The sequence below is a fragment of the Podarcis melisellensis genome (genome assembly GCF_964234715.1).
Source record: "Podarcis melisellensis genome assembly, chromosome: 2".
Lineage (NCBI taxonomy): Eukaryota > Metazoa > Chordata > Lepidosauria > Squamata > Lacertidae > Podarcis > Podarcis melisellensis.
This window is the reverse complement of record NC_138529.1, coordinates 54,187,172-54,306,170: the sequence shown is the minus strand read 5'-3', so window position 1 is coordinate 54,306,170 and position 118,999 is coordinate 54,187,172. Positions and strand designations below refer to the sequence as shown.

The following is a 118,999-nucleotide window of genomic DNA, read 5'->3' as shown; positions in this document are numbered from 1 at the left end:
ATGCACTTAACCCGAGGTACCACTGTATCTGAGTTTTGTCAGGCTTGATCTGATGTATCTTGAGACAATGCTGTAAAAATAAAATGTTTCTTGTGCAGTCCTTCCACGACTATGAGTGATGTAAATGTTCAGATAATGCTGCAGCATCTTGAGTCATCCATGTTCACATATCATAGCTTATTTAGATGACAGCGTACCCACTAAGTTGCAAGTGAGAATAATCCTAGGTAACTATTGTAGGTAGGGCTGGGAGTGGGGAATGTTTTCAACACTGACCAAATGGTGAAATGCCCTCCTGTAGCTGTTCTGGCATCTTTGGGTGGGTGGGGAATGCTGCCAACTCACTTGCAGGTGAAATTAGCTGGGAAATTGGTTTCTGGATACAGTAAAGCTGTGCTTCCTCCTTCCACTGTTGGAGGCGGTATACCTCTGAATATCAGTTGCCCGAAACCACAGGAGGGGCGAATGGTACAGCACTCAGGTCCTGCTATGGGCTTCCCATTGATTTCTAGCTGGGCACTGTGCAAACAGAATGCTGGGCTAGAGGGACACAGATCCTGATCTGGTCCTGGTCTGATCCACTGTTCTCATATTATGTGCTGTTACAGAGATAATGCAAAAATGGGATTTATTTATTTTTAATTGCCAGGTTGATGTGAATGATTTGGGGCTAGGAAGGGGGTGTCAATGCTGTTATTGGGAGTATTGTTTTGTTTATTGTTTGTACACTGCTTTTTTATTACTGTTAAGCGGTTTGGTTTCCCCTCCCACATATGTTGTATGGAATATAAGATCCTCACCTCCCCCCCCCCCGGTTGAATATGTGTGTGTGTGTGTTCAGTGTAAGTTGCTTGGAGACTCTTTGTGTGACAAGCATCTACTGTAATAAGTTTAATAAATAAATATGTACTGAGCAGGGAATGTGTGCATTCAAATTATATCTGCTGTACATAAGATGGTACATCTGTAGAGATCCCAAGTCTCCATTTCTCTCTTGTCCAGTAAAACTTCTGTACTTCTCAGTGCTTGGGGAAGTGAGGCATGATTAACAATACAGTACTAATTATATGTGTGTAGTATTTGGGGAATTTTTGTTCCTGCTCATATAGTGCCATTTGGACAAAAAAAAGTTTGTTTCCAACAAGGTGTCCTCTGGCAGATTAAAGTTTAGGCATTAACAGCCTCACTATTGTACTGATGCTCTAGTTTTCCTTCTGTATGCACGTCAGTGATAAGCCTGATCAATAGAAACTCTTGAGTCTCTTATGAGCATTCCACTTTTAACCATTCATTTCAGCCTACGGAATTATGCTGTGCAAATTAGCTTGACTAAAGTGATAATTGTCTGTTCTATTACTGCTCATGACACAATGCCAGTCATGAGAAGTGCAAACTGAACAAGCCAGCACCAATACATTTTGTTGCCTGAGGCAAAGGACAAGCTGGTGTCTCCCCCCCATTCCCCACCACCAATCCATGTATGAAAACTGGGATCTTACATCAACTCTGGCAGTGGGATAAATGCCCTCTGCTACACCTGAGGGCAGCAGGCTAGCTTAGCCTTAGAGGATACAGGACAGGTGAGATGGCTCTGTCTTCAAACACCTCACCACTACTCCCTGACACACACCCTCCTCCATGTTTGCTACTTGAGTTGGCTGCCTTCCAGTAGGGCAGGCCTGAAAGCTCACTTTGGACTCTGGTGGGGACAACCAAGGGAGGAGACAGAAGAGGGAATGGAGAGGCAAAAGTAACAGGAGACGTATTGCATTAATATGGAGGAGTGAAGGTCAAAATGGAAACTATGAAAAATAGCATGGTGCAAAGTCACTGAGAGCTTTAAAGGTAAGGGATGAACGCATTTGTGCTGAATTCATAAATGGGCATGGATTTAACAATATATGTAATGAGCCACATAAATAGATTTTTTAAAGCAGCTACTCTGTATTTAAAAATACTGCCAGTCTTAATGTGCTACCACTAGGTATTTCATACAAAGACATAAAACTGTAGTATGACAACCAGTTAGGATGTGTGCTGCAACAGCCTAACATAAAAGCATTGATATAAGAAGCTGAGATGATTCCTTATGCTAATCTGAACAATCATTTCCATGAAATGAAATTCTATGAACGGCACATATGACAATAGCTTACAAACATTTTGGGGAAACTTGCTTTCCAACGCTATCAGAAACTGAAGTTGGGGCAGAATTTAATGACCCACTTAAAAGCTGGATAAGAACTGATGTCACAAATGTTACACCTGCATACATGGGTCTGCTCTGACTTCTTAGGCTTTCCAACATGGGCCAATTTCAGGACTCATTTTGTGCCATGAATCTAATGCATATTCTAATATGCTCAGAACTGAATATATATTGCTTTTTCCTAAGAAATACTAAGTACCGTAATTGTTACTGATGTTCAAACATTGACTCAGTAAAACTATCACTTACCTGTTTCACATCAGGAATTTCTGAAGGCTTGCCATATATAATAAATGCTTTATTAATTTTTTTTTAAGGAAAGAAAATACATCCCCTTGCCTCACCTGCCATTTAAACTAATCAAGATTTTGATTTGATATTCAGGCCTCTAAATTATCACTGTTAATTACTTCATGACTCATGACTGAATCCCAAAGCAACTCCCATTTCTGAACATTTTAATTGTAATGTTGAATAACTGCTTGTGTGCTTGCACTCTTAATGGTGCTGCTTGATAGTTCTGCTCCTTTTCATTTTTACTGCTTGATTGTTCTACTCGTTGTCTATATGATACCATGCACTTATATTGTGATTACTCATATCTGCCTCTTGTTTTCCACCACTGCAACTTCTACTGCCAAATATCCAGTACAGTACTTCGTTTAAGATGCTTCCTAGACTGAGCAACCTAAATCATGCTTACTGGTACTGCTACCTCTCAGCCTACTCCTATGGACCCCTGTGCCCATAGCTGTCAACTTTCCCCTTTTTAAAAGGGAAATTCCCTTATTCCGAATAGGATTCCTCACAAGAAAAGGGAAAAGTTGACAGCTATGCCTGTGCCAATAAGCAAAAATCAGATGTAAGAATTGTAGCATTAATGCTACTTTTAAACCAATGTGCTGCAATGACAGAGCAGTGTCCTACAGTATTGGTAACCTCAGCTATTAGTATTTGTGGCGTAACAGAAGTAAGCTTGTTGTTGAAGATGGCATATCCAGGGGGTGTGGCTGTCAGAAAAGTGGGACAGGATCAAGGACAACTCACACGTGACAGTAAAAGTCATTGAGACACAACAGAGGCAACACTTCAGAGGTCAACACCTAGAAATACCCCCCTTCCAATAATCTAGCTAGTTGTGGGTAAAAGCCTCAACTGGCCCTGTTTTGCAAATGTCTTCAAAGCAGCAAAATCTATCTGACTTTTCCTTTTAAAGCCCTGAAGGGCTACTGGTTTACTAGCTAGTTGGGATATATATGTAATCACCAATGGATGGACATTCTTTTGGCATTATTTCAGGACAAAGGATAACTTTAACAAGATACTGCAATATATTCTCATCCCCTCGCAGGAGTGTTGCTGTTCAGGGCTCCAGCCAGCCAGCCAGCCAGCCAAGCCCACTGACAGAAGCCATTCCATTTTACCTCCACCACCCAAGTCAGTAATTTTTATTCTCTAACCCAAACTCCACATTCTGTAGCTATTGAATATGGTCAGTCCCCAGCCCTCATTGGGTTGGTTTCTTTTTCTTTTCTTTTTGCAGGGTGCCCTCTTGGGGTTTGGCGTTTTGTTTTTGTTTTATATTTCTGAAACTACAGTGCTATTGTTATCCCCCCCTCTTGTTTCTCAAGAGGTTGTGCTTGGCTCATTTTCTCACCACCTGAATATGCTAACAAGAGGGAGTGATGGAGGATTTGCGGAGGGAACAAATAGGGTATTTGCTCCCTCCTCAGAGCTGTTTGATCTTGCCTTCAGCTCATGCCTTCCCTGTCCTTTATCCCTCTGCTTCAGCCTACTTCCCTGGATTCCAATCTTACCTCAAGCCTAGCTAACCGTGATGATTACCTTTCCTCTCAAAACTAATGCGCACATTAGCATTAGCAATTCGAGCCCATCCCAATCTGGTTTTCATAGTCTGGCTATGGCACTGACTGTTTATGGCTCAGACTGATTATCTCCACCTAGAGTCTGATAAGAGGCACTGCACCCTCTTAATCCTCTTCCATCTTTACTGTGACCTTTGATACAGTTTACCATGAGATGTTGATGATGCAATGCTGTGATTTGGCAAGGAGGACCTATAGTTTGGTGATGGGTCATTGCTCATCAGGTGGTTCCCTGTGACATTCTCCAGAATGTCATTGTCTCTGCCCACTGCATGAGACACGTGTCTCCTGGTACTTCATTATAGAGCAGGGAGGGAAAACTGGATCCTACCAGCAAGCCACATCTTTATCTCCTCCACCCCATGTCCCACAGGGCCAAGTTTGACAGGTGGGTGGGGCCCTCTACCTGTCAATCACCTGAAGTCACAATGACTTGTTTTTGCTCACATGGTTTGAAATTGAATTGTATGGCTCAGGGCACAACGCTTTGCAAGCTTCAGTGATTACTTTGTATACTGAGCATGCAAGTGCGGAGCTTTGCAGGCACTAAGGATCAGGTGATGTTGGGTGTTTGCAAAGCCTTGTGCACAGCACTTTTGCACGCCTCAACGATCAGCTGGTCATCAACACTTTCCAAACAAGGCGTGTGCAGCTTTGTGGGTGCCACTAATCAGCTGGTGGTTGGTGTCTGCAACCCCCCACCCTTTCGGCTCAGTTGTGGGGGGCAGGAGGGTGTAGCTTGGTCAAAACAGGCTTGCAGGCCAAATGAGGAGGAGTGGCAGGCCACTGTTGTTCTAGGGCCAGCCTTGATAGTGATGACTTTCCTAACTTTGGGTGATTTAGCACTGATCAGTAAGAAACCCATATCAATGTGCTTGCTTATTTATGGAAGATAAAACAGTTTAAGCATAAAAAGCGACTTTTGAGGTTTAGCATGCCCTTCCAAAAATATAGAGAGTTAAAAAGTTTAATAAGACCTTATGCAGGCCACCCACTCACATTGCCCAGATCAGCATGTAGTTATAGGAAGGGAGAAGGCTGAAGATGGGGGGTGACCTTATCTGGAGATGTGGGGCAGAGCTTGAAGGATCCAGCTTAGCTGGTGGGGAGGAGAGTGAGAGAAAGAATCAGAAAGGGGACGAGTTCACATTCAACCCACTGGCTTTCCTGCTTTCCTCATAACTGAAAGAGAGCAAGATTAGGGGACTAAGGAAGTTGGAAAGAAGTCATAGACCTATGGGGTGCTCTGTGGTCAGAATCAAGAATCAGAGCATTACAGCACAAGATAAGAAGGGGGCATTTTGTGACAAGTCTAGCTAAGAGAGGCCCACAAATATGTGCAGTTCCTCTGGTGATATGGTGGGTAAAGCAGGGTTGGGGGAGGGGCAGAGAGGGTGTAATGAAGACTAGGAATCCACTAATGCAGCTGTCGTTCCTAACAGTGGAAATCACTGCACCCCTGCCTTGCAAAAATATATAGTTGCAATGGCACCGGCCAAGGGCTCTGGTAAAAATGCTTATTATAAATGGTGTGTGTGAACATTGCTGATAAATGCCTTTAATTTTCTTTTTCTTCTAGACGCCGTACATGTGACACGAGAAAGCTGATAAAAAGCATAGGAGTGCTGACCCCTAAGGCAGCATAGATTTTGACTGTATGTAGGCTGCTTTGGGAGCCTTTTTAGTAGAAGAGTGGGGGGACAGGTACTCTAAATATTTGTTTTGTTTGTTTGGAAGCTATATCACACCTTTCTGCTATATTGTGTCACAAACACCCTGCACCTAATAGCCAGTTGGCACCTAACACAGAAAGTCTTTAGTGCGGCATGCCCAGGTATGCTGTGTTATGTATGTATGTTCATATGGACTTGGGCTGCTGTCGCTAGCATGAAGGCCTGGGAGCCAGAAGCCAAGATCACACTGGAGCATATATTCCAGCTGTGACCATCCCACAGGACCACCCTTGGGGGGGGGATAGGTGCTGTTGCCCTCTGCAATGTGTGCTCATTGTCTCTGCCATTCATTTAAAGCTGTGGGTGTTTGACCTGTGCATCTCTTTTCATGACGGTTAGCAGACAGGAAGCCTCTCCCACAATACTCACTACAGTTATTTCCAGGGAGGCCTGGGTTTTACGCTGCCCCATCTACCAAGGCTGAGAGACGTCATCCATCGGGGGGGCCACCAGCTGGCGCATTGGAAGATGGCCGACAATAACATCTCTCCGACCCACACAAGGTAATAAAGAGGCTGCTATGGGAAGTATGCAGTCTTCCTACCCCCCCAAGGAGATGGGAGGGCCAGCCTTGCCAGCGACGTCCATAATGCACCCCCGGATTCGAAAGAAGGGGGTGCAGGACATTTGGCATCAGCCCTTGATGGGTTTGGCGCTTCCTGACGCTGTCTCCAATCAGCGCCCTGGTTCGCTTCAGCGCCCTGGAAATATATAATTGGAATGAAGCTGAAGCACTTACATCAAGGAAAGTTCGAGAGATAAGGCTGCTGATTAATGCATCTCTGTGTTTGGAGCGACGGGAGGAGACAAATAAATCAAGCGATGTCCACCATTACAAGACTGGTATGTGCAGAGCGAAAAAAGAGGGGGGGTGGAGGAAAAAACTTTTATTTTCTTTGCCTCATGTGAGTATTTATAAACCTCCACCCCAGAGAGACGAATCGTCACCTTTTACTAATCGCAAGCAAGAATTTAAGAGCTGTGTGGAGTGAATTATTGATTGAAGAGAGGACTGGTAAATATGGAGTGCGGAGGAAAAATTATATGACGCAATTTTTAATGGCGTCTTGCTAAGACAGGCTTGTCGAAGAAAGACGAGGGGAGGAGGACCAGGGTCATTGGAATGTAAATGATGGATTGAATGTGATAACCTGGCAGAGCCCCTTTGTGATATACATGGCAAGCTTGGGAAAATTAATAGGACAGACCGAGGATAAATTTTTGAAGAAGGGGAGGAATCGCGTGCAAAACCCACGCAGATGTTGTTTGTTCCTAACCTGCTTGTGAAGACTATCAGAGATTGCAAAGAAAGGAATACATGACAACAAGAAGAAGATGAAGAAGTAATAAAGAGACTATCTGGACAGATCTGGATAGAACCGTTTGATAAAAGCAGTAACAGAAGTGATGTTTTGATTCTCGTTCGGAGCTTGATGTAAGGGTACCCCCAACAAAATTTAAAAATCTGGCTGTATAATTTGGAAGTAATATGATTTGGAAATAATGTGATTGGCTTGGCCTGTTAATAAAAATTATGTTAAAAAAAAGAGAGAGACGTCATCCATCTCATGGCCTTGCCACTGGAGGTCCTTGCAGCTTATAGCCCTGCTAGTTCTTCCTTCCTCTCATTATTGCCAGCAGGACAACAAACTCACACACTGGGGTGCCATAGGGTGAAGGGAGAGGGAGAGAAACTACTCTCTAGCCACTTTCTCCACACTACTCTACCCAGCAGTGGGTTGAGCCAGTTAAAGTCCAGAAGGTCAGTTTCATGGAAGCCGACAGAGAAAATAAAAACATCTATGGTTGGCAACCATTATGTGAACATGAAGGAGGAGCTTGTTTTGCAAGCTTCCCTGCCCTCTCAGTCTATGTCTTTATTGCCCCCTCGTGGTGAGAGCTGGTGCTCAGCAGAAGAGAATGAACTAATTCAAGCTTTTAGTGGTTCAAGTAAAATAGTTCCCTGCCCCCCCACTGAATTGTGTCAGAAGCAACCCTCACACACCACAACCAGTGTTTTGATGCCCCCTCAGCATAGCTGTGAATGGAGGTGCCTAACCCTGAAGTTAAATGAAGGAAATGTGAAAGTAGAGTGTGCGCTACACAGTCTTCTTCTTCTTCTTCTTCTTCTTCTTCTTCTTCTTCTTCTTCTTCTTCTTCTTCTTCTTCTTCCCTTCATCCGAAGATCACAGGACAGTTCACAACATAAAATACAAAATAAGAAAACAAAATACATAGTAAAATAAAAACAAGAACAAACCAATAACCCCCCTGGCAAAGGCACATTTAAAAGGCCATACATAGATTTGTTTAAGCAGCCAAAAAACCCATCAGGATGGTGGATTGAATCCTGATACTGTACTTTCAGAGAAGAAGCACAGGAAAGCCTTGCAGCTAGGGGGATGTGTAAATACTTTTATTGTTCTTTGGGGAAGAGGGTGGTTAAAAGGCATTGGGAACTGGAATGATTGACTGGGGTGGGTGACAGTTTCATGGTTCTGCATGCCAACCACTCCTCTTTCATGATGTTTTGATGGTGATGTGAGTGGTGTATTATGGGAAATCTGGGAAAATTTCAAAAGTCTGTGCAGCCCCATGCTCTTGGTTCTTTCTCTTTTTGCACTTGAACCTTTGTCGCAACAAATAATGACCAGGTCTACTGACCGCTGATTAGCTTCTGTAACTTGGCTGGAGACTCCTTTTTTGCTGACTGGAGGGACCCACGGGGAGTGGCACCCCAACGAGCTGGGTTGCGGAATAAGTCCTGTACCCCCATAATAAAGAAACGTTTTCACATTGCGCCTAAAGATATGTAATGAAAGCACCAGGCGGGCCTATTTGGGGAGTGCATTCCACAAATAAGGACCTACTACAGAAAAGGCCCATTCCCTTCTGGACTTCTTGTGGAGAAGGCAACCAAAAAAGGGCCTCAGATGATGATTGCAGGGTCTAGATTGGTTCATATGAGGAGAGGCAACCCTTGAGGTATTGTGGTCCTGGGCCGTTTAAGGGGTGATGAATATTTTTTTCAGACAAAGCACTATATTGCCTCATGGGGAACCTTCCATGGGTCCCTCTCATGACGTCGTGGTTACTAGATCCAAACATGGAACATAATATCTTTTGCTGGGTTGTACACCAAGCTGTATGAAAAATCCATAGAGAACTACCCTATATGATTCTATAACATAATATAAGAAAGCGAGGGAGTTGGTAGAATATACAAAGGATTATCCAAGTGTAGCAAACATATTGATTAGGACCAAGCTGTTTCAGTACTCAAGGGTCAACAAATCGTCTGCTGGTTTTTGTTCTAATTATCATTTCTCAGGCCTTCTGTTTCATGCCCTGTGAACCTGATACTACTGATTCATTTTAATGTAATGTTCCCATGGAAACATGCTGTTGCCTTTCTGTTTCCTTAGTAAATGCCTGCATGGTGAGTGTCCCAAGCATTGGACTATAAAGATCTGCGGTATTTTTAGATGCTGAACTCACATTTCAGTGAACATGGCGTATCTCTGTGTGGCAACAGTTCACAAACAACACTGCTAGAATGTGATGTTTGTGGGTGTAAGAAGGATATTACTGAGGTGAATAATAATAATAATAATAATAATAATAATAATAATAATAATAATAATTTTATTGTTTATGCCCCAGCCACTCTGGGTGGATTTGCAGAAACATACACCTTTCAACAAATTATTGGAATGTATTTCATGTTTTATTTACATCTACAAGTGTTTCTCTTGTGCAATAAATCTCAATCTCTAGTGACTCTGAAGCCTGCCTCAATGTGTGAAGTGGGTAAGTAAACATTGGCGAAGGAGTAGTGAATCATTCAACTGTCTATGCTGTACTATTCCCAATCCAGTTGGTGTTGTTATAATCTGCCAACATGACTCCCAAGGATATTCCTTTTATAGCTCAGAGGCACCTCTGTCATTCCCTTTAACAGAAAACTCAGTCAATGCCCACTGGGCCCAACATCAGGACCCAGTATACCCAAGAAGCTATTGGGATACACCCGCCACAGCACCTTGCTTCGATTCCCATAACTACCCCACCTCAGCATTGTGGTGTTTCACACCACTGCAACCACTGTGATCTAGGTGACTACGTGCATGGGTTCCTCCCTCCTCTTGAGTAAGGTAAAGGTAAAGGGACCCTTGACCATTAGGTCCAGTCGTGACCAACTCTGGGGTTGCGGCACTCATCTCATTTTATTGGCCAAGGGAGCCGGCGTACAGCTTCCGGATCATGTGGCCGGCATGACTAAGCCGCTTCTGGCAAACCAGAGCAGCACACAGAAACGCAGTCTACCTTCCCGTTGGAGCGGTACCTATTTATCTACTTGCACTTTGAGGTGCTTTCGAACTGCTAGGTGGGCAGGAGCAGGGACCGAGCAACAGGAGCTCACCCCGTCGCAGGGATTTGAACCACCAACCTTCTGATTGGCAAGTCCTAGGCTCTGTGGTTTAACCCACAGCGCCACCCACGTCCCTTCCTCTTGAGTAGTCTCATGTAAATGGAAGCGTCCAGCAGCTAGCTGTGCACCTTGTTGGTGGCCCTGAAGATCCTGGATAACTTGTCATGTGCTCTACTCCCATGGCCCTGCTATTAACAAGCCCAGGCAACATGTCGGTCCTCTGGTCAGAAGGCACTGCAGGAACAGTGGGCTCTTTAGGATTGCTGGTGATGCTGAGTTTCTCTGGGAGCCCTGCTCCTCCCAGAAGACCTCAGGCTCAGGATGGTAGATGCCAGCAGAAATGGAGTCCAATGGGACTTCTAAGAAATGAAAGGATAGCATGTTCACAGAAGTGTTTTGCTTTTTCTAGAAACCAATAACAACCAAGAGAGGCACCCCTCCCAAAAAAGCTGCCCAGTGAGGACTGATCATGTTCAGTGGTCACTGGGAGCTGCAGAATGTTGAGTGTCCGTTGGGGGCAGGGGAAACCGAAGGTGGGAGGGGGAGAGGGACTTGGCCTGTTTGCATGCCTTACAGATTATAGCTGCTGGGCAGCCTTGCAAGAATGTCACTGTCAAATGGCAGACCAGACTGATGGAATATGCAGAAGTGGCAAGACTGACGGGGAAGATCAGAAATCAGGAAGACCAAGTATTTTTAAAAGATTGGAATGACTTTTTAGTATATGTAAAAGACTACTACAGCCAGCTGAAATCATTGGCAGGAATACAGTGAAACTTGTAAAGTGATACGAACTTTGGTTACTATGATTGCATAATAAATATAAAACGGTAAAAAGATTCAGGGGGAAAGGAATAAATCTTTAGAAATGGAACCCATGGAGGAAGAGGTCTGAAGGATCAAAGGAACCTTTTTCATTTTTATGTTTTGGAATGGATATGGTCAGTGGGTTTTTTCTTAAAAAAATGTTTAGGGGTACTCTCATTTTGACTCAAGAAAATCACCATTTTATAGTTGAAATCAGAAAAAATAAATACAGTAAATGGGCAAAAGTACAAAGATTCACAAAATGTTTAGGGGTATGCGTACCCCTGCGTACCCCCCAGAAAAAATCAACCACTGGATATGATTATTGTGTATAACTTTATGTAAAAATAATTTTATTTTATTTTAAAAAAGAATTCTAGTCAGCCTTATGGTATTGTGAATCATACCAGTTGGGTTTAGTAATTCCGCTCATGTTTAGTAATTCCGCTCATGTTCAATAAAAAGTGGCGTACAAGGGGGGAAAGAAGAAGAAAAAGAATGTCACTGTCAAAACCACTCCCACCAAAACCTGAGGGATAAAAGTGCAAAAAAGAACACACAACTTCACAACCAGATTCTTTTCTGGTGCTGTTTCAGATCTTTCATAAAAGTTGAACTATCTGTATTAGGAGGAAATATGGGGTTGGCATGGGATACTTTCAAAAAGATAATGATGTTGTATGGAGCCCTGTGAAAACCCCCATTATGAACCACAAAGAAGGCACTAAGAAACCCTGCTTGGAAGCACCCTTGGATTATTGACAATAAATTAAGAAGCCACCGAACTTATAACCAGGCCTTTAAAACAGAGAAGTTTTATGGACCATATAAATAATTAAAATGCAAATTTCCTTCAAATATTTGGAAACTTGTTCTGGTGGAAAGTGGCTTATATACAACTTTCAATTCCACAGACAGTTGGGATGTTCTGAGAACTGTGTAACATTATCTGCCGACGATTTGAATGTGGCCTCTGAGAAACATGATATTCCTGAGTGCAGGAGACTACAAACGCCGCTTGTGCATGCACACCCGAGAATAGCACTATGAGCAATATGTTACATGACATGCTAGGGCTGCGTGCAATGACATCAGGATTGATTGACACAAATAGTAGCTATGGTTTATATTCAGGTCACATCTGTTTTAACGCTCAGGCATCTATCAGTTGTTTTCAGGCCATGTCACAACATACAAGGCCAGGACACCTGGACATAAGCCAGGATATAAAGGCAGGCAAGGTGTGAAGTGTATTCCTGCACTATTTTACTTTTTCACAAGGTAAGTAAAGGGAACAGGAGAAGGAATTATTAATACCCTTATGCTGTAATTCTAGAAATGGGAATGTGCCATTTAGCTCAATGTGACTGACCTCCAAGCCGATACGTCTAGGATCATACTGTTAATCAGATATAGTACTTTGTTTTGTATCCCATTCAGTCCTACTCAGAGTAGACGCACGGAAATGAATAGACCAACATTACTTATATCCATGATTTCCATTGGCTACAACAATAATTCTGGAAACTCTTTCTGATAATGAAATATACCGTAATTGAACAGAAAGGATGACATATGAATGAGAGCGGGATACACGCTGGGAAAGAAAGGGGCTCTTTCTCTGGTTTATAAATTTATATCCCAGTCATATAGAAGGCAGAGTTTTCACAATAGAGCCTGGGAACCTCTCTGATGCAACATAGATAAATATAGATAGTTGGGCATCTGATGAGGCCCATGGCTGACACCCAGAGCCACCTCCTCCTTGCTGTTTCTGCCTGTTCACTGTTGTCTCCAAGGCTTTAGTGGGGCTGAGCCAAGCAGTGATATCAACAAGTAGGACTAGCACCCTTATGTGCCCTGCCCTGGGCAGTGGTATGGATTGGGCCCAGAGGGAGACACTCATGCCAATGGCAAGAAGGGGGGACAGACTCAGGGATGAGGCCAGCTGAGGACGTTTTGCCCAAGGCGGCCATCTCAAAACTGTGGAGCTGCTACTGGCGGTGCAAAGGATGACACTCACGTTATGCTGGCATTAGCCCTGACATAACAGCCGCTGGGATGGTTGGATCATAACAGGATTAGCCTGCTATAGCCATGTTCTTCTGATAGAGAGTTTCCTTGCCATATATAACTATCAATATATACTTTTTTCTAGTAGGGAGAGCTTCACTGAGGTGTCAAGTGACATGCAAAACAGGTGTGAGGAGACAGTTGTAGGCTATTATATCAGCATGAAAGATCTTGTGATGCATGTGGGCCGCTGTATCCCATCCCGGTCATGTTCTGGCAAGGGGTCTCTTCAAAAGGAAAGTGAAAAAAGACAGAAATACACATGACGTCAATGTTAGCTTTCACAGTGACTTTGGTTTATTCTGTCCTGTAAACTACAGACTTTCCCATTATCATCATTACATTTATACTCCACCGTTCCTCCCAGGAGCTCAGGGTGGAGCACATAGTTCACTCCCTTCTCCGTTTTATCCTCGCAAGAACCTTGTGAGGTAGGTTAGGCTGAGAGAGTGTGACTGCCCCAAGGTCACCTAGTGCCACGAGAACAATTCTGTTCCTTTAATACTCAATCAACTGCTGAAGATATTTAGCATGTAAGTCATATGACCTCAATAATGATACTTATCCTTTTTATTTCACTTACCCTCAGTGCTCACATGCAATCTCTACAGCAGCTTTATAAGGTAGGTTTGGTTCATTTCGCCAATATAACAGGAGGCAAGAATGAGGGAGATAACACTTGTCTAAATGCCTAGAAAGCATGAGTCTGACCAGATTTCCATTTGTCTTGATGCTTTCCCTGGAAAACCCACTGGTTATCACTGAAATAGAGCTAATGTCAATCCACAAAAAAAACCTGATTTATGTTTGCTCTGATTCAGCGGTAAACGGCAGGTTTTCCCTGGGGGAAAGTGGCAGGACAAGCTACCTATGACATTAAATAGGTAGCTTAAATCAGGGGTTTTCAGCTCACCATTGTGCTTTTACCCAATTACCAAGCATTGCATTAGAATGCGGTCTCAGGGCCTTTATGGACTGCTTTATTGCAAGTGTCTTTAACACAATAGCACAGCATTAATGATATATTTATTTTGCTTTCTTTTCTGTTCTGTGATGCTTCTCCAATGCTTAGCACACCATTGCTATCTGGAGGGGTTATAACCAGTGCTTTTTTTTTTCTAGGAAAAACTGTGCCGGTGCTCAACAGGTTCATGGTGATCTGCCTTCCGCCATCCCTTTTCACAGGGGTGCATCATGGAGCGCCCCAAAATGTCTGCCATCAGATGAGCCAGACAATCAGACATATGTCCTGTCCCTTCCCCTCATAGCGGCTAAGCCACACTGTACCTGCACTGCCGCCCAGCCATGCATGTGCACGCTCACAAGATTGTTTTGGGGGGGAAGGTGCCAGTACTGTGTAACACTGAGTAACCACCAGAAAAAAGCAGTATAACACAACAAAAGCAGCAACCCCTTCTACACACAAAAACACCAGAAGATTTGTGGCCTGAAAAGTTATATGATTTCAGCAGGAAGTTACAAGCTATTCGCTGATGGGAAATGAAGCAGGATTACTGTTGCAAAGCCTCTGCAGACACAAACGGTATTGAAATCAGGATTGTGTATGACTACTCCAATAGCATAATGAGAACAAATTGTTGTGAATGAACAATAAAAAAGACATCGAGGGGCACTCTTCTGACTGCAACCCCTCCACCTGGCTGCTGATAAAGAGTTAGGTCTGTGCGTTCACTCGATTGGCACAACTCAGAGACGAGCTTCCACTCAACTGTTATCCTCCAAGAAATATTTCCATTCAACCTGGTCATTATAAGAACTATCTAACTTTAAGAATTAATACTGACTCAGTTTGCATAACTTTTCTCTTCGAACCTCATTCCTTTTCCCTTTTGTGTCACTCTTACTAGAATGTAAGTCTGAAGAGAGGGGTTGCCTTGGTTTTTTAATCACGGTACAGCACTTAGTAAATTTTAGTCACTTCATAAATGAGATACCATAATAATCATAATATTTACTTACTGCAGAAATCCTATCCTCCCCACCTCCCTACGCAGGGTCATGAGAATGTACCAAATCCACTTTATTTATGCAGCCTGAATTTGGTGGAATGCAAAATACTGACAGTCTGGCAGCTGCCTATGACACTCAGGGACAAAATATTTTGGTTTTAAGCCCTGAAAAAATGTGGCTTTCTCACAACAAAAGAATGACTAAAATATCTTTGAATCCCATGCTGCAGTTGAGGAATTATTCTCTCCCCCTCTTCCAGTTTCAGTGGAAAGCAGACCAAATTTTATTTGTCCAAAGCCTAATGGATAAAGCAAAGTGAATGTCAAAAGTTAAGCCCACAAAAGTTAAGTCCTGAAGTTTTGATCTACTAGATGTCAGGCAAAGATTCAGCTGGCGCACCGCTACCCACACCTGGCCGAGGGGAAGAACTACAGGGAAGTAAATTAGCCCACCCAGACCCAGTGATTTGTTTTTTATTTGTTGTTTTTTTATTTATCAAGAAGGCCTAGCACTTTATTTCTTGCCATTACTATTTGCCTCTGCTCCTTTGCTCTTGTTCTCAAGAAAGCAAGTTCAGGCATAGGGCTGTGACCTACATCTTCTGACCCACAGATACAAATCATTCATCTTCTCTGTAATCTCATTTTCACCCTTGACCATATCTTTGACTTCCTTCTTATCTCCAGTTTCGGCTTGCATTTATTTTGCTGAAGTGTGTTCTTTTTTCCCATTTGGACTTGGGAGTCCTATATCACCACCCACAGCAATTCTGTGGAGCAGTGTGGCCCTATTGGGATTTCTGGTTTCTTGGACTCTTATGCCCTTTTTGCATCACCACCTTCAGAATGCCCTTCCTATGTCCCACTGCTTCTTTCCATTTTACTATGTTTTGTTCCATTTTACTACACTTCCTACTGTATATTTATGCTCTCCTCTAACACCCAACACTCCAGCTTGCTCACCTGGGCTTTGAGACTGCTGGCATTAACATATAAACATAGGTTATCTCTCCAAATGTCTTCCACACATGTTTTACCTTACGGTGCTTTGGGTATCATACGAAGATGAAAACTCCTCCATGTGACACCTGCCATGCTTCTCCAGGTTAAGATTATCTTGGTCCTAGTGTATATGGGCTAGATCATAACAGCTAGATCATAATACATCCTTCTCCTGCTGCTCCGTGTAGTGTGGGTTCTGTTCCCTTTGACACAGTAATGTTGCTAGGCAGACATCTAAATGATGACTGCCTTTTATTCAGACCCAGGGACCTGCTCACACCATGAAATCATAATCTGTAGACCTTCCTGCTTGTTAGTGGTAAAGTGGGTGACAACCAGAGAAGGATGTTTTCAGCTGTGTTTCCTTCCATGGGATGCCTTTTCCAGAGACTTGTCTGGCACCTTCTTTGCTTTCTTTTAGGTACAGCACAAAACCTAGTTTATCCTCCCAGGCTTTCAAGATATTTTAGGCATTTTAAAATATTGCTGATCGTGTGGCTTTATCTGCTGGCTGTTTTTATTGGGTGGTTGTTTCTTAAATGAATTTCCATGGTAGGGTTCAGATCTGAATCATTTGCCATAAAAGTGCTCTCCTTAGTGTGTTACTAGCATGTTTAAGCTGCAGTTTCCAGCTTGCAACAGTTGCTTCATTTAAGTTCCCTGACAAAAGACTCCATCTTTTTGAATGAATATTGTTCCTCCAACAACAACTGCCAACATTTGATACAAGTTATATAGGTTGGGGGGGGGAACCTCCCTAAACCATAGAAATTAATACAACCATACCTTGGAAGTCGAATAGAATCCATTTGACTTCCAAAACCAAAGCACGGCTTATGATTGGCTGCAGGAAGCTCCTGCAGCCTATCGGAAGCCACGGAAGCCATGCCAAACATTTGGCTACCAAATATTGTTCAAAAATCAGAATACTCACTTCCGGGTTTCAATCATTTGGAAACCAGTTGGTTTGGGAGCCAAGGCGTTTGAGATCCAAGGTACGACTGTACATGGTAGGATTGTGACTAATTGGGACATGAAGAGAGAAATACAAGTTGGAGAGGAATTCCTGCTCTAGCCTATGCCAAACAACCTGGCAAAGCAAAGGCCATTAAGAAACAATAGAGGGTCATTGAGGGCCATTGGTACTGCAAGAAAACTGTCCTTCCCTGCTGTCCTGAGGTGTGAACAGAGGCAGGAGATTTGGAAGGTTGCCAGCATAACTGGACATGATGTCAGTGGAAGAGTTTGGGGCCTTTATGTAAATATGGCTTGCAACCATATAGCAAAAAGGGGCCATGAGAATTCAGTGGTGAGGAAAATAAAGTATTTGTACACTCAGATGCGGGGACGCAGGTGGCGCTGTGGGTTAAAGCCTCAGTGCCTAGGACTTGCCGATCGAAAGGTCGGCGGTTCGAATCCCTGCGGCGGGGTGCGCTCCCGCTGCTCGGTCCCAGCGCCTGCCAACCTAGCAGTTCGAAAGCACCTCCGGGTGCAAGTAGATAAATAGGGACCGCTTACCAGCGGGAAGGTAAACGGCGTTTCCGTGTGCAGCTCTGGCTCACCAGAGCAGTGATGTCACGCTGGCCACGTGACCAGGAAGTGTCTTCGGACAGCGCTGGCCCCTGGCCTCTTGAGTGAGATGGGCGCACAACCCCAGAGTCTGTCAAGACTGGCTCTTACGGGCAGGGGTACCTTTACCTTTACCTTACACTCAGGTGGATTCTTCTTCCAGCGCCAGGGCTGGCACTGAAAACCCACTCTGGTGTGCATTTTATAAGTTTTGAGGGCCAGATTCTACCCCCCCATCAGTTTTGAAATGAGCATTTTGGAAAGTGTAGGTACTGGGGAGATCCTTGTGGAGAACTGCACTGCTGCAACAGAAGCCCAGAAACAGATATGAAGGAATTCCAGCACACTTGTGAGGCAAAGGCTAGCAGTGGGAAACATTTTTCAGCTTTGGGACCACATTCCCTTCTGTTCAATCTTCTGAGCTCGGAATGGCAGTGGTGGGCGTGGCCAGGGCCAAAAGTGGGTGGAGCAAGAAATGTTATAGAATAGGCTAGTTTCCATACATCCCCCTTTCTAGCCTCCATCCAGCAAACAAGAAACTTTCCAGCCAGGCCCAAAACACCTGGGAGTGCAAAGCAGGGTCAGTGAAGGGTGTGGCCTGGGTCAGATAATTCCTCCTGCCCTTCCCGCCCCCTCCAGTAAACAAACTGTGAGTGTTTTAGGCTGAAGGGATGGCGCCGCCTGGGAGCACATTCGTAGTCTGGGTGCTGGAGAGTTCGGAGGAAGGTGTGAACTATGCTCCAATCAGCGACCAGTCAATTGACTGGTTGGGTTGTTAGTTGCTTTGGGTTGCCCTGGGCAAGATAACACGACTAACAAATTACATAAATAAAATAAAATACCGACTGAGAAGCTGCCATATATTGAGTTAGTTCGATAGACCACTGGGTCCATCTAGTTCAGTCCTGTCTACACTGAACTCCCCTGGTTTCAGGCACAGACGACATCAGGGATCGAACTCGGCACACAAGAACCTTTTTCATACAAACCACAAACCCCCACCGCTGAGCTACGGGGTCCGGGCGCGCCCCACCCCGCGCAGCAAGTGACGAACGGAGCGTGCGCAAGAGCTGCTTGGGGGAGGGGGCTTTCGGAGTGTCCCACCCCCTCCCGCCTGCCTTACCCTGGCTCCCTCCCACAGCAGCCGCTAGGGGGGCGGAGCCACAGAGCTTATAGACTACGTACGTGCGTGCGTTGCGTGTGAGAGCAGGACTGCGCGCGCACCGCGGGTACCCGCAGAAATGGGAATCTCGCGAGACGCTTTCCCGCCTCCCCTTCCTCTGGACGGGACAGGATCTTTCGAGATCTCTCTCTCTCTTTCTCTCCCCGGCTGCCTCTTGTAGCGCCCGCCCTCCTGCCCTCCCTTCCCCCTCCTCACGAGGAGGCAGCCACAGCCGCGCGCGCCGCTGCCGCCGCCACTCATTTAAAACTGCCCGAGCGGCCGCTCTGTGAAGCGAACCGAGAGGCTGAGGAGGAGGAAGACGGGACCTGTCCCTGTCCCTGGCCTGCCTAGCCGGCCCTCGCGGCGAGCTTCCTCCCTTCCCTCGGGGGCCCCTCAGGCCGCCTCGCTCCGTCTCCGCCGCCTTCGCCCCCTTTCGCCGCCGCCCTCTCCCCCCTCAGGCTCAGCATGTCGGTGGTGGGCATCGACGTGGGCTTCCAGAGCTGCTATGTGGCCGTGGCCCGAGCGGGAGGCATCGAGACCATCGCCAACGAGTACAGCGACCGCTGCACCCCGTGAGTAACGGCGGGGAGGGAGGGCGGGCGAGTGTCGGGGGGACGGACGACGACGACGAATGGGGAGAAGGGCTTCCTGGGGGCGGCGGCGTGGGAGAGGCTCCGGGGAGGGAAGCAGCGCAGTTGCGGCTAACTTGTCATGCCGGATCATCCGAAGGAGCCAAGTATGCGGGGCCTAGAGGAAAGGGCCGGCTCTCATCCAGATCCCTTCCCCTCCCCGCCCTCCTTTGTTGAGGTGGGGAGAGTCTTTGCGACACCTTTTTTTTTCCCCGCAAAGAAAAAAGGGAAGAAAGCGGAGGCTAAAGGTTTAATCTATGAGTAAGAGTAAGACGAGCCCCTGCGCCGAGGAGGAGGAGGAAGTACCTTTCTCTTCCCCACCCCTTTCCTTCCCCACGTGCGTGCGCTCGGGGAGAAAGATGGTGCATTAATGGTTGGAGGCGTCCAGCCGGGGGAATCTGCGCTACCGCTTTGCGCAGAGGGGGCCAACCGGGAGGAGGCGGGATCTCGTGCTCTGCGTTCATGGGGTTGCAAAATGCAGCCTATGTCGAAGAGGCATTCGTTGTTTGTTTCGGGAATATAGTTCTGTGTTGCTCCCATATTTTCCTTTGCTATTCTTGTGTGTCTGCTTTAAATACCTGAAACCATCTGTGAGTTGATAATTGACCTGCTTTAGGACTTGTAAATTCTCCCCATAAGGATGGCTTTCTCAAATGGTATGTACACTATATCTCTGCATGGTGCTGACTTGTGGTTCCTTCTGTTGTCAGCTGTGACAGCAGAAGCCAAAATTTCTGCCTATGTATTTGGGTGAAGAGCTGAGAGGCTTGTGTTAAAAACCACAGCTAAAGCTCTCCCCAAAAAGGTGAGGCAGCAAAACACATGCATTATTGGGAAATAAAATTGCTTGCTGAAGCCAGCAGTTCTCAGCTGATATGAATTCTGAGTTTGCTTGTTTGGTCGCATTCTCTTGTTGTATTTTTGGGATAGTTTTCTTATGCACCACACACAAACTTCTAAATCAAATAGTATGACAGTACAGTGCTTTTTTATTGAAAACTCACCAAAGTGTCACAAGCTTGATTTTCAGAGTGGTCCCAATAAAGGCGTGTCCCATTATGGTATTTTAATCAACCAACATGGCTGCTTTTCTTTTTATTGTCTGGTGAATATCTCAACACCAACCAAGGTCAAGAATGCCTGTGTTCCTTTGGGAGGAAGGGTAAGATATAAATTGATGCAGAATTCGGCAACCAGGTTGTTTACCGGGGCAAGACAGTTTGAGCATATTACACCAATCATGCCCCGACTTTACTGGCTGTCAGTGAGTTTCTGGGCCCAATTCAAAACGCTGGTTTTGACCTATAGAACCATAAATGGCTCAGGACAACAATACCTCAAAGACTGCCTCTCCCCATATGAATGGGTATGGATCCAGGGGTCATCATCTGAGGCATTCTTCGTTTGCCTCCCCCATGAAAAGTCCATTGGGTGATAACATGAGTACAGTGGCTCCCCTTTTGAGGAATGCTCTGCCAGGGGACGTTCTCCTGGTGCCTTCATTATACAGCTTTAGGTTCCAGGCAAGAACATTCTTCTTCAACCAGGCCTTTTGCTGACATCCTATATCCTTGGAAGGTGTTGCTGGCAGCATTGGCAACGCCCATTGTTCTAGGTGCATTTTGTGACGGAATTTCATTAATGTGAGAAGTTTCTGAGCTCTGGGTGCAGTACTGAGCCTAAGATTTCAGATTAAAACTGACACTGCTGGAACAAAAGAAGGACCTTTTTCTGCCTCCCCACATCCAGCTACTCTCTGAGGACTGGAGAAGGGACCCTCATAAGAATATTAGGGGGGCAGGCAGGGGAAGTATGGTTTTGGTTTTTGCAGTCTTCAGATGAGGACTAGACCATGTGAAAAATGAAGATAAGATTTTAGCTGCAGTTCATTCATTATCAGCTTTGTAGTCTTGTTATATAAAAAGTGCCCCTAGACATTCTGTTGTGGCACCCATAACCTAGGTTAAGGTGCCAATTAGCTTTCATATCTCAGTTTTTAACACTGGTTGCTGGTTTGTTTTGTTTTTATGTATTTTATGTTTTTAAATAGGTCAGTATTAACCCTATATTGCAGATATTAGTTGTGAGTGAGTTAGTGAGAATTGACTTGCCTACATAGTAAGCCTGCAACTGAGGTGAATTTTGAAATTGTGACTGTGGCTCACATCAGCTCTTGGTACCAACGTTTTAGAACTTGCTAAAAATTGGTTTTTTATCCCATGGGAGGCCAGTTGTACATGGAAGCTAAACTTTCAGATTGTCAAATAGATTGTCTTAACTACAGTACTTAGTGAACCAGGAACAGGTATACAGGCAACTCCCTGTTGGCGCGGGGATTATGTTCTGAGTCACTACGTGTGTCAGCCAGTGTTTGAAATTAGCCAGGTAGCTATCGGCCACTTGCTGCCAAGTGAAGATGCCTGGGTGCTATGGTGGCACATGACCTGACATCTCCACCATCTGGAGGTGCATTCCTAGGGATCATTGGAACTTGATAGTTTTCACACACTAATACCACATCCTGTAGAATTCTATCAGTTATAGTAATCTGCACAATCATAATAAATTTCAGGAACCAAAATGCTTTTTTCTGTGCAGCCTGAGAGGGAGTAGTGAACAACATTATAGTTACAGTAATTTTTGTAGCTTGTCTTCACTTACCCCAGCCCACTACCCTGCTCACAGTTGTGAAGAACATTCATACATTATAAATGGTCAGTGTCATCATTAAGAAAAAGAGGTAGGAATAAGCCAATATTTATGTGGACTGTCCCTGGATAAAGTGACTTTTCTTCAAGTTTTCAAAGTTCTTAACCTAGCTCAAGGTTGTCATCTCAGCTAGCCAGATGTTTAACTGATAATCAATCAGTCAGTCAGTCCATCATTTGAAAATGCCCCCAGATGGCAACTAGACATTCCATTTTGGCAACTGTAACTTGGTTTAAGGAGCCATTTGGCCATATATATATATATATATATGAGTTTTTAACGCTGCACCTGAGCCTCAAGTGACAGCAAAGGATCCAGGAGTACCCCAAGCTACGTACCCACTCCTTCAGAGGGGGCGTAACCCCATCAAGAGCAGGTGACCTCAAATCCATCCGGTCTAGGAAACCACCTGCTAACAGTGCCTCAGTCTTATTGGGATTGAGCTTCAGTTTGTTGGTCTCATTGTAATGGAAATGATGTATCAAGGAACCTAAGAACTTTAAAAGTCTTGTATTCATTTACTTATTTCTGAGACTTGTATCCTGTCATTCAGTGTCTGATATATATTCTGAGGGTGGCATACAAAATAAATGCAAGTAAGTTGCTATTAAGCCTTTCTAAAACTGGTTTTTGCAATTAAATTTGCACTTTCTGGTAATCTTTTGAATTCCTAACACTTAAATTGTGGTGAGGAATGGCCTAAATTTCAAGCAAAACAAGGAGAAAGACAATCCACATGCAATTTGCTTGAAACAAACTATTCTTAAAGTAGGGAAGAAAAGTTAACATCTGATAAGTTGTGATTTATGAACAGTTGAGAGCAATATAGTGTTACCTTAGTTTCTGGGTGATGTCAATGCTTTTTTATGGTTTCTGTTTTTATTGCCTTTTATAGTGCACTTGAGGCACTGCTAATGTTGCATAGTCTATTTGAGTTTGCTACCAAGATGGAGATTGCTGTCTGCCTGGAATTGCTGTTACCAAAATGATGGTGCTATGGCGCTATTTTCAAGAGCTAATTTGTGTTTAGGCACAATTTTATTCTAGGATCTCCTTTTGTGAGATACTGTATCCGTCTCAGTACACTATTTAAAGGGGTTTGGATGTGTCTCATTGTGTCTACATCATACCCTCTGACCACAGTTTGCATGGTGGTCTCTGTGATTAGGGCTGTCGTTGTGTGTTACTACACCCTTAGTAAGCTAGTAAAAAAATGCTGTTTTTAATGGGCTTATTTACAAGGCTAATGTACTACAGGCTCCCCCCCCCTTTAGCATAATTGATTTGTGCACGACCGCCTATATGCGCAGTGCCAGGAAATAATTAAATGATTTGATTCAAACCTTAAAATGGTGGAAGAGAGCTGGAGAGTTCTTATGGTGCATGAGGAGAACCTTTCCCGGAGCCCAAAGAGGACATCAGTGAGGACAGAGGAAGCCCCCAAAAGGAGGCACAGTGGGGCTTTGTTTACACTGCCCAGCCTCCCTTCCTAACAGCTGGTGTGTGGGGTAGTGCAGCAGCATGGCCTCCCGCTGGCCCCAAAGCTTCAATTCCTGTTGTCGGTATTTGTGGATACAGTATTTTTGGTATGGATTGAAGAGAGACAGATAGGGTTTTTAAAGGGTGTTTAGAGGGTGCTGCCCATACAATTTCACTTATGTGTTTGGGGTCCTGGAATATAACCTCCACTAAGTGGGGTGTCGTCTGTATTTGTCTAGAAGGAACCTTTACTCACCCTGTCCAGATGCAAGACTGGTGCATGTTTAATGTCATCATGGCCTTTGCTGTTAGTCTGACATTGTAGGTTTACCCTGAGAAACTGGTTGGTAGAGGAACTCATTTCTTTTGTAAATACTAGCATTAGTTTGTAAAACTTGACATGTACAGGAAAAGTATTTTGAATATGTTAGTAAATATGTAGTGATGAAGTAAAAATGGTTAGAAACATATTAACTAAAGTAATGTCATGAATACCAGAAAAAAAATTGCATGGGCTCAAAATGCATGTATACAGAACAGACCTTCTGTTTTACATCTAAAGGTTTTTTCCAACAATTATTGAGTCATGCAAGTTATAAATAAAAAGTGCTTTGTTTGCTTGGAACACAGGGGCAGTTCTGGCAAGTGAGGTGTATTCATAGCAGTAAGTTGCATGGTTGTCATTAAAATTGATGACAAAACACCCTGCCATTTTGGAAGAAGTTGTGCATAGGTTAGTTCAAAGGTGTCATAAAATCAAATCTCATCAGATAGTGATTTATCCATGACAACTGAGTTATTGTCAGCTCTTCCACCCACAGCCCACCTCCTACTGATCTAGTACAGAACACTGGATTCGTGTGTCCTTCTTATGCATTAGGCCAGATATAATTTGGGACAGGCCCATGAAATCCCAAACCACTCCAGACATAGTCGCCTTGCCATGTATGTTGAAGTCCCCCAAGGCCAAAAGCCCCCAAGGCTTGGCCAGGGAGACTGTTATGCAGCAACATAGGTGTGGTATCCTTAACAGAATCTCAGTCCGGTTAACATATCCTTGCCTGACACATCCACTGCCATAGCCATATTCTGCATCGTATTACCTGTATAATTACTGTACATGTCCTTGTAATGGCTTGATATTCATTTCCCTTTGAAATGAATCCCCAATTCAGTGGACCTAACTAACTTGATTTTGACTTTAAGAGCCAATCACTAAAATAGCATAAAAAGCAATATAAATAAGTATGGTATCATTGTTCAAGAATATGCAGATAGTGGCCTAAATGTTTACCCATGAAAAGTGTTGCACCCTGGGAATCGCTCAATTGAACGATATAAATAAATTTCCTTTATTTTGAATATTTGTATCATAATAAAGCTATATCTAGTTTAAGGGGGGTTGAGTGGATTTACTATTCTGTAGCATCAAACATAGTATTATATTAAAATGCAGTGTGTCAGTAGCAAGCAGTGTGTTTAAAATCAGGGATTATTGCCTTAGTCTGATTGATAAATTTTAGAGGGCCATTAATCTGTGTACTTGATAGTTTATAAACAACAGGCAGCACAGTCTTGCTATTTTGCAAAATTATTTTTCAGTATTCTTGTGATTTCAATGTTTGAAATAGTCTAATGAAGCAACATCTTTCTACACAGGAACCAATAGTGTTGATATTAACTTGGCTTCACCAGATGGGGCTTTTCTGTCCCTGTTACTTCAGCACTCCCCCAATCTTCAGGAATAGATTTTTGGGTAACCCATGGGAATGGTGTGGGGGAATCCACCCTTGGTCAAACAGAAGGGGAATTTAGGTTCCAAACTGATAATGCAATGAATAATCGTTATAATATGCTTGCTTTAGCAGTAAAAGTTCATCCCTGAAAAAAAGGAGACAATAACAGCTTAGAAGAAAGTTGTGGGTGGATTGTGTTAATATTTTAATTCAGAATAAATGCATTCATAAGAAGTAGATGTCAAGGAAATAAACAACTATCTGATTTTTAGAAGACATCTGAAGGCAGCCCTGCATCGGGAAGTTTTTATTGTTTGATGTTGTATGTTTTGAAATATGCTGTGAGCTGCCCAGAGTGGCTGAGGAAACCCAGCCAGATGGGTAGGGTATAAATAATAAAAATATAATTATTATTAGTGGTTATATTCCATAGAAGTGATCTATTGGTGTCAATTTTAACTTTACCTAGCTGATAGAAAACATCTTACAAAAGATCTGGTATTAAAGCAGATATTTGTAAATGGATCCCTTTGATTATAATGTTTTCACATCAGGATAAATTGATTTATTTTCAACCTGTGTCTTATAACTGAACTTGTTCTTCTCATTGTAGGTCATGTATCTCCTTTGGACCCAAGAATCGTTCAATTGGAGCTGCAGCTAAAAGCCAAGTAAGGATTTTTTTTGTATTTGGAAATAATTAATAGAATCACCAATATAATAACTAGGACAGTAGTAACCCACCCCCCCAGCAAAAATACTGAAAGCAGAATTTCATAATGCAATATTATTAAATATTTTCTGCTGACTGTTTTGATTTGACTTTTTAATGTGTGTGTATGCTGTATGCACTCTGTACTGTACTGTATAGCTGTGTTGCATGTCATGATTAACTGGCTGGGGCTGATGGAAGTTGGAGCCTAAAATACCTGGAGGACACCAGGTTGGTGAAGACTGATATACAAGATAAATTAAAGAATGTGCCTGCTCTTGTTAGGGCAGTGCTAGGGGCCAGAGTTGCTCTGGGAGCTTAAGGAGTTATTGAACCCTTTCCCCACTGAGAAACACTAGTTGTGGCTACTAACTTTTGGCAGATGATTTGGCCTGCTTTCTGAGCTAAAGCAGGAGAATTGAGATCTCTGTGCTCACCAGTGCTGGAGCATAGTGCCCAGTTCTGTGATCAAATTACTAGAGAATTCAAATAGAATAAATCTCATTATTTTACTGATAGAAAGTAAATGTAAATTTCCTGAGAAGCATGTTAATAGAATTATCAGGAATATGCACAGCTGTCAACTTTTCTTGCGAGGAATCCTATTCAGAATAAGGGAATTTCCCTTTAAAAAAGGGAAACATTGACAGCTATGAATGTGTAAGGGTAGTATCTTTTATATGCCACTTCCAGTAGATTTTCAAATGGTTATTGCTGGCTTCTGATTGCTTTTGTGATATCCCCCCCCCCCAGGAAATTCACTTGTTGCTTTATATATAACATGAAAGAACAAATTAGCTATAAAGTATGATTCATCAGGAAGTATTAGAAATCTTCTATGTTACAAGATGAAACTAAACTTTTTTGGGTTGTTTTTTTAAAGGTAATTTCAAATGCAAAGAATACGGTACAAGGTTTTAAAAGATTTCATGGCCGTGCATTTTCGGATCCCTTTGTTCAAGATGAAAAAGCAAAGCTTGCTTATGAACTTGTCCAGCTTCCCTCACACTCAGCTGGCATCAAGGTGAGTTGGAATGTATGTGTGCATTCAAACACACATATAAATATGCACATTATAGTGCCCCCTCCACGCGGTGATGTTTGATAGAAGTAAAAACAGTAGAATCCTTTTGGAAAATATCGAAAAACAGATATGGATGTGGTTTACTTCCTTTAGATGTTATTCTGATCAACACTAGAAATGCTTAGGGCTTTCTTGAATGTTGCAACATTAAAATGTCTTTGCTTTGTTTTATATTTCCACTAAGGTTATGTATATGGAAGAAGAACGAAATTTCACCATAGAGCAGATGACAGGAATGCTGCTCACTAAACTAAAAGAAACTGCAGAGAACGCGCTTAAGAAACCTGTAGTTGACTGTGTTGTATCTGTAAGTAGACAATATTTGCCTTAGTTTCTGTATGGATCTTTGGTAAATGGAAAGAGTATAATGGAATTTCAATCAAATTGAATGGGCACTTTGTCTCTCTGAATTTGGTTAACATGAAAATCTCCTAACTAGATTTTAATTCCTGTTATTTTAGGAATCTTTAGTTTTCTCTAAGTTGCAACCAGATTTCTTCATTCTACTTAAGAGTACAATTAGGCAAATATTTGATCTAGCAAACCATTGTTTAAGTTATCACATCTCGTCTAACATTATTGATAAGAGTTCATCTGAGACTCATCAGTGTTGGACAAGATGACTCACCTTCATTACGTAACAGTAATAGTAGGGGAAGACGAGGTGTCATTTACAAGTTTACAATTGGTCTGCAGATATGGTAGGGGCAGTTGAATTGCAGCTGGAGCTTCTGGGAAAGGCAAAGGAGTGAAAATGCATTTTGTCCTTTCAAAGCTATGTGGAGGTCTGCAGGCTCTCTGCTTTTCTGGTGTTAGGACCTCTCAGCAAGGGCAAAGCCAAAGCTAGCCTTTAATTTTCCAGCTTAGAGCTGGAAGGGGGATGTTATGCTATGGAATTCACATACCCCAAGTTTAAGTTTGGAATTTCAGAAGTGCAGCATGTAGTCAAGTACAAAACTTACATGGAAGGAGGGTCCTTGTCCAAATGTTTGGCTTCCAAGAGCTGCCAAACTCTGTGAACCTCTGCTTAATATTGCAGCTTCAGTCAATATTATTCTGGAAAGCAACCTGTGTGATCTCACCCTGTAGTAAAGAAGTGGGTTTGTTTGGGGTTTTTAAAAGTTAAGTATTGGTATGTTTTACTAATGAAAAAGTATTATTATTTATTAAATTTGTATACTGTCCTTCATCTGAAGATCACAAGACAGTTCATAATATAAAAATAAAAACAGAGAACATAAAATACATAATAAAACAAACAAACAAACCAATAACCCCCTCCCACAAACACATTATAATGTGTTACTGTTACTGTAAACTGCAGTTTAGTTTAAAAATATGTACCCCAGAATTTGAAAAACTTTTTGTTAGACTTTGTTTTGGAAAATTAGTTGCTGTGAAAATACGCTTTTGTCTCTCTTTTAGGTTCCTTGTTTCTATACAGATGCAGAGCGGAGATCTGTGATGGATGCTACACAAATTGCTGGACTCAACTGCTTGCGATTAATTAATGAAACTACAGCAGGTGACTACTTAATTGTAATAAATACAGTGTGATGGTTGTTCCCATAAAGCTTAAGTAATTCAGGTTCTTTTGTATTAGGTTTGAAGGATTCACCTGCTTTATTGTTGGTGTTGAAGGGTGAAATCATTTCCAGACACTGGCTGAAAACTTTAATTTTTGACTTGGGGCTGGCTCACACATGAATGAACATCACTTGCTTACTCAACTTTTTATGGCTATTTCTGTAGAAAGGTTTTGAGTTGGCACTGGGTAAAATGAAAGTTCTGTCTGGTAATAAAGCTTTGATAGCTTATTCATACATGGTCATCACTTGATGACAGTCAATGCAAGGTGAGCATTTGTATGTGAACTTGTTCTCTGGATGCCCCAGAAACATGTAAGATATGCTTAGATTAAAAGGTTTGAGGAAAACAAATGCTTCTGTTTTGTAGTTTTGTTTTGAACTTTGCAAAGCAATTAATATTAAGACTTGTTTGATAAAAATAAAGAAGCATCCAGAATCCCAAGGAAATCTTTATGGAAGCATCTAATGAGTTTATAGGGTAAGGATGGGGAACCTGTTTCCCTCCAGATGTTTCTGGACTACAACTCCCCATCATCCATGACCATTGACCATACTTGCTGGGGTTTATGGGAGTTATAGTACAACAGTATTTGGAGGGCCACAGGTTCTCCACCTCTGTTATACAGTATAGCATTTGTGCTTTGATAGCTTAGCTTTCTAATTTCTAATTTGCAGCCATATAAAGTTTTATTTAATTGTTGCAGCTACATAACTGGGAAAAATCATTGTCAGGGTTTCTGGGAGAGAGGAGGAGATGACAGAGGAGACGGAGAGCGAGTGGGAGGAGGGGCAGAAGGATGAGGAAGAAGATGACGGAATTCTGAGGGAATCCACGAGTCTGAGCAGCGAGTCAGAGGATTCTCAAAAGGGGGTTACCTTAATCAAGCAAAAGGGAGGAGAAGGGAGAAGCGGAGAGGAGCCCAGTGGAAGACAGACGCAGCAAGAGGCGTCTCAGCCGGAACGGAGTAAAGGGGGTGGAGTCGTCAGCCTCTCGGAGGGAGCAGGATTAGGAGAGAACAGAGAAAGGGGGTTGGAGCAAGGTGTTCAGCCGGAAAGGGTGGAGAGCAGAACAAGGGGTGGTGTAGCGGTCGAAAGAAAGGTCAGCAGCAACGTACGCGCGCCAAGTTCAAACGTAGAGGCGCGCGGAAGTGGAGAGAGCTCAGGGGAGGAGCCCGGCCCTAAAGCCAGAAGGAGGGGGGAAGAGGCGGCAGAGGATTCAGCCTCAGGCGAGTCACGGAGAGAGGGAACCCAGGGGGGCAGGAAGACCCTGCGGAAAAGAAAGGAGAGGAAGAGGTGGTCTAGAGCCAGGCTATTAAGTTGGTGTGGAAGAGGGGAGGAGTCAGAGGGGACTTCAGCGGTCTAACGCGACAGACGTACGGCCACGATGCTGAACTGTACGAGAAGCAGAAATCTTCAATAAACTTTTCCTGTAAATAAACTGCAACGGAGTGAGGTCTCTTGTGAGCTGGGACCCGTCCTGGGTGGCCGTGACAGTAAGTCCCCTCTCAGAAAGCAAAAAATTTTTTTTGCGAAGCTCACGAACGGGAGCAGCCATGAGCGCTGAGGAGCAGCTGGTTGCACTGCGGGATCAGGTTACCGCTCTCACATCGGCAGTCATTGCTTCGCAGAAGAAGAATGACGACTTGGAGAAGACGTGCCAGGATTTGCAGGCAAGGTGGGAACACGCGGACAGGGCGGGGGCCCCAGGTTCCAGAGCGGAGGGCATTGCGCTTGGACGGAGGGGGGGTGCCCTGGTTCCGCATTTTAATGGCAACTTGCAAGACTATCCCAATTTCAGAGCGGACGTCGTATATGCACTGCATTTACTCCGTCACGATTTTAAAGATGAGGAGGAGAAAGTGGGGTTCATTGTTTCGCACCTGCATGGGGAGGCCAGGGCTTGGCTACGCAATCTGTGGCGCGAAGATGGACCGGCCCGTCGCAATTCAACTGCGTTCATCAAAGCGATGGATTCTTGTTTTCAATCCTCTGTGGATGTGGACATTGCGCGCCGTCAAATGCACGGGCTGAGGCAGGGGAAAGCGACTGTGCGCCAATACCACTCTAAATTTTTTGCATTGCTCACCGCCTTAGATTGGCCAAAGGACAGTAAGCCGGTCAGAGATCTTTTTTGGGAGGGATTGAGCCCCCCCATCAAGGATGAGATCGCTAGGGGGGACAGACCCCAGACCCTAGAAGACGTGGTGCAACGGGCTTTAGCTATTGGAATTCGACATGAGGGACGTCCGTGGCACGAGGAGGACGGGCCCCAAGCGCGTGCGCAAGCGAGGACTCTCCCTTTTGTGCACAGGGATTTCAGCCGTGCGCACCCCTCGCCAATGGGGAAGGACAGCGAGGAGCCAATGGAGATTGGTGGTGCTAGGGCTCAGAAGCCATCCCAGAGCCCTGTCCCTGGTGCAGCCAAAGCGAAGCCTCCTAGAGGAACCAGGAAGTGTTACATCTGTGACAGTGCGCACCATATGGCGAAAGAGTGCCCCCAGAGGCTCCAGAAGCACACTGCAGCACTGGCAACTGTAACAGCAGAGGTGCAACCAGGGGAGCAGCTTCAGGGAAACGACAGTGCCTGGCTGGAAGCAGAGCTACTGGGGCTCAGCCAGGCGGATCTGTAGACAAGCCCCCAGCATCACTGCAGAGCGTGGACCCTTTGCCTCCCAGACCGGCAGTTCTGCTCACAGCAACACTCCAGTTGCCTGATGGGAGACTCCTCGAGGTTCCAATAACGATCGATTCGGGAAGCAACGCCGACTTCGTGGGACTGCAGTTCGTTAAGCAGCACAACATGGCGCTCCTGCCTGCAACGACGCCTCTAAACGTGGTCACGGTAGACGGCAGGAAGTTGCTGGGGGGGCAAGTGGTGCAGCAAACCCCTCCCATGATGATGCAGATTGGCAACCATCGAGAACTTATTAGTTTCAATGTCACCCACTTATCGGACACACCCATCGTGTTAGGCATGAGTTGGCTGGAGAGGCACAGTCCCGCGGTTGCGTGGTACCAGCGGCAGATCACCTTTTGTTCATCGTATTGTGCTCAGCATTGCTTTCAGACCGATCAGGGAGGAGAAGCCGAGCAGCAGTTGCATCTGGGTATGGTGCAAACAGTGCCTCACAAGTACCAGGACTTCTTGGAGGTTTTCTGTGAGAAGGAAGCTGACAAGTTGCCGCCTCACAGACCTTACGACTGCGCGATTGATTTAGTGCCAGGGGCGCAACTGCCTGCTGCCAAGCTGTACTCCATGTCGGAAGACGAGATGCAAGAGCTTCGGGAGTTCATAGACCATAACCTCAAGCGAGGTTTCATCCAGGAATCTAAAGCAGCGGGTGGCAGCCCTGTGTTCTTTGTGAAGAAGAAAAACACGCCCCAAAAAAGGCTTATAGTGGATTACAGGTTCATAAACAGCTTGACTAAGCCCAAAGCTTTCCCCATGCCCAAGATTGACGACCTTTTAGCGACCGTCAGGAGGGGCAAGATTTTCACCAAGCTGGACCTACGTGGAGCTTACAATCTCATCCGCATCCGGAAAGGAGATGAGTGGAAGACCGCCATGTTCACCCCTCTGGGCACATACGAATACAGAGTCATGCCTTTCGGTCTCCAAAATGGCAGCCACGTTTTTCAAGCATTTATGCACCACGTGCTAGCAGGTCTCCTCTACAAGAAGTGTGTCTGCTTTCTCGACGATATCCTGATTTTCTCGGAATCGCCGGAGGATCACGATAAGGACGTGAGGGAGGTCCTGCAGAGGCTGAAGGACCACAGGCTGTACGCCAAGTTGGAAAAATGCCAGTTTGATGTCAGAGAGGTTGATTTCCTTGGCTACAAGTTGTCCGACGAGGGACTGGCCATGGACAGGGCTAAGGTTCAAGCGCTGTTGGACTGGAAAAGCCCTCGAAATCGGAAAGAGGTCCAGAGGTTCATCGGCTTTGCCAATTTTTACCGCAAGTTTATTAAAGGTTTTGCGAACGCGACGGCGGCTATCACTGACACCCTCAGTTCCAAGAAGAAGAAGTTCGTCTGGACCGAACAAGCGGAGCGGTCCTTCCGGACGCTTAAAGGTCTTTTCGCCTCCGAAGAGCAGCTGCTCCACGTGAATCCCGGCAGACCCATGCGGGTAGAGACCGATGCGTCAGACAGAGCGGTTGGGGCCGTTCTTTTGCAAGAGGATTCACAAGGCAACTGGAGACCGGGTGCGTTCTACTCCCGGAAGCTCAGCAAGACGGAGCGCAATTATACCATATGGGACAGGGAGTTGTTGGCCATTCATGCAGCTTTCAAAGCGTGGCGACACTTCTTAATAGGAGCCAAGCACACGGTGCAAGTCCGCACGGATCACAAGAACTTAGAGTATTGGCGGACGGCTAAGTTACAGACCCAGCGACACATGCGCTGGGCGGAGTTCTTTGCGGATTTCGACTTCAAAATAGAATACATCCCAGGAGACTCCAATGTTATTGCAGACGCGCTGTCCCGAAAGCCGCAATACTTGGAGGAAGCAGCTCCAATCGCAGCAAAGCACATTTTCGCACCGCAGGCGTGGACGTGCGCTACCATCGCAGTCGACCTGGACGCGGTGCGACGCGCGTTGCAAAGGGATCAGTTTGCACAGTCCAAGATGGAGGAGCTACGCGGAGGGTCGCGAGACAACGATGAGTTCCAATTGCAAGATGGACTTTTGACTCGTAAGGGTGCCCTTTACGTGCCCACCGACGATCTTCGAGCCAAGGTTCTGCAACAATTGCATGACGCCCCTAGTGCAGGCCATTTCGGCAAAGAGAAGACGATGGAGTTGGTGGCTAGAGACTTTTGGTGGCCCCAGATGAGAGGAGAGGTGGCGGACTACGTCGCCAGGTGTGATATCTGCCAGAGGTCCAAACCAGTGCACCAGAAGCAGGCGGGATTGCTAGAACCGCTGGAGACACCGCAGCAACCGTGGGAGAGGGTAGCGTTGGACTTTGTTACGGACCTGCCCAGCTCCAGAGGTAAGACGGCGGTGTTAGTGGTGGTGGACTTGTTCACCAAGATGGCGCATTTCATCCCTTGTGCCAAGGTGGCGACGGCAGAACAGACCGCAAAGCTCTTCATCGATCACGTCTTCAGAGTGCATGGACTTCCGCAGTCCGTCTTGTCCGACAGGGGGCGCCAGTTTGTTTCCACTTTCTGGCGAAAGCTTCTGGGCATCTTGCACGTCAAAATCAACCTGACATCGGCGAGACATCCACAAACCAACGGTCAAGCGGAGAGGGTCAACGCGATCATGCAGCAGTACCTGCGGTGCTACGCCAACCAGCGACCTGCGGCGTGGGTGGACTATCTGCCGATGGCTGAATTCGCCTACAACAACACGAAACACGCATCCACCGGGGTGACGCCTTTCTTCGCGAACAATGGCCGTCATCCCAGAACCTTCCCGAGATTTGCGGCACCAGGAGGGGGGGGGCCTCAAGATGCCGACCAGTTTGCAGCGGAGTTGCAAGAGGTGCACGAGGAGCTGCGGAGACATTTGGAGCTGGCAAAACAGGCGTATAAGGTGCAGGCCGATAAGCACAGGAGGGCGGGAGAGGACATCCAGATTGGGGACTGGGTGTGGTTAGCAGCCCGCGCGATGCCGGCCAGGTCATTGGCCAAGAAGAAGTTAGGACACAGGCAGCTAGGGCCATATCAAGTTGAGGCTAAGATCAATCCGGTGGCTTTTCGTCTAGCCCTTCCGGAGGGTTCCAGGGTGCACCCGGTCTTTCATAGGTCGGTGCTCACTCCCTACAAAACCCCACACAGGTTTCAAGAGTCAGGAGCACTCCCAGAGCCACGTAGGAGGGCGCCTGAGGGGGGGGAATCGCCAAGACCAGAACCTCTTAACGAGGTCACAGAGATACTGGACTCGAGATGGGGGGAGGAGGGAGTTGAATATTTTCTAGCCAGGGAAGGCACTCCGGCCTCTGCCAATAGCTGGGTGCCGGGTTACGCGTTGGACGAACCCCTGTTGAAGGAGGAGTTCCATGCACTTTTTCCGCACAAGCCCATGCCCGAGGAGTATTTTGATGATTGGCTTTTCACGCCCACTTTGTCAGACAGCACGTTCGAGGGTTTCTCCTCACCCGAGGGCCATACGCCCGAAACAAGCCCGACCAGGGATCCGAGACTGGGGGGGGAGGAGACAGGCCCTTGTTGGTGGGTGGATCAGCCAAGGGAGGCATGGAGTCAGAGATGGATGGTAGGTCCTTGGCAGGCAGCGCCAGGAGAAGCAGTGATGGAGGAAGAGACTGTGATGTCTGTGGGTGGGGAACCCGAGTTCGAACACACATATACGGAGATGACAGAGGAGAACGTTGAAGTGGACAACTTGTATCCTGAACCGACCCCGGAAGAACCACGTTTTCCTCAACCTGCACCCGGCGAGCGGGAGGGGGGAAGGGGGGGCTTCGAGGGGGGGATGGATGTCAGGGTTTCTGGGAGAGAGGAGGAGATGACAGAGGAGACGGAGAGCGAGTGGGAGGAGGGGCAGAAGGATGAGGAAGAAGATGACGGAATTCTGAGGGAATCCACGAGTCTGAGCAGCGAGTCAGAGGATTCTCAAAAGGGGGTTACCTTAATCAAGCAAAAGGGAGGAGAAGGGAGAAGCGGAGAGGAGCCCAGTGGAAGACAGACGCAGCAAGAGGCGTCTCAGCCGGAACGGAGTAAAGGGGGTGGAGTCGTCAGCCTCTCGGAGGGAGCAGGATTAGGAGAGAACAGAGAAAGGGGGTTGGAGCAAGGTGTTCAGCCGGAAAGGGTGGAGAGCAGAACAAGGGGTGGTGTAGCGGTCGAAAGAAAGGTCAGCAGCAACGTACGCGCGCCAAGTTCAAACGTAGAGGCGCGCGGAAGTGGAGAGAGCTCAGGGGAGGAGCCCGGCCCTAAAGCCAGAAGGAGGGGGGAAGAGGCGGCAGAGGATTCAGCCTCAGGCGAGTCACGGAGAGAGGGAACCCAGGGGGGCAGGAAGACCCTGCGGAAAAGAAAGGAGAGGAAGAGGTGGTCTAGAGCCAGGCTATTAAGTTGGTGTGGAAGAGGGGAGGAGTCAGAGGGGACTTCAGCGGTCTAACGCGACAGACGTACGGCCACGATGCTGAACTGTACGAGAAGCAGAAATCTTCAATAAACTTTTCCTGTAAATAAACTGCAACGGAGTGAGGTCTCTTGTGAGCTGGGACCCGTCCTGGGTGGCCGTGACAATCATTTTGTTTAAAAATAATGTATCTAGCTAGGAATTGAAATGTATTTCACTCATAGTGAACTGAATTCTCCCTAGTTGCTCTGGCATATGGGATCTATAAACAAGATCTGCCTTCATTAGAAGAGAAGCCAAGAAACGTCGTGTTTGTTGACATAGGCCATTCAGCATATCAAGTTTCAGTATGTGCATTCAACAAGGGAAAATTAAAGGTAAGTAAAGCTATGCACTTATTTTAATAATGGAATATATTGATTTTCTGGTATACAAAATGTTAGAGTCAAGAAGCATTGCTATGTCAAGATAACAAACTGGGTCATTAAATACATGTAATGTTCTAGTAGTTGCTGCTCTGTCTTCACTTCTGCAAAAGAACACAAAAGTGTGATGGATCAGGCCAGTATTCCATCTAGTCCAGTATCTTTTTCTCATAGTGGACACACATAGTGAAGCACAACAGCACTTTCCCCTCCTGCAGTTCCCAACAACTGGTATTCAGAAACATATGGTCTCCAGCAGTGGCATGTATTCTGCTTAAAAGAAAACTCATGAAAGGTGTTAGTTTTTTTGTGGGGTTTTTTGGTAGATAATGCATTCCCCACAGATGAAGTCAGTCCAGTTTTTTCACAGTGCCTCTTATGGTATCTCATCTTTCTTGTAAAGATGTCTGGATTGACTCCAGTGTCAGAAATGCACTGTTCCCACAGGCAGTCATAAAGTACTCCTGCTTCATTGCCTTGTCAGAACAACTCAGTAGCGGTTCATATATAGAAGGCTATATATTCCTTCAGGGGTTCACCCATAAAAAATAACAGCTGATTGGATGCCTAACTTCTGTGCCTTCAGTGACTCACACATTTAGTTTAGCTATCATTTCAAAGAATGTTGGTTTTGAAAGGTCTCTGAGTCTGGGTGAAACTTGGATGCCTTCCCTGAAGAGGTTCTATGAAATAATGGTTGCCACATTAAATGTATGAATGGCAACTTTGAGTTGTATGCAGTGAAGCCATCACTCTTGAACAAGGGCTTCCACTTGCACAGTGAAACTTCTCCATCGCTTCTCTTCCCTGTGCCCTCAAAATCTGTTCTGGGGGTTCCCCCAACTAACTGAAGCAGATTTGGTGGGGGAAGGAGAGGGAGGGGAAATTCCATTGTGCAATTGGAAGTCCTTGTGTGAGTGGGTTGACTTGGCTGAATATGACTTTGTGGTTGGCCAGGTTGCATGCTGACACAGACGACATGGAAGTGGATAGGCTGGTGTAAAGCTTTCCACATGCTGGTAATTTTCTCTCACACCTGAGCGTCGTGTTAGTGGTCTGTAGATAGTAGGGATGTTGTATAACTCTGTACAACGTTCTGTGTTACAATAAATAATAACAATGTGATAGTTTGTAAACCAGGCACTGATTTGAGTGAAATGCCAGTTTGAGCTAATCGAATCATTAGTGATTTAGAATATTGAAAAGGTTTTCTATTGGGAATAGTACCAGGAAGCCTAAAGGAAGAAGACAAGACCTTATATTCATATGCAACAGTAGCCGCAAGGCTATTGATTGCAAAAAACTGGAAAAGTGGTATTGTACTGACAAAAATAGAGTGGCTTGCCAAATTATTGGAGTACTACAATATATCCAAAACAATGGGAGAAATTGGAAGGATCTCAAAAGAGAAGATAGATAGGGACTGGAAGGTGTTTTTAAAAGATACTTGCAAAACCATATCGAAAAATCGGAACTCCTATTAGAATAAACAAGTTCCGTTTCAAACACTGAAATACTGAAGAAGATGGATAACAATGTGTAATAGAAAAAGAAATATGAAATTAGGCTGAAGGTGTGTGAAAGAAAGTAATAGAAGTGGAAAGAAATTGCAATTGAGTAGATTGGAAGTCTAACACAAAGGTGGGGTGAGGGGTGGTGGATGGTGATGGGAAGAGGAATTATTTGTGGGATTGAGTGTAAGTATGTTTGAACACTTTTAAGGATTGTATGAAATGTATGTTTGTATGCTTGTATATCTGTAATATATGTGGATTAATGATGAACTATTTTAACAATAAAATTTAAAAAAAATATTGAAAAGTAATCTTATTTAACTGAGATACTTTATGCCTTCTCTTGTAAAGGTTCTTGCAACAGCATTTGACACCGTACTTGGTGGCAGGAAATTTGATGAAGTATTAGTAAATTATTTTTGTGAAGAATTTGGGAAGAAATATAAACTAGACATAAAGTCCAAAATTCGTCCACTGTTGAGATTATCTCAGGAATGTGAGAAACTGAAGAAGTTGATGAGTGCAAATGCTTCTGATCTGCCACTGAACATAGAATGCTTCATGAATGATATTGATGTCTCGGGAACTATGAACAGGTAACTTATTTTAATTCAGTGTATTCATTTTTTAATCATATGAATTCTGAATGTCTTTCATAGCTAAACCAATAAAATTGCTACTAGCCAGATGGGTATAAATAAATTATTAGTATTTATTTATTTATTTATTTACATATAGCAAGATGTGACCCCCCCCCCCGTCCCAACAGTGTACTTGGGGATATCACTAATTCAGTGCTTAGATTACCTAAAACAATAGAAACTCATTCCATATTATAGATTTAAGATAATAGAAAGAGGAATGTTTGCCACAACCTGTTTTCATCATGGTCAAATATGTTGGATGCAACTCTCTAACCCTTTACTAGAACTCAAAATAATAATAATATTAATAGTAATAATCTCAAAAGAGGAGGCGGTTGCTGAATGCAGACTTAGATAGCATTTCCCCCCAAGAATAACAAAATTTAAAATTCACTAACAAGTGCAAATATGAAAGAAAATCTGCGTAAAACGAGCTTAACACCACAAAAATTTCTGTAAAGCATATGCTGGGTGTGAGGATAAATGTTAAAGGTGTCGATCACCAAAGGGAGATATGAACCACATTTTGTGGTTATGGCCAGTGATAGACACTTTTGGGGGAAGGAACTGATGAATCTCACACATGACCCTTGATATACACTTGGATCTTTTGACAATTTTCTTCCATTATTTAGGTGATAAACTTAAGCAGAAGAGTTAGTTTGGAGCTAAATGATTAATTAGTATAAATTGATTTATGGTGTGTGTGTGTGTGTGTGTGTGTGTATATATATGTGTGTGTGTGTGTGTGTGAGAGAGAGAGAGAGAGAGAGAATGAGAATATTACCGGTATATATTTGTAGTGTTACAATTTAGTAGAATCCTGTACAATAAAAATAAATATAGGATAATATCCAATGCTGGTAATAGTAAGAAAAGAGTGTTATTGGAATCAGTAGATTTAAATATAAGATAATTGATTTCAGTAAGTGGGTGTACTTGAATATGACATCCCATACTGTCCCAAATATAAGCCACACTTTCCCCCCAAATTCTGACCATGAGAAGTTAAAGTGCAGCTTATATTTGCAACCTTGCGGTATGCAACCAGGAGCGTGACTCTCCCCCCCCCCCCATGCAGCCAGGAGCAGTGAGGAAGGGATATTTGGTTTTTATATTTGGTTTTTTTCTTTTCTCCCCTCCAATTTTAAAGGTGCAGCTCATATTTGGGCCAGTACGGTAATCAATCACCAATAATTGTAAAATTCTTAACATTGCTGCTACTTCTAAATACACGTGGTGTCTGTACCCCTTGTAAGTGCAACTTCGTAAATTTTGGAGAGGCAGGATTTAAGAGGCTGCAGGAAACAACTCTGTTTTATTTTCTGCTTTGTTTTAAAGTATATTTTCATATTTTAACTCATCCATAGGAGCAAATTCTTAGAGATGTGTGATGACCTCTTGGCTAGAGTTGAACCACCACTTCGCAGTGTTTTGGAGCAAGCTAGTAAGTGCCACTTTAGCTCAAAGATTAAAATAAACAGGAGAAGATTACACAGAGTAGTATAATATATGGATGATTGGTACATTGAGTATTCTATAATAAAAGCAGTAATCTTTGTTTTAGGTGTCTTGTTAGCTTTTTACTAGGCTGCCTTTGTATCCTCAAGGTAACGTTGTGGTTAACTCATTTTAGAAAACTAATAATACATCTATTAAGTAATTTTTTTGTTTATAAGATTATTTTAGGTTAGAACAAGAGTTAAACTTAATATAGACGAATTGTTCTTCCTCTGAACTGTTGGAACAATAACTATCTTAGCCATGAAGATGCTTTAATTAGCCATGAAGTCCACTTTCATTGGCAACTGCTACCCAGTTTACAGTATATGAACAGAGACCTTCTTGGTGCTAATGAGTGGGTCCAGCTGGGATGTTTCAGAGGTGTTCATCTTCCACTAGGGAACCTATTTTCTTTGGAGAGACAGTAAAGTTAACTTGATTTGTGTGTATCAAGTATAGCTGCAATTCCAAAATGCACTTGTAATTCACATTTCATCTGGTCAGATTCTTCCAGCTCAAATGAGTTCAGACTTTGAATGTCTCAAGTGTCTTTTCTCCTTACAGAGTTAAAGAAGGAGGATATCTATGCAGTAGAAATAGTAGGAGGGTCTACAAGGATACCTGCTATAAAAGAGCGTGTCAGTAAATTTTTTGGTAAAGAGGTCAGTACAACTCTGAATGCTGATGAAGCTGTCACCCGAGGCGCTGCCCTGCAGGTAAGAGCCACTGTTGGAATATTGTAGACCTTTATCCTAGTTTCTTGAATGTTGAGACCTCTGGGTATAGGGCAGCATATAAATAATAGTAGTAATAATAATAATGTTGGAAAAAATATTACACATTTAATTGAAAGGCAATACATTATTTTCTACCTCATCAAGTGTGTTGTGTGTGTGGTTTGTTTTTAAAGGATGTGCTGCTCAGGACACTCTACATGCTTTTTTTTTGCAGCTGAAATCAGGCAACTTTTTTGGTTTTTCTAAAAATCCAATGTATCTTAATAGTTAGACTAAGTTTTTGGGAATGCAATACAAATAGAATCTACTTGAAAGTTATTTTGAAATCCTAGCTTAAAGAGGTCTACTGAACCACAATAGCAGATAGACATTGTCAAATCAAATTATATGGGGGGGGGGGCGGTTAAGAAACCATCAGTGCTTTTATATTACAGCTGACCTGTACTTTAATATTGCACAACTTATTTTAATGTTTTTTCCCCTTTTCAGTGTGCTATTCTATCCCCAGCTTTTAAAGTGAGAGAGTTTTCTATCACAGATTTAGTGCCATATCCTATTTCTTTGAAATGGAATTCCCCAGCAGAAGAAGGATTAAGGTAAATATTTAACACTTTAAAGTGCTTCTGAAGGACTAGCTACTGCTGAGTCATACCTAATTCTATACTATTTTATGTAGATGTGCATATGGAATATTTGAATACAAAAACTTCAATCTCAGTTGTTTGGCTTGCAATAAATTTATTATAAATTGCTATAATTGTTGTAGGATATAACACATACATTTTCTGGGTCCACTAAACATAGCTGCTCCTGTCTGAAATGGCAGGGTAGCATGTTCTTAAATAGATTATATAAAGATGTACACTCAAAATAACCTCCCTTCCTACAGTGATTGTGAAGTCTTCCCAAAGAATCATGCTGCACCATTTTCCAAGGTCTTGACATTCTACAGAAAAGAACCTTTCACGCTGGAAGCTTACTATAGTTGTCCTAAGGAATTGCCTTACCCAAATCCTGCCATAGGTATGTATGCATAAGAAAGTAATTTTGACTTTGTAATATAACTGGAGTGAGAACCTAATTGCCAGTTTCCTTCTAATTCTGTTGGTGAGATTCTTTTAATATTGCTGCAGCTTCCAATGTGCTTAGGATTTGAATGTGTAAAAACGGGGAACTAATGTAAATATTAATTTGGTGTATAGATTCCTACTAAATGAAAAGGCAAAAGCTATGTAAAGATGAGTTTTGGAACCAGTTTTGTACTCTGTTGGGGATGGGTAGGTGTTGAGTGCATGCCAAAATCAAGCTTCTCACTCAAATCACAAAATGTTTTGCTACTATTAAAATAGAACCAAATGCTTGCTGTTAAGAACCACCTTAAAATGACTGAATTTACTTTTAATAAAGCTACTGTCTTATTTTCCTGTTTAGCTCAATTTTTAGTTCAGAAGGTAATTCCCCAAAAAGATGGAACCAGTTCAAAAGTTAAAGTTAAAGTCCGAGTAAACATCCATGGCATTTTCAGTGTTTCAAGTGCATCACTTGTAGAAGTTCATAAATCTGAAGAAAGTGAAGAGCCTATGGAAACAGATCAGCATGCAAAAGAGGAAGAGGTAACTTCTATTAATTGTCATATGCCCTTGTTAGCCTAGCTTTTAGCAGTACAGTCATACCTTCGCTTACGTATCCCTCCGCTTACATAAACTTTGGGATATGTAAGCGGCAAACCCGGGTTTTTGCCGCATGCGCAGAAGCAGTCCCTCCGGTTGCAGAAACCTCGGGATCCAACCAGAGCTCCAGAATGGATCCTGTCTGCAACCGGCGGTACCACTGTATCTTACCACTGATACAGGTTGTCCAGAATAATGAACTTCGCAAACACAGGATTTGAAACATTCCTTTAACAAGGAATGCTGAAGTTGCTGACAATGAACTTTGACTGCATCTTCACATGTTCACTGAAATAGACTATGCAGCTGTCCCAACAACATAAATACATTTAGGTAAATATATAGGAAACTAGAATGTACCCACAGGGATGAGGAACCTGTGGCCCTCCAGATGCTGCTGGACTGCAGCTCTAATCATCTCTGACCATTGGCGCTGATGGGAATTGGAGTCCAGTAAAGGCCCATGTTATCCCCATCCCTGATGTACATTTTTTTTTAAAAAAAACACCTCAAGTTACTTGTAAATAGAAAACAAGCTTTTGAACCTTTTAAGCTAAGCAACAATCTGGATTTCTATAGCCATAGCCTCCTCTTTGGCGTGTCTCGCTTCCTCCAGCTCCAATAGTCTTTAAAAGCCAGAAGAACATATGTTATTGTCAAACGTATTGTGCTCTTGCTGATCATTACTGTTAGGGGTATGTGCTGCCTCTGAGCTTTAAAGTGCTTAGAGAATTTGCTGAGAGAGGACTTTGACAAGTGAGAGGGCCTTTGCAGTATGAGACATGAGTTCCTTCTTTTGCTCTGAAAATGAGAGCTGCCTACTTTTCCGCCTTCCTTTAGTAGTGGAAGTTTAGAAAGAAACACACTACAAGGACATGAAAGAAATTCAAGTGACTTTCTATCAGTCACATTTAGTAAGATCTGTTTCCTTGATCTATATTCAAAGCTTTATTCACTAATTTCAGAAGATGCAAGTAGACCAGGAAGAACAACAGAAGGAGCAACAGAAGACTGAGGAACACCAGCAACAAGCACAAGCTGAAAACAAGACTGAGGCTGAAGAAATGGAGGTAAAAATTGTGTGTTAAACTAAAATGTGTTGACTAATAGGACACAAGTAGCCAGTGGGACTTGAATAACAGTGATTTGTTTTAGTGTTGAGTTCTTAGTGAGAATGCTGGTTCCCAACATAGAAAAGCTTCAATAAAAAGAACTTGAAACAAATGTCCAGAAGCCACAATTGATTAGTCACAGTTTCTTTTTCTGTTTTGAATTCTGTTTTAATGCAGACAACTCAAACTGGATCAAAAGAGAAGAAAACAGATCAACCTCCTCAGGCTAAAAAAGCTAAAGTAAAGACTACGACTGTTGACCTTCCTATTGAGAATCAGTTGGTGTGGCAGATAGGAAAGGATATGTTGAACTTATTTATTGAGAATGAGGTAAGCAATAATGTCAGTGGAGAAAAGTTTTTTACAAATTACTAGTGGTTGATGCTGAGGTGAGGGGATCATGTAATAAATCACACAGGCACAAAGTAATCTTATTTTAATTGAAACGAAAATAATAAATATGTTTCTGATAGGGCAAAATGATCATGCAAGATAAACTGGAGAAGGAACGGAATGACGCCAAGAATGCTGTAGAGGAATACGTTTATGAAATGAGAGACAAACTCTGTGGCGTGTATGAGAAATTTGTTAGTGAAGAGGTAAGTGCTTCTAAAAACAAGTGCTATGAATGTTAGGATCTGACCTGTTCATCCAGTATCAGCATTGGAGGCTTACATAGTCTACTTTCTCTTATAAATCATTGATGGGCAACCTCTGCCATATTGGCTTAGTTTTCCCCAGCATAGGACCTAATTTGGCCTATGAGGTGGTTCCACCAAGTTATGCCTACCTGCTGCATACAGGATGTCATGTGAGCTGAAGGTTCATGTCACTTTAGTTAATCTGAAATGCATTGTTCGTTTAAAAAAAGAACCCACAATTTGCATTATTTATATTTTTTTCCTAGGATCGTAATAGTTTCACTCTCAAGTTGGAAGACACAGAAAACTGGCTATATGAAGAGGGCGAAGACCAGTCAAAACAGGTTTACATTGATAAATTGACAGAATTGAAAGTAAGTGGGACTTCAAAAACTGTCAAACTTGACTTAGCTGAAACCTGACACACAAGGATCTATCTGCAATACATGAATGTTGCTTGTGCATTGTAATTACCGTGGGAAAACATTCTGGCGGCTGGGGTGGAGAGTGAACTAGCTGTGCTAGGATTATACAGGCTCATCCAGGTTGGTCAGATTGTATACAGCATCCCTCCCAACATTTTAGGAGGGCAGTTCAGGGTACCCCTTCCTCGCCTGCTCCCACCCCACCTACCTTTCTCCAGTCGTCCTCTGCAGCACCCATCCTGTGCCATGTTGGCAGAAGCAGTGCAGGCCTGGCCGACCTTCCGGCAGGCCACACCCAGCCTGCACTGCATCTCTTGATACAATGCAGATCCAAGCACCCATCTTGGGATTGGGAACAGAAGCCAGGGTGGCTTCTGCCAATCCGTCATGTGCCAAATAAATCGGGACACTTGAGGGGTCTGATACAGTAAACCTGCAACTTACACACATTTAACTTGTGTGCATTCAGCTTTGTGTGCATGGTGAAAGACACAAGGTTGGATTCAGTGAGTGGAGTTCTGGGGAAAATGACATTAGCAATCCCACCCACAATTGAACCCAGTGTGTTTTGTCTAAATGTTAACTTTAACATGTAAATTATACACTTGTAAAGCAATCACAACATCTTGAATCACCAGCTTTCCTTACAAGATATTATATTTAGAGGGTTTTTTCTATGTTGCTACTACAGTTCTCTGCAGGCAAGACATAAGCTGCTTTTAAAATTAATATGCTGTGTCTGTCTTCAGTCCAAGTGTAACTCATCTTACAAGTGTGGTTCAGATCAATAACTGTCTTGGTAAACTTCTCTTCAATTCAGGCTGTGGGACAGCCTATTCAGGTACGATTTCAAGAATCTGAAGAAAGACCAAAAGCCTTTGAAGAACTTGGAAAACAAATCCAACTCTACATGAAAGCTGTTCTTGCTTTTAAAGCAAAGGTATCTTTATCTTTTATATGACAAGTTAGTATATCAAAATTGTCTTAAATAATTTCAGTAGTAAACTTTAAGGCAGAAATCCTTTTTCCTTTTCTGGGCCTTATAGGATACATTTTCAGGTGATGGCAGCTATGCTTGGAAATTGTAGTCTCTTTCCATAGCAAACAAGCAGATTTTACTGCTTATTCTCCCTCTTAACTTGATATGTTTTAATCAGTACAGCATGACAATAGTGCTCTTCTGTTAAGTTTGTTTGTTTAGTAGACCACCGGGCTTCATTAATTCAGATTATTTTGTCAGACTGAGGCTAAAGTTTTATTATGATTTACCAAAAGGAAGAAGTGTAGAATAGCATTACTCTACAAAGTCACATTTCACTACTTAAAATTTTAGGATGAACAGTACGACCACTTAGATCCTGCAGAAGTGGCCAAAGTGGAGAAGAGTGCAAATGATGCAATGGAATGGATGAACAACAAACTCAATCTTCAGAACAAGCGAAGCCTGTCTTTGGACCCTGTTATCACAGCTAAGGAAATTGAAGCAAAAACAAAAGTAAGTAATAATTTTGAAACTGCAGGGGAATGATGAAGTTAAGAACCTAGGAGCTGCTGCCTTATATGAAATCAGATCATTGTTCCCGTTTAGCTCAGAACTGTCTGTACACAGATTCTCTCAAGCATTTTGGACAGCAGTATTTCCCAACTTTACCTGGAGAAGCTGGGGCATTTGATATGCAAAGCAGGTTTTTTACCACTGAGCTACAGTCACTCCCCATAAATTGAGTTAAACTAGTGTTTTAAAGTGCCTTTAATTAGTATATTGATATTATAGAATTTTCTACAACTGAGAGAATTGCAGAAGTTATTGTACATTCTGATTCAGTTGGTCCATTCACATATATTTTCCAACTGTTTTCTTAACCTTACGTTATGGTTTATTTATTGACCACTTTTTGTCTCAAAGGCCTCCAAAGCGGTGAACAATGTATTAATTCATATTCTGCCCACTGCAAACATACAGCTGCTCCAGCTTCTCACCTAGTAGCAAGCCAACACACAACTATGTTATTATTTAATGAATTAATAAACTGCTTCAGAGCATGAAGTCATTAAAGTAGGGTAGAAGATAAAAATGGAATAAAGCACAAAACCACAAGCTCCTAAAAGCAATAAAAAGTATAACGATCTAAAAACAATAAAATTATCTCTGCAGACATACAATTAATAATCTGTAAAAGAAACCACTCACTCACATGGCTCCCTCACACTTCTCCCACCCCAAAGGAGGCACCCAAAGCTGGTGGTGACCCGCTGCCAATTGTGACCTCCAAAAACTAGGTTTCCCTGCCTTCCGGCTCCCCACCCCAAAATGTATTGCTATGGAAATTTGTTAGGTGTCACCGGCAGTTTGCTGGCAAAACCTTCCAGCCACTTCTGGCTGTTTTTCTCCAGGTACTGTAGAAACAGGCTAGGGAAGCTAATGTTGGTATCTAGCTGCCAGCCATGGTCCTGCTACTGCTACATTTTGGAGAGCAACCTTAACATAACTTTACTTAATTTCCTGGTGTGTGCTGTGTTCTGGTTCTTTCATTTTAGGAACTGATCAGTATGTGTAATCCTATAATCAACAAACCTAAACCCAAGGTGGAACTTCCAAAAGAGGATCAAAAGCCAGCAGAACAGAATGGTCCAGTAGAAGGCCAGGGGGATGGCTTCGGAGCGTCTCAGACTACAGAACAGAGTACTGATTCAACAGCCCAAACAACTACAGAAAAGAAACTTCCTGAAATGGACATTGATTGAATCCCAGTTCCTTGTTTATATTAGAAACTACAATAAAGCTTTAAGTTTGTCAACTTTATTATGTTCTGAGTATAAACGGGGAGCCAAGTGAGAGCTGCAGCTTCTCACACTAACTCTTTTTAGATCAGATTGGTCAGTATAAAGCATCTTGACTCTTGGGTAGCTTAATTATTCAGATAGGTTCTTTCTTTTGCCATGTCTTTAAAAGCCCACCAGTAACCACTTAGATTTGCAAAAACAGTCACAGGTGATCATTTTAAAAGCGTGAGGATAACAGGAAGATAATTTTGTTCTAATCTGCCACTAGGTTTCTATTGTGAATTGCAGCAGCTGCATTTATAAGTATTGATAGACAAGTTCCAGGAGTGTTTGCAGTTCTGGTTTTATTGCACAAGAGTAATATAGCAAAATACAAGTTTTTGATCTGTCTACAATTACAGAGGCAATAATGGCATGTTTCCTAGCTGGAAGTATAATTCATTTCACCTTGTGCCATTGATAAGTTATGTGAGATATATGGCGCCATGGATCAGATTACATGTTTGTGCTAAATTCAAAGAATTGAAAAGGCTGGAGTGTTTTTTCCAGTTCATGTCCGCACTCCATTATTGTTGTCCTGGGCATTGTATCAGATTGTTTATCTGATACGCAGAGTAGCAAATATATACCTAAACCTGCTATTAGATATGCAAAAATGTATACTCATGGTAAAGTCGCCCCAGCTATATGAAATGCTGTATAAATTTCTGTCTCTAGTTGAAGTAGTTGCTTATGCGGGGGGGAAGAGGATACTGCTTGCTGTCCACACTTCTGGATAATTCTGATTGTTAACCCTGAAGAGGATATTTGCTTCCTTCATTTTGGAAGTGCTTAGCTTTATCTTCTGGGCAAAACAAGAAGTCTGACAGTTTCTCTCATGTGCTCCTCTACACTTTGGCTGTTTTGCTTCTAGTGTTGATAATTGTCATATAAACTTGTATGTGTTGAAATAGGAATGGATACATCCATACACATTGCAAGAAATAAATGCACTGGATGGTACTGGATTTTTTAAACCCATTTATTGGTGAAAGACACAGGTTGGATTCAGCAATCTGTCAACAAAAGGGGGTGAGCAGAAGCCCACTTTTCTGTTCCCCTGAAGTTCGGAGAATCCTGATAAGTGGTGTAGGGGGTATTGCAGAAAAGTGAACAGGTGCAGGGTCCTTTGGTCCTCTAGGAGGGGGAGATAATTTTGGTAAGCTGTAGGGACTGGCAACAGGAGGCAGGGGAAGAAATGTCAGCTTCTGCTTGCCTCCCTCTATTGCCAAATCTCTTTTTTTTAATCTCAAGAAATCTATGAGTTGAGTCCAGTCTTTTTGCAAATAGCTTCTTGTAAAGCAAGAAAACACTACCACACAACTGAGGTGGATTGTTTTAAGAAAGTAACGTTCTTTCATCAGTTAAGTCATACCTTAAAATCACACATGGATCAAACAATCGGTTCCGTTAGTTTAGACTAAACTGATACTCTGCTACAGCAAAGTATGGTGTGCTAGTATCAGAGTGGTTCTTTAACATGCAGAAGTCCATTTTTTACCTCTGGAAATATCCAACGTTTAGTTAAAACAAAAATCATTGATTATGGGCTTAGAGAAGACTCCAGAGATCACCTTGAGTCTAAATGACAACTCAGAATATTATTGCTGTTTTTTTCTACCTGTTCATCAACTGCTGCCTGTAAAATTGACTGGGCAACCCTTCTACTGAAATAAAAGATTTAGGTCTATGATGCCCCATTGTTTTGTCAGCTTTTATTTCATTAGGGGGCGGGGAATAGTGCAAGTTTCCTTAAATCTGAAAAAAAACCCATTTGCTTTTCACTGTGCATGAAACGATGAAATCAGTACTGCTGTACAACTATACAAATATTTAATCTTGCCATATTTATGTATGGGCTTGTATGTAATGTTACGAGCTAAATAGGGTGTGTTCTTCCCAAGTGTTCCAGAAATTTGGAAAGGGTGAGAGAGGTAGAACCAAACTGGAATGAAGGGGAATATTTAATGTTGGAAAAGACAACATACGCAAGGGAAGAAAAAAGTGGGAGTATAAACATACAAGGTGCTGGTAAAAGGAATGGGAAGTCATGGGGAAATAGCTGCTATACAAGGTTGCAGCAATAGAATAAAGAATCTTAAGGTGTAAAGGTTTGCTTAGGAACAGTATGCTGCTTTCAGCATGTTGTTTAAGAAGGCAAAAGGAGCAAAAAAGGGGGGTTCCTCTTTATTTAAGAAATGTTTTTAGGTGCAGGGTTAACATTTTTTCTCCGTGATCCAGTAAAATTCTGGTGGTGAGAATCCTGAGGTCACAAGGTTTACAGTAATCCAATGGCAAAAGTTTCCTGCAGTCAGCTGCTTCTCCTATGGAGAAATAGTACAAACTGAAATTACATCTATTTTCACAGATCCTTTTGCAATGAAGTCCAATTCATTATTTCCACCTTTTCAGTAGTATTCATTACAACTACTGTATGCATCTGGTGTTTTGATACCCTTATAATCATCTGTGGAGAAAAATGTTAATCTTGAACAACAATGAAAACTACGATGCAGTTGTATCCTGCACTAGGTAACCTGACCAATATTATATGTCCCATTTTGCAGAGAGAAGCAGGACAGCTGTGTGAATGTTGCACCATGTTTTATACTAACTAGCCTTCTAAAGATGTGTGTGCGTTGAGGTTGATACATGCCTAATGCTCTGAGTACACCTATTACATTATAAGCAGACTATTCCCACTGAAATTAATAGACCTGTTAGTCATGTCCATTAATATCATTGAATATTCTCTGAGTAAGGCTAATAGACAGAAGCCACTGAAATCAGTGGACCATTTCAATAGATCTATAATATCAGCATATCTTTCCAGGGACTGTCTCAGAATTATAGAAGCTGTCTCTGTTTCTGATGTGATCCCAGAATGTCGGTGTTTTCCTTTTTCCTCCTTCATATATTGGGAGAACAATTAAAAGTGTGTAGGTGCAAAACTAGGTCCTGTTTATCCTGAAAATAAAATCCCTGTGCCAAATTAAATAAATTGTGAAGCTGGCATACAAAGCCTTCCTATAATTTTGAGGGAAAGGTTACCAATCCACTTTAAATTCTTTAATTGCAATGCTTCAGCAGCCAGCCATTTCTCTGGAAACACACGGAGTGTTTATTCCTTTACTGTAATTGGAGTCTTACACTGTCTTTACTCAGAAATAAGTGCCACTGTTTTCAATGGAGCTTATTCACAGGTAACTGGGTCAAGACCAGGTAGCCTTACACTGCACTCTGAAGCATTTTTACTTAGAACTAAGTCACACTAAATTCAACTGGATTTACTTTCTGGCCAGTCTCACAACACCCCTGTGAGGTAGGTGAGGCAGAGCCACCAATGTCAATGTGCATATGACGTCTTATGTGTGCAGGCGATCAAACGCACGAGAAGCTTCCTGATGGAGAATAGGATGTCCCTATTTTCATCAGAGAAATGTTGGGAGGGTATGTGGTATCGCCCTGAGATTAATAACAGTGTAGACTGCAATGCTAACCCCACTTGCTAGCAGGGTGTAAGCCGTACCGAATTCAAAGGGAACGACTTAAGCACCACTTAAAGGTGCTTACGATGCCACGATCGCACCTTTCAGGAAACTCTCGCCTATTCAACTGTTTTGTTGGCGAAACGCAACGTCACAGACCCGGATCTCCATGTCGCGCTGTAATCACACACTGCTGCCAAGATGCAGCAGAGTCAAACTACACACCCAAAAAGATACACAGGTTATTTACAAGTTAAACAGATTTCGGCAAAAAAAGGGCGTCTTGCCCAACACATTTGCAATCCACCCACGTTCCAAAGCGGCCAAAAAGTTCTCACTGGGGTCGGGAGGGCGATCCCTCCCTCTCCCCCCGCCCCTCCCCGCTCAGCCGAACACGAACGCGGCTGCCGCTCCATTAACTTCCAACCCCTCCAAGAACGTTAAGATGGAGACCTCCAGTCAAACCGGAAGCCGAGGGGCGCGCATGACCCGTAGGCCGCCAACCACGCGGCTTCTCTACCCTTCTCCTCTCTCTCTCTCCTTGCCGCTCTAGGAGTCGCACCCGGAAGCCGAGGGCCGGAGACTTAGGTGAGGGAGGGGCCGCATCGGCTGGTGAGTGACGGGTCGGGGCCGGGGTCCCCGCGCGCGCCTGCGAGGCGAGCGACGCCCCTGCTCCGCTCCTGGCGGCGCCTTCTGGGGGCTTCGGGCGAGGCTGGAGCGGCCACGGGAGCTGGCAGGGGGATTTGCCGATAGGAGAGGCACGCTGGCGCGGCTCCGGCGTTTCCTTGTGCACCGGCGGGGTCTGCCACGCCCAGGTTTCGTGACTCTTCGGGGTCTGGCCGGAAGCTAAGGGCAGTCTGTATTAGGAAACTAATCTGGAGTAGATGGTAGTCCCCGTCCCCCGCCGCCCAACAACAGGGAACTATTGGTGTATTTTCACTTTAAGGACGGGGAGGGAAGTTTAGAGCCTTTGCCCCCCCCCCAAATTTTTTTTTTTAAATTAAGGAGCCACAAATTTGCAGCCTCTTGGGGGGGATTCTCTAGGTAGGTTTCCTGAACACGGTGCTTCTGTTGTAGGGAAATGCAGCCCCCCCAACAGTGAAGTCTAACCTGCTTCTTTTGTCCCCAGCTACTATAGCTGAAATTCCTACAGGCTGGCATTTTGAGTGTCACTGACACCAAAAGGATGCAGTTTCCTCCCCCCTTTCTCTGCATTTGTGCTATTTTTGTTTACTTCCCCCTTAATGCTTTAAGGACACGGGGCATCTAGCTCTTGAGAGCCACTGCAGTCAAGGGAACACTTTGCCAGGATTATGCAAGAATACGGTTTGGCGATATATTGTCCCAAACCAGTTAGTAGTCAACATTGTGATAAGCGTTTCATAATGTATCTCGAATCACGATGTTTTGTCTGTGCTATGTAAAAAATCACGACCTGTGAAAAACTGAAGCTGGTCATCACTTCTCTCCTGATTCCTGCTACCCCTGTTGCTGTTTCATAAAATAACAGTTTTAACAATATGGTAAAGGTAGTTTAAAATGTATCGGTTTTAGACTGCTAAGTAGTAGCAGTTGCCAGGACATGACTCCACTGGCCTCTACATATTTTCATCATTTCAGACATTGTGATAGATCAGTATATCGCAAGGTTGATATAGCACAATGTTGAAAACCAGGTAACTCCCAGCCCTACGTAGTAACTAAGGGAAGCTAAGGGTTTTTAGACACTGAGTAGGCATTTGTCAGGAATGCCTTGTTCTCCATTTTCTTCTGTCATGGAGCAGGGGTTTGTAGTAGATTTTTGTTGTTGCCTTCTGTTACACCACTATGACTTTGATTTTTGTCTACACATTAAGGGTTATATCCAATGATGTCATCCCCTTTGGGCAAGGACTTCTGCTTGCACAACAGAGCAAAACCCCTCATGTGCTCCTCAAATCTGCTCTGGGGTTCGCCTCAATCCTCCAGATTGTATTTTTTGGGTAGGGGGCAAGGAAAGGGACAGCAAGGTTTGTTGCCCAAGCCAAAGTCATTGTGCAAATGGAACAACTTCATTGGATACAATCCCATCTTTTAACATCAGTATATGCTCTGGGACGTGCTGCAGAGTTACAAACTAGACAGATTTACAGTGCAGTTTTATATGAGCCTGCTCAGAAATAAGTCCCTTTAACTGCAATGGGAATTACTCCTACTAAATGAGTTTGCTGGTTTAGTAGGGTGGAGCCTTTCTAAATTAAGTTAATTTGTTGTGGGACTGAAAGCACCCACCAGGAATTTTATATTTTAGCAGAGTAGAAGTAATGTTAGAATCATAGAATTGTATAGTTGGAAGGGACCATGTGTATCAAATAGTCCAACCCCCTGAAATTCAGGAATCTTACCTTTTATTTCTTTTTCTGCAGAAAATAAGCACTAAGCATCATTGACCCTCTGTAGACCACTTACGACACCAATGCCATTGTCTTCAGCAAGAAGTTATATTCCTGTTGCCCTAGATATTCAGTGGATAAACAAGTTTGATGATCAGGTCTTACTGATGTGACTAACTAGAAAGGTACCAATTTCTTACGACATTCCTCTGCTAAAATGAAAATTGGCAACGTTACACATTGGGGTTGTTTTGTATTATTGTGTGTAGCTTAATAAATAACAATTATTTTAATGGAATAAAATGCATTTTCCATGTACCTTTAAGAAAAGATTGCTGTGCTGTCACCAGTGCATATTTCACTTTATCAAGTATGAGGGGATATGTAAGCCCCAAGGAACTTAGAAATTTAAAATCTGACACAAGAGTCACAACAGAGGAAGAAAGAAGTAGAGTCAGGTATAAACAGGGAAGTAATAGGTGGCTATATAAGTTACATGTGCTTAGACTTAGAAAACCATTGCTTTCTAGTCTTGCTTTCTTCATCCCTACTATTGTTGTAAGGGACACGGGTGGTGCTGTGGCCTCTTCGGCTTGCTGGTCGGAAGGTCGCGGTTCGAATCCCTGCGACAGAGTGAGCTCCCGTTGTTCGGTCCCAGCTCCTGCCAACCTAGCTGTTAGAAAGCACATCAAAGTGCAAATGGATAAATAGGTACCGCTCCAGCGGGAAGGTAAACGGTGTTTCCATGCGCTCTGGCACTCGTCATGGTACTCCGTGCACCAGAAGTGGCTTAGTTATGCTGGCCACATGACCCGGGAAATTGTCTGTGAACAAACTCTGGCTCCCTCAGCCTGAAAGCGAGATGAGTGCCGCAACCCCATAGTCACCTTTGACTGGACTTAACCGTCCAGGGGTCCTTTACCTTTACCTTTTTACCTTATTGTTGTTCTACCACTTATTTCATGCCATTAGGTTCAGTATACAGAACCTAATGAGAAGAAAAGACAGTAGGAAGGCAATTGAATTTCAGAAGAGGTAACTGGCCACAGTGGTCCAGGAGGGAGGATTCCACTAATGAGACCTGTCAGTGGAAGCCCACAGAAGGACTTCTACTTGTGCACCCCTTCTTGCACCCCCCCCCGATTTTGATTCTTGGGTGGGGTGAGAACCCTCCCCCCCCCACAAAAAAGTGTGCTGGTGGAGGGGAGGGAGGTTGTTCATTTGGCAAGCTGAATGCTTGCACTGATGGAACATTTGACATGAAGTTCAATTCCTCACATGGAAAGTGAATTTTGAGAAAGAGGTTGCTTGACCAATTAGCTGAAGGGAGAACATCTAAGCTGGCTATATAGTAATCCAACAGGCTAAAGCTCACAGTAAAACAACTGTGTAACAGGAGGAAAACATCTTTGTCAGCATACAGCATCCATAAATTTTAAAGAGCCATCCCTAATTTTGTGGAAGCAGTGAACGCAGCATGCCTTAGCACGGGGTTGGGGAGCCTTCAGCCCTCAGGCCAGTCTTGACGCAGCATGGGTTCCAGTTTTGTCCCTAAGACAATTTTCGTGAACCATGCCCACCTATCAATCAGATGACATCACCTTAATGGGTGGGTGACATCTGCTGCTGGGCAGGTTTGATGGGTACAGCGCAGAAATCCGTATTTAACCCCCTTGCCCATTCAGTCCTGCTTTGTTGGTTACTTGTACTTGTTTCCTATGGCCAATCCCTCCAGAAGCCAGGATTATCAGTGACGGCTCATTCTTTCTCGGTTCCAATCACCCTCAGATTGCCCTAAGCGTGATCTGAATTAATGCTGTAATAGACCATTCTTGTTACAGGAGTCTGCTTAATTTATACTGGGGATATGTTCATCATTCACAGGAACTGTAAATGTCTTCAGAGGACAAAGAAGCTCAGGAAGATGAGCTACTTGCTTTGGCAAGTATCTATGATGAAGATGAATTCAAGAGAGCGCAGTCTGTACAAGGAGGAGAAACTAGAATCTCTGTGGAATTGCCACCAGGCTTCACCATATGTATGAGTGGTGAGTCCATTTCCGTGGATGCTTACCTCCTTTGAGTTTATTGCAATACTTGCATATGTTCCAAGTGCTTTATTCAAGAAGTAGGGACTGATTTGCACAGTGGCCTGATATGTTCATTCTTCACATGGTATTGCACAGGACCAAACCTTGGAATCACCTGCTCACCCTACCTCCACCCCCATACTGGCGAATATATGGTGTGAGCAGATGGCTATGCCACATCCATGGATATATGATAGATGGGGGCAAGTATGTGTAATACAGGTTAGATCATGCAACACATTTTGTTGGTATAGGTCATGGGTAGGCAAACTAAGGCCCAATCGCCTTCTAAATTTGGCCTGCGGATGGTCCAGGAGTCAGTGTGTTTTTACATGAGTAGAATGTGTCCTTTTATTTAAAATGCATCTCTGGGTTATTTGTGGGGCATAGGAATTCCTTCATTCCCCTCCCCCCCCCAAATATAGTCCAGTCCCCCACAAGGTCTGAGGGACAGTGGACCGGCCCCCTGCTGAAAAAGTTTGCTGACCCCTGGTATAGGTTGTGTGAGTGTTACATGTTGGGCCTGAAGGTGAACCAGCCCTAAAACATTTAGCTAACTGTAAATTCTATAGGGGTAGGTGCATTGAATGTTTGCCAAGAAAGCTGTTCAGGTTATGTGAGATCCCAGTCTGCTTGTATCACACATAATCACAGAGCTCGGTCTTCAAAATAAAATGACCTCCGTAGAGTGGGATTATTTGGGGACGAAATCAACATTGGGCTAAGGCAGTTGCTCCATCAGGGCAAGCATTTTGACTTGCCAGACAGATCAATCCTCCTCCTTCACACTGTTCTAGGGATTCTCCTGAAATCCCCTCCCTCATTTCAGTTTTTTTGGGAGGGGGAATGGAGGAGAAGCCCCATTGCACAAGCAGAAGTCCTTGCTGAAGGCTTCCTTTGATAGAGCTCATTAGTTGAATCCCACCCTAGTTTTTGACTGAATATGGTTGTGCTGGTGTGATGCCAGCACAGAATGACATGTTGCATTGATGCAATATTGTGTTTCACCCTGCCTGTATCTTAGCTGGCATGGCAACCTAGAGGATTGAAGCTTACTTACACCTAAAGAACTGAACCTCACACTTCTTTTAAAAAAATTATGTGCTTTTCTATTAATTTTTCATTTGTGTAGTATCTTTCATCAGAGCTTCTTAGAAGAGTTCTTGAAATATTAATTGGTAGAAAGAGAGCTGTTGAAGCAACCCTCCTGTCTAATATTGCGTATAAGCATTGGAAATGATGTTTATGTTTATAAAACAGCTGCCGCTGACAGAACCATGCTATTTTTAAGACTGTGAGCTCAACAACTTTTTCCTATTGTTCTCTTCATTTGCAATGTTCTTTTTACAGAGCAAAAGAGGGAGGAACAATTTCCTAATAAGATATAGAAGATAGACACTGAACTTAAGCTCCTAGTTTTAAGTTTTCCATTACCTTATTTTTAAAGATTTGTGGATTACTAGATATGGTTGGTATCATGTTGTTCCCTTCTGAAATATTTTATGTATATATTTATTTAGTTTGAAATCATGTGCACAACTAAATTGTCCCACCAGTTTGAATGCACCTAACTGTATAGGATGACAGTGTTACTTAGGCTGAATTTGCTTGTCTGGCTTTTCTGTTTTGTTCATGGGCATCTAAACCAGGCCTTCCTCAAAAACTGCCCTCCAGATGTTTTTGGCCTACAACTCCCATGATCCCTAGCTAGCAGGACCAGTGGTCAGGGATGATGGGAATTGTAGTCTCTTCTTCTAAGTAGTAGCCGAGTTTGCGAAAGCCTGATCTAAACCATTCTCCCTTTGGGGAATTCAGAGAAAGGAATGGGCTTTTCCCTAAGCCTAGGGTAGCCAACATGGAGCCCTCCATCCCCCTCAGCCAGCGCTGCCAGTTGTCAGGGATGATAACATCCACAACATCCACAGGGTACCACATTAGCTACCCCTGCTCTAATCACAGTGGTAGAAGAATTAAGAGGCTTCAACTATTGCTTAGAGCAGGGATGGGGAACAGAAAGCCAGATCTGGGAGTGGCCAGCCCAACACCTGACACCATACAATGTTAGGTATGGTTTGGCCAAAACCACCTGCTGGGCTTAATTTGGCCCACAAGACAAGAGTTTCCCTGTCACTGGTTTAGAGACATATTATTTAGCTAAGGCCTGGTTCAGACATTGCAACAATTGCAGGCTCACATCCTCAGACATAGTTTCTTGTGATGTCTGCATTGGGCCAATGACTGTTACTACTAACTACAGTTTGCCTCAGAACTACTATTGGAAGCTAGAACTTACCGAGTGGGCGTCTCATTCTTTGGAGACAAAACATGGTTAGTGATAACCATGATTTTTGCTTAACATCACAGCAAGCAATGGTTACTGTGAACCAGGAGGTGGAAGAGAGAATTAAAAAACATGTTGGAAGGAGGGACCATGCAATCCAAACACATCTCAGTAGAGTCTGTGTAAACTAGTTTCATAACAGAAATATTTCAGATGAAGGGAAACTTTATGAAACCATATCAAACAATTCTGTTAGGTAGTAGCACAGCTTGTTGCCTCTTCCTGACACCATCAGATTTTTATTTTTTTAGGCAACCTGACAGAGAATCTCCAGAACAGCAAGTTTGAATGCAGAGTTTGTTTTTTGCCTCCGATTGTGCTGCATTTTGAATTCCCACCAGACTACCCGTCAACTTCCCCACCTGTCTTCACCCTCAGTAGCAAGTGGCTTTCTCAGGCACAGGTTTGATGCAGATATTTAACAATTCATGTAGTTCACCAGAATGGTAATATTTCTTGTTAATGATTAATATTGTGGTTGGTTATTAATCTGGATGCAGCAACAAAAAACTACTTAGAAGAAGCTTAAGAGCTAGCTAGGAAGAATAATGTATTAATACTTCTTAGGTGCATCACTGTCATACCTAAAGTCAGATGGTGTGAGTTTAAAATGTTTTTAGTTGTTCTTAAAGCTGCTTTAAATCCTTCATGTCCAATGAACTTTGGAATGATTAGCATTGCTTCTTCTTTTGAAAAATCCTACCATAAATTGTGGTTTTCCTTTTCCCTTCTACGTCATCTATATATGTGCACCCATAATATTGTGCACACCAAGGGTTGTTGTGTGATGTGGGATATGCAGTATGAACGCTGCACATGATGGGCAACTGTGCTCTCCTAAACATGGTGTGAGTACAGCAAAGTCCCCAGCCTTCTAGTTATCCAAACTCACTTTGTGCCCCATGCTTAGTTCTAAGTAAATAGTAATCCAGTTTATCAGAACACTGGATTTTCCATAGGTTTTCTTACTCTGTATTTAGTACCTATGTCAGGAAATAAAGGGGTTTCAACATTTGACATCAATAACACTAAAAATGCTTCACGAAAGTGAGAGTTAGATGCTGTTGCCTTACATTAAAGAAATAGCTTTTATTTTAGATCTATGGTTGTTTATGAAAGAGTGAGAGAGGTATGTACATTTTGGTTTAGTTTATTCTATCATGAGAAAAGTGTGTGGGTGATATCCAATGTGGGTCAGGATCAGAGTAGACATTGAAATCAGTGGAACTTAGCTTCATTAATTATTGCAGAAACAATAGTGGATTGCCAAATGAGACTCCTTCCTTCTTTACTAGAAGTCTTGCCAAATTCTCTGTAGGTTTCCAGCTTACATTTTACCAATGTAACATGCTATTGGAATGAAGTTTTATGTTTTAACATTGTACACTACCCTGGTATTTATTGCATCTGGCATTTTATAAATAAAATATAAGTACAAAGGACACTTAATTGCTTCTGGAATTGCACGTATTTTACACCCTGTGCTGTGGCTGCTCTCAGGAAGACCTCTAAATTCTTACTATATTATTAAGGCTGTAGAGCTAAGCTAGGAGCTTCTATTCAACAGAATGCTCCCTTGCACTACATTGAGTTCCAACCCCAGGAAGGAATTCAGCATGGTGCTATGGTAATCATTCTGTCAGTGCAAGCATTTCAGCTTTCCAGATAGAACAATCTGCTGTCTCCTCCCCCTGTTTGCAATTCCGGGGGTTCTTCTGACTCCCACCCCCCAACTAATCGGGGGTGGGGGAGAGAGAAAAGCCCTGTTTCGCTAGTGGAATTCCTTGTGTGGGCTTCTGCTAGTGGGACCCGTTACTTGAATCCAACCCCTAATCTTGAAATGGTATGCTTTCATAAAAGATAAAGTACGATACAGATCTCGGGAAGTGTAGAAGATGCTCTCACGTCCCTGCTGTTTGTTTTTCTTCTAGCTCTCTGCGCTTTGTAAGCATTTGGACAACTTATGGGAAGAAAACAGAGGCTGTGTGATCCTGTTTGCCTGGATGCAGTTTCTCAAGGAAGAAACACTTACATATCTGAACATCAGCTCGCCCTATGAGCCAAAGATATGTGACCAAGGACAAGAGCAAAGCAGGAAAGGCAAAGAGGATGGGGCAGGCGCCGCAGCCGCAGCCGCGCATGAAGAAGCCCTCGATGCAAGAGCAGTGCAGGATGTTGAGTCTCTGTCCAGCCTGATTAGAGAGATTCTGGACTTTGATCAGGCTCAAAGGCAAAAGTGCTTCAACAGTAAAATGTACACGTGCAATGTCTGCTTTTCTGAAAAGCTGGGAAGTGAATGTATGTACTTTATGGAATGCAGGCATGTGTACTGCAGGGCTTGCTTGAAGGACTACTTTGAAATTAAAATCAAAGATGGTGAGGTCCACTACTTGAATTGTCCAGAACCGAAATGTACTTCCGTTGCTACTCCTGGGCAGGTAACAACAATTATTTCTATGGCAATCCATTAAAAAAAAAAAAAAGAGTCTGATTTTGTTTTTGTTTTTAAGTGCAGCACTGTTCTCAACCCCACAATAGATAGGCGTTAACCCAAAAAGGAAAGCCTGGACTTCAATGCAAAAGATTTGTGGCTGTAAAGGACTAGGACGGTAGTTTTGTGAAATAGATTTGCACTTAGACTAAGCACAAACTTAAATCCACGTTTCTAGTTTTCTGCAGTGAGTGATTAGGTAGATGGCCACGGTAATTTGGAATGGGTGTGCTACCTAGAGCTTTTTGAGAATATTTGATGCTGTCTGGAATTTGACTTGGTCTGGTACTGGAATAACTGGAACACATGTAGATATGCTGTCTTGGGCACTGACTGCTCTCTCCTATGATCTGCTAGCTGAAGTTCCTATGAAAAGGCAACAGGTCTAACTAGAAAGTAGCTGATGACTACCTCAGCAGTGTGTCTTTTGCTTCTCTTAGCAAAGCCATGACTGAATCTTGCTAGGCAAATAAAGCCATTGCAGGCTCCTTCTTTTTCCAATAGTTGAAACTCACCAACACTATGAGTTGTATCCAGTGGCAGTCAAACTCAGCATAGACCCATTGAAATGAATGGATCTACTCTTGACTAGAATGTAGTTGGATCCAACCCTAAATTTTATTGATCACCATCATTTTAGGTAAAAGAGTTGGTGGAAGAGGAACTCTTTGCACGTTACGACCGCCTGCTGCTCCAGTCGAGTTTGGATATGATGGCCGATGTGGTATATTGCCCACGACCATGTTGCCAAACACCTGTAATGCAGGAACCATCTGGCACGATGGGCATCTGTTCCAGGTGCAATTATGCCTTCTGTACGTTGTGTAAGATGACTTACCATGGCGTCTCCCGGTGTAAAGTCACTGCAGGTGAGTTGAACTCAACAAAAGTAGTCTTTTAACTGTGAAATGTTTGGATGTTAAATGTATGTACTGTTCGCCTTTTGAGGTAGACACATTTTTGATGATATTATTTCCATAGGATCATTTAAGTGGAGTTCTCTGAAGGATGTAGTTTATTCTGTTGTCTTCTGCATAACATGTTCATCCCACTGTTTCTGCTGTCTCTCCATTCCACTGGCCTCTTCACCCCATTAGAAGAAGAAGTACTGCCTCTAGTTTTGAGATTCTGTTGTGTACAGTCAGATGTGCACCAGAGTGGGGTGGGGAAACACTTTCTGGCCTGAAGGCTCCATTTCCAACCCTCCAAAGGCCACATGAGAGTGGTTGACAGGGCTAGAGGCAGAAGAAGGTGGAGCCAGAAATGTACATTTTACCTTCGTACAGTAGAGCAACTTTCTACACACACCACACACTCCTCTTTATCTTCTACCCAGGTAAGCCAGAAGCGTTTTCAGACACACTTGATCCAGGTAAAAACGGTCGGGATGCAAAACAGGGCCATTGAGGGGCATTGCCTGGAGAAAGAGGGCAAAGCTTGGGGAGAGCCCTGATAGCCAGGCAGAGAGGGCTGAAGGGCTGTAATCAACTCCCCAATTAGCTCAGTGCTCTTAATAAGCCCTGAACTAATTATGTACATCAATAGTTTTGGAAATCAGTTTCGGTGGTGGAATTGATTCAGAACCCGTTGATTGCCCATGATTCAGCTGCTTCACAACCCTTGTTGATTGTTCCATATGGATTAAGCATTTGTTTTGTTTGAGAAGTGGAGTTGGGCACGCTTGTGAAGTACGGTTTTGCCAGACTTGACCAGCGCCTTCTGTTCATTCTATTGTTTCCCTCAGAGAAGTTAGCAGACCTGCGCAAGGAGTACCTTGAAGCAGATGAGGCCACACAGAAGTTTTTAGAGCAGCGCTACGGAAAAAGGGTGATCCAAAAGACACTGGAGGAAATGGACAGCAAAGAGTGGCTGGAAAAGAATTCCAAATCTTGTCCTTGCTGTGGGACTCCTATAGAGGTGAGAACAGGACAGAGGGGGAAATGCTTCAGAGAATCAAGGGCATTTGTTTTAAGGATACTAACACAGATTCTTATGGGCAAGTAACTGAAAACCTTGAATGTTTCCTTCTTTAGCACCCATGTCTGTCTTGTGGGTAAAAGACTAAACCAAAGCCAGATTTCCCTTGAAGCTTTGGTATTGGAGTTCAAAAGCTGGAACACACACACACTTAGAAAAATTGGCTTTTGTAGTTTTTAAGGGACATGATGTACCCAGGAAGGCAGAAGGAGAGGAAGGATGTCCTCTTCTATTGGCACTAGGACAAGGGCGCTTGGAAGTGTAACTCTGAAGGGAAACTATAATTCCCATTATGCGGGAAGCCATGCACTTCAAATGTGTGTTGGATGTGTTTTAAATATGTGGTGTAGATCTGCCCTAAGGCCTAAATTCGGACTTAGTCATGTTTAGAGTAGCCCATTGGAATTAGGGTTAGGCTAGTTATGACTAATTTGAATCCCACTGATTTCCATGGGTCTACTCTAAGCATGCCCAAGTCTGGATTCAACCTAGACAAATTTAAACAGCATAAGCATTGAATAGACCCTGCTTTGTCAGATGCATGGTGTGTTCTTCTAAGTTTGTGTGTGTGTGTGTGTGTGTGTGTGTACATCTGGGGCGAGAAGAATTGCAAGCTGTTTGTACATGTGTTTTTCTCTCTGTGCAATATACTAACACAGCCACCCCCCGTGGAAAGATCTTAAACTGAAATCCTGTGTGATTGTATGTGAGAGAGAGCAGCGTTAACGCCTTTTCCCTAGAAAGGAATCAGCAAGTGTCATATTTTTGAATGTGCTGTGATTACAGCACAGATGACTGTGGCATAAGACATAATTGATACTTGAAGTTGTTTGCCTTTGTGTCTTTCCTTCTCTCCACTGTCAGAAGTTGGATGGCTGCAACAAGATGACATGCACTGCTTGTACACAGTACTTCTGTTGGCTTTGTATGGGTTCTCTGCCAAGAGGAAATCCATATATGCACTTTAATGATCCAGCATCTCCCTGTTTTAACCGGTATGTATACTTCTGCAATGCTGAAACTGTAAAGTTACATCAACTGCATTTGGGGCCAGTTTATTTGGATCAGCAGAAGCTGAAACCTAGAAGGATTTCAGTGCAGATTGTCATCTAGTCAGCCTTCTCCCTGACATGCTCTCTTTTGGTGACCAGGCTTTATATATGATTTTTTTGTGTGCTGAGAACATGCTGCCTGAAGTGTTGGAATCCAAAGATGTGCTTTTTAAGCACATCTGTATGAATGGGTCCTTCAGTAGAAGCTGAAGAAAGCTGAACCTCAGAGTGCATGTCTTGTTATGTATAGGTCCGTTTGGATCGTTTCCTGATTCAAGAGTTGCTTTCTTGTGTGTTTCAGGCTATTTCGAGGTGGGGAAGATGATGGCAACTTCTGGGAGGAGGAGGGCTAGTCTCTACCCAGATTCCAAAGTGAAAGAAATCAAAGAAAAATGAAGTTGTGCCACCCATGCTGTGTTCAAGATTGTACTTAAACATTGGCACTTGAGAAGAGTATCCATAAGCACTGAAAGAGTATGCTTATAGAACTTTTTTTTTTTGTCATCACTAAAAGTCTTCAAACTGGGGCTGGGGAACCATTTCCAGCAAGGGGGCTGGAACTTACCCCACAGGCCACTTTGATAGGTGGGCAGAGCTGCCCGCCTGTCACTCAGCTGGCATCAAGTGTGGTGCTGGTGGGTGTGGCTGGGGGGGAAATGGCCCGCAGGCCAGAGGTAATCTATTCCCACTTTAAATTCACAGGCTGATTTGAAATCCTATGTAATTTTCAGATTCTTGCACCTTGAAAAATTAGAGCAAACTCACTAGAATGCCAGTTTTTGCAAATGTCTCTGCTGCCACTGAAACAAGTGGAAAGTGATTATTATTGTTATTTACCCATACTAAGGAGAAAGTGGCATTATAAACGTGCATTGCTATAAAATCAGGGATTCCTTAATGGTTCTTATGCTAGAACAGCAACTCATTCATGCTAGAATCTATTCCAGCAGGAGTGGAGATCCTCTCTGGCTTATGAACATGAGAGCATGATTTCTTTGATTTTTACCTTTCATTCATCACCTCCTGAAGCAGTTTCCAACAATGAGGTTATTTGAACTTTTGGGACTCTTCCCATATTCATTTCTGAAGCTGGCCTTCCACACTGCGTATAAATATTTGCCATCCTACTAGCTCACCCTACTGAAGGTCAACAGGTGCTATAAAATAGCTTCATATAAATATTAAATACAAGTTCACCTTCACCATCACACCTGCCTCTAGATAATATAGTTTACGGCTAAATGATGCACTGGCACAATAAGTCCTCAAACTATTGCCAGCGTGCTAGTTTTAGGGTTGTGTGAGAGTGGCGGCAGCCTCTGCCGGACAACCAGGTTGCCTCAAGAACTTGCAAAATGGGGAACAAGTGTCCTTGTCTCTGGAGAAGAATTTGCAGTTAGTCAAGGAGGTGTTTATTTCTGCTGCAGAGAGAGATGTATACCCTGGAGATGCACTAAAAATCTGCATTATCCCAAAAGATGGAATTAAAGAAGAAACGGTTCCATTGTGAAGAAACTAAATCAGTGCACTATACATTTAAAGAATTTTGGTGTGCAACCTTAATTTTCACGCAGGCTATATGCTGCTAGTATGGTATTTGATGTAATAAAAAAGGAACCAAAACAGAAAACAAACAAAAACTATGTACTATCCTGCATCCCCAGAAGCTGTAGTTTGTCTTCCCCATGCAGGTGCCCTCCAGCTGTTTTGGATTATTACTCAGTTCTGGCTGGGGCTGATGGGTTTTAGTTCAAAACATTGGAGGCCAGGTTGGGGAAGACTACTCCAGGCAGTAATAGTAAGGAGAGTTCAAGAGCAGGCTGGTCACTGGCATGGGCAATGTTTTGGCACCATGGAGGACTTAGAAGTGGGGGAATTATATAGTCATTGTATATGATGCATTACAGAATTGTGGAAACTTTAAAAAATTGTGTTCTCTGGATGGCTTGCAATTCTTGCTTTCTCTGATTATGTTTCCTTAGTTCCCAGTCAGCCCCCAACAATGTTTCAATCCATCTTTCCAAATCCCACAGAATAAATACAACTTGATTGTTTTGGAAAAATGTACGGATTTTAATGTAAAAAAAAAAAAATTAGTAGCAAAAGCTCCACATTTTTACGTTCCATTCTTGGTTACAGATCATCTTTTTGTTATGCAAACAGATAACATGTTCAGATTTCCTTCTCGGTAACCCTTAAGTTATACAGTGCTCTGTTAAGGAGAATAGACAGCCTCTGTTTTCTCATTTGGTCTTTAAAAAGGAGGCAAAATGACAGTTAGCTTTGCAGCTGAACAATGCTTGGTGTAGCTGCATCCGTTGCTACTACCTCACCATTGAGAAAATGATATTTTCCAATAATGTGTTTTGCTGTCGACCGTTCCCAAGATACAAAGGCAGGGTGCTTTCAACCAACTCCATGTGAGTTTAAGGACTGCATAACCAGTTGCTCCAAATCGTAAGAGGCTAGTCACTATATGGCTTCTTGGACTGCCTTTTTTCTCCTCCCATTTCTTTCATACTGTATAGTGGATCCACAAGTTTGTTGTGAACAAGCATCAAACCTGAATTAATTGATACAAAACAGCAGACACTTAGTTCTAATGCAGATATTAGAGGAGTCCCTCAATAAAACTGGCAGTAGCTTCAAAGGAAATATTTCACATTCTGCCTAAACTACTAAAATAGCTTGGTGTGGTTACCAGTTGAAATGTTTTCAGTTCAGAGTAGTATACTGTACACCACTTAGAGCTTTAAAAACTATAAGCTGCACTCCTCAACATTTCTAAAAAAGAGTAGCAGCAAGTAAAGGGAAAATAATTAGTGACTCCCCAGTGAGGTAATAGCTTTGCAAATTGGAGAATGGACCCAAACCTGCATTGCATGTTACGGTCTCAGAAGATTCTCCTTGTATTTAAGGCTCCCAAAAGATAAAACAGGTGAGCAGTGAGCAGTACTTAGCAACCCAGGGGGAGTTCTTGTAAAGTCCTTTTGAGTTACCATATTTCACTTCCGTGTTTTAACGGCTGTTTACACACAAGGTGACCATTTCTCGTCCTCATTACCAAGCTTCTTACCTTGAAAGTACTTCACAGTTTTTACTTTAAGTTCCAGCGTGGCATCTTCATCGCATACAAAGACAGTGCGGGGATGTTGCTGAAAGGCAGACACTGTCCACATGTGATTTACTCCTTCCTCAATAGCCTTGTACAAAGCAAATGCCTTATGGGCTCCTGTGATTAGAATCATAACCTGAATTGTAAGACACAACAGGGAACACGGTTAGGCTTAGGGCTTTTGTCACCTTCCGAGATAAGAAAAATGTTCCTTGCTACTCTCTAATATGTACAGATTTTAGGGTGGAGAAGGAGATGAGAGAGGGACGTGATTTAGAAAACCAACATTTTACAAATAAAGTAAGGGACAAAAGTTAGAGGATACTACCAATATTTGAGAGTGTCTGCCAAAAAGGGGCAGAGAGAGCAAAGTAGCAACTAGAGCTATCAACATTGGAATATTTGTCATAGTCAGTGTGACGTTGATTTCCACTCTAAGATTCCAACTCCCATCAGCCCCCGTCAGTATTGCTAATAGGGATGATAGAAGCTGGTAGTTCAGCAGCTTCCGGAGGCCACAGGTTCCCTATCCCTGAAATTAAGGCACTGTTGTGCTAACCTCTCTGGCATCCATGACCGTACCCACTCCAACTGTAAGTGCCATTGTGGGTACTTTGGAGAGGTCTCCATCAAAGAATCTGGCATTAGCCAATATTGTGTCCATAGCTAAGGTCTTGACTCTGGTTCTGGACACCAGGCTTGAGCCTGGCTCATTGAAGGCAATATGACCATCTGGGCCAATACCTGTAATGGAGACAAGTTCACGTTTAGAATCTAGCGAAAAGAAAGGAAACATCAAGAATACAAGAAAGTGATTCAGGATTAGGTGCTTCTTGGGCTCAAGAAAACTTAACATGGAAGTTGCAAGTCGGCTTTAGCTCATAAACCATCCTGTGAAAATTTGCTTGCCCCTGGTAAACATTTAGGAAAAGCATCTTCTTCCATACCCCAGGACCTGACAAAGTCACTAAAAAAAAGGAAAGGATTTATCTACAGGGTAAGCAGAAATAATGAAACTAGACTGCTACAGCAATCTTCAGTTAACTGACACTATCTGCCTCTTCCGTACATGTGTGTACACCACTTGGTATCTTATCCCTTGATGGCTCATCACTCTGGTTTGCAGCATAAAATGAACTGCTTTCACTACAAAGCACATGCTCTGAGGTAGACACAAAAAGCCAGTGTGGCAATTTGCTGATCTACGAAGGTCATTTCACCACCTGCAAGTCACTGAGGGATGGCCACGCATGTTCAAACCTTGCCCCCTCTCAATATTCACCTCCAACAAAGAGTTCGATTCCTCCAGCCTCTTTGATTTTTTGTTCAAAAGCCTCACACTCTGCTTCTAGGTTAGCTGCATTTCCATCCAGAATGTGTGTGTTTTCAGAGGAGATGTCAATGTGCTTGAAGAAGTTGTTCCACATGAAGGAGTGGTAGCTTTCTGGGTGATCCCTTGGAAGACCTGACAAGAACACAAGGTTAGCTCAGGGCTATATATTCCTGCATTTCTGTGAAATGAATGCAGCAGCAACAGCCCAATGTTCTCCTGTAGTATCCAGCAGGGGGGAAAGTTGCATATTTTATTGTTGGTTTTGCAGATGATTTTCTCTCCAGGTGAGTTTCACACTCCACAGATACTACATCACTACTTGACGACCCACGCTCCTCCTCGCCTGTTACACAGCAGTCTAAAGTTCACTCTCTATGGACCCATGATAAGAAAATGTGGCCAAACAGAACAGAACAAATCTTTGGAGCTTGTTTTCTAATTCACAGCAAGCAGGGATCATGGGGAAGTGTCCGAACCTGCAGCATTCAGATTATAGCAGCTTCAAAATGTTTGTCTACATTACACACACTACATTCTTGCTTCCTCCCCCCAAAGGCTAAGTTTAAAAACACGGAGAAGCAATTTAATGAATATTCCTTTTATATATATTTTGGGTGGTTTGTCAGCTTGAATGAAAGCAACAGCAAAGCGAAACAAACAGACCCCTGCCCACAAAAATACAGACTGCTGAACTAACAGTGCTTGAAGATAAGTGGGTATGGAATTTTGGAATGAATGGACCGTGAGCCCCGATACTAAAAACAAATCCCTTTGCTCAGTACCTACTCAAAGACACCTGGATCTCTAATTGGATGTGTATCTATGGAAGTGTACAGTGGTACCTCTGGTTACGAACAATTCGTTCCGGAGGTCTGTTCTTAAGCTGAAACCGTTCTTATCCCAAGGGGCCTCCTGCTCTGCGCGCACCTCTGGTGCAGGATTTCCATTCGCTTCCTGGGGCAAAGTTCACAGCCAGGAGCAGCTACTTCCAGATTAGTAGAGTTTGTAACCTGAAGTGTTCATAACCAGAGGTACCACTACAGTAGCTCAGATTGGTGGATCTTGAGGTTTCAGGAAAACAACAACAACACAGATCCTGCAAGCCCAAAGTCTGCCCTCCCCTGTTTTGCTGTGCTTCATTCTTTGCTACTAGAGTATGCTATTTGATAGTCCACTATTCATTTCTGAAAGACAGTTCTTAGGTTTTCAGCATTCATACATTATCTCAGTAATCCTCACAACCATCCTTGCAAGGTGGGCCATTATTATTGTCCTCGTATTGCAGATAGGGGAAAAAGGGCTGAGAGAGAGTGACTTGCTGCTACGTGGCGAGATGCGAACCAGCCATTTCCTGGTTCATAAGCTCCGTTCCTGAATCACTGCAATACTGTATAGAAATAAACCCTTATTGAGTTGATCACAGTAAATAAATGCTGTGGGCAAAGAATAGCAATTATTTCTCCCCCCTGCAGTTCTCAACAAAAAGGTGACTCACCCACATACTCATCCATATTGAAAGTTTTCACATACTTGAAAGAAAGATCTCCATTCTTGCAATATTCTATCAGTTTTTTGTAGCATCCTAACGGAGTACTTCCTGGAGATTAAAAAAAAAAGCCTTGTACTGTACAGTCAGGAAGATCTAAATCTGGTCCACAGAAATGGTAAGCAGCATGCGTTTGACTAGAAATCACTGTGTGTGCTACTACAGAACAACAGCTCAGATGCCTGTGGGGCTGCTCAGTTCTAGCTCCACCTGTTTAGATTCATTCTAATAAGTACTTCCATCAAGGTCTCCAAGACCATATTGGCACCCTAGCTCCAAAACACATTTTCTTGAAAGTGTTTTCTGTCAATAGTACTGGAAGAGTCTCTTAAGTGCTGGCATGCAGAGAATATGATTCCAATCTGTGCATATACAGTGGGGTAGTACATGAATCAGGAATTTGGGGATGGTATATGACGCAACACAAATTAGCCAATTACATGACAGAATCCTTATCACATGATCTAACAGAGTCCATAGTCTGTACATTCCAAGGAAGATGCTATCCCCCACCATCATTGCACCCCGTCTTCCAGTTCTACATAGCCCATAGGATTCAGAGGCTGATTTGGGGTTATGTAAAACTGGGAATAATATGTGTTGCATGTGAGGGTAGTGGAGCAGTCGCACAACAGAAAAGTGTTTAAAAAAGAAGTTTACATGGATCTTGTTTTAAAAGTAGTTTCCCAAAATAGAGATGCCCTCAGAATAGTCACTTCTCATAAAGAATGGCAAATACCCTATATAAAGAAGAATGCCTATTATATAGGCTGAGTTCTCCAGCTGACTAAGAGCAAAGTAAATTAGGGGTTGAAAACTCAGTTAAGAGCCCTTCCATCACAAAGCCAGCCTTGTCACTTACCAGTGGGAAGTCCAAGGGTGAAATATTTGCTTGGACCAGGACTAAACTGGATGATCCGATTCCTAATGTACTTTGCTGCCCATTCACTGGCTTGAGCATAGTTCTCTAGAATGATGAGTTTCATGCTAACCTGCAAATTTGAAAGAAAGGTTTGATTAACAGATTGCTAATAGGTGGCAGGCTATCAGCAGCATCACCACCCACCATTCCCTCCTAAAGCCAACAGCACTTCTGCTTGGATGCATTTGGCCTGCAAGCCTAAAACTGCTCCCAGGTAAAAACAGTAATAAGGGTATTTTTAGGAAAGAAACTGCAGCTTATACAGAGTCTTTCAAAGGAGGGAGGACAAACGAGATCAGCTTGGAGCAGTGATCCTGAAGGATCAGACACAAAAGTGTTTTCTCTCCTACAGGTCAACAACAGTACACTGTGAGGGGCTGCAGCTCACTGGCTGAGTACATATATGCAAAAGGTCCCTGGTTCAACCCCTGCATCTCCAGTAACGGCACTCAGGGATGGAAAAACCTCTGCTCCATATCCTGCAGAGCTGCCATTGCCAGTACACATGACAGCATAGCATATACTGCAAGAGCAGCAGTGGATGAATCTACTCAGCTGATGCTCTTCTTTCATCAAAGCCTTGGGTTATTCCATTTCATGCCTCACTCCACTCACTTCCTCCCCTTTTCCTCTGAAGTCTAGAATCATAGAATCATAGAGTTGGAAGAGACCACAAGGGCCATCGAGTCCAACCCCCTGCCAAGCAGGAAACACCATCAGAGCACTCCTGACATATGGTTGTCAAGCCTCTGCTTAAAGACCTCCAAAGAAGGAGACTCCATCACACTCCTTGGCAGCAAATTCCACTGTTGAACAGCTCTTACTGTCAAGAAGTTCTTCCTAATGCTTAGGTGGAATCTTCTTTCTTGTAGTTTGGATCCATTGCTCCGTGTCCGCTTCTCTGGAGCAGCAGAAAACAAGCTTTCTCCCTCCTCTATGTGACATCCTTTAATATATTTGAACATGGCTATCATATCACCCCTTAACCTCCTCTTCTCCAGGCTAAACATGCCCAGCTCCCTTAGCTGTTCCTCATAAGGCATCGTTTTGGTTGCCCTCCTCTGGACACGTTCCAGTTTGTCAGTGTCCTTCTTGAACTGTGGTGCCCAGAACTGGACACAGTACTCCAGGTGAGGTCTGACCAGAGCAGAATACAGTGGCACTATTACGTCCCTTGATCTAGATGCTATACTCCTATTGATGCAGCCCAGAATTGCATTGGCTTTTTTAGCTGCCGCAACACACTGTTGGCTCATGTCACGTTTGTGGTCAACCAAGACTCCTAGATCCTTTTCACATGACTCTAGTCCTGTGATGCCTCAGACACCTGCACTTCTTCCTTGTTCCCAAGTGTTTAAACAACATCTGCACTCATCTTTTACCTCCAATTTCTGCCTCTTCTCCTTCTGTGTTTCTCCCCTGCTACTGTAACATACATGTTTGGCACAAGTTGGGTGGGTTGTAAGCCAGCGCACAGGGTTTGCTCTTTTCACATTCATTTGTGTACTATGTCGAGTAGATTAGATCAACAGAAGAGAAGTGGAGGCAGAAGAGGGCATGAAAGAAACAATGTACATGCAAAGTTCACTGGTAAAAAAAAAATCCCATAGGGCATAGACTGTGATGGTCCAAGAAAAGCTTTGCAGAAGTAGGTTTTGAAACAACAACAACAACAATAGCAATTATTATTTGTACCTCGCCCATTTGACTGGGTTGCCCCACTCACTCTGGGCAGCGTCCAGCATATATAAAAACATAATAAATAGCACCAGAGGGGTGATCTGAAAGGGGAAAGTGGTTTGCTAGATGATGAAAGGATCTCCAAATAACCCAATAAGAAGGGCAAGTGAAACAAAGGTGTTCCAAACTTTTATCAAGAGCATTGATATATCAGCCGAAAAAGAGCCTGCTGAATCAGGCCATCCTGTTTTCACAGTGGCTAACTGGATGCCAGTGGGAAGCCTAAAAGCCAAACCCAAGCACAAAAGCACCCTCCCTACTTGTGATTCTCAGCAACTGGTATTCAGAGGCATAGGCCTCCAACCGTGGAGATAGAACATACCCAGCGTGAACAGTAGGCACCATGAGCAAAGACCCGGACCTGGATATTTTCCCAGTACAATTCCCACCTGATGTTGTGTGTGTGTTTATACATTCATATACCCTCCAGTGCACTGAGCAGAAGGCAGTAAGCAACAGGTTGCACTGGCACTTTCAGATCCACTAAGCAACAAAAGCAGCTAACAGCACCTAGGGAAGAGTACATATCTGTGCCCCACATTACCGGTATATCGATTGATCAGAAACCCGGCCAAGTCTTAGTTGCTGATTCATAGCCATCAACCCAGGTTACGTGTAAGCGTGTAAAACTTAGAAAGCCCTCTTTCCCCTTTCTCTCTTCAACCCCCCCCCCCATCGCGAGGCGGATGAGCTGTTTAAAAGGAATGTTGCTAGGAGACATAGCGGAAGCCACTGCAGGAGGGAAGTAACATTTAACTCCTACCTGCATGCCAAGGGCTCAGAGATCAGAGACCAAACCGCGGGAAAGGGAACTTTATTTTAGAGCACTAGATGGAGAAGAGACGGCGAGGAGGGAGACAGACAGACAGACAAACACGCGCAAAAGGACCCCTCTGTATCAGCCACGAAAGGCAGCCGCGTCCGGCAAGAGACCCAGGTCCTGCAACAGGTCCCGATCCTCCGGTGCAGAACACGCCTCGACACGTCATTCAGTGCGTCCACACATGCAGGAACAGGCAACACCCCGGATCCGCATCCTGGATGGCTGCCCACACCGAACGCAGGGCATATTTCCTCCCACTTACCGTTCCGCTACAGCCCCGACTTCTCCAGTTTACTCCTGACCCGCCTCTTCGTTGAGCCTAGGCGGTCATGTGAACGGCGGGTGATCACGTGGAGAGAAGAGCCGAGCCAAGAGCAGAAGCTCCGCCCCCGGCCCCCTCCCCTTCGATCGCTCGGCTGCGGCCGCCGGGCAAATAGGAACTGCTGAGCTTCGCACTTCTTCCACCCTTCCGCTTAGCTCAGCTCTTCTTGGGGAGAAAAACCCGAAGGCACTTCTGCTTTGCAAGCGGGGCCAGGCTGGTGTGTCGAGCGCTCTGCTTCAAGGTGCCAGCCAGCCAACCAGCCACGACCTTTTCCAGGATACTCCATTCTGTTTGCCCTCCCATCCCACTTTTCTAAGTTTTCATTGTTTATTTCCTCAAAGGTGGTGGAAACTGCTCAGAGGTTTTCATCAGTTGAGGCTGGTTTGTAAATCTTGTCAGATAATACTAATGAAACAAATTGCCTCCCCAATTTCTTTCCTCGCAAGAACACAGCAAGGTAAGTAGGTTAGATTGAGAGGCAGTAACTTGCCCAAGGCCACCCAGTGCATTTCATGACTGGGTGGGGATTTGAACCCTGGTCTCCCAAGGCCCTAGTCTAGCCCTTTAAACACTGATTACTATTGCTGTATCTAGGAGTCTGATACAAGCTCAGACTGTTTGTTCATAATTAAATCTTTGGTCCAAAGCAGTTTTACAAAATTATATGAATTCTGAAAACCTGCTGAGTCTGTCCATCCTCCTCCTCATCAATATGAAACAGACACACTTAGTGCAGCAGTTTCTGTAATTTGGCACAGTCAAGATTGTTAAACAGTCTTAATGGGGTGCAAACAGGCAAAGCTCTTGACAGTATCTACAACCAGTCTGGACTTTGCCTTTGTAAGCGGTTGGTACAAAGTAGACAAACTTCAATGGCAAGCATGTTGTTGTTTAGCCGTGTCCGACTCTTCGTGACCCCATGGACCAGAGCATGCCAGGCACTTCTGTCTTCCACTGCCTCCCGCAGTTTGGTCAAACTCATGCTGGTAGCTTCGAGAACAGTATCCAACCGTCTCGTCCTCTGTCGTCCCCTTCTCCTTGTGCCCTCCATCTTTCCCAGCATCAGGGTCTTTTCCAGGGAGTTTTCTCTTCTCATGAGGTGGCCAAAGTATTGGAGCCTCAGCTTCAGGATCTGTCCTTCCACTGAGCACTCAGGGCTGATTTCCTTCAGAATGGATAGGTTTGTTCTTCTTGCAGTCCATGGGACTCTCAAGAGTCTCCTCCAGCACCACAATTCAAAAGCATCAATTCTTCGGTGATCAGCCTTCTTTATGGTCCAGCTCTCACTTCCATACATCACTAATAGCCAGCATAGGAATGGGTTACCAGGGAGACAGCAGTGGCTTCTTCCAGCAATAGCTCTTGGAGAAAGCAGATCAGTCACAGGAGCAGAGGAAGCTACTTTATCTGTGTCAAAGCATTGGGCCATCCAGCTCAGCTTTGTACTAAACTGATGGACAGTGTAGAGTTTTAGACAGGAAGCTTTCCCAGCCCTACCTGGAGATGCTAGGGACAGAATCTGAGTCTTAGACATCCCAAGCAGATGTTCTGACGCTGTACAATGGACTCACTCTCATATAAAAGCTACCACCTGCAAGGGAAACTCTTGATTTTTAACACTGCTCTTTTGTGCGAATGCATTTCTGTGCAAAAGAGTCGTTTTAATTGTAAAAATAGAAATACCATAAATGTGCCTTCAGCAGTTGGTTGTGGGGAAAGGCAGACTGCAGCCTTTCCTTTGGGCTGATGGAAACAAAATGGAAGTAGGGGGCATGGAGGGAGACAGCACCCAGAAAAACATCACCACAGGCAGGGATTTTTTTCATCCGGAACTCACAGAAACTCAGTTCCGGCACCTCTCAGGTGGGCACTTCCTACTGTAATTCTTGTGCCATTCATTGAATTTTAATAGGCTTACTGAGGAAAATAAAGTAAGATGCTGCCATTGTATTTCCTTATGAAAGAAAACTTCTTATACAGGTTTATATGGATAAATATGCAAATAAGTTCTATTTGGGTGATGTTTTATAAAAGAGTCACATGTCATTCTGGAATGACCAGCACCACCTGAAATGTAGGAATATATGCAAGGAGACTTTAAATGATGAGGAAGATGTCTGGGTGTTGGCAGGTTACTTTCGTCAATGCCCTGCTGTAAATACATTCAACCCTAGTATGATACTTTAATACAGCTTCAGTTTGTTCACCTCTGCAGGAAAATTAGGGAGGATGAAAAAGGCATCTAATAGGTTATACTGATTACCTCAATGAAGAAAAAGCTGCAAGTCACATACACATAGGGACTGTGATCTTATCAAGTCAACATTACAATAATAGGGTGCCCTTCTTGGGTTTGGGCCTATTAAGCAAGGAGCTTTTTTGTCCTTACCGTTAATATCCTGAAGGAGTGCTTCTTCCTATACTGTCCTGCTCATGCATTTAAGATCTTCAACTAAGGCCCTTCTGCAAGTGCTGTCTCTTTGTGTAATGTGTTATACTTGCATGAAGGAGACAGCCATTTCCTGGTGGCACACTAATTTTGGAAAACCTTCCTTAGATAGACTTGACTGGCACTGACATTACAATATTTTTGAAAGCAGGTCAAGTCTTTCTTGTTTGCCAAGTCATTTTAAAGGGGCTACATTTTATTTTTAGCTATTGTATTTTGATCCTTGTTTTATGATGGCTTATGTTTTGGTTTTGTGATGGTTTCTTTTTTGCTTTTATGGTATTTTATAATTGATGTTAAAACTGTACGCCAGCCTTCCTTTGCCCTGCAAGCTATCATATACTTGCTAAGCCAACAATAAAGATAAAAATCAGTTAAATAAAACATAGAAATAGGAAGGTGCAGACTAACGGTTCTTTGCAAGCTGTTTTACATGTGATGTTCCTAACTGCAGGAAATAACTGACACAATATAATTTTCTTGCATAGCAGTTTCAGATGACAACATCCAGGCATTTTGCTCTTATCAAGTCAGAAACCTTGCTGAAAATTAGCAGGTATAAAATCATGTTACTGGGTTCATAATACATCACTGCTGCCTTTATCATCAGGTTTGGTTATACAGCTCCTGGATAATTCATACCATATTTGGAAAGCAAATGACTAGAGACAGCCTTTATGCAAGAGATGTTTCCAACATCATAGTTTCTTTCATCCCTGATGTTCCAACCAAGGCAGCCTTTTACCAACTTTCTTTCAAATTACCAAAACATCAAGAAAAAGAGCTCCAATGGGGTCAGGTTTTTAAAAAGTAATTTTAAATCCTATGATCCAGACAAAGCTAAGTGCAGCTACATTCTATTTGTTACGCTGAGGGAACTGAAAAGTTGCATATGGTTGCAATCCTATACACATTTATTTGGGAGTAAGTATCATTGAATTCACTAGACTTTGCAGTTAACATGCATAGGAAGGGGCTGTAAATCTTCTATTAGTATCAACAGGACTAAAAAACACATGACTTTGGCTGTATTGAATCTGCCATATCTGATAATTTACTAAATAGCTGAAGAGCAACCTAGCCAAAGTTAACCATTTTTCAGTCCTGTTGATTTCTATTTATTGTCATTGATCTCTTTATACAATGAATTGTGAATAAAGAAAATGAAGAATTCCTTCAGAAGATGCAAGAACTGGAGCAGGTACTGAGTGTGCATCCTAGTACACTGGTCCCTCGGTTTAAGAACAGTCCTGTTTACGAATGATTCGGTTTATGAACTCTGCAAAACCGGAAGTAGTGTTCTGGTTTGCGAACTTTACCTTGGTCTACAAACGGAAACCGAATGGTGGAAGTGCACTGGCGGCGGGAGACCTCATTAGGGAAAGCGTGCCTCAGTTTAAGAATGGTTTCAGTTTAAGAACGGACTTCTAGAACGATTAAGTTCATAAACCGAGGTACCACTGTATAACCAATATTCCCCTGGAGCTGTGCATTGCAGAGGAAGAACAGAAGTGGACCCCTTGACTTTCTGCAACGCTTGTCATCCTTCCATTGAAGAACCCATGATAGGTTTAGGAGGAACCCCAGAGTGCCCTAGAACACAATTGAAAATGCATGGCTAAAAATAACCACAGAGGTGTTATGCTGTATGTCAGTGTCACTAATTTATTAGACATTGATATAGTGAACAACAGGTTCCAATGTCTTTGACTTCATTAGTGTTTTTCATTTGTTCTCTCTCTCTCTCTTGAGCTCCCCTTTTTCCAGTTTTCTTGGTATGAAAAGTGACAAATAAAAGATATAATTCTTCATCTATCAGCTAGTTTAGCTGGCCACTTGGCAAGGTAAAATCAACAGCTAGCAGGTGAACATTTAGAGTGCACTGGATTGGCAAAGGCTGTTTTGTTAGGTTCAACAAAAAGAACATTTTTTTCATAGTTCTTTTTAATAAAACAGCAACTCATAAGAAAGCCAACAACTAGCAGGTGAAGAGGAATGTGAAAATATCAGAAATATTTTATACTAGAATACTTGATTCTGATTTGTAAAGTAAATAACTTTTAATAACATTTTCAATTTGGTTTGTATTTCAGTACCTATGGCATTTTATGATGTTTCAATATGGGGGGGGGGAGTTTCACTTTCACAGAAAACAATGACTTAAATTTCTTCACAAATTTCCACTTGTACAAACCCCAGCACAAAAATGTTGATATGGGTGAAGAAAGCTGGAATGACCCACACTGAAGGCTTCGCTTTTATGTTACCTTCTGAGTATGCTCTTGCAGAAGGGATGGCAAATTGTGAGCTGGGAGCACACCAACCTGGATTGCAGCAGCTCCTGTGATCTAAAGGAGGAGCGGATGTGATATCAGAGGTTCAGAATGGTACCTCACTCCCACCTTACAACTTTTTAAATTGCGCCATGAGCTCCCACGGCCTGACTTTATATAAACAGGAAACTTGGAAGGATTCACAGGATCAAACGAAGTCAAGCCAGGCTCTGAACTGGCTATGGGCACTGTAATTACAATGTATTGTGTAATCAGTCTGAGCTGCCTAATGACTGTTGATGCTGATTGTCCTTAGGATAACCTTAGCTCCCGATCTCCATCCGTAAAATGGGCAACCGTTTTCTAGATGCTTAATGCCTTGGCCATACAATGTGGGACTTGAGCAAGCAGGCTGGTGTGGCTTGTCTTACTCTCTTATTTGCTCTTCGGGTGAGTTAACTGGTTTTCGGATTCTGGCACAGTCCGAATGATGTGGTTATAAATTATAATCACTGGGTGAGGTGGGAGTGTCTGTTCAGATGATGGCACCACTTGGTGGCAGGGCGCTGGCAAGCAAATGTGGCTGCCGTGCACCCCAGTTAAAGGGCCTGTTTCCTGCAAGCTCCATCACTGCGGCCATCACTTGAACCCAGGGCCTGATGAGGCCCTAAGCTACTGAAGGTAGCGGGGCCCTTTATATGTCCAGCTGTCCTTTGTCAGCAACAAATTGTTGCTTATTTGTGTTGAATATATGTTATATGGTAATTTATGAACCTAATAGGTACTGTTGCTGTATGTAGGTTTTATTTTATTATCTTATATTTTGGAAATGTACATCCAGTTTTTCCCCCCTTTAAATTTTTTTGGGCCCCCAAGAGAGTGGGGCCCTAAGCGATAGCTTGTTTAGATTATACGTAAATCTGGCACTGCTGGAACCCAAGGAAGGGTGTCGTCGTTATCGCATTTCAAGATCAGCGGCGAAACACTCTCCACACGCCTCATGGCGATGATAAAACGAACTCAAGGGAGGAACACTGGCATCAGACCAGCTCACGGGATGCGAAAAGCCGCGAGAGATTTTGCGCGGTCCTTGCGGACCAAATGAAACCAGGAGGAGAAACGAAGCCGCGAGGGATTCTTGTGTGGAAGGTTTGCGCCGCGGCCTGGGAAAAGAGCGGGCGCGAGGGCCGTCAGAGGCGCTACTGCGCCGGGGATGGCGAGGGGGCAGCAGCATGAGAGCGGCTGCCTGGAGGAGGAGGAGGAGTGTGACGGAGGAAGGGGAGGAGGACGGCGACCAGAAGGGGTTGGCGCTTCAGTAGGCAGCGGCAGCAGCGGCAAGTGACCTAGCTGGCTGGCTGCCGCCTTCCTCCTCCTCCTCCTCGGCCAAGACCAGCCCCGGCAGCGCCCATTCGGGGACGGACTTCGCGTGAACCGTCCCCAGCGGGGCCCCCGCCCGGTCTCTCTCTCCCTCTCTCTGCGCCCGGCACTCCAGGCTAATTCTCTCCCGCCTCACTCAGCACGCTAGCTTCTTGCCCAGCGCCATGGCGGCGGCGGCAGCAGCAGTAGCAGCAGCAGCAGGCGAGCCTAGCAGCGGCGGCGGCCGATACCAGCAGGTGAGGAATGCGCTGGGCAAGACAGCACGGCAGCGCCGAGGCTTCTTAGGCCGCGGGAAGCGAAACGAAGAAGGAGCTTGTGGGGAACTGGGGGGGGGGGGGAGAGAGGCTGCTTGTCTACGACCCACATTGAAGACGTGGAAGCCGAGCCCGGAAGGAGCGGGGGAATCGCTCTCTGCCCCCCCCCCGTCACGGGCCTAATCTTGCTTTTTCCCATATCTACTCCAAAACAGCGTTCCCCCCCTCCAGCTGCTGCTTTGGCCCTTTATTTGTGGGGCCGTTTCATCTGTTTTCCCGCCCCCTTGCTTCGGATCGCCCACCCCGGTCCCCCCTCCCCTTGCTTCTGAAGGCCAGAAGCGGAAGCCGCCCCGATGAGAAGACGGCGGGGATACGAGGCCCTAAGTTAAGCCTCCCTTCGCTTTGCTGGGGAGGGACGGTGCTTTTAAGATCAACGAGTTGCCCGGCTGCCTTCGCATTCCCACCCTCGGCAGTCGGGTCATTAAAGGCAGAGTAGCAGGGGGGTATAAATGCCCCCCCCGGCCTTTCAGTGCGTACTTGCTTATTATACGGGGATTTTAACCAGCCTCGATTGCCAGTGATGTGGAGCTGGCTTGGTAGTTATCCCGGATTAATTGACATCGAGTACCATGAAAAGATCCCGAAAGCAATTCGATCCTCGCCAACCCCGAGTTTTCCAATGTAAGCAGTAAAAATCCAGCAGCACCAGTTTGCGTGTGTTTGTTGTTTTTAACTTAAGGGGCGTTATACATTCCTATGATCCTTAAATGTTCACCATGTTGAGATGTAAACACAGCCTCCCAGCCCACCTTGTAACAGGGTTTTCCAAACTTGGGCCTCCAGCTGGTTTTGGACTACAGTTCCCGACATCTCTGACCACTGGTCTTACTAGCAAGGGATCATGGGAGTCGTAGTCCAAAAACAGCTCAAGGCCCAGGTTTGGGAAACCCCAAAACACTCTTGAATTCCACCATTTGGGATTGTATTTTGTAATTCCAAGGTCTCTTCTGTCCAAAACTCTGAAGACAATACTAAACTAGTTTGACCAGTGGAATCTCTGCACAGTAGCTTCCTATTTTGATTAAATTTGCAAAAGCAAAAGTTGACATTTGCAGAAAAGAATTGGTGGGGTGGTGGCATTCCGTGGATAGTTATCCTTTGCAACATATTTCCTCTTAATGGGAATTACAGATTTTCCAGTGCTTCAGTAAATTTAGTGCTCTGAAAAGGCCCAAACTGTCACTGGGATGCCTTTGTTTATGCTTTCCTGAGTGCAGTGGGTGGGAGCCAAGGAGAAATGATAGTTGTAAAGTCTTTGTTTGCAACCTAAATATATGGAAGCAGGGAGATTTCTATAAGTGGGTATCTTCCCACTAACAACATAACAAAAATAACAATGCAGCTTTTTGTTTTTACTTTACTCTTGTTTTAATCAGTTGGTTTTGTGTTTTGAGTTGGCCCTGTCTCTTGTTTTTTTCCTGGACTGAAAATTTCAAGGCAAGAAATAGTCGGCTATTAGTGCCTTTTTGAGGACATTTTTTTTGGGCTGAACAAATAATTACTCTCAAAATTTGCTTACTCAGCAGTTTCAGATCCCTATTGAAGGGAGTCTTGCAAGCAAAGCTAGATTTCTCAGGTTAGAGGGAGAAAATTTATTTTATTTGGAATTAATGCTTGTATATGTAGTTTAGCATACAGTATGATAGGCCTGAAAATGACTCTGTCTTCCTTGCAGCGACATAAAATTTAGATGTGTCTGATGAGTGATTGATGATTAGCTCTAGAAGACATGCATTTCTGTGATAGCACATTGCCTTTTAACTCTGTTAGTTGTGTGGTATTTTGTTAGAGCACATGATTGTTGGCACTAGATGACATTGTTGGATAGAGAGATAAGCGCTCTTCCCTCCTAATATGAGCTCTAGCTGTGTTAGCACCCTATGCTCAAAATTATGGAATTTTTCAGATTTAATTAATGTATGCTACTTTTTGTTTTATTTCTGCAAATTCTGTAAACAGGTCCCCACACCCCATATTTTCAGCCATGCTTCACCAGATAAGGATTTGAGTTTGAATTTATAAATTTTATTTGTTAGAACTCCTTGAGAACAGTCTCCAGACTACATATTGCCCACCACCAGCATAAATGATTGTCCTAACATTACACTTTGTGAGGGAAACATATTAAAATTTTCTAGACGGAATATTAGTTACTAACAATAATAAGTATCAGCGAACCTGAACATTCTGGACTACTTTGTTTCTTAGTTACTTGCATATTCTGTTCAAGGAGCTTGGCAATATACATGGAGTTTCCTCTTAATTTTTTCTTACAATAACTCTGTGATGTAGGTTATGCTGAGAGCAAGTTACTGATCTAAGATACTAAGGTCACCAAGGTCACCAAGTGAGTGTTATGGTTGTATGGGAATTTGAACCTAGGTCCAATTCCCAGCAGTGTCTACTACATTACACTAGATCTTCTACCAAATCATGCAGCACCACATAGTACATATTTCCGATTTTGATTTTATATAGCTATTTCTTCAACTTCTCTGTTGTACCTCAGATTTGGGCCTCTCAAGTGGAAATAAGATGTTTGACTTATCTGCAGCTTATACATTTCATACTGTATTGTTGTTAAAAAAGATCCAAGAGTATCCAATGTATAACATTATATAGTTTTATTGTTAACAATGATCCAACAGGTTATACATTTCATATTCTGTGGCTGTTAACAAAGCTCTACAATTTGTACAATCAATAACAGTAAAATTGATTGGGTGTTATCTTCTTTCAGTAGTGGTACTTAGCAAAGCTTGAAAAAATAGGACTGCTTATACAGTAGTTGTTTTCTGACCATGCTTACCTGCTGAATTTATTACAATTTTTAAAACAGTTGTAAAATGTACCCTACTAAAATTTCTGGAGAATTTAATGTGAGTGTAGTAAGGACTTGCTGCTGGTGCATGAAAAGCCCAAGTAAATGTGATATAGGGTGCAGTCCTATGGTCCCTCACAGGGTGTCCTGGGGGCGGGCAATGGGATTTTGGAAATCTCCTCTGTGGGAAGAGTAGAAGGCCTATTCATTGTAACAGTAGAAAACTGCAGCTGTCTCTCTCCAGTGGCAGAAAGGACAAAAAGGAGACATGTTGGGGATGGTTAGAGGAGGTTTTGGATCTTTATTTTCTCTCCTGTTGTATGCAGTGGGATGAAAAAACTTGAATAAAGAAAGCTGTTGACAGTAGGTGGGGGGGGGGGATAAAATGTCATGTGCCCTTCACAGCATCAGCCTGGCAAGGTTTGGGATTTGGCAGTTCACACAGCCTTGATTGCCCCTCCCCAGACCAGGTAGGATTATTCTGAAGTCTTAAACATATTATAGAGTTAGCCACACTGAATTCAGTTATTTTATAAAAAACTTGCAGTGTGATGATGGTAAGTTTCCATTTTAACCTTTGACTGTCACACAGTCAAATTTCCATGGTGTTTTAAAAGATCATACAATCAAAATTACCAACCACCAGAGCCTTGATAAAAGCTTGCATTGAAAAGAGAGAGAGAAATGAAGGAAAAGGAAAGAGAGGACAAAACACAAATGCGATTTTGTAAATGTGTGGCCCTCCAGAGGTTGTTGGACTCCAACTCCCATCAGCACCAGCTAGCATGACCAATAGTCAGGAATGATGGGAACTGTAGTCCAACAACTCCTGAAGAGCTGCAGGTTCCCCCATCCCTGGAATTAAACATCAATGTTCACAATTCAGATTTCAGTATCAACCAGTTCTATAGAATTTTGTGATTCCAGAATATAGTGTACTACAAGCAGAGTAGAGCAATTAGATCTCATTTGATTGCAAGATGACCAAGTCCTGCCAAAATGATGTATTCTCAAAGAAGACACATGCTGTTCTTACACCACAATCCTATGAATGCTTGTGGCCCATGTGACTTACTCTGAAGTAAGTACGCATAGGATTGTCGTTCAAAATGTAGTAGATATTTAATATGTTAATATACTAGCAGGAATGGCCTTTTAAACTGGGGTGGGGTGGGGAAATTGTTTTGTTTGTTACTATGTTACATATTTTGTGTTTTTATATTGTAATCTGCCCTGTGATCCTCAGGTGAAAGGTGGTATAGAAATTAAAATAACAACAATAACAATGGCAACAATAATAATAATATAATTGAAATATTCTATCCAATTTGATTCGTCAATGATAAGTTCAAGTTGGAGCAAGTGTAAAGAACTAGAATGAGTGCAGGACCGATGTGAGGCCCACATCCTCAGGCTGAGGCAGCATAGAAGGGTGTGCTGAGATATCCTCACAGAGTAGACTGACTCATGAGGTGTCTGAATCTGAGGTCTCCTCAGGCAGCACTGGGATCCTGAACATGGCAGTGGGCTGCCCACTGGAATCCATCACTCTTCTGCCACTCACTTGCTTAGATGTAATTCCTTATTGTCAGTGACTGGCATAGTACATATAAAAGCAACTGATCTTTACAGATCATTTGGAAGGTAATAATGTGGAATGATTTAAAATAGTGTAGAGGCAACATCTGGGGATGAGGTACCTAGATGTTTCAAAATGGCTGAATAAATGTATGTTGAAAAATGAAAGGCATCGGCTAGAAAATGACAAAAGATGCGGGTAGGACTGGTGAAATGAGGCTTTTACCGTGTGGGTGTGACCCTCCATTTCTTTCAGCATTGAACAAATGACAATCTAGGTGACTTCTGCCTCTGTTTGAGGTGTGTGTCTTCCTGTTGTGTCATTTAATAATCCTTAATTGGCAGCATCATGTATACTGCCTCACCTACAGGAGGTGGCTTCCATAAACTGGAGCAAATCACCTTGCTCTTCAGCAGGTATGTTTCTAAATGTAGTCATATACAGCTATGACATAAAGTAAAGAGGCACATTGATGAGGATATATGGTTCAGAAAGCTAGAGCTAATAAAGAAATGACTGGCAGTAATCCTCAGATGTAATAATATATTACCTTCATATGGATTGAGCTACATGGGTTGTATTTTACATGCTTTGTTGTGAAGTGCTAATTGTGTATTTTAAATATGCCTAGTAGAGATCTTTTGAGAACTCCCCTATGTTGCCATAGCAACAGGATGAGATTTGAGGAGTGGTATCTCTGCAATCTAGAGGCTCTCATGAGTTGTCATTCTGGGACCAATAATTAATTTTTGTACACAAGTTAAGGCAGTAGAATTCAGAAATAGAAGCCTATGTTTAATATTCCAGCTTTCTTTGATAGTTTTGGTATGAAGGCTTGCATTGTTCTAGATATGTACATAAGCAGTTGTAAGGTAATGCCTGTATTGGTTCTGCTGTTGCATGCGCATGAGAGGTTTGTTGTGTTAAAACTCTTGAGGAATAATGGATTAGCTTTTACTAGAAGGAACGAAAGAAAAACATAGGCTAGGAAATATTGACCATTCTTCTAATTTAATTGGAGTTTAAATGCCAGTTGTTTGTGTTTTGTTTTGTTTTCCCTTTCTACATTGCTTTGTGAATGTGAATATGAAAATTGTAATGGCCTGACCTTTTTCTTTTCAAATAAAGAAGCATCCTAATGGCTAATGAACCAAGTACCCATTTTCCATTAAAATAGAATAAACCAATCACAGGTTTGTTTACACATTCTAATCTGAGTAATTTGAATGAGAGTGAGAGGCGCAAATACCTAATGAAAAGGCCACATCATTTTAAAATGTCATGAATAGTATCAGAATTAAGGAGTACCTAGCAAAAAAATGTACTCAGAAATTTATGCATTTTCATATTGAGGTAGAAGGATTATAGAGCAGTCCTAAGAACAAGGTGAGTGGAAAGTGAAGTTGCAGATATTCCAGCACCTCCCAGGCCCTGGTGACTTGTCCTGGCCAAGGAATGAGATTGGGTGGGTGTTCTCTTCATTCTGGTAGTTTTTCTTCTTGTTGTTTTTAATTCCCTGCATTGGTTTATTTTATATTGAGATTATTTTATTGCTTCTTTGTTTGCTTGTGGGGGTACTATACCAGGTCCAGATTGGTATAGTTGATGGGCCTGGATCTTGCAGCCTCTTGGAGAAGCAGTGGGCCTTCAGATTCGTTTGACTCCTGACGTCCTCTACTGCTGGAATGCCTTGTTTCAGGGCCTGCTTCTGGCAGAAGTACTGCCAGTGGTAAATTTATGCCTGCAGAGCTTCTGTGAATGGAGGTGCCTACCTTTGGTGGTGCTCCTCTCCACTGGCCGATGGGGCACTTTGAACCAATCCTAACCCCTTAGATTCAGTAGACATGGGGATTAGGATTGGTCTGTTTTGCCCCATCTCCATGTTTTAAAGGAAGAGTAATTAACTACTGGCCCATGTGCCCGATCTGACCCATCATAATGTTTTTGACAGCCTTCCTGCCCTGAATACAATTTTCTGTGGGTGCTCAACAGCAAAGCACCCATCCCTTTTATGATGTTATTTTAACTACCATTGGGAACAGATAAGAGCACTCCAGAAACAGGAAGGAACTCTCCCAGCCTTTCTCAACCTTGGGTCCCCAGATGTTGAACTACAACTCCCATCATCCCTTGCTAGCAAGGCCAGAGCTCAGGGATGATGGGAGTTGTAGTCCAACAACATCTGGGGACCCAAAGTTGAAAAATACTGCACTGCTCTTTGAATGTTTCTTGGCCCTTTTGTCATCACCTGCACTTTGGAAACATTATAGCAAATTGGAGTGCTTCTTCCTTTTTCTGGAGCACTCTGAGCTGCTCTCAGTGATGGCGAAGAAGAGAGGATGAGCAGGGTTTGAGAAAGAACCCATGTAAAGATAAAGCAGATGGAAAAAAGAAGAGTGTGCAACAAATGAAAAAAGCAGGACTAATGTGAGATAAGAAAAGAAAGGTAAGGAGGAGCATTTAAAAGTAGCAAGTCAAACTGAATGCTGCCTGGAGCCAATGAATAAAATATTACAATGAGGAAATGTGATCATAGTGACATGGGCATTACATTAACCAGGTGGTCAGATTTTGATCAGAAGTTAGAGGAGAAAGATGGAAAGGGAAGACCTGATAGTAGAATATATTGCAGTAGTATAGATCAGAAGTGGATTCTAGTCATGCTGCCATGACAGAAATAACAAGAGCAAAGAGAGAGCCAGTTTAGTTTTTGAATCTCTTGTAATTGGGCACTTTTACATACAAATTATGCTGTTGGAGGAGAGTGCTGTGCTGATATTTTGCCACAATCACCGCTGGCATGTGATTTTGGAAAGGGTTGCCTTGACCCTTGGGCCGAAAAGGTTAGCTGCCTCCATTTTAAAGTAAACCCACTTCACCAGTTGCAAAAACACAAAACAGTTATTATCCTGGTTACCCCAAACTTTGAGCAGGCCTTATTTTCTACCTTTCTCACCACCCAGTTGCTAATTCTCAAAAAATAAAACTGTATTGCAAGTGACAACTGGCCAGTTTTATGCTATTAGAGCAGCATTTGTTCATGTAAAAGTGTATGATATGATCTTCCTACTATGTGAATCTTTACTGTGCTAATAAGCCCTTAGCTGATTTTAGATGGCTGGCATTGTTGAAAAAGAGGCTGTGTGCTTTGTCCATTAAGAGGAGGATCATTTTCATGTTGCTGGCAAGATGTAATGTTGAGTCTTGGAATTTATAGCTTGCCTCTTAATAGAACAACTGAATAGGAAGGAAGGGGCCTGTAAGGAGATCCCATGTAACTTTCTGGACTTTGAAAAATGTATTGCATCTAAATGACGTAGACTTTGGTGCATTATAAGTATCATGGCAAAATAACAAAATTGCAGCATATTAACAGAATAATTCAACACCACTATTATTTTACTCTCATTTTCTCCTTGTGTGTGTGCGTGCATATGCACACATACAGCGGTACCTCGGGTTACATACGCTTCAGGTTACATACGCTTCAGGTTACGGACTCTGCTAACCCAGAAATAGTGCTTCAGGTTAAGAACTTTGCTTCAGGATGAGAACAGAAATCATGCTCCGGCGGCGCAGCAGCAGCAGGAGGCCCCATTAGCTAAAGTGGTGCTTCAGGTTAAGAACAGTTTCAGGTTAAGTACGGACCTCTGGAACAAATTAAGTACTTAACCCAAGGTACCACTGTATAACTATCAGCATCACTGGAATTTGCTTGAATAAAAAAGTACAAAAAAATAAAATCTTTTACCCTTCATAACAGAATTGTCAACATGTTTTCTTGGTTGTTAATCTCCACCTTTCCTCCACCTTCATTCTGTCATTCTATCTGATATTATTATGTCACCTTTTCAATGGTTTCCCAGGGTTGACACTTAAATCTTAAATGGTCTCCCCCCACCCCCACCCCGCTCGCCTCCAGCATGCCTTTCCTTCTTGCATCTAGAATGCAAAAGCAGCAGTTCTCTCATTTCTCTAGGGGAAATGTCTGTGGCATTTCTTCTTTCATTGCGTGCAAGGCCTCAGATTTCATTCTCACTTCTTTCACAGGTTCTTCTGACTGTTTCTTCCTGTTCACAGAAATATATCCAAAGTAATCACTTCTCATTTATCTAATGGCTGTCCATTTTTTTTTTGCAAATGTAGCTGCTCCAGTACCATAACTTCTTTCCCTCGTAGCTATCTATCAGAGCCATAGACTAAAGTTAATGATTGCAACTGGTGGTCTGCAAGCCAAGTCTTGGTCTGCCATTTCCCATCTGCAACCACCTTCCCCTCTCGCCCCTCCCTTACTTTTCTGCCACACCATCGTTGCTCTTTTTGGGTGGTGCAGGAAGTAGATATTATTTCCAGCTTAGCAGTAGTCTTCCATGTTCTTCTGGGTTAACTGGAAGCCGACAGGGGGAAGGAAACACCATCCCTAGGCTTGCAGTTTGAGAGGCATGGCCTTCCACTTCAGCCTAGTCATTCCACAATTCTTGCTGCAAACAATTGCTTTATGCCAGGAATGGTTGACTCAGACTGCTCTCTGCTCCTGTGGTGTCACAGGCTTTGGTGTGCACCTTGAGAAGGAAGGAAGGGAGGCAACCAAACCTATCCCTCCTTCACCACTGTCACCAAGCAGTTCCTATTTTTCTTTAATTGGGCCAGTATACTTCCTTTATTGAGAAGAGTCATATGGCACTTAGGTGTGAGGTGAATAACAAGTTCTCAACCAAAACAAACTGTTCTTTTACCTCAGAGTTTTTGTACAGCATCAGACAAATAATTTTTTGGAAAACTATTTTAGAGAAAAGAAAACTGGCTTAGCATTTTGCTTAGTTACCTATAAGAGCAAATAAAAAGAAACACGTAAAGACATCCAACTATTCTAGAGACTGTTTTTCTAACCAAGCCAATACTTAACAATTTATACTCTATAGTTGAGTTTCTGGGTCTCTTGGCATCCTTTAAAGCTATCTAGGTCTCTTCGCTCTTTCTCTTCAATTCTTCAACCATAGCTCTTCCGCTCTCTCCCTTACTATTCTCTAGTTTTACTTATATACACCATTTTCTGTCCCCTCCTAACCTTTTAACCAAGTCACAAGGAGAATTGAGTCCTAGTTAAATTTCTATTTCTCCTTAACTGCTTGCTCGCTAAATGTTGGATCCTTTGTTAAATACTGCAGTCAAAATAGGTTGTAGCTAGAACAGACAACACTTCCCTGAGTTAAACAGGGAGCTGTGGAAAGTTCTAAAATGAAAGTGGAAGCTTTTGTTCTCCTTCTTCCATTTATGGAGGAAGAGGGGAGAGAGTGCCCAGGATTAAAGTTCACAAAGGCTCTTCATAACAGAAGTTATATCTGAATCAGCAGTTAAAACCTGCACTTGGGCACTCAGGAAGTTGCTTTCTACTGAGTCAGAGCTGGTCAGCGTAGCTCAGTATTGTCAACACTGTCTGCTAGTCCAGGAGATACAGTATTGTAACTCCCCAGATCCATAGAGGCAATATTTATTTGTTTAAACAAATCTGTGGATGACCTTTTACTCCAGCTATCTGAGTCCGGTAGCGTTGTAGAATATTTGTGACCCTTACCAACCAAACAGTATGGGCATTTGCTTTCTATCTCATGGAGAAACATTGTTTTGCTATTGTTCTTTTACCTCATAATTTTTGTACAGCTCCATTCTATGCATGTTACTAAGTCCCAGTTTATTCAGCGGAACTTAACTTTCAAATAAATATGCATAGGATTGTAAGCTTAGCCTTCAAGTATATGATCTTGCTCAGTATCCTTGCAAATGCACAAAGAGAACTAACCATACTCCTTTTTCTAAGTAGTCACAATTCTGTTGCACAAAGATGCATGATCTGTTTGGTCAAATGTTCTGGATTATGCTCCCACATTATATAAAGACTCGGTTGAGTTGCAAATTTGTACATTTAATTGCTACAGTAGCCAGAAAGTATGCATTCTTGTTTAGGAAAAGTATAATTTTAAAATTGGAAACTTGACTCAGTTATTTAAATTTTCTGGGAGGGGAACTGGGGAGTTAAATCATGATTTAAATCATTAATTAAATGTTCTTAATTTATGAAACATCTATACACCATCTAAAACATTTTAAAATATGTTTATTAATAGGAAGAATACTCCGTTGGCATCTAATTTCTGCAGCCACACTTGAAATTAATCTGACTTCTTTTTATCTGTGCCTTTAAGATAAAAAAATGTGCACTCTTCATCTTGTCCTTGCCATGTTAAAACCAAAAATGTCTCTGTTTAGTTGCAGAATGAGGAGGAGCCTTGTGAGAACCTGCAGATTGTAAATGATTTCCCACCACCGTACAGCAGCATTTCTGGGGAGAACGCAGGTACTTTTTTATTTTTTTTAATGCTCACTGATTTTCGTTAGTCGAGTATCATTGCTAATGGTTGGAAGGATAGCAAGTTATTTGCAGGCAACATAAATTCATGGAGAAATATGTGATTCCATAAACCACCTTTCTTGGCTCATCTTACGTTCCTGAGTGCTCTGTCTTAGCATAGAGAGGAAGGTCGCATTTCATTCTGTTGCCAATTTATATTATACTGCATTTGTGGCTGTAAAACTTGATGCTAATGGTGTGTGTATCAGGAAAGGGAGAGGGAGAGTTTTTTGCAGCTGGGTGGCTAGTCTTATCTACGTAGTGTTGTGGACCCAAAAATTCTGTTGCCACCTCTGAACATACTTTGAAACCATGGATAATTATTCCTTGCTGCTTGCAGAGTGCATCTTTCTCCAAGTCTTCATTATATCTGTGAAGATTCTGCAGACATGCTTCGGTTGTGCTCAGCTGTTATGACAAGCTATGATCATCCTGCAAAGTTCCAAGCCATCTGGGTTTCAAATTGGCACCTGGGAATATATTTGCATGCAGTGTAGAATTAATAAGATGAATCAAAACACCATAATCTACTTCTAAGTGACACTCATTATATGATTATGTTCATCATTTACATCAGCCTAGCCTTGACAACCTTGCATTTTGGAAAGCAAATTAACACTGATTTGTCTGACGAGGTTGTGCACAAGGAATCCTGCTTTATCCATTTCTACCTTATATCTGAACAAAAGACCATAGAGCAGGGGTGGCTGTTCAGTGACTTTCCAGATGCTGTTGGACTACAACTCCCATCTGACCCCGCCAACCTAGCGAGGGGTCAGGAATGATGGCAGCTGTAGTCCAGTGGCATCTGAAAGGTCACAAATTAGCCACATTATGTGCCATAAAGCTGGGTTGCTGCCATGTACACAATACTTTCACTACAATCATTTCACCTATCCTTATTTTTTTATTATCAGGAAGAAAAATTAGGTTGTAATTTTTAGTATGTAGGTATTCTGATAATTAACCTTTCTCTCTCCCATCTATTTCCCCCGCAGTGTATTTTGATTATAAAGATGAGGCTGGGTTTCCTAATCCCCCATCTTACAATGTAGCCACAACCCTGCCTACTTACGATGAAGCAGAGAGAACCAAGGCGGAAGCTACCATACCTTTAGTTCCTGGGAGGGTAAGTGTGATATGATTTTGTGTCATGTGCTTTTAGTTATGGTATCTCAACCACGCGATTTTCAAGGAAGAGTAAGCATTGACGGTAGCTGCACTTTAGCGTTCTTTTGGGGGAAAGTATTGTAAGCCTAATGCCGGTAAATTAGTTTGTCTGAGATTTGCTAGCCACCTTGAATGATTTCTGTCTTAGGAGGAGGACTTTGTGGCACGGGATGACTTTGACGATACTGATCAGCTGAGGATAGGAAATGACGGCATTTTCATGCTGACTTTCTTCAGTAAGTACACTAAAAAAACCAACCTGAATCTTTGTGACGGAACTGTTAACATGATTGAACTAGCACTTTCCTTTCTTTTTTCGAAGAGGTGGTTCATCCATATAGTAGACTGTCTCACCTGAATATTGATTCTCCATGTTGATTGTGTGCTACATGCCTGCTTGGGGTGTGGTTGCTGTCCTTGCTAGTGCAGATGGGCAACTTTTATAACAAGCCAGCCATTTCTGGGCAGAGACGGGATTTGTCGTTACTTGAGATGCATTTTATATTGGAAGGTTAGGAATGAAACTTTCAGAAAAATGGAAGGGTGGAGTGACCATTTCTGCTTAAAACCATTTTCTGCTTAAAACAATATGAAGTGCATTGCTGGTTCAGATCAAAGATCCCTCTAGTCCAGCACCCTGTTTTTCCAGTGAGATGCCTCTGTGATACCCTCAATTGGCACAAATTGAAATCAATTGTGATTGCTGTATTCTCTCTATTTTTTCCCCTTAGTGGCATTCCTTTTCAACTGGATTGGATTCTTTCTCTCTTTCTGCCTGACTACCTCAGCAGCAGGAAGATATGGGGCCATTTCTGGATTTGGTCTGTCTCTCATTAAGTGGATCTTGATTGTCAGGGTAAGTTGAGGAGTGGAAAAAGAAGGCTGAATAAAAGGCGAGTGCTTTGTGTATGATAGGCACTGCAACAAATAATTCCCTAGTGAGTCTTCCCTTTGTGAAAGTCCTAAAGACAAAACATATGAATATGTCTTTATTATATTAAGAAAATGCAGCTTGATTGAGTTACTAACCCTGTGTAAGCATTCTGAAATTCTGAACACCATGATCTTTGCAACCACCAAACATGATTTTTGAAATGGAAATTATGCAGATTTGCACAGTGTGCTTGTTTCAGCTAATTTGCATAGCTTCAGATTATCAAAAGGCAGCTCCATTGAAGAGTAATTAAAAAAAAAGATATCTGAAATACTTCGCTGTGTAGTTATGTGAGGTGAATGTTGTCTCAAAGGGCATGGATACTAAAAACACTCGTGTTTGGTGTAATGTATTCCCACAAATAGCGGGAACAGATTGGTTAGATAGGTTGATGCAGAGGAGCAAACAAATGCTGTGGTGTAAACTTTTCATTTTTGATGTATGTAAAACTGTAAGGCGAGACTAGATGCCCTTCGGAGTACTGGCTATGGTATGCCAAATTGACCTGCCCATTTTATTGATTAGATTTTATTCAAAACTGCAATAAAAGTTACCGGCACGGTTTGAGAACCAGTTAAATTTTTTTGTCTCTGTGTGTGTTGGTTTCTTGCATCACAGCATGGCTTAATAAAGCCAGACTTGCCTGTTGTTGGATAGATAAAACTACATGTGTATAATGTAGCTGTTTGTTAAGTGGTGCTTATTTAGAATTTCACTGGCCTTGTACCTTTTAATTTCTGAAGTGGAGATAGAAGAGAAAATGCCTATGTAGAAGCAATGATTTGAGTGGCTGAAAGGATTTACTGTCTGCAAAGCTTATATCCCCCGCTGGAAGTTATTGGTGTTGCATTGGAGTCACCCAACACATTCTGTATGCAGTTCATGGACCGGTTTGTGTCAGGGTGACGATAGTTTGAGGATGTGCAAGAAAAAAATGTGATTGAATTGATTTTAGATTTTAGAAGCCAGAGAACTCATGTTTGGTCCTTAATTGTACAGTCTTTTCAGTAGTTGTATTTTGCACATGCAGGAGCTTTCTGTTTTTGGCCATTAAGCACAGTATTGTGGATTCTTGATTTACAGCCGCTCTTATGGATCTCAGGCAGAGAAGCTCTTTCACATCACCTGCCACCTTAGAATTCCTCATCCAGAACAGGTTCTGAGATTAGCTTTCCTACTGGCCAAAAGGACTCTATCTTGTCTGGATTAAGTCTGACCATGTTAGCATACATCCCAGACTATTGCAACAAGAAGTGCTTGTGTGTATCTGGAGAGTTGCCTCTTCACATAGAGATTTTTCGGATCATGTCCTTTCACCATGCAGTATTAATTTTTGCAGAGATTTAGGAGCTTAACCCTGAGTTACTGGTGGAGTGTGTGTATAATTTTACAAAATTTATATACTGCTTAATTATTATACTAAACAGTTTACAGAAGAAATGTGTGTGATAGCAGTAATTTATCCAGCAATAACTGCTGCTAGTAACAAAATGCCAGTGCAAAAATCCTGCAGCTACATACTGATTGACCTTATTCTCCCCCCACTTTTTTTTTTAGTTCTCCACCTATTTCCCTGGTTACTTTGATGGTCAGTACTGGTTGTGGTGGGTGTTCCTTGTGTTAGGTAAGTGTTAAACGTTCATTTCAGTTTTTGCTTTAGGAATCGTGCGTGAACCTGCTCATACCTAGTTGTTATTCCTTACTTGTAATAATGATTGTAGTGTATTTTTAATGTTGATTTCAGAAAGGGGCTTTTCTGCCAGTCTTTTAGGTTAGTTCCTATCATAGCTGTCAACTTACAGATTTGAAAATAAGGGACCAGCCGCCTTGAAAATAAGGGACCAATAGCCAAAATAAGGGACCTGCAGCCTCACCTATTCCAGACACTCCAGTCTTCCTGTCCTCCTGCAGTCTGGTCAAACTCATGCTGGTAGCTTCGAGAACACTGTCCAACCAACTTTGCAACCAGAGGTTCAACTGACTAGAATCTGAATCACATGCACCACAAGGTCTATGCAGCCTCAACTTAAGATGGCTCCCCGGCCTGGCTTTGCACTGCAAAGTTTGCAGCAGCACGTGCAACAAAATGGCGTCCAGCATTCAAAAAACCCCTCAGCTTGCATTAACTAGCCACACACAAGGCATGCAAGCTCCACCCCTCAGTCGTTCTTAAACTTCTTATTGGGTGAGCAAAACAGCCAAGCAACACAGTTGGAGCCTCCCTCCTCCCTGGCCAGCAGGGAGGGAGGGAGAGGAGATGCTTCCTTTGAAATTTAAGGGACATCCATCAATAAGGGACAACAGTGGGACATGGAGCTGGAATAAGGGACTGTCCCTTCAAATAAGGGACACTTGACAGCTATGGTTCCTATGCTGGCCACTTTAGAGAACTTTGGCATATTTCTGAGATGTTCCTTTCAAGGAATCCTGCCATCTAGTGGACATTTCATTCTTTGCAGTAAGAAACCCACAACCTTGTTTTACTGTGGAAAATGACAGGCACAGTGCTGTATCTGTCTCTCCTCACCCCTGAGGGATAATAGCAACTCTGGGAGTCATGGTGATGGGGGGGCGGGGAATAATGTAGTGCTCAGATCCTGCTTACAAGCTTCCCATAGGCATCTGGGCACTATGAGGACAGATGGGCCTTTCGTTTGATCCAGCAGGGCTTTTCTTAAGTTCTTAAAACAACACAGGAGGAAAGAATTAAATACCCTCTGTGATCAAATTGGCATCCACACCTGACATTTTGAAATAAAGAAGAAAAAAAGTGGGAAATTTGTTCCACAGGTCTGTTGGGTCGCAGTTTAGCCCTCATTGACTTGGAAAAAACATTAGTGATGTTAACTATTTAGGAACAGAGTCTTTTTCAAAACGGAGTAAAACTGTCAGTGGTGGGTCAGATCCTCTCGGGAAGCTGGGAGGATGTATTTATAACAGGCTCAGAAAAATGAACACCACAGATTTAGAAACAAGTTCATGATGATAGCTGTGTGGTTAAATAATAGTGTGAAGAAAACCATAAAAGGCAAGAAAGCTTCCCTTAAAAAGAAGTCGTCTTGCCAAAATGAGAACAAAAATGATTCCTAATTCCAGCAAATAAATGTTTCAAGCAAGAAAAGGAAAAAATGAGGAGAAAGTGGGTAAAGGCATGAAAACAAATATTTCTTCAACTACATCAGGAACTAGCCGGGGAAGCAATAGGAACTTTGGACATCAGAGTTGTGAAAGGAAAATTAAAGGGGGACGCAGAGATGCTCCCATGGGTACAAACATGAGCCTCAGGTTCACTTTCCCTTCCCCACTATGCATGAAGTGGTGAGATTTAAAACTTCCTTTTCTGATTTGTAAGAAACTGTTGTTTGTCATTGCATTAAAACCTGGGTTGCTTGTGACTCGTTGACAAAGCATGGTTTGAACAAACCACCCTTTCCCAGGTTTGGATGCACTTTCTTCTAAACAGGGCATGGAAACTTTCAGTATATTCTCTCACTCAAAACAGTGTGTGGAGCATGCAATGTTCATAACCATAAGCCATAGTAGGTCCAGATAGTGTGAACCCAAGAGCTTTTGCTCAAAATTGAAACTGCTGAATTTTCAATGACAGTATACCACATCATTAAACTCAACCTCCTGATGAGAGGATTGAAAGGTACATTAGCGAAAGAGGTACAAATGTGCTTCTGATCATGGCCACAACCTGCTCCTCCAGGAGCAGAAACGAATCCAAAGACACTCCCAGACCCAAACCTGATCCTTATCAGAGGATTGGAAAGTAACCAATATGAGATCTCCCCCCGCCAAAAAAAGGTGGACTCGGAGGGAAGGGGAACTGAAGAAATAACAGACCCTGTCAGGCTAACCTTTTTTCTAAAGTTGGTTAAAAGTCATTTTGAAGCTGGAATTATTAAGCAAATAAAAGAGAAGTTTTTCAGTCAGCATGGCTTCTATAAAGGGATGTCCAGCTCACCAACTTTTTCAATTCTTTGAGACTATCAACAAAAGTGGTTCAGAAGATATATGGTTGGACATCCAAAAACATTTTGAGAAAGTCCTTCACTGCAGGTTCCTGGGTAAGTGTAGCAGTGATTGGATAAGAGAATGGGTAATCCTGTGGATCAATAACTGGTTAAACAAGAGGGAACCAATTGTAGGAATGAACCATGCCTTTCAGAAGAATGGAAGATGTGTATGTGAAATATAACTCTGTTATTTTTTTGTTAGGGTTTCTCCTGTTCCTCAGAGGATTTATCAATTATGCAAAGGTTCGGAAGATGCCAGATACATTTTCCACTCTTCCCAGGACTAGAGTTCTCTTTATTTACTAAAGGTAATTCTCTGGGGAATCTGCTTTAATTCTTCGTGTTTCTTTGCTTGATTTAAAAAGCAGGTCATCCCATATCCTATATACCATCTTCAGTGTTGTTCACCAAATAAGAGTGACTGATTTATTGTATTTGTAGAGCACCATTTGCTGTTATGATCCTAGACACATTTTGAAGTCCCATTGATTTCAGTAGAAGCCACTTCCTCCAATGTGCACTAGTATTTACACTAAATTATACCAATTTGAAAAGACAAATATGATAACATATAACACCGGTCTTGAAAAACCTACATTGGCTCCCAGTAAGTTTCCGAGCACAATTCAAAGTGTTGGTGCTGACCTTTAAAGCCCTAAACGGCCTCGGTTCAGTATACCTGAAGGAGCGTCTCCACCCCCATCGTTCTGCCCGGACACTGAGGTACAGCACCGAGGGCCTTCTAGCGGTTCCCTCACTGCGAGAAGCCAAGTTACAGGGAACCAGGCAGAGGGCCTTCTCGGTAGTGGTGCCCGCCCTGTGGAATGCTCTCCCATCAGATGTCAAAGAGAACAACAACTACCAGACTTTTAGAAGACATCTGAAGGCAGCCCTGTTTAGGGAAGCTTTTAATGTTTAATGTATCACAGTATTTTAATATTCTTTTGGAAGCCGCCCAGAGTGGCTGGAGAAGCCCAGCCAGATGGGCGAGGTATAAATAATAAATTATTATTATTATTATTATTATTATTATTATTATTATTATTATTATTATTTATTATAACATCACTTTTCTTTCCTTTTTGCTGGAATCTGGGTAGTGTCTTACAGAGAAACCTGCGGTTTATTTATTTTGTTACATTTATATATCACCTTTTCTTCCAAGTTCCTCAAGTTGCTTTACATGGTTCTCCTTCCCATTTCAACCACACAACAAACCTGTGAGTTATGTTTAAGAACTGGCCCAAGGTCTCCCAGTGGGCATCACGGGTGAGTGGGGATTCCAGGCCTGGTCTCCCAGATCAAGAATTGCTAGAGAGGTAGCCCTTTTAGAGTCTAGGATCTTAAATGGTGGAGCAAAACCCAAGAAAGGCATGGGACACAGTGGATTCTAGTCCATGAAAGCTTATGCCACAATAGATTCCAGATTATTTGTATTCACTATGACTCATCACCGTCCTTTGGATTCTCCTGGATACCACCATTCAGTAGCCAAGCCCAAATCCAAAAGTCTCATTTGGATGCATTTTGGCTTGCCTGTTGCTGAAAGTGGCCATGAGGCGATTGATAATATCATCATTTATCAGTTTTAGACCCTTGAGTAGTAGCAGTTGCCAGGACATTGTCCTGTTTGCCTCTGCGTAGTTCCTTCCTTATTTCAGATATTGTGATATATCACAATGTTTAACTGGTGATATATCGCAATATTGAAAACCAGTTATTGCCCTGCCCTAGACACCACAAAATTTGACGTGGGAATCTCTATATGCACCTGCCAAGCAGATGTGCTGGGTTAGAAGTGCTGGGTTAGAAGGGCCTAGAAGCTGAGAAAAGAGTACTTCGTTAAAAATAGTTGAAAGACATGCCCTTGCCATTCCATAGAAACTGTTACCCCAGAGAAACCTGGAGATATTCTGTCCAGGACAGTAGTGGAAAAATGAAAGTTTCAACTGGATGTTATTAAGCATGCATCCTATAAAACGGAACCTTAGTTTTCCCTTTCCACTTTTCTTTTTAGCTGGCCAGCAACCGCACAAGCTGTAAAAGGTTTGCCTTTCTTTCCAGTAGTTAATGAGATACATGGCTAGACCACACACAGAAAGAAGATTTCTTTAGCAGTGGTGGGACACTTAAAAAAACCAAACCCAACCACCATCATGACATGGGCCATATAAGAAACGCAGTTGGCACCCACCACATTAGAACATTTGAGCTGGAAAAAGCTATTTAAAAAAAGAAATACTCTGTGGTTAGGGTTTCTTTACTTCCTTAGTAAGGTTTGTGGTGTCCTCTGTAGTCCTTTTGGATCTGAAATTCACACTGAATTACAAACTTCCCTGCTCCTATGTTTTTTTCTTTCAGTTCCAATGTTAGAAACACCATTAACTAGTAGGCCACTCTTGTTCTTTTGCTCTTGCGGGAACCATTAAATAATTTTTTTATCTGAATGTAGCTTTTTCAAGCTACTTTTTTGGGGGGGGGAGAGGGGGAATCGTTATCTTCTTAGCCTAACCTACCTCACGGGGCTGTTGTAAGTACAGAATACAATTGGGAGAGCCATGTACAGATCTTTGAGCTCCTTCAAGGAAAGGGAGAATAGAAAGGTAATAAGAAATAATACGTTGAAGCTGCTTGGTTCTTTATAAGAAATTTCACAGGACTAGAAAGATGACTAGTTATTTGAAGTGTAGTGTAATCCTAGGCATATTTACCCTGAAGTAAGCCTGACTCAGTTCCATGGAGCTTACTTGAAAGTAATCTTAAGTAGAATGGGAGGCTTGACCTTGTGCTCATGTGGGAGGCCATTGGCTGGTGCATATGTAACCATAGTTAAGGGCTTAGGAGCCAACCACAGGATTGCATGCTTCCTATGTCTAGTCTGTCCTTGTTCATACACAAAACCACCCAGCCTCTTAATTCTAGCTTAACAGCACTTAGCGGTGTATTCTAATAACTCCCCCCCCCATATATTATTTATACCCCTCCTCACCTTTTTCCCTGACAGGGTCTCAAGGTGCCTTACAGATAAAAAGAAAACTAAAAACATAGAAATAATAATAATTTAAAAAAACAATTAAACATTGATAGAATTAAAACTCATTCATTCTCTCTCTCTACACACAAAAACACACACATATAAAATCTGTTAAAACCATACAAATAATTTTAATAAAAACAGCACTGTGCCAGCCCTCTCATTAGGAGCACTCCGTTCCCAAAAGCCTGTTGGCAAAAGCCATTTTTCTTATTTTTTGTTTCATATCCATAAGATCAGCAGGGCTTTCGGATTCCTGTCTATCGGAAATAAATGTACTGCTACTGTAATTTGTGAACAAAACACCAGATCAGCACTTGTCCTTGTTTTTACCATTTACACTCTTGGAGGTTGTTCTTCTTCAATCTTCTGAAATTTCCTGAGAAATTTAAAAGGCCAGTAGCCTGATGACAAGAAAATGTTGTTTCTTGTAATAGTTGGTTACTCTGCCCACATCCCCCTACAGCCTAAGAAAGAACACTGCTAAGAGGTGTGTTTAGCTTTAATTTGTATAAAAGTTACCCAGCCTGGCGCAGGAGGGGGAACAGTGAGCAGCCACGTATGAACAACAGTGCAGCCCTTTGCCTGCAAACGGTTCCTTTTGGAGCTACTTAAACTGGATGGTAAAATCCAGCATATCATTACCAATCTTAATCTTTTGAAAAGGTATAAAAATTGCTTGATAATTAAAATTTACTGATTCTCTCTCCCATTATGCTAGGGATACCATATGTCTGGGAAAACCTGGACATGTTCTCTTTTTTGGGGGGGGCAACCTCCCCATCCAAGTGGACTTTTACATTTCAAAGGAAATGTTGGGGGGGTTGTTTGGACTCGGAGTTGGAGGCCAGCCGTGGCTGCTGCCAGCCCAAGCCGGGAAAGAGGCAAGTGGGCACAGTGACCACGCCCACCTACACCCACCAACCTCTTTTCCCAGCTCAGACTGGCAGCAGCTTGGCCTGTCCTCTTTTTTGCTCTTCAGCCCTAATTATGTAGCTCTTAGAGACACAAACTCTGACAGAAACACACACACACACACACACACACACACACACACGGGCGTATGCCTTTGATGTGGTCCAGATTCTGGGTGATTCTGCTAGTTTAAAATATTTTAAATCTACACTTAAACTCATGTAATCAAGAAGATTTCTCTCCCCCACCTCCATCCCCGTTTAGGGGGTTTTTTTTGTGGGTGGGAGGAATAGGGTTGGAATTTATTGTGCCTCTGTTCCTGTGCCATACCAGAAATAAAGTTTGACCGTGTACATTTTGTTCATCAGTCACAGAGGCACAGGAATGAGGTCAGAATTAAATGTAATGGGCAAGGTGGGAACTAGAAACAAAGGATTAAAAAACTAGTGAACAGTTGTGCATTTGCGTATGAAAAATGTATTCCAAGATTGTAAACATCCTTCTCTTGGCTAAAATAGTAACTGTGCTTTTGCTCTTTTCAGACTGATGTTTTCTGGCAACATTTTCCTGCATTGATGAGTTCTCCCTTAAGTGGACACCTGCAGGAAATAAATCAAGACTCTCAACACAGAAGGAAAAAAAATAATCACCCGCTTTAAAATGAATAAAGTACTGTTGGAAAAAAAGAAGCATTTCTTTCTATTTGTTTCTAGATGTAAAATTTTAATAGTTTAATGCAGAACTCCTGTAATCATTGAATCATTAGTGGCTAATGTTTGAAACGGCTCTTGCAATCAAGTCTGTGATGTTACTAATAATGCCTTATATAGTATTTGTAGTTCTTTAAATAGCATGAGCTATTGCCCTGCAGCCAGAAGGGGTCAGTCTTGCTTTTTGTTCTCCTTAAAATTGAACTTTGAATATGTTTTCTTAGTGTAAGATAAGTAATAATGCTGGCCATTGTGAAGGGGTGTTCTTGGAACTTTAGAAATTTGTTTTGACTGTATTTCTGCACATAGTATGTATCTGTTGTTAAAATAAAATGAAAACAACCTGGAAATAAAATCTACATGTACCATGTGGATGTTTTTAAGGCATAGTAGTGAAAGAGCATTAAGAAGCTGGTACAAGTATTAACTCTTGGTAGTATGTATTCAGTATTTCTTACTGTTGTACTGCACACTTTTGGGATAGAAACTCTCATAGTATATGTTGGTGGTATCAAATTCAAAGAATTTGATAATGTGGTGTATAAAATCAGAAAGCACCTAAAATAATTTGATAATGCAGTGCATAAAATCAGAGAGCACATCGCCATTTTTGTTGACTTTAGAACTTGAAATGGTTCCTAACATAGCTGTACTCCTTGCTTTTCTAATTTCTGGTGCATTTAAATATAGATTAATGTGCACTTGTGTGATTTCTGCAAAGCAGTAATTCAGAGTTTTATTATGTTAAAACTGTAAATATAGCAGAATGTTAATAAATGTCACTTATATTACTAGGGCTTTCTTTTTGCTGTACATCAGTGTTTACATGGGTGCCTATTTTTTTCCCTTCAGTGTTACCCACCCCCATCCCCGTAAATTCATGGCAACTGAGTTACATAGACATGATGGTAGCAGCCAAATAATAATTATTTTGCTATTATTTTTCTTACTAAGTGGGGCTACTAAAGGAGCTCATTTTTTCTGTCTGGCATTCTTTGAAGTCACTCCATTCTTAGTTATTTGTGTTTCATTGCCCTAAACACTTAGACTTCCTTTGTGGATCCTTCTATTTGGGAACATTGGGTCTTTCTAGGGAGAAGTTGCCAAAGAAGACACAAACGTTTCCTGACTAATCCCAGGCAAGTTTGTGTGTGTGTTGCTGAATCAAATCTGGAGCAAAATCAGGTGTCAGCTCTTAATATTACAATATTGGTGGATGCATAGAGTTTATTTTCCATAAACCTGTTGCTTCCATTGCCATTAATTCGGAAACTTGAAAGCACGTTGGTAGTTTTCTCACTCCTCAAAATGTCAGTCCTTATGTAGCCAAAATGGCACCATCCAACCAGGCTGGGGGTATAAAATATGAGCATCTGGAATTATGAACAGGAGCATTCCACACTGCAACTTTTTGTTCAGGTCCCCCTTGTTTCAATCTTACTTCCACAGTTCAGTACAAGAGTACAGTTATGTAGCCAAAACTGCACCACCCACACACAATAGGAGCATTTCATCAGGATTATGGGACACCCACTGCGCTTCTTTTTTCTTCCTTTTTTACATATAAATGCTCGTGAACACCACAATTTAGAAGCTTTTTTCCATTTTGTTCTAAGGCATATCAGTCTATCACATGGCAATGTCTTTCTTGAAATGAGGTGTTATCTAAACTCTGCCTCCGTATCTGCTGACATGGAAAATCTGTTCTCCGTATTGACCTGTGACAAAGTGTTAAACTTGCAGTACACTGGTAGATTTTACATTCTGGATGATGCAATATGTACAGGAGACTTGGTGATGAAAGTTTTAAAACTGGGGTGGCATAGCTTCATGGCTCGCTCACTCAATATTGTTATCCCTCGTTCTGCAGTGCTCTTAAACCTTTTGCTTACTATTGGATTTTTGTTGATAATTTTAATGCATTGGCTCATAGTGGCCTATGTAGATCAGGATTATTTCCTTCCAACCAAAACACCATTAACATATTCTGACCCTTGTAAGAACTTTAAATTTATTATATTTATTTATTTTTATTAAAAGAAACAAATCCTCTGCAGTGTATAACTTCCAGCATTCTTAATTGTAAAATGATCCTGAGTATTCACTGTTGTCACCTTCAATAGATATTCATTGTTTTTGCTAAAGAGGTGTCACATTCCCTGTTCCTCTGGTCATTTCCTAAGAGGTTTAAGGAAGCATACCTGGTAATAGGTAATTTGACTGTCCTGGCAGGGCACTTGGTGAACACAAATCCTTTCATTTGCAAAGAGAAACCAATCATTTACAACTTCAGCTTTGAAAAATGTGCATGCATTTGGAATTTTAAAAATAAACCCTACAGTGCCACTAAGTGCCCTGACAATTTAGGTACACCTTACTGCAACTGAGCTATTGTGCAGTTTGTATCAGTTAAACTTACTCATCCTCACTTGGCTCCAGAGAAGCAGACTAATTTTAAATGTAGTCACTACCTCAAGGAGAACTGCCTCTCACATTTATTTGGTGCGTGGCAGTTTTCACCTTAGTAAAATAAAGGATACCTGACAGTTAAGTCCAGTTGCGAACGACTCGGGAGCCGACGTTTGTCCACAGACAGTTTTCCGGGTCATGTGGCCAGCATGACTAAGCCGCTTCTGGCGAACCAGAGCAGCGCACGGAAACGCCGTTTACCTTCCCGCCAGAGCAGTACCTATTTATCTACTTGCACTTTGACGTGCTTTCGAACTGCTAGATGAGCAGGAGCTGGGACTGAACAACGGGAGCTCACCCCATCGCAGGTGTTTCTCCCATTAGTCCCAGTAAACATGGTCAATGGCCTGGAATGATGGGAGTTGGAGTTGAGCACTGTCTGGAGGGCCAAATATTCCCCATGCCTTAGCAAAGTGTTTCATAAACAGGCTTGGCTATTTCGAAACATTTCCCTTATGGAGAGACAATGGCTTGCATCATCCAGCTGTGGGGTTAACAGAGTCCTATGGATACTCTTCTTCCAATTATTCAAAATTCCAAGGAAGCAGGGAGCTTATAATGCAATCCTATATAACGCAATCAAAACTGAGTTCAACATGTGGCAGGTATGTAGCCTTAGTTACATTTGCTCCTGTGGCGAGCAGCCAGATGCTGTGGTTGAGAAATTCATGAATAGTCATAGAACCACAGAATTGTAGAGTTTCAAGGGACCCAAAGGGTCATCTAGTTCAACCCCTTGCAATGGAGGAATCACAGCTAAAGAATTCCTGACAGATGGCCACCCAACCTCTTTAAAAAATCCAAGGAGGGAGTGTCCACAACCTCCCAGGGTAGCCCATTCCACTGTTAAACAGCTCTTACCATCAGAAAGTTCTTCCTAATGTTTAGTCAGAACCTCCTTTCTTGTACTTGTAGGTTTGAGTCCTACCTTCTGGAGCAGCAGAAAACAAGCATACTCCATCTTCCATGTGACAGCCCTTCTTAAATTGTGGTGCCCAGAACTGGACACAGTATTCCAGCTGGGGGTCTAACCAAAGCAGAACAGAGCGGTACTATGACTTCCCTTCATCTGAACACTAATATTTTTAGGGACAGAGGGGAAAATTAGTTTGGGTTGCATTTTAATGTGAGCCTGCTTAATATGCATTTCCTGAACCAGCGTATATTATGCGACAGGCACATGAAAAGGTTTTTCATGCTAACTTTTCAAAAAAGCCAACCCAACAACAGCTGCAAACTAGTGTGGGAATGTGGGGAGCTGAACTCAAGATTGTAAAAATGAGAAAATAAACACAAATTGACAGATTTAGTCCATCCCTACCTGCTTTTTGCCAGAAGCAGCTTAGTTATGCTGGCCACATGACCCAGAAGCTGTCTGCAGACAAAAGCCGGCTCCCTCGGCCTATAGAGCGAGATGAGCACGCAACCTCAGAGTCATCCGCGACTGGACCTAACGGTCAGGGGTACCTTTACCTTTACCTGCTTTTAACAGGCGACTAGCATAAATCTAGCATCTGGGAGAAATGCAGCATTCTGATTTTCTGCTGGTTTTCTGGAAATGAAAAACAACTCTTTGGGCTTTTGGAGAATACATGCCTCTCCTTCAGACTCCAGGTGTTTACCTCAACGAACACTGGCGTGGAGTCTTCTTGGCTATGCCAAATGAAAAGAAGTGCCAAGTCTTAACAACATGAAGAACACAAAAGTGCATGCTGTCAGAATAACCTATATGCCGCTCAGGCAATATTGACAGCAGAAACGGGGCAGAGGGAATAGCCGTGGATGCAGAGCAGACAAAGGAACGTTTTGTGTGTTACTCTGAAAGTGTTCAAATAGACCTGCCGGAAGCACCAGGAACAGAGTATCAGCACCTTATCTCCCACTGTGTTTATTTGCACCTAGCAATCAGCCACATGTTTACCTTGCCTTGATGGTGCAAAGTTTAGAATTTCATTTGGGTCACCCTGGGGCAACTTGGCTTGTCCTCTAGGGCTTCCACTTGAGGTGAGGCGGGGTAGGTTGGGGGGGGGGGAGGGAAGGATGTTTTTGTGTAACTGGAGAGGCGTGGCTTTCTCATGAACTTTTTGTTTACCATTTCCCTGGATCTGCTTGGCTTGAATGGTTTATGTAGGAAAGTGCAGAAAGACACTACGACTGACAGTGCTATGCACGGCAGCTAGAACAAAATACAAGCTACCTGCATTGCTGGGCAAGGCTTGCTGTGCTTCTTTGCCATGTCGGCACCAGAACATAAGAAGGGCCCTCCTGGATCAGGCCAAAGGCCCTTCTAATTCAGTATCCTGTTCTCATAGTGGCCAACCAGACAGTGGTGTAGTGTGGTAGTGGTGGGAGACACAGCGGTGGTTGTGCCAGGTGCAAAATTGTCCGGGGCACAGAATTTCAACATCCGGTGCTGCATTATATAGCTGCATGTGTTCATTGCTGGGCTCTGTTGAAAATGGCTTCTCCATGTGAACCAGGAAGTGACCTTTCCAGACAACAGAACCATTCTTCTTTTCTTATCTCTGCAGCTGCAATCCCCTGGGTGATGCGGACACCATTAGGCAGTTGAATGCACATGCGTATTCCACCCATTCCCACCCTCCACGCACCCCCAGGCTCTGGCAACCCACACTACGCCACTGCAACCAGATGCCTGTGGGAAACCCACAAGTGGGACCTGAGCAGAAGAGTACTATCCTCTCTTTGGTTTCCAGCAACTGCTATTCAGAAGCATTGCTGCTTCTGACTGTGGAAATAGAGTACAGTTGTACAGTTGAATGAATCCATTCCGGAAGTCCTTTCAACTTCCAAAAGATTTGAAAACCAAAGTGTGGCTTCTGAGCCAGCCCCACCCCTGATTGTCTGGCTGAGGTTACTGGGGAGCTGCCCCATCGGCCTAATGGACCAGTCTCAACTGTGTCTGTGTGTGGATGTTACTTGAAAATGGGCCCAGGCAGCAACCACTCTCCTTGAATATAAACTTATGCCATCTGGAAAATCCTGTTTTTCCTTCCTTCCTTCCTCCCTTCCTCCCTTCCTCCCTTCCTTTTCCTCTTACCAAGATCAGGTTGGAGGACAGTTAATCTCACTATTTTCAGAAGAGACAGATTTGGGTAACAGCTGTGTTTTATGTTTCAGCCATTGCTTCTTTACCTCTGAATCCTAGGCATAACCTGATACCTGTAGCACCAGATGGCTTACTTATGAGTAGGCATGTATAAGGTTGCACTGCATGTCGATGCTTGGATGGTTCACAGTATCCCAGAGTCCTGGGTTTGTTTGTTTTTTTGCTTAACTGTTGCTTTGTAATGAATTCTGACCTTAACTTTCTCCCATATCATTGACCTTGGCTTGACAAAATAACTTTGGCTCAGCTGTGGATAGATATTGACCAACTCTAGATTATCTCTTGCTGTGGACATAACTTCCTGTTCTGACGCTGCTGAGCTGTCAACATGCCATTCCATGCTGTTTCTACTGGTGTTTGATAACCTTGGGATTTCTAGCTTTGTTTTTCTTCTTTATTCTATCACCAACTAAAAGCCTGTTTTTTGCTATGACTATTCTGGCAGTACTCCTCCCCACACCATGCCCCTTTGTGAAATGCCCTCCCTGGTGAGGTGTACCTGTCTCCATCACTATTAACTCTTAAAATTAAAAAGAAATTAAAAACCATTCCTGTTTGCCAGTGCAACCCTGGAAATATTAGTTTGGCAACAGCTGATTGCTTTTAGGAGTTTTCATTGCTTTTAGGAATTTAAAAAAAAACTATTTTACAAGTTTTTAATTGTGCTGTTTTAGTACTGACATGTCCTCTGTTCTGGGCTCTTTTGGAGAGAGGTGTGGGATATAAATTTGATAATGACTAAATAACATAATTTTTTAGGTTCCAATGACCCAGACCTGCAAATCAGCCTGATCCCTCTATGCCTGAAGGAGTGTCTCTACCCCCATCGTTCAACCCGAACACTGAGGTCCAGCTCCAAGGGCCTTCTGGCAGTTCCCTCACTGCAAGAAGTGAGGTTACAGGGAACCAGGCAGACGGCCTTCTCAGTAGTGGCATCTGCCCTGTGGAATGCCCTCCCATCCGATCTCAAGGAAATAAACAACTATCTGACTTTTAGAAGACATCTTGAAAGACCTACATTGGCTCCCAGTACGTTTCCGAGCACAATTCAAAGTGTTGGTGCAAACCTTTAAAGCCCTAAATGGCTTCGGTCCAGTATACCTGAAGGAGTGTCTCCACCCACATCGTTCAGCCCAGACACTGAGGTCCAGCAATGAGGGCTTTCTGGTGGTTCCCTCACTGAAAGAAGCCAAGTTACAGGGAACCAGGCAGAGGGCCTTTTCGGTAGTGGTGCCTGCCCTGTGGAATGCTCTCCCATCAGATGTCAGAGGAATAAACAACTACCTGAAGTTTAGAAGACATCTGAAGGAAGCCCTGTTCAGCGAAGTTTTTTTTTTTAATGACTGTTGTTTTAATGTATTTTTATTCTCCTGTTGGAAGCCGCCCAGAGTGGCTGGGGAAATCCAGCCGGATGGGTGGGGTATAAGTAATAAATTATTATTATTATTATTATATTATTATCTGAAGGCAGCCCTGTACAAGGAAGTTTTTAATGTTTGATGTTTTACTGATGTTTTATAATTTGTTGGAAGTCACCCAGAGTGGCTGGGGCAACTCAGTCAGATGGGTAGGGTATAAATAAATCATCATCCTCCAGCAAAAGAGAATCACCCACATTAGCAGTCCTTTATTTTCAGAATTTTGATGCCTAATGAACTGGGTGGATGTGCGTTTCGATGCACATGGGGAGCTGCATTCTGGGCTGTCAACTGTTCTGTGTTAGTAGTTTGACCACAATTACAGCTGGATATACCAGCTTGGTATACCTCCAGGACTGGACTCACCATACCCGTACACGCCAGCTGCTGGGGAACAACAGCTGCCTTGCCTGTGGGCTTCCCTCCAGCATCTGGTTGGCCACCCTGGAGGCAGGATGTTAGACCAGGTAGGCCTTGGGCCTGATCCAACACAAGAGCTCTAATTGTGTATATCAACTCTGTATACTTTGCACGTTATTTAGCTGTGAAAATAAGTTGAGAGGCTCCTCCAACATCAGTGACAGCTGGCCGAGACAGCTGGCCATATCGTTGTCATGTTATTTATGCCTGTGTGTGGATATTGTTCAAGCTGGGGTCGGAGAAGCGGAAGAACCTCTGGTTTCACTGCTGAGGTCAGGAAGGAGGGGTCTGAGGCGAGGGAAAGGGCCTCTGCTCTCCAGATGTATGTGCCTGAAGCCTGCATGTGTTCCCTCTCTTCGGAAACGAACTAATGAGAATGTGTTTTGGAAACAGCAGTTCCGCTCAGGAGAGCGGAGTGCTGTGCCTTGTGTATTCCCCTTTGCAAGAGGGCTAGCATGAACCCAGCACTGCGCTTCTCACCGTGTGGGGCAGGGTCACCTGAAAGAGGCACAGGGGAGCAAGAAGAGAACAGCAAACTGAAGCAGCAAATGAATGCAGCGGGGAGGAAACATTTATAGATATATATCCTGATGCAAAGAAATAAAGAAATGTGCAAAGACACAGGACCTGTCTGGTGAGAATCAGGAATATTGGGAGAAAGGCTGGCTGAAGGCTGGGGTGCTGGTGGATGGGATCAGGCAGAGTGAAAACCTTGGTTAGGGTAGGATGAGGCCAGGAGTAAGGAGAAACTAGGAGAGGCATAGAGTCAGATAAAGGAGGTGGCGAGGCAACTCAAATCAGCTCCTCTGTAATAGGCTTCCAAGAATTTGATGTGAATAAGGGAAAGAAAAAGGAGCTGCCGGTTTTGCACCCAGCACCAAATCATGAAAGGTCAATTGCATAGGTGGTGGTGGTCGCATCAGGCACTCAAGGCATGCAGGCACTTGGGTTACAGTTAGCGCCCTACCTGAGTCCTTTTATAACAAAAAGTTCCTCCTGGTGGCTTCAGGGCTGAGCATTCATCTTGATGTGCTTGCATAAAGCTCACGGGGAGCTTAGACTGTGTCTGGTTTTTATCGAACCTTCCTTCTGAAGAGGTTATATGACATCGGTCCTGATCTGCTTGTGCAGTGGCAGGGAGGCAAGGTGAGGCAGCTGCCTCAGGGGACAGGATCCACTGCTGTCGTACATCCCAATGTAGATCTTGGTTCCCCCATTCTTCCTGGTGTAGATCTTCACTCACTCATGGTGGGGAGGGGAGTGCCATTTTGTATTTCACCTCAGGTGCAGTGGTGATAGGTCTCGTTGTCAATCATTTGTCCATCCCATACTTCTCAGTGCATTGTCCCCTCACTTTCTTAACTGCCAAAAAAACCAAACTACAGGGTGACAGAGCACTTTAATCCACTTGAATTCCACCAAGATAAATTTCTGGTTTGCCTTTGAATCCCTCCCACAAAACACTGAGAAGTATGGAGTATCTTGCTGTGCTGTCCCATCAGTGTTTCTGCTGTGAGAAAGCCAGAAAACCATTGTGAGGGTGCAGAAGGTATGCATGTGTTGGTGGGGGAACAAAACTGCCCCAAAAAGACAATCTTCAGATGACTCCTGTTACTCAGCCAAGTGCACCCCAAGGACCAGGCTGTTTCTGGAAATATCATCTGTATCATCTGCTGGCCTCCCATGCAGTTTGGTTTTTAGTAAACACCTAATTTTGAGCCTTACAACTCCTTCCCAAGGGTGCAACCCCTTTCGGCAAGCTGTGGAATCTGCACAGCCTCCTCTTAAAATGGGCCATAAAGCACAGCCTCCCCCTGTTGTTGCTGAAGCTCTGTGCACCAAAAGTGCACACAACTGACCGTTTGAAACCCAATAACAACAAAGCACAAAAAACCAGAAGCAGCACACAATCTATAATTAAAGACTCGGCGGCTGTAATGGGAATGGATTTCTGAACTCAAGGCAAATCCCTTCTGGCACTTCCTGTGCCTAATAACCATCAACAGAAAAATCAAACAAATCCAATTGGCTCCAGCTGCTAAATCTATAACTAGCAAAAGATTGCAGCAGAGGCAAGAAAGGAAAGCATACCCAAGCAACATCACTACACACACACACACACACACACACACACACGGTTGAATGTGTGTCAAAAGCTGGAAAACAGCTCATTGACCAGGGGCAGTGATTAGGAACCTTGCCTCAGCTGGCCCTGTGTAAGTACTGTGACTATGAGGAGGCCAAAGCCCTACCATTAGGCAGAGTGACAGGGCAGCCTCAGGCAGTTGAAATGGGGTGTCTTGAAATGGAAGCAAATTGGTAGTTATTTAGTTTAATATTGTAATACTACTACTACTACTACTACTACTACTACTACTACTAATTCTATATCACCTTTCATTCGAGGATCACAGGGTGCTTTACAAAATAAAAACACAAAAATAAATACCATAGTAGCAAACAGAAACAATGCTCCCCCCTCCACAGTTTAAAAGACCATAGATTAATTAGCCAAAGGCCTAGGAGAAGAGCAATGTTTTTGCCTGGCACCTAAAGATATGCAACGAAGGTGCCAGGTGAGCTGCCCTGAGGGTAGCATTCCACAAACAGCCACCACAGAAAAGGCCAGTTCTCATGTTGCCACCCTCCAGACCTCTGGCGGACGAGGCACATGAGGAAGGGCCTCAGATGAAGATCATGGGATCCGAGTCGGTTCATATGGGGTGTGGCAGTCCTTGAGACATTACGGTCCTGTGCTGTTTAAAGCTTTATAGGTCAAAACCAGCATTTTGAATTGGGTCCAGAAACTAATTGACTGTGCAGTTGGCCCAGGATCGGTGTAATATTCTCAAATTATCTTGCCCCAGTGAGCAACCTGACTGCTGAATTCTGCACCAGCTGAAGTTTCTGAACCGTCTTCAGAGGGAGCTCCATGGATAACACATTGCAGTAATCTAACCCAGAGGTTAGTGGAGCATAGACGACAGAAGTCAGGCTAACGTATCCACTGCCAGAATCTAACAGAAGGCAATAATTTGACTGCCACAGATACTATGGATGTTGCCTTGGTGGGAAGGGGTTCCATTTGCTTTTCTATCTCAGGCTGCAAAATATCTTGGTCTGGCCTTGCCAGCAACGAGTATAGCACTGGAGCTGACTTTAAAACCCTTCTAATGTCTGGTTAGAACATCATACTTTTGAGCTATCTTTAGGGGGTTAAAATGAGCTGCAGTTCCTGAGGGCTCCATTTCAGAACCCATTTCGAATGCTCGGTTCAACCTCAGAACACATGAAGCAATTACAGGAAAGAGAGTTCCTCTGAGCATTTGGCAAATGTCATTTGCAGTGATCTTCACTCCCTCAGCTGACTAACGACAGCCAAAATCTGAACCTCTCGCCCATTTGGGGACAGCTGTTACAGTTCAGAAGCTACAGTTTCCTGGCTCGAGCCTTGGCACTTTTCAAGCGCTGGCCAAAACGGTTAAAAACCAGGCCAAAATGGTCAGGGGCCAAAAGGACTCGTCTTCAGGATGTCTCTCCCTTCACCTGGGCCTGCCAGCTCTCCTTGTGGCAAAAGGATTGCCTATCCTCTTCCTCTGGCTGGAGAACAGAAAGCCATTGTAGACCAAGGGAGTTGGATCAGGGGGTCAGTCAGCACAGCTGGCCATGTGCCAGGGCTCACACCCCAGCAGGATGGGGTCTTCCATGTAGAGCAGGGGTAGGCAACCTAAGGCCCGTGGGCTGGATCCGGCCCAATCGCCTTCTCAATCCGGCCCACGGACGGTCCAGGAATCAGCATGTTTTTACATGAGTAGAATGTGTGCTTTTATTTAAAATGCATCTCTGGGTTATTTGTGGGGCATAGGAATTTGTTCATATTTCCCCCCGAAATATAGTCTGGCCCACCACATGGTCTGAGGGATGGTGGACTGGCTCACGGCTGAAAAAGGTTGCTGACCCCTGATGTAGAGCCTTGTGGACCTGCTTTCCCTCACCATTGCTCATCTGCCCCCCTCTTGCTGGCTAATTCAATTATTCATTGGTTAAAAATCAAGTTCCAGCTTGCTACTCTTTAATGACATCCAGAGTCTACTGTCTGAGATTCTTCAAGCCTCACTCTGTCTTATAGTGTGGACAAGTAACACTGCCATTTGGGCTCTTTGCTGTTTTATTGTTTCGGTGTGGGAGAGAGGGGGGTGGCTATTGGTTTGGTTTGTCTTTGTTATCAGTGTTGTGCTTTTAACTTGCATTTTCATTCTGCGAACTGCCCTGAGATGAAGGGCAGTATGCAAATTTAATTTAAAAAAATATTGTTTTATAATTTCAGCTTGAACACAGCCTTGAGACAGATTATATTAGGTGGTACATATTCCACCTTATTTTAAACAGTGCCAAAATGTGATGATGCTTGCCAGAGCTCCAAGAGATGCCACAGAGAAAGCTCTTCCACTGATCACTGCTGACTGAGATGGCCACACAACCAAAAGAACAATGGATCCCCCCCTCCTTATTAGGGTTGGTACACATAGTGGACTCAGGGCACCTTAGTAGTTGGTTCCACAGTCATAACATTTAACGTCACTTATCTTTTTGTGCTAATCTGCCACTGTTTGCTGATCAGAAGATGACAACTATAACCAGTCGAGTGTTTATTATGGCTGATTGACCAGTTAACACAGTACAAAATATAAAAACCACAGCCTCAGGGGAGCTAAATATTAATTATTAACTCTGGCAAGTTAGGAACTAACATTCATAGCAGGTCCGAGAGATAGGATAATGTTCAAATATTTTGCCACCTGTTTGGTAATAGATCTATTAGTCCCCTCAAGGAAAATAGGTCTTGGAAGGCTGACCAGAATCCTCTGCTCCTAGTAGGATCAGCTATGTGTTCTCTAACCACTTGATAAAATCTGCACCAGATGAATGTATGGGATCTTGGAATAGTTGCGAAGACAACACCTATCCCTGAGGAGATATGATTCTAGAATGTTCTGGTGCTAGCAGAGAAGCAGTGGCAGCTTGGTTGGGCCTGGGCACTGGCATCAAACAAACATTGCTACAGTCAACAAGATTAGCAGAGCGCTGGCTTTAGTCAACAGGTCTGGGAAACTGAGGGCCAAACTACACAACATTCTATATGCCCTTAAAAAAAATCCAAATAGCATTAGTTGGGAGATGAGTAAAAAAAGAGAGAGCATGGAGATGGGATATAACCCTGTGCTTCCTCATTACTGTGATCCTGAGGGAAATGTCTTTTCTGAAGCTGCTGTTTGCTACTATCCCCCTGCTCCCACCCAAAAAGCAAATACCATCTACAGAAGCAGCATTTCCCTCAGGATTTGACTCTTTTCTCTCCCTTACTGTAGCAAGGGAGGGGAAAGAGTCAAATCTCCCCTTTCTGTCTGTCCTAGACTTGTTACTTCTCACCCACCTACACAACGGATACAACTGGCATTTTTAAAATGAAAAAACAAAAACACCTGCATGTTACAAAAGCACGTGATATCAATATAATGTGTAGTTTGGCCCTCTGACAATTCCTCAGCTCATTTGTGTTGTTTCTGGACTTGCATACGTTGAAATTAAAGGGGACAAGTCTGTACATTTGTGAAGCTGCAGCCAGATGAGCAAAGCTTCCAAGCTGTAGTTCTGAGACCTACAGGTCACATACCGAGCTACTGGGCTAAGCAGGCTTAGAAACATAGTAATTGTGCTGTTATCTGACTTTGCAGCAAAGCATTTGGAATCAGACCCTCAGGGAACATGAAAGCCACCAGCCACACCGAGGCCAGATCATCTATACCCAAACATTCTCTAGGGTGGCTTTTTCCAACCTGGTGACCTCCAGGTATTTTATACTACAATTCTCACCAGTCCCTGTTGGCTGGGGCTCATGGGGATTATAGTCAGGGCTTTCTTTCAGCAAGAACTTGCTGGAACTCAGTCCTGGCACCTCTCAGATGGACGGCATTGCCATTCTAAGAGAACGAGGGAGGTGTTCATTGTGAGTTCTCTTTTTTCTGGAAATATAGCACTGATTATATTCCATAATATCTCAAGGGCACCAGGTTGGTGAAGGCTGCTTTAGGGCTTAGAATACGTTGAGTAAGGAACCTCAGCTGGATCTAATCTTGCAGTGGTAACAGGCAGCAACAGAGAGTGCTGTTATTTGACCCCGTCCTTCTCCTAGCTGGAAAGATGTCTGTGGAAAAACAAAACAAAACACATGCAGTTGGAATAGCTATGTTGAAAGCCTTCGGGCTAATTGCAGAGCATCTCTCTGAAGAGGAACATATCTGTGTTTCAGCTTGGAAGCTGTGGTTGCTCACTTCTACCAGTAAGTTCCTGTATATGGAAAGCTCATTTCCACTGCAAACTGAAACCTCTGTAGGTGTACTTGCCTTTCTTTTATAAATATGTTGTCAGAAATCCTAGGCAATATAGAATACGTATGCAGGTTTGCAGGGAGTACCTGGTAAAATGAGGGCAATTGCATCTCCATTTTATCCCGAGATTCTGGTGCACATGCCTCCCTGAATCAGGAAGGGCTACACTAAATGGGGAAGGAGGGGGTCTCATCATTTTGGCATGAGATGCTATGCAGGTTTACACAGAACCCTCTGGCAAGATAGGATAACCAGCTTCCCATAACCAACTTGCTTAAGTCTAATTAAAGCATGAAGGGGTTAATGTCATAGAGTAAGCTGTCTTTCCAGCCATAGCTAGGTCACTCCCCCTCACCCTGGAGGAAGGTAACCAAACCTATTGTTGTACCCCAGTCTACCTGAGAAGCTCAGCATGTAAAGAGGTCTGAGGTGGTTAGAGACCACATGGCTCTAACAAGCCTTTCTTGAGTTTCTATACCAATACTTTAGGAACCTTCACTGCTGAAACTAAGTTTCACTGCCTGCACAGTACACGACCTTGATATACTTGGAGGAAAGATGGGATATAAATGTAACATATAAAATAAATAAGTATAAATAACAAAATGGAAAATGGAAACATAGTAAACCTCAGTAGAAAATCTGTCAGATTTCAGTTCTGCTGCATTTTAGTACTATTGGATCAAACGTCTGCAGATACAAACAGCATTCTAGGTGCAAGGATGTCAGTTTTCCTTTTTAAACATGAACTCTGTGCCTTTCACAGCTGCATCGGAAGCAGACAGTCAGCAGCTGAAAAAAGCCTCACCTCTTGAATTTCTGCCTGCTAAGCAACAGTTAAATGTTCAGGAGCTCTACCAAAAAAAAGAGTTGATACTAATTGCTCATTGGTGGGTCCAGAAAGCAAAAAGCATGCTTTCCATCCAGAAAAAGATCACAGTTTCAATCTCAGTTTAGAGGATCTCAGAGAAATGGGGCTCTCTTTGCCTGAGAGCCGCTGCCTCAGGAGTAGACTTTATTGGACTGGATGTCACATAGTGTCTCTGATTGCCATGAAGAGGGTGCCTTTTCGAGGGCTGGGGTGGAAGCAACCTCTGCCTCCCACCTTAGAGAGCCCTAGCTAGTCACAATAGACCAGCTTTTGCCAGTGTTGCATCCTCCAGATGCTGATTGGTGATGCTAATCATATATTATTTCAGACTGGGTTCACCAGTTCTATGGTATGGCATGCTATGGCTATTCCTAAGAGCAAGCTACACAAGTGTTTGGTGATGTTCACAAGCAGGACATGGTGTTTTTTGGCCCTGTTTATTGAAAATCCGGCCCAATTGTCAACCTTCACAAGTATCCTCAAGGGAGCTTTAAAACATTACCTTCCTTATCCCTATTCCTTCCTTCCTTCCTTCCTTCCTTCCTTCCTTCCTTCCTTCCTTCCTTCCTTCCTTCCTTCCTTCCTTCCTTCCTTCCTTCCTTCCTTCTTTCCTTCCTTCCTTCCTTCCTTCCTTCCCCCAAGAATAGTTTCATAGCTACTGTCTCTTTTGGTGGGAGTGGAGTAGAATGCTGTGATCTTGAGCAGCTCACAATAGTGTAACATGGGGCAGAACAGGTCCTATTGAAGCCCACAGCTTGACATTGCATTGTGTTTTAAAATTGCCATGTTCGTTGCCGAAGTTGAGGGGCAGATAGAGGAAATGTCCCATGCAAAGTTTACACACACACGCAGTAACAGAATTGAACAAATGGTGGTATTTACAGGTACAGTGTATTCTTCTGGCAGTCAGGCCTTGTTGTGTCTGTTAAAGGGCCAAAAGAAAGACTGGCTGTGCCTGTGATAAAGTTAATGATTTCCTGATGTTAGCATTGTAAAGAGCAGTAAAGGGGGGGGGGGGGAATCATGTACAGTCTTGTGCTACAAAACACACTGTACTTTGCTCAGATCTGCTGTTTAGATTTACCAAATGTTGCAGGCCTTTACATGCGAGTATTGTTTGCATTACGTGGAAATGGACGAAACCTTATTTAAAAATGAAAAATTTGCCATCTTCTGCAAGCACGGAGAGCGTTCACTAAAGTGAACAGGCGGTGGGCAGGGGGTTGTGCTGCATCTGCAAAGAGGGTTGCCTGATCATGGGTTCCTCAGATGCTGCCAGGAGGATAAAGCCACATCCTCTCTTCTTGACACTTGGAGATGAGGTTGACTGAGGTACATGTTCTTTCTGAGTGTATAAAACAAGTGTTGCCCTCCAGATGTTGATGGACTACAACTCTCATCATTCCTGACCGTTGGCCAGGGTGACTGGGGCTGATGCTGTCCTTTTGGAGTCCAACGACATCTGGAAGACCACAGTTTAGTCATCTCATCATAAAAGGTTTAAACCCCCCCCCAAAAAAACTTAAAAACCCTGCCTTTCTCTTAATCTCAAATGCAATGTGGCTTCTGCTAGTGATGCCTTTCTCACATAGTTATATCGAATGGGAGGCTAAAGATGAAGAGGTTAAATGCATAATGATTAAGTGGGCACAAGATCTAGGACATAATATACAAATGGAAGACTGGGGAAAACTATGGAAAGTGAATTTAAAATTCACCGATTGTATATTGTTAAAAGAGAATTATATGAAAATGATGTATCGGTGGTACATTACACCTGAAGAAGTGTATAGAACAGGCTCCAATAAGTGTTGAAAGTGTAAAGAAAAAGAAGGCATTTTTTTTTCACATGTGGTGGAATTGTAAAATAATTGAAAAATACTGGGAAATGATTTATAAGGTCTATAAATAACAACACTTTGGAGGTCCCAAGTCTCAAGGAGGTTAGATTGGTTTCAACTAGGGCCAGGGCCTTTTCAACACTGGCCCCAACATGGTGGAACGCTCTGTCACAAGAGACTAGGGCCCTGAGGGATTTGACATCTTTCCACAGGGCCTGCAAGATGGAGCTGTTCCGCCTGGCCTTCAGCTTAGACTCCCCTTATATGGGATTTGGTTAAAAAAAATTCCTTTGGCTTTTTTGCTGGCCCATGTAGGACCAGCATGGATAGATGGCATGGGTGAATAGCTGATGTTTCCTCCCTTTATGGTCTTGATTTATGGGCTACTACTAAAATGAGGCTGCATTTTAAGCTGTATTTTAATTAACTGGTTGTTGTTGTTTTCCTATTACATTTTATTGTAATTCATATTTAGTGAAGGGGAGGGCAGGATATAAATAAATAAATAAATAAATAAATAATAAATAAATAAATAAATAATAGTAATAATAATAATAATTAACCGTAGCTCTCACAACACAAAGTTACAATATTAAAAAACAAACAAATAATAAAAAACTATTAAAACATTTAACAATACTGTACTAATTTATATGAACTAAGTACCTAAAGAATCCCCCAGCCCACAAATAGAAATACAAAAATCTAAATTAACACATAACATTTAAAAACAATTTAAAGCAACACCACCCCCACATAAGAGGAGTCCTGCTGGGGCAAGTCACGGGTTGGTCAACCCTGAGTTTCTGCTTCATGGAGTGGTCTACCTACTGATTTGGGGAAGACCACAGAGAGGGCATGAAAGCAATAGCCATGGCCTGCACACTGCCTCTGAACTTGGACATCTTCGTTTATGGCAGGCTTCCTCAAAGTTGGCCCTCCAGATATTTTGAGACTACAATTCCCATCATCCCTGACCACTGGTCCTGCTAGCTAGGGATCATGGGAGTTGCAGGCCCAATACATCTGGAGGGCTGAGTTTGAGGAAGCCTGATTTAGGGCTTGTGGCTCAGTGTCCTTTAAGCCTCCATTAAGTTGCCTATTTCTCTTTTAAAAGCCATCTAAACGAGTGGCCATCATAATCCTCATCACATCTTGTGGCAGCAAATCCCATCAATTAAGTATGTACGGTATGGGAATTGATATCATTTATGAAGGCTATATGGAGGCTCCGTATTCAGAGGCATTATGGCACAGAATACCAGTACCATGGATTCCTTGGGAGCAGCATGAAAAATTATGCACATTAAGCAAATGTGCATATAGTTGTTTCTTCTGTGTGTATGGTGAAGGGCAAGGAGCTGTGTGGGTGCTGAAATCTCCCTCTTACTGGTTTCTGAAAGTCCTGCTTTTCTTTCCTCTGTTTCTGAGATATCATCAGATTCTTCTTGTATGTTTACAGTCCTTTCGTTGGATTGAAGCACTAGAAAATTGCATTTTTAAAAATGAAGTTG

General features: G+C 43.0%; 4 protein-coding genes and 2 long non-coding RNA genes across 11 annotated transcripts; 4 read left to right on the top strand and 2 right to left on the bottom strand.

Moving 5' to 3' along the window:
• Positions 1 to 1,793: 1,793 nt before the first annotated feature.
• On the top strand, positions 1,794 to 15,282 carry LOC309364098. Of its 2 annotated transcripts, none has more exons than XR_014165730.1 (3): positions 1,794 to 1,845; positions 3,509 to 3,646; positions 14,263 to 15,282. It is a non-coding gene; the product is annotated as an uncharacterized lncRNA (long non-coding RNA). The 2 variants fall into 2 exon arrangements; XR_014165731.1 differs by having other exon boundaries at positions 1,796 to 1,845; positions 3,561 to 3,646.
• Positions 15,283 to 18,900: 3,618 nt separating this feature from the next.
• Positions 18,901 to 49,024, top strand: HSPA4 (heat shock protein family A (Hsp70) member 4). Its single transcript, XM_081900795.1, has 19 exons — positions 18,901 to 19,415; positions 26,010 to 26,067; positions 26,992 to 27,132; positions 27,377 to 27,499; positions 28,618 to 28,717; positions 36,079 to 36,212; positions 38,126 to 38,370; positions 39,789 to 39,865; positions 40,486 to 40,637; positions 41,148 to 41,254; positions 41,548 to 41,681; positions 42,090 to 42,271; positions 43,294 to 43,398; positions 43,618 to 43,770; positions 43,914 to 44,039; positions 44,348 to 44,455; positions 45,327 to 45,446; positions 45,840 to 46,001; positions 47,045 to 49,024. The coding sequence occupies exons 1-19, from the start codon at positions 19,309 to 19,311 to the stop codon at positions 47,249 to 47,251; spliced, it is 2,541 nt and encodes an 846-aa protein (XP_081756921.1). The 5' UTR covers positions 18,901 to 19,308; the 3' UTR covers positions 47,252 to 49,024.
• On the bottom strand, positions 48,698 to 50,972 carry LOC309364099. The gene is made up of 2 exons (XR_014165732.1): positions 50,859 to 50,972; positions 48,698 to 49,653 (listed from the first exon to the last, which is right to left on the bottom strand). It is a non-coding gene; the product is annotated as an uncharacterized lncRNA (long non-coding RNA).
• Positions 50,973 to 51,277: 305 nt separating this feature from the next.
• On the top strand, positions 51,278 to 65,202 carry RNF14 (ring finger protein 14). 4 transcript variants are annotated; one of them, XM_081900814.1, is made up of 9 exons: positions 51,278 to 51,405; positions 53,223 to 53,374; positions 55,074 to 55,236; positions 57,871 to 58,022; positions 59,551 to 60,057; positions 60,751 to 60,979; positions 61,855 to 62,027; positions 62,952 to 63,082; positions 63,441 to 65,202. In XM_081900814.1, exons 3-9 carry the CDS (start codon positions 55,083 to 55,085, stop codon positions 63,490 to 63,492), a joined length of 1,398 nt encoding a protein of 465 aa, XP_081756940.1. In that variant the 5' UTR covers positions 51,278 to 51,405; positions 53,223 to 53,374; positions 55,074 to 55,082; the 3' UTR covers positions 63,493 to 65,202. The 4 variants fall into 4 exon arrangements, with proteins under 4 accessions (XP_081756940.1, XP_081756939.1, XP_081756942.1 ...); XM_081900813.1 differs by having other exon boundaries at positions 51,300 to 51,429; XM_081900815.1 differs by lacking the exon at positions 51,278 to 51,405 and adding an exon at positions 51,453 to 51,632.
• GNPDA1 (glucosamine-6-phosphate deaminase 1) lies at positions 65,189 to 73,033 on the bottom strand. Of its 2 annotated transcripts, none has more exons than XM_081900822.1 (7): positions 72,881 to 73,033; positions 69,996 to 70,125; positions 69,083 to 69,184; positions 67,537 to 67,719; positions 66,814 to 66,998; positions 66,216 to 66,390; positions 65,189 to 65,702 (listed from the first exon to the last, which is right to left on the bottom strand). In XM_081900822.1, exons 2-7 carry the CDS (start codon positions 70,117 to 70,119, stop codon positions 65,605 to 65,607), a joined length of 867 nt encoding a protein of 288 aa, XP_081756948.1. In that variant the 5' UTR covers positions 70,120 to 70,125; positions 72,881 to 73,033; the 3' UTR covers positions 65,189 to 65,604. The 2 variants fall into 2 exon arrangements, with proteins under 2 accessions (XP_081756948.1, XP_081756947.1); XM_081900821.1 differs by lacking the exon at positions 72,881 to 73,033 and adding an exon at positions 72,118 to 72,234.
• Positions 73,034 to 78,876: 5,843 nt separating this feature from the next.
• NDFIP1 (Nedd4 family interacting protein 1) lies at positions 78,877 to 101,738 on the top strand. The gene is made up of 8 exons (XM_081900829.1): positions 78,877 to 79,275; positions 90,021 to 90,108; positions 91,161 to 91,291; positions 91,481 to 91,568; positions 92,064 to 92,188; positions 93,824 to 93,890; positions 96,491 to 96,596; positions 100,780 to 101,738. Exons 1-7 carry the CDS (start codon positions 79,204 to 79,206, stop codon positions 96,592 to 96,594), a joined length of 675 nt encoding a protein of 224 aa, XP_081756955.1. The 5' UTR covers positions 78,877 to 79,203; the 3' UTR covers positions 96,595 to 96,596; positions 100,780 to 101,738.
• Positions 101,739 to 118,999: the final 17,261 nt, after the last annotated feature.

Excerpts from the sequence above, each read along its gene's own strand:
- HSPA4 (XM_081900795.1), top strand. The coding sequence starts at position 19,309 with ATGTCGGTGGTGGGCATCGACGTGGGCTTCCAGAGCTGCTATGTGGCC. Across the intron at positions 26,068-26,991 it reads GAGCTGCAGCTAAAAGCCAA|GTAATTTCAAATGCAAAGAA; the intron begins GTAAGGATTTTT and ends GTTTTTTTAAAG. Across the intron at positions 41,255-41,547 it reads CCAGCAGAAGAAGGATTAAG|TGATTGTGAAGTCTTCCCAA; the intron begins GTAAATATTTAA and ends CCCTTCCTACAG.
- RNF14 (XM_081900814.1), top strand. The coding sequence starts at position 55,083 with ATGTCTTCAGAGGACAAAGAAGCTCAGGAAGATGAGCTACTTGCTTTG. Across the intron at positions 60,058-60,750 it reads CCGTTGCTACTCCTGGGCAG|GTAAAAGAGTTGGTGGAAGA; the intron begins GTAACAACAATT and ends CCATCATTTTAG. Across the intron at positions 63,083-63,440 it reads GCATCTCCCTGTTTTAACCG|GCTATTTCGAGGTGGGGAAG; the intron begins GTATGTATACTT and ends TGTGTGTTTCAG.
- GNPDA1 (XM_081900821.1), bottom strand. The coding sequence starts at position 72,210 with ATGTATAAACACACACACAACATCAGGTGGGAATTGTACTGGGAAAAT. Across the intron at positions 67,720-69,082 it reads CAATATGGATGAGTATGTGG|GTCTTCCAAGGGATCACCCA; the intron begins GTGAGTCACCTT and ends TGTTCTTGTCAG. Across the intron at positions 65,703-66,215 it reads AACTGTGAAGTACTTTCAAG|GTTTGATGCTTGTTCACAAC; the intron begins GTAAGAAGCTTG and ends CAATTAATTCAG.
- NDFIP1 (XM_081900829.1), top strand. The coding sequence starts at position 79,204 with ATGGCGGCGGCGGCAGCAGCAGTAGCAGCAGCAGCAGGCGAGCCTAGC. Across the intron at positions 90,109-91,160 it reads CATTTCTGGGGAGAACGCAG|TGTATTTTGATTATAAAGAT; the intron begins GTACTTTTTTAT and ends TTTCCCCCGCAG. Across the intron at positions 91,292-91,480 it reads TACCTTTAGTTCCTGGGAGG|GAGGAGGACTTTGTGGCACG; the intron begins GTAAGTGTGATA and ends TTTCTGTCTTAG.